General features: G+C 39.9%; 1 protein-coding gene across 10 annotated transcripts; it reads left to right on the plus strand.

Moving 5' to 3' along the window:
- Window positions 1-18,670: 18,670 nt before the first annotated feature.
- Window positions 18,671-99,479, plus strand: ARHGAP12 (Rho GTPase activating protein 12). 10 transcript variants are annotated; one of them, XM_075082509.1, is made up of 19 exons: window positions 18,671-18,788; window positions 24,644-25,398; window positions 53,481-53,744; window positions 60,247-60,387; window positions 61,974-62,054; window positions 69,916-70,041; window positions 73,743-73,817; window positions 76,602-76,663; window positions 78,301-78,382; window positions 80,931-81,053; window positions 85,764-85,868; window positions 86,216-86,314; window positions 88,813-88,915; window positions 89,928-90,047; window positions 93,009-93,107; window positions 95,124-95,201; window positions 96,053-96,187; window positions 96,471-96,573; window positions 97,008-99,479. In XM_075082509.1, the coding sequence occupies exons 2-19, from the start codon at window positions 24,730-24,732 to the stop codon at window positions 97,180-97,182; spliced, it is 2,640 nt and encodes an 879-aa protein (XP_074938610.1). In that variant the 5' UTR covers window positions 18,671-18,788; window positions 24,644-24,729; the 3' UTR covers window positions 97,183-99,479. The 10 variants fall into 10 exon arrangements, with proteins under 10 accessions (XP_074938610.1, XP_074938611.1, XP_074938612.1 ...); XM_075082510.1 differs by lacking the exon at window positions 80,931-81,053 and having other exon boundaries at window positions 85,767-85,868; XM_075082511.1 differs by lacking the exon at window positions 60,247-60,387.
- The last annotated feature ends 10,830 nt before the right edge of the window (window positions 99,480-110,309 follow it).

Genomic DNA, 110,309 nt, shown 5'->3' on the forward strand with positions numbered 1-110,309 from the left:
CTAACGCTGCGGCTGGTTGTACTGCCATTGCTGGTGGCAGCAAAGCACTGGCTGCTTGTGCCAGGCAGGCCGAGGGACAGCCAGCAATTCAGACACCTCGCTGTACAGCAGTGACAGTGGCTGCCGCCACTTCTGCACCGGGGCAGGGGATGGTGGTAGGAAGCTGCTTGCTGCCACCTCTCTTTCTGCACAAGCATCCTCAGAGCATCAGTGAAGTGGAAGGTGGTGTCCTGTACTCTGATTCGCTTGGAAAATGATATGTCACTAAATATTGACTCACTCTGCAATGAGACTAATACTTTCCGAACAGCTGCAGGTCTCTCCTACCCTCTAAAATATTCTTGTGGGGGAGTGACGTGGAATATGTTCTCCTCTGAAATGTTATTTTCATTTGATATGTGTGCCGAGGCGTGTCCAATACTGTCACTGAGGTTACCCCAGAGTGTCACGTGTTGACACTCTGTATACTTCATTTCTGTAATGACAATTCTTAATGCTAAACATTTCAAACTATCTTTAAAAAGGAAAAGCAGACAAATGAACATTGGGAAAGTCTTGCCTGAGACAGGGGAAAACAGGTCCTAGGGGAAAACTGTTTTTACTGCTTTTAGTTTATGAAACACTTCAGAGGTCAGACTTCTTTTCTGTGTGAAGATCACACATGGGGGTACGGAATGATTTTCTGAAAGTCTCATAATATGTTAGTGGCAGAGGTAGAATATCTGTTATTAACTAGGCATTAAATAATGTTAATAACTAAGTTGCTGATGGATGGGATGGGGTGGTAGGGCTGCATTCAGACTAAAGCACCTAGCTCTTAATCTGCCTCTTAAACTGCTCTGAAACAGACTCAACATCTTGCCTGTGCCTGTGCGATCCAGCTGTGCTCGCTGAGCTGTGTCCTGTCCCTCCCTATCTGCCCTTGCAAAGGAGGGCAGGCCTTTGCCCACAGGAAAGGGAATTTACAAGAAAAAAAAACAAACCCCAGGAGAGGGCATTGTGCTTTGAAAGGAGCCAGCCTGCTCACTCTCTCCCCAGTGACTCACATCCCTGGTGGCTGTGAGCTGCAGCCACGGCATGAACCTGAACCAGGATGTTGACGGATGCCATGGGCAGCCGTGGGCACGTTGAGAATGAACGGGAGGTTCGGGTCTCGGGTAGCAGGGCTCTGGCACACATCGCTGTTCCTGTCGCGAAACAGGCACCCACCAGACTCGATACAGGCACTTAGGGACACAGCGTTAGCTTTGGAGGTGCTTTTCGAGTGCTGCTGGCTGTTTCCAACAGCGTCCAGGGCGAGACCTGTGCGAGAGCCGTACCCTTCATTGCCGTACGGTTCGGTAACTGCAGAGGTGCAGGGGGAGGTTTGCGGGAGGAGGCGTTGAGCAGGGAGGAGCCCGCGGCAGCGGGTGCGACAAGGCGCGGTGACTCAGCGAAGCGTGCTGCCGCCCGAGGCGCCCGGCCGCCACCGAGCCGCCCTGCAGCAGGCGGGGGCAGGCGCTGGCCGCCACGCTCCCTCCTGGAAGGAGTCTCTGCTGCTCTTCCTCTTTAAAAATGATGAAATGAGGTTGTTCGGGGGAGTATTATTTGTACTTGTATTTCACTAGATAAACCTCTAAGTTGGGTGTGATGCCAGGAAACGTGTGAGGTTAACAAGTCAGGGTGTCAAAAATCCCTTCTTCCTACTTGACAAAAGCATGTCTCACACCATGAAATAGGTATGTACCTCAAGCTGGCCCTCAGCCCTTTGCTGGCACTACTTGCCTAAGATTCATTGTAATTTTATACTTCTTGAATGACTGGCTTGGATAGATCAAATCTTTGATGTGTTCTTACCAACCCTGTGTGTGCAAACAGGAGGAAGTATAGAAGCACTCATCAGGACAACAGTAATTAGTTGCAACTTCTGAGCTGAAATGCACAATTAATGCTGTGTCACGTGCCGAGTACCAGTCATGCAATGAGGGCGTTGTAATCACCATTAGGAATTCCAGAGTTTTAGGGCAAAAATCCTGATCAGCTTGTACAAATGTCCTGGGCAGTATTAATCCATTGTGCAGCATCAGGCAAGAGGGACTGATCTCCAAAGAGACAAGAGTTCCTCTGTCCTGGAGCACATCTCTGGGTGATAAAGTAACCCTGAGCCCAGATGGAGCCAGCTCTTTCCCTGCAAAAGAGGGTCAGTGAATCCTGGAGGTCCTCCTGCTCACCTTTCCTTGCTTGAAGTCTCCTCCTATGCAACCTCCAATTGCTCCTTCCCTCCTTCATGAGCTTCTCCCATTCCACGGAGAGCGAGGAGCAAATGTGCAATGGGAGGCCCAAGGCTCCAGCCTGCCGACCCATTGAAGAGGAAGAGGACAGTGGTGGCAGTGCCCGAGCAGCACTTCCCTCCACCACAGTCACCACCAGGTTATGTGAGTATTGCACACACCAGCAGTGAGTGTCTCTCCTTGCCGGCACCTGGCATGAAACCTCCTCACTTGTCTTTCACACACAGAGCATGGAGAGCCCTGCAGGCCCTGTGCTCTGCTGTGCCCAAGGGGCTTGAAGCCTGAGAGCTTCACAAAAATGATGTCTTCTTGCTCTAGGAGTCAAACATAGTCAGGTTTACAAATGCCAGCAGCCCTTACCTGCTGCTTACCTGGTTTGGGGAACAGATCTCAGACTCACCTGTGCCATTGGAGATGTGTGACCAAAACTGATCCGTGCCTGCCTCAGCGCCTGCAACTCAGCAATGCTGGCCACTGAAACCGCCGGGTTATGCAGTTTGTCCATGGGCATCCTACCTCTATGACCACACATCCAAAATACCTGTCCCCGATCTGAGGCACCTTTGAAATGACTATGCTTGTGAGTCACCTACCAATAATATTTGCCATTGCAGATGACATCCCGAAGGACAGCACTGCCTGGCTGATGCCACTGCATTCGTCCTCTGGTCCTTTCAAAGGTTTCTGGCATCACAGGGACGCTGACAGATGTGTATGGTTTGGGAACCCAAGGTGGGATTTCCTGGCGTTTGGGTTTTCTCAGTAATGGTGAATGCTGGGGTGTTTTTGTAGTCACCCCCGAATGCAGTGAAAGGCCAGATCAGCTGCGTACTGAACAAGGAGGGGACAAACAAGTGGTGTCCCCACTGAAGCTGAAGTTTAAAATCACTCCGCTTTTAATATGCTAAGGCACTTAATAAAAGAGGAAGCTTGGTGCCGGTGCAGTCGGCACTGCCGCGTGCCTGTCAGAGGGACAAGAGGGAGGGGGACAGTGAGGTCCCCAATTTCCCCATTAGCATTGCTCCTGCTCTTTCTTTTTGGTTTTCAAGAAAGCAAACTTATTTTTTCACCGAATGCTTGCCGCCTCTGTACCCCAAACTTCTCATGGCCTGTTAACTGTTTTTCCTAAGCATTTGGAACTAAATGCTGCTTTCAGACCAGTCCCCACGCCTTGCTGGTACTGCTGGATCCGCTTATTTAGCCTTCTGCCCCTGATGGTCGTCTCAAAATATTTACTGCTCCCACTTTGAATAATGGGAGATTAATTTAATTCTGCATCTTATTCACATAGTAATTGTTATTAAATCTGAATCCTGATGCAGTACTATCAAGCAGCTTCTACCAGCTGCTACAGTGGTAGGGCCTGATCCAAGATCGCTGATTTCTTTCATTTTGTGGAAGTAGTGCAGGACTCAGGAAGAACCAGATATTATTTTCACTGCAGACTTTCCACAGGTCACTAAACCAATGCCTGCAAGTGCCATTATTATTCTGAACAGGGTGGCAGCCCCATCCCAGCATTATGAACTGGTTTGAGAAAAATGACTTATTTTTTTCAGTTCAGCAGCTGAACCAAAATGCTAATAAAAGAAACAGAGATCAGAGTGAGCATTATGTAAAATTTGCAGGTGTCTCTTTTAGGTTAAAAAAGCTTTGTCTGCATAAACCATCCCACCTGACCCAAAGCAAAACATTTTCTTTCCTTGCATTTATAAAAACAAAAATAAGGAGAGGCTCCATACACAGATCTATTCCTACACGCCCAGGTTTGCTCCTCACCAATAATACCTCACACAGCAGGCGGGAAAGATGGCAAAATAAGGGAAATTTAAGCCCACATCTGCCATTTAGGGTCAGTGGAGACGTCCCTGGAGCGGGCTGGCCCAGAGGGGTTGAGGACAACAATATATTTGAAGGCCAAATGCTTTCGGAGAGGCAGTTGTTCCTCCCGCCCTTCTCCTCCCCCCCAGCAGGTTTCCAGGAAATCATGTGAATAAAAGCCTTTGTAAGGAGAAAGGAGCGAGGGTCACGGAGACAAGCTGGAGAGGACGATGCCAGCCAGCACCACCCTGACAAGCCCTCCCTCAGAAAGCAGCTGTGCCCCCATTGTGCTGGGTGAATGACAAGGCTCTGCCAGGATGTCACACTGACCCAAAGCAGTGCCGCTGTGTCCAATTGACCAATAAATCATGTCTTGTTCGGGGGTGCTCTCTTGAACAGCTGGGCAACTGCTGCTCGTTGGCTAGGCGCTCCCTAATGGGTAAGGTTTCATCCAGAGCAGAGCTGAATCTCTGATGCCTAGGGATGAGTGCTTTCAGGGGTGCAAACGGGAAGAGCCTGCAACTGAGCGAGACCAAGACCATCCTGCATCATCCCCCCCCACCCCGTAGTGGGGAGAATTGTCACCAACAATTAGTCATGTTTTTTTGGGGGATTTTTTTTCCTATAAATAACTATTTGAGTCAAATTTATGAACAGTTTTGGGATGACTGAATTACTTTTGGGGAAGAATTTGCAATTTCCTTCCAGGAAACTGCTGAGATCTACCTGTTAATTACTATTAGCAGCCCTGAGGAACCTTTGGGCAGGTGGAGACCATGTAGAAGAGACAGAAGTGAGACAAAACATTTTCCAAGCAAAGATATAATTAGGGATTAGAGAGACTGATCCTACTACATAGTATAATTAGGAGATTATGGTGTGGCATTGGCCTGGATTAGACTTGACAGAAAAATCTCTATCCTGCTATATAAAACCCTCCAGGTTTTGTAATGGAAATCTGTAACCAAAAGGTTGTCACTGTCTTAAATCCATGTCCTGCAGCAGCCTCGTGCTGCTAAGGCTTGCATGTTGAGGACTGAATGGAAACTTGTGTTGTCTCCTGGGTTAGAGGCAGAGAAACCCCTGGTGGGAGGTGACCAACAGCTCCATCTGCTGCTTCCCCTTCCCTGCAGGGACACTGGTCCCAGCTGAGGCTCCTCTGGTGTCCCCAGCCCTCCCTGGCTAAGCCTTCCTCTGAGCCCCTCCTGGTTATCAGCAGCATGGGGCAGTGGGCTTAAGGCCTCTGCTCTGGCTTCTGGGCAGGTTCCTGCTGGCATCTCCCCTAGAATTTGGGAAAAAGCCTGAAGGGCACCTGCTACCCACCCCCAGCCCCAGGCATTGCGTGGGAGGGCAGAACTGCTCCCTTACGTGGTAAGTGGGGCCAAGGAAGGCACCCTGTGGGAGACAGGGAAAAACCCACCCATGCACAGCCCCAGTATCACAGAGCTCTGCATCAGCCAAGCCAGCCCCTAAATCAAATGAACACAAATAAAATTGCAAGAATCAGCTACACAGATTACATTCCGTTACCTCCTACCCTAAAGCATTTCTAAAATCAATAACTAAAAAACAAAAAAATTAAATCATCCCTCTAAATGGACCCCCAGTAACATAGGCTTGGTGTGCTCTTGGTACATGAGTGAATTAATTCGTGCTATACATCAATAAAACACTCCAGTGAAGCACCCCACAGCTCAAGCAGTAAGAGTGACACTGCCATTCAACTGCAGTCTTTTTTGTGGTGCCCAGAGCCATAGATTCCCCGCAGAAGCAGGGGAGTGGGGAAGCACAGTGCCCACCCCCAGCTCCGAGCACTTTGCCATGGGCTTCTTTGTCACACAATATGGTTGCAGCAGCAAGGCTGCCCAGTTCCCATGGCATCTTCTCTCCCTGTACCACTTCTTTCTTTTAGCTAGTATTAATTCTTCAGCTCAAAGCCACTTTTTTCCTGTGTTATACCTATTATTTGTTCAAGGCAGTATAGAATGTAAACGTGAACAACTCTGAGTACTTCATTTCCCTCACTATATACTCTCCACCATGCAGGTGGATAGTAACATAATGATCTGCGTCTTATGGTCAATTAGCAAGAACAAATCCATGGACGAAACATACGTGACCAAAGCCCGGTGTGAGAAGGCCCTCCAGCCTCTGCACATCCATTTCCTGTTTCTCTTTCTGATGCTCAAAAATCAACGTATAGTAAAGTTTCAACAGCCTTTGCATGTAAGTGCCAGATAATAAGAGATAATCTTGACCAAATCAAAGGCTTCTTTTACTTTTGGGAGCACTGATTTTAACAAGGTCATTTGTCTTTCTCTTGCTGTGCAATCACAGAATGAAAAATTGCAGAATTTACAGAAAACAGATAGTCATCAGCACATCATCTTGTCAGACTACAGTTTGTCTGGAGACAAATGACTGTCAGATGTCCTCAGCCTGGGAAGCTAATGTGAACACTGCCTGTGGTCTAGTAATTTTGCTAAACTTGCCAGCACTCACACCAAGCCAAATATTCACGATACTAAAATGAAGATATTTAAAGATGTGATTTTAATTAAAAATTATTCCAGAGCAAGTGCTTGGAATCTCAGATCCATTCCCTTGTAAGGTATTCTTTGGAATTGTTTTGCAATTTTATCTATAATAGGAACTGAATCTTTGCGACACACCATAGGCTTGTATAATAAATGTAGTCGTCTCCCCTCTCCATTGTATTTTCCTTGGTCAGGCTTATTAACTCCTGAGTACCTTACTTAGCCTTTTGCTATCTGACAAGTCAATTAAAAAGTTATCTGAAGTTGTAAGTAAAGAAGTAAAGGAAGATTTAGAGCTATAAAAAGTAATCTGTATACTTCTATAAAAGCACCTATCTGGGGGATTTTAAATGAGCACAATGTACAGTCAGGAAAAAAAAGGTAATAAAAGGTAACACAGCAAATTGGAGCTGTCATTTCATCTCCCATTAAGAGATTAATTAATTTTCCTTTGACAGCGACAGCAGTTGAGCTTCAACATAACAACAGATGATATGAAAGCATAAAAGCTTCTAAAAGAAGTGCATGTGGATAGTCACCTGCCTGGGATCCCACAAAATACAGTAGATTTTTTTGCCTACATTTGGCCCAGCAGAACCATTAGGTGGTTCATCAGAGGCCACAGAAAGGCTCAGGTGCTCCTGAAATCGGAGCACATCCCAACTTCCAGAATGTTTTTTCGGTTTTGTAAGATGTTGAAGATCTTAGTGTTCATAAAATACCTGCTTGTTTAGGAGAACTTTAAATGTGAGTCTTCTCACTTGTGCTTGGGATTAATTAACCCTGGGAGAAAAAAGTCTTGTATATCTAACAAAATTACCTGAAAAGTCCTGTATTTAATAGAAAGCCTATCAGCTGTGTGACAGCCTAGTTGTATGTAGTAATCCTGTTACTGCTGCACAGTGGTTGTTTTGGGGTTCACCCAGAGCCCCAGGGGCAACTTGTTTCCCCAACGTCCCCAAAGATGCCACCTGCATTGCAGCGGGACCCAGCTCACTGCTCAGCCACCCACTTTAAGGGGCCTGACTTTACTTTCAGGAACAGGGATTAATTTCTCCGGCAGTCCGCCCTGGCTTTCCAGCAGATGGCAATAACCCATAATGGCTGAGCAGGAGGAGTGGGGGCCCTGCGCACCGGTGGGGCAGGAGCCGTCCCAGCAGCCCAGTCAAATCCCAGCGGTGGGGAGAGAGGGGAAAAGCAGGGAAGAGAGAGCAAGCCAATGAATAATAGATTACTAAAACCTAGCCAGCTAGAAAGTATATACACAGGAGGGAGGAAGAGTGCATAATTCATCTATAATTACTTGGGGCGGGGTGGGGGCGATTTTAAATAAAGAAGGGAGACGAGTTGCACATTCCCTTTGTTTCTTCTTTAAGTTTTCCAGTGGTGGAAGTGCATTCTTGCTCACCTATCTGGGCCTTCGGGCTCAAAGGTGACCCTGCTCCATCCTGCCACCTGTCAGGTGATGTGGCTGGTCACACACAGGATGCCAAGGCGTGACTGAAACATGACCTAAAAATGACTGTTGCCTGTAATACTGCAGGCAAAAAGTGGTGAGCACAGGGGATGCACCTTTGAAAGGACAGGGATAAAATCCTGGTACTATCTTGTTGATGGCTAGTTCATGGCTTCTGCAAATACCATGGAGGAATTTCTATTTTGTGATTCACAGTTAATCATCTCGCTCACTTTGCAAACCATCACATTTATGTGAGATTGCCTTGTGTTTCTCCCAAATAAACAAGGGAACAGGAGAGAACGACACAGGCTGGCTAACCTGGAGTCTATACATGATGTATCCTTGGGAATCGAGCATGTTTGTGTCTAGAAGTGATGATTTTATGTGATAAAATTACACCCTGCATTTGTCAAGATTCAACACCTCAAAATTCTTATTGGTGTTACAGAAAGCAACAAAAATCCAGACCCATGCTGTCAGCTCAGAGGTCTGTTTGTGCCAATATCCCATCTCTGAAAGTCTAAAAAACCACGCTCTTCTGGGGGAATAGCAGATGAGACAACACACCCTGGTTTCCTGTTCATGGGGGGAGGTGCAAAAGGCTGGTCCATGCTGTAAAATCTGAGCATTTACAACGGGTTGTTCCACGGCTACCTGTGTAAAGCTCCTTTTGTTTTCTCATCTTGCTACACTCCTGGCCTCGGTGAAAGACTTTGGCAGTAAGTATCATTTTCTGGTTCCAGTGAAAAACTTTCTCAGTTTCCACTTAGTAACATTTCTGTATCACTGAATGTTCCCTTCTTTTTTTCTTTGGGTGAAAGAGTGCAGTTAGAAACTTTTGATCTGTGTTCTCCTTACCGTGATGTTACATTTTTCTTATCATGTTTCAAAAAGTAAATTTTTTCAATCTCTTAAAAAAAGGCATTATAAAGTGAGAAGAACAGGCAATATTGACTCATGAAACATGCAGAAAAATACTAAGCTACTCTTATAAGAGAAGACAAGTCTCCCATTTTTATGCCTCCCTTGCCCTCTTCCAAGAAGCAAATTGAAAGGACTGAGGCAGATACTCATTTTGGGTGGGTATGTAAATAAGGTCTAAATGAAAACAGAACTGAAAGAGCAATAGTTGAAGACCTACATCTATTAAAAAAATAGTAACCTTTTATTATTTACCCACCAGTGCATCAGCAGACCTGTTTTAACTGCTGCTGGCATGACAGCTTCTCAGCCTCCCCAGCAACGACCTGTTTCGTCATTATTTTTGCATTATTGCATGTTCAGCACCTAATGAGACACTCTGTTTGCGGCATGCGGGGAGTATGCGGTCCATATTACCAGCTCTGCATTTATTTTACTATTCTGTTGTGACGAAGCTGATGCAGGGAGGTGAGTCCTAATGTATCATTCAGTGCCAGACGGACTGGCACAGAAAACTGCAGTTTGAGAGACCTGCTCAGAAGTAACTGTCTTGTGCTCTATTTTCTGACCTAGAGGCAAGATGCCTACAAATACCATGTTTTTTTTGATGACAGCTTGTGGTTATTAATGCACTAAACAATTTCCATTAAACAAGAGTAGGAATGGATGATGTATTTCCCAGTGAATAATAAAATCACAACAAGTACGGTCTCATTCATTCAAAAACTTCATGAATTTGATCTGAATTCATTTGAACGATGCAGCCTAGGGAGAGCAAAGGAAAAGCAATGTCACCGTATTCCCATCACGCAGCTGGGGGAGGGAGCTGCCTCTCTTTGAACATTCACTGTCAGCGTGAAAGATGCAGGTTCACTGTCTGGTTGCAGCGATTTAAGCCCCCTCTACCACCTCTTTCTTAGTCCTTCATCACTAACTGCCATGCCATTAAATATTCTGGGGTGCTTGCAGTCCTGTTGCTGCCGTTCCACTTAGCATTAATAATTAAATCTTCACTGGCAGAGGGACTGAGCTTCAGATATCTGCCATCCTCAAGGAGTGCTCCAGGCTGAAAAGCATTCATGTCCTTTGTTGAAACGACTGCTCATATATTTTCCACACTCCGGAATGGTGCCAGCCAGAGGGACTGAAGGTGTCCCACTTTAGAGAAACCGTCTCTCGGCTAGGATGCTAATCTGGAGGAAATGATAAGCATGGTTTTAAATCCAGTTTCTGCTTCATTTGAATTAAACTACAAGGTCTTTGTTTTGCCATTAAAACTCTCACATGTAAATTTGTTTTGAGCCACGTTGGGGCCTGTTTTAAATTTTGTTTTCCCCGTACTTTATTGTCGCGGCAGGAAGCCTGAGAAGTCTCCCTCCCTTTTCATTAATTGCAAATCTAATGATAACAAAACTCTGAGCCAGTGAACACCTTTCACTTGGCTTTGGAGTTTATTCATCCCTAAGGTATAGCTGTTATTTCATAATTAGAAACACCTTCTAGGTATTCTTTTATAAGGAGTATAATAGATACTTACAGCTCTGCTATTACTTCCTTGTGAACCTGCCTTGGTGTTAACAGCTTTTATCTTGGCTCAGCTGTTTGCAAGAGCTCTGGGGCTCCTCCCTTCCAGGACATAGTTTCATCCTGACCGAAACCAGCATCCTACACAGTGTCGCTCTGTTGTTAGGGCAGACAGGTGCTGCACCATATTTCTTCCCGCTCTGCAGGAAGAGATCAGGACCTGAGTTATGTAAAACAGCAGATGGAGCTTACATATTATGTACTGCTAAAGTCATGACCCAGTATGCACAATGCTTCTAGACCTTCTAATTAGGGATTGAGCTAATTAGAACCAGCAAAAATGTTGGACATGTTTTTATTTCATAGGCTTCAAAGGAGATATAAGCTTCTCCCCCTTCAAAAAATGTTTATATTTGCCATCAACATTTTTACTAAAAAGTTTAGTGTTTATTAAATTGAAACCTGATTTTTCAAATGAAGTCTGTGATTACATGAATCAGTGGTTTTGAAAACTAAGGGAGTTTAGGGATTGCCTTAATGACAGTGATATAGGAAGAAGTTTTCACGAACGCTTTAGGGAGTGCCAGCACAGGGAATGGCTGAGGCTGGGGGAAAAGGCATTAGACAACAGCTATGGTGAAGAGGGAAAATGCAGTGCCACAGCTAGCATAGTCTTTCTTTTCCTCCTTTCTTTTTGATAGAGCAATCATAAAGTCATGCTATGATCTAGCCCGAACATTCCAGGGCATCCTTCACATCAGCTTGGGGTGTAAATCTACACTGGTCCAGCCAAAATGCTACAAATTTCCATTCTTTCTAATGACACATCAATTTTACTCTTTAAAAACCACATCCAAATAATGAAGATTCAGCCAGTCCGTTCTTATGAGTTTCTCCCATAGTTTGAGAAACTTGAATGACTCATTTCTTGCTAGAAGCAGCTGAGACAACAGAACTAAGGGCAGCACTGATGGCATCACCTACAGCGTTACTGCTACGCCAGCCTTAGAGCAGTGAAATACCTCGTAAGGGTTTCTTTTCCTTTTTTCAATGTAAAACAATTGGGCAAACAGAAAGAACAAGGAAAACCAACAGAGAAACTTGCAGGAAAGCAAACATAAGACAAAATGAGGACTTGGATTCCTGAAGATAACTCTGTTTGAAGAAGGAGCAACAGGGTTGGAAAGGATTTGGTCCCTGAACTCCAGTGACTCCCTGGGAATGGCAATGATATGCTGAAATTACTAAGAACTCTGAGCCAGCACATAGTTTCCTTCATACCAGCCCACTCAGGGACTTGAAATAACTTTTTTGTCAGAAACAAAACACCACATGTCATGGAAATGTCATAACCTTCTACCTGACTCCTTCTGCAGCAGCTATTGGCACAGAAGGTTTGTTTTCTCTTTTATGAAGCAGAATTAGAGGAGAGTTGGTGCAGGGGCTATAATGGAACAGAGGAACTGGAGAAGGAAGAATAAAAGGTGGCATCTGTAGTAGTGAATTAAACATGGTCACAGGCACTGGAACTTGATCATCTACTCTGTGAAATTGTTAGAGCAGTCCTTCCCATGGTTTCATTCAAAGGTTAGCTTGCCGTCTCCCGTGCACATCCTGTGATGAGACCTTTCCCAATAGGTAGTTTAGATGCAAACACCAGGTTTTTAAGAGTAAGAGTGTTTAACAGGATGGCTGTGGGCCCTTCTGGGGCAGTCGACCTCACCGTACGAGAGGTGCTCCGGCCTGTTTAACTCACTGGTACAGGGACAGCCATACAGAATTCAGGGACCTGCATAGCCTTCTTCCTGTGACATAAGCAATAGGAACAGGCTTCCAGGAGAGGTGTGGGAGTCACCATCCCTGGAGGTGTTAAAAAAATGTGTAGACGTGGCACTTCAGGGCATGGTTTAGGCGGTGTGGAGGTGGTGGATTGGCAGTTGGACTTGATGATCCTAGAGGTCTTTTCCAACTTTAATGACTCTATGATTCTGTGATGCTATGATTGTAACCAAGCCATGTCTTTTCTCTAAATGTGTCTAACAGCACCTTGAAACAAGTTAGCTTTTTCCTGATTCTAGTGCGCTCTCTGAAGCCATTAAAAATCTCCATTCCTCCAATGGCAAAGAGCTTTTAAAACAAACACCAAAGGCCCATCTGCATCCATTTTGCTTAGAGACAAAAGCTTCTGTTGATGTTTGCCATGACATATTTACAGAGAAGGATCAAAATCCCTCTTCATGTTTGTTATGTTCAGGTAAATGTGAAATATGGAAATGGTTAGGGACCTCGCAGAAGATGGAGGCACTGCTCACGTGTTTCAAATAGTCTCTTCCATGCTGACTGATGAAAGAAAGTATATTTTGCCCTTGCTACTACTGGCTATTGCAATTCTTATTTGTATTATGGGTAGAAAGGGCCTTCTAATTTCCAACTCACATCTGTTCTCAGCTCAAATAGGAGAGCCACCCTGCATGTACAGTAGTTTGCCCAGCCACATAGACAGGCCTCGACACTACAGCTGTGCCTGTACTAGTAAATAAAACAGGCTAAGGCCGTCCTTTGGCCCCGGTGAACTGGCAGCATCTGTCAGCTAAACTGTTTCACCCTCAAAATGAGAGTGGATACATCCAAAGCACCTGATGGGAACACTCTCTGGTCCATGCTGATTCTCAAACTGCTTGAACATGGAGAGATTCAGTTTGGCCAAAACCATGTGGCAACACCGTGCCAGGGAGTGTGGTAACAATTTAACATGGTGGGTTGCCCCATTTGTTTACCAGCACAGCCACAGCCTTAGTCTGTGCTTTGCAAGAATATTTACTGAGTTGAATATCACAATTATCACAATTATCAGACAAAATATTTTTATGCATCACTGGGATCCATAGAGTGAAAACTTTTCCATCAGGATTGCTCTCTAGCTCTGTTCTCACCAAGACCACCCCATGGTGACCAAGCAACATCTTTAAGAGAAAATATCATCCTTATAGACCAAAAGATTTCAGAGAAAAACTGAAATATAATACATGCATGTCTATTTTTCTGAGGATAGGTAGGATTAAATTCACTACAAGCAGCTGAAAATAAAAATTCTAAGTCACTCAATTTTCTCTCATGAATTTGTCTAATTCTTTTTGAACATGAAAACTTTTGGCATTCACCAATTCCAGTCGCAATGATTTCCACTCTTTAACTACATCAACAGGCTTTAGAGTGCAATTGATCTGATCACGGTGTCTACCTTAAGCTGAGATGAATTATTCTCCAGGCTCCCTTGTCAAAAATACAACTCCATTGAATATCAAGGGAGCTTAGACATCTGCCTTAGATGCAGATACATACTAGCAGACACCCAAAAAACTTGGGCAGAATGAATCTCTGCCCTGACTTTTAGCTATGCCTGTTAAGTGGAGATGAATCCCACCCAGTCTATCAATTTCTGCTGTTCCTCAGAAATAGCATTCAATATAAACTGGATGACCTCACATAACTTCACTTTGACCATCCACTGGGAACTTTGCTGGACCTTGAGAAGCCTCTGCAGTTGCATGGGATTAGCAATGCGCAGCATGAGTTTGAGCTTCCAGTTTCAGGGCACCTGGAAGCGAGCACGTTGCTCGCTGAGCCATGCTGGCATGGACATTAGAGCAAATTCTGAACTTGTGTGATTTGGGGAACCAGAAACTGCCTCCTGTATCTTCTCTAAGCCTGAATTTTGTGCAGTATATTAAAATGAACTTTGATACGAATAAAACATTTACCATACAAGGTTTTATTTCGTTCTTTGGCACAGCTATGTAATAGCTTCATATTTCATTAGATTCTGCTTATCAGTGGTTCATAAATGCAATTCCTTCCTTTTCATTAGACAAAAATAAGCTACTCAGAAATTAAAGACACTGGTGCAGGACTCTCCTTGATTCTCCAAAGTATAAATGGACATTTACATTGTGTTTTTTGAATATCAATATCTTTCATTATAGGTTTATCCCAGGAAAGGGATATTGTTATTTAAAGGATTAATTATGCCTGTTGTATGTTTTGCCTGTTAGCTCAAATCACGGCTAGATCAAGACACGACTAGTTGTGCAGAGCTGACTAAGATTTTGCTTAGGCAAAGGTCATAAGTCAAGGTAGCACAAAGAAATGTCCTCCTTCACACACTGTCTGCTTTAGCGATTCTGTCAGAAAATGATTCGGTACCTGTTACTTCTCTGCTGTGACTCATGCGCATCATGGAGGTGATACATTTCAGAATACTATGCTCGAGAAGAGAAAAGCGACAAACAATTTAACTTCACAGGTAAGTGGTGAGCCTGGTCTTGGCAAGAGCAGAGTTAAAGGATCTGTTTGAACCAAACAAATCTCACTTTGTTCTTTGGTAATGCTGACAATGAGGTAGTTGTAATAAATTGTTCTTTACTTGCAAACTGAGACGGCTAATACAAACAAAAGGCACATTTGAATTTTTGTCACAGCTTCCATTGGATGATGTCAGAGAGAGACACAAATACTGAACAGCACAATGACTGTGTGGCCAATGAACAGAACAAAGTAAAAAAGCACGTGTTGGCCACAGCCTGTTCTGGCTAATACGATTTACAAAATTAGTCTGCTGGCAAGATGGGAAAATCTTACAAATTCCTCCCTGATTTTTCACAGTAAAACAAATGATCTCCAAACTGCAGATAAAAGTTCCTTCTTAAGGCAGAGAACATTCCTTTGTAGTGTCATGGTGAAAGAAGTTCTTCCCTGAACTTCTGAGAAATCTGGGTTCCTTTTTCTATATACTTTATTTTCTTTGTTTCCTTTAAAATTGATTTTCCTTATAATGCACAGTTATATAAATAAATACGGCTTATCTGTTAGTTGAGTCAGGAGATGGGGAGTAAGTTGACAAGTTCATGCAAAAAGCCCACACTATCTGCACTTTGTTAGAAAGTGCTTTTGTAGTAGTGAGAAAGAACAGAAAGGAGGAATTAATTGTATGTAGATGTGTAGGTAGTAAAAATCTTTTTAGATAGAGGTGAGAGGCTAGAAGCTGTCAAAAAACAGAGAGTAGGAGCAGAGTAGAGAGGAGATGCCCCAGGTAATGTGCTTTTTATCAGGCAAGTTGAACCATTTTATAAAAGCCGCTCGTAAGTAGTATTTGAAGTAAAATAAAAATATTTTCTGTTTATATCAGAACTGTTTGCTTAATTAAGTGCATTTCTTTGTCTAAATTCAGAATGGTTTCTCTAGGGCATATCACTACTGAGGTTGTAAGACCAAGCACAGAGAAAAAGTCTCTGAAAAAAGGAGTGAAAACCCAAGGAGACAGCAAAATGAGCAAGGTAGATATTTGCAGTATCTGCCTGTAAGGTGTGAGAAAGCTTTTTGTGTTTGCCTTCTTAGTAATTTCCGAAAGAAAGAATCAACATAGTTCATAATGAGATTAGTCTGTTTGGCGAGGGGGGGGTGGCAAACAATGAATAAACAGCACGTCTCTGTTGGTTACGTAACATCAGTCCTGGCATTACGAGCAATGGGACTGCAATGTCCCATCTCAGATATGCTTTTCAAATTAATTAAAACATGACACACATCTAGAATTACTGCAACTGAGGCATAAAATAATGGACAGCTGAACTTGCAGAGGCTTGAAATAGAGGGCTTGGGGGAAAACAATAGCAAAAAAGTAAAATGGAATTTTGCCCTTCAAAATTAATAGGCTCAGATTTTTATACACGACCCTGGTATTTCAGAACTTTGAATCTAAGGAGAGAAAGCATCCTTCCTGTGTCTAATTCAAACACTGAAAATGGTGTTCCGTTTTTCCATTTCCATGTTTCCAAGACGGGGTTTGCAGAACTATGAAATTTGTTTTCTATGTATTTGTGTTTTATGACAGATTGTGAAGTTTTGGGTCAACTTTTTCTCCAAAATTGTGACATTTATAATGTCACTTTCTTATGTGGCTTCTCCTGCACCTCTATACGTCTGCCTGCTTTAACAAAACTTGTGGGAGCTTAATTATACTTGAGACAACTCCCTTGTGGCAAACATAGTTATATTTGGATGAAGATTTTGAAAGACATGGCAAAACAGGACAGACAGACAGACACAGTTCAAACACTGACTTTTCATAAGGAATCGGTTTACGAAGGCAGAGATTGATGTCTTTGTGTGTGAGTTGTGACATAAAACATTCAGAATGCAATAGATAAATGAGTTAAGAGTCCTGTAGTTTCTACCACAGCTCACACATGTTATATAAAGCAATAGTAGTTGGCAATTCTTTCAGTCTGAGATTCACGATGTCACTACATGTACTGGATCTTTCCACCTAACATACACATATAGTCCCATCTGAGGTGCCAGTACGACAGCCGTCCTCCATCTCCAGGAAAAACAAGTTATGGTGAGTAAAGGTTGCGAACTCTCGCTCTTTCTACGCCAGTGAAATGATAGAGAAATCCTTCATAGGCAGAATACGCAAGAGATGCTAAAATTGGAACTTGGGCTGGACAGTTTATTTGTAATGTGGAATCTTTCATGACTTCACTTGGGCAGGGACTCAAAATTACATATCTTCTGGCACCTTCAGCTCTATTATGCACGTTGATATTATGTGGGACCACTGGTTCAACTCTGACTCAAAGGGAAGAGTGTCTCAGACTGAATCACTAATGCCATATCCTGCAGCACTCTGGTGAAGCCTTGGCAGTAAGGAAAGATAATTACAATGTGGTTACTATGACTGATTTTTGAGATGCTTTTATGTATACCTCAGGCATGTCAGTAGGTAAAATGCAGCCAGCTTGCTCTGAAATGCCCAAATGTCCTAAGTATGTTATTTTCTGACACAAAAATGGGCATACAGATAGAATTCTACTAGGCGAAAACATCCAGCTGAACGCGATACCCTGAAATACTCTGTATCTTTTCCATATATAAATACATAATTTACAAAAGAGTAAGTATGAATAGAAACCTTTCCTTTTACATGTTTCTTTTGCCTTTTTATGATAAATAATGGACATCTATATATAGGATGTTATTTCCCTTACAATAGAAATACTAGTCTCTAGTCTGTTTTTCCACACTCTGTGAATAAGTGTCAAACGAGTAGGTGTGACAGTGGGATCAGCCTTAATCTGTCAACAGAATTTTAATAATGATGTTTTGTGGACAGACGGCCCAAAGACAAACGATCCTTGGTGTCAAGGGGACATTTTCACAAGCATTCTGGCCAAGATACACAGAAGCAAAACCTTAAGGTATTTACAGCGTTTACTACCTGTCTTGCATGTTGTCACATGCCACCTGATCCGGGGCATCAAGGAAATATCAATACTGGAAATATCAATCAGTATGAAAATATGTCCACGTGTTCTGTCATACCTATTGATGCTATTTTTATCTTTCTCTCAAATACAGTCTCTGTTTCTCTCTTTCACTTACTTGCACTCCTCAGGTCTCTCCCTGTTGCCTTTCTTTCCCTTCAGCAGACCTGTTCTTCCCACCTTTTGAGGATTTTACTGCCCCTTTCCTTCTTGTTAAAATAATGTATGCTAAAATAATCAAAGAATAAGTTAGGGCCAACACTAGCCTTGATTAGATTAATAGAAAGCAGCCAGTTTACACATCTCAGCGCCGTTGTTTCAGGATGTTTGCAGATTCATTCAGATACTGCCATATCAGTTACAGTCAGTTCATGCTTTCAAGGTTATCCCTGCAACCATGAGGACTAGATACCATTTTTTTTTTTTTTTTAGAGAGAAAGATAAGATTACTTAAAATTAGAAAGCGCTGTGAAGGTCACATAAATGTTCCCAAACTGGATGCTTCACAACTTTTACTAATATAATATGAGATACCGAGCAAATTAACTTGGAAGAGCTGAATAGGACCATTTTTTATGATTTCCATTCTGTCAGACTATTAAAAATTTGTGGTTCCTTCAGTTGCCAACTACTAAACACCCAGGGAGGCCCCGGTCGCAGCGAGGATGGCGTGCAGGCTTGCTTTCCCCCGGGGCAAGGTCCGAGCGCGCCGCTGCGCCGACGGGCAGGGCCGGAGCGGACCGGACGGGAGCGGCCGGACCCGGGGCGCCCCGCCCCGCCCTCCCCGCCACACCCCCGCCCCCGCCCCCGGCACGTGACGAGGGAGCGGTGACGCCGCCGTGCCCTGGAGCTTGGAGCTCGGCGCGGGGCGGGGAGCGGCGGCAACCGGAGCGGGGAGCGGGGCCCGGGACAGGCCGCGCCGCCGAGGCAGGTGAGGGGCCGCGCCTCCCGGCACGGCGGCGGGAGGAGGAGGGCGGGGAGGACTGAGCCGCCGGGGCAGTCGGGCACGGCAGGGTGGCCCTCGGTGGGCGGAGGGCACGGCGGCACTCGGGCCGGGGCCGGATCGCGGCGGCGGCCTCAGCCCCCCGGCGCCGCCTGCCCTGCCTGCCCGCCGGGGCGCGCCGCTCGTGCCAGGCGGCCGGCGGCGGGTCTGGGCGGCGCCGCCCCGCCGTGCCCCCGTTGGCGGAGGTTTCGTTCCCCGAGCGCCGCCGGGAACGCCGAGTTGGCGGCGGGAGGCGGCCCCGCACCTGGGCGCTGCCGGTGGGCCCGCGGTGCCGGCGGCGGCCGGGCCGGGCAGGGCCGCCGACCTGCCTTGTGCGGCCGCCGCTCACCTGCCGGGGCCGCGGCCGGCGGGAGACAAAGGGAGGCGGCGGGCAGCGGCGGCCCTTCCCGGGCGCCCCCTGCCCCGGGGCGCGGCGGTTTGGCGGCCGTGCGCGAACCCGAGCGCGGGGCGGCTGGGCCGGGCGGGGCGAGGCGGTGCGGGCCCCCCGCGCCATTTATAGCCGGGCGCTGGGGTCAGCGGCTTAACAAAAGGCCGCGGCGGGGAGCGAGCGGGCCGGTGGCGGGCTGCGGGGGTGCTGCGGCGCGGCCGGGAGGCTGCCCTGACAGCTGTTTAAAATGCATCGCTTGCTCAGTGCTCTGAGTCAGACAGCTATTAAATGGTTACTTATTATGCCTTTAATTTTTAAGGAAGTGTGAGCTCTGGGAAGCTAGTTCACTTGGGAGTTGCGCTCGGTTACCTGTGTTAGTAATATCTGTGGAAGCAGTAAAGGATTAAGCTTGTTTTCATAAAGCTTGCAAGTTTTCCGTGTTTCGTCTATATTTATTGTTTGCATTTACATCTTTGCATCTATTTTTACACAACTTTGCATACTCTAGATGCATACTTTGCAGATGGTGGTTTTTACAGGCACCGGTTGCCTGCATGACAGTATCAGCTGAGGAGTTAGTTATGCTGGACAAAGCATGGTGCCCCTCTGGAAGATAGGCATGAATAGGGTTCAGTTCTGAGAAGGATGTTGTGTGACCTGTCTCCTGAGCAGTGGTTATGCAGCATGGCTCGAACCCCTAAGAAAACTGCCCAGGGAGAAGCAGAATCATAGAATCCAGCAAGCTGTGGCCAGGGTATCTCGTCTGGCCTGAACCGATATGAATTTATCCTAATTTAGCCTCACTAATTGAGTTTATTTCTGTATCAGCACCGCGGAAGTGTTCATTTCAGTAGTGGGTGAAGTTTGATGCTGAAAATGGAAAAAGATTACGCAAGTCAACTGCTGCTGCTTTGCAGGGCACCGTGAACAAGGTCACACGAGGAATTTTAAGGCAACTGGTTAATATCCTTAGTGGCATTTTTAATAACTTATCAGCTGTTTGTATTATAAAATAAGTAACAATTCCTTAGCCATGGTGAGTAAGGTTTTTTCCAAAAGGAAAATATAAGAAATAGCAAAAAGTTGTGTTTTTTTTTAAAGTGTATCTCAAGGCTTGACTACCTGGTTCTAGAAGATCAGAAGAAAATACTCTGTGTCTGGTAATTTCGAGAGAGGTGTGAAACGCCTCTTGTGTACCTCCTGATTTTTTTTTTTGCCTTTAGATCTTGGCTAATGCTGAAGTTCGGGGTGATAGTGTCTAATATGATATCTGATCATATTAATTAGACATTGCGTATGATTGTATGTGTATACATGCGTCTCTGTGTTAGGACCATGTTTCTTTCATGACCATTTGCGTGCGCTTCAAGATCAAGTTAGTGAGCATCGTTGTGTGGTTAAGACTGAGTGCCATAGGGAGGTGACCGTGTCACTGTAGGGTTTAAGTTGCCCTAGGAAAGGCCTACCTCTGAGCAAACCTAAAGCTCTCCAAACCCAACACTCCTAAGGGTGGCTGGAGCTGTCACATTGGGGTCTAATTAGGAAGGGTCCTGATTTGAGTGGATGTAGGTGAAATCCAGCTAGAGGCAAATGTTTGCATGCAAAGCCCCTGATGCTATGTTTGCGTCCCCACATGGGGAGAGGGTGCAGGGGGGCGGGGCGAAGTTGACCTCTGCAAACACCAAGGGTTGCCAGCCTTGCTCAGTCTTAGTTGAGTAAGAGGTGGGAGTGGTTCCCATTGGAAGTTGGAGCATGAGAAGATCTACGCATGGGTATCGAGTGAAAGATCCTCTCGTTGCCTGCTTCCTGAGCGTGGCAGGGTGCTGGGCTGCTTCTGGTCTCGCACCCAGGTGGTAAGCAGCCAGGGCTGTGCAGGTCATCACGAATGGCCCCTTGCTTCAGGGCAGCGTGAATGCTCTGTGAAAGGGTGGAGTGTATTTCCACCTGGAGATGTGGCCTACCTTACATTAGTTACTCTGTAGAGTTTGGGTTTTACTTTACCAGAAGAAAAAGTGACCTGAATCTGTTTTTTGGTATTCATGAATAAATTTTCTTTGGGCTTTGTTGTCAGTGGTGCCATTCTTTGTCAGTAATCACTTAATCAGGTATTGAGGCATTATTAAAGTATTAAAGCTTACAGATGTCCTCTGTAGAAGTAAATAATTTTTCATGCTTATCATCCTCTAATTAGGGTTCTCCAACCTCCTTTACCAAAATGCGTGCCATCCAGCCTTACAGGTAATGAATGGTAAAGGAAAAAAAAAAACTTGTGAGGTTACATGGTCTGATCTGCCGTATGGCTTCAGTTGTTGACTAGTAGCACAATGAAGTCAGTACTTCAAATGCCAATATTGTGCATTCACATCTGGATTATTCTAAGCCCCTTACAGTAGAGGTTTGGCCAAGGCTTCCACGGCTCTTTAACCCAAGTTCTATGAGGCAGATACATGGACCCTTGAAAGGATGTTACAATTAGCTGTCCCCTGGGCTGCGCATGGCATACAGGCGGTCTACCCTCCGTGGCACAGCAGCTGCATTTAAAAAATTCAAACAAAATAAAACTTAATGCATTTGGAACTGTGAAATTAAGGCCATGGTAGTTGTTTGCAGACCTGCAGGGTTAATGTTGATATTTGTTAGACTTACTGAGAAAGATTTCCCGCCTATGCCATAGGTATCTCTTGCTTCTCTCTGTTGAGGTGGAGAATTAGAGCCTTCCTTGATCCTGATGATGTGAGCTGTTTATAAAACTGATGTAGTGTTCTGGCCAAAAACAGAACGCAGCCTGTCTCTTTTTGATCCTATGTTCAACATTCCAAATGTTTGCTATTGACTTGATAATTTTGCAGCTTGGATGAAAGAACAAAAAAATTGTGCTGCTTTTTTGGAAAGGCTGCAAAATGAGGCTGCAAAACTGACTTTAGAAGTGGATAGAGCTATTTTTGTAGCTACTGCATTTTATTTAACTTATATTTCTCAAAATTCTGTTATTCTTTTAAACATAAAATGTGATTCATTGAACCTCTATGTCTTGAAAAAAATGTTAAGTGTGCATTCTCAGAAAAGTTGTATGGAATTGGTAAAAGAGAAATTAAAAATCCAAGCTTTTAAACACTTGGTAGCCCTGTGGGACAGCATAGCCTTATGTTCTGGTTTTGGTTTCTGTATGGGAGAAGTAAAAACGGTGTGAACGGGTCCTCATCCTACATTTCAGCTTCCAAGGTAGCAGACCTCAGAGGTAGACTGTAGCTCGGAAACACTTGCATTTTTCTGGTATATGACCTTGAAGCTGTGAAAGGGGTTGGTAGCAGCTTTGAAGAAGTGTTGGGAGGAGTAGAGTTTGGTAACAAGGGAAAATAACATTTGTATGGCAGAGCTTCCAAAAACTAGGAAGAGAGTGGGAGTGGCTGCAATTTGTTGATGTTTACCTTCTGCTACAGTTGCTGAACATCTGCAGTGCTGCACTCAAAAATACCTATTTATGTAGAACAGCAGGTAAGCAAGTTGTTTGGTACAGAGGCTGTAAATAGACTATAATGCTGTGAATTTCAATTTATTGTTTTATGGTAGAGGGAGTAAATACCAGAATCCTAACATTCTTTTCTACTGCTTTGTGTTCCTACTGCCAGCTTTGTTGAAGGTGGTACCATCACTCTTTCTGCCAAGTCCTCAGTAAAATTGTAACTCTGACCCTGTGATTCCATTTGGAGTGTTGTAACTGATGGTAGCTTTCAAGTTACCTGTAGGAAGTGCTTCCTGGAAGTAAAAGAAGATGGACTGTGGAAGAGAGAAAGGCACAGTTCAAAGATAGGCACTTCTGTCTTGGCATCATACTTGAGCTTTTTGGCTGCTTCTTTTTCTACCAAGTTATGTGGGAAATGTATTCTCCACCCCCCCACCCCGAAGGCTCAGACCAAATAGCAGAAATAGTGAAAGAAAAATTGAAGATCTGTTAGGGGTTTCTGCTTCAGCTCTCCCAGAGGTCCCTTTTTGTTGTTGTTGTTGTTTCTGTGCCTAGTTCTGCTCAGGGTAGCCGAGTTCACTCTGTGTGTGTGCCTGCATGGAATTGCATTAGTTCCACTCTGTGGCAGGGTAAATGCTGCAAATCTCATCACAAAGTCTTAACTTGCAGAGTGGCAACTTTCTGCATAATTTGTCTCATCATGGAACATGCATTTTTAAAAAAGATTAATTTGTGAATCGTCATAAGAGTAAATGTGGCAGCATTTTACTTTAGTTCTCATATGTTCTAGTTGAATGCTAGAGATCTTCCCCTTTACTTACATGCTTTGATTTTCAAGATTAAGGAAACATCTTTCATGTTAATTTGCTATGCTGTGTTCAATGTGAGTTGGCAAGACTGATGCTTATTCCCTGATGAATTGTGACATTGCTACGTGATTAAATAGAGAGAACTTGTAGTTTATGGGTGCAGATACAGTAGTGGTTATCTGGATTATAAGATGCTAAAAGTTCTTTTCAAAATTTTCATGTATTACCCTTCCATTTATTATCCAGTTTTGGTTTTGGTTTGTAATCCTGTTTCATTATTGTTGGGGTTTTTGTTTTTAGCCCTTAAACTTTTGGTTAGATCAGTTTTTTTGTGAGGTAGATACCACAAAAAGCTTTCTTAAGAGCAAAGTAAATATGCAGAATTTAAACCACTGAAACCAAAGTATCTTGGAAATGCTAAATACTTTTATTTAATACTATCATGGTTATAGATGAAATTCTATGTGGCAGTTTCACTAGCATTTTAAAGAAATAAATAAGTGACCATACCACGTTTTATAGACAACAACTAGATGCAGAGGCAACATGATCTGCAGCCTCAGCCAGTGTGGGTTGCATAGCTCCCATGTCATCTTCTCCAGTTAGGTGAAGGTTAGCAGGCTCCGCAGGGTGTGCAGTATGCATGGGTCAAGGATTGCCAGCTTGTGCTGAACCTGGTGACTGGGCTGTAGCATTGGAGGAAGATTTAAGGGACTTTGTAAGGAATTTTGAGCACTCTGAAGGAACTATTGAACTGAAAGAGGAATCAAAGTAAGCAAATAATCTTGTCCTTTTGAAACCAGTTCCATGAAGCAATTAAGCCCGTGTGTAAGCAAGAAGTTGACTTGGATTAGTCCTCCCACCAAGCCCCTGGTAAGCAACATTATTTAGTAATAGAAAACAGGCTTAATGAGCAACTTGATAGCAGGAGGCATGTGTGAATAGGAGAGTTAAATCGGCACCTAAGTTGTTCTCCTGACTTTCTGTTTTGTCACTGAGAAAGGTATCTGAACATCTTGCATTTCTTCATCAATTCATTAGTCTGAGGTTGACATAAATGGAATAGGCAGGGTTATTTTTGAAATTATTTTCTTCTGAAGTGCTCTTAGACAATTACTTTATATGTGTTTTTTTTTCCTTACAGCTCTGATTATTAACAGGAAAGTAACACTTCTGAAACAGAATGTGGCTTACCTTTTGTCTGAAAAGGTGAAATCCTCTCAAATAGAAATGGCTGATAAAGGTGGGAAGATCCTTCCAGGACAATTGTACATTGAAGTGGAGTACGACTATGAGTATGAGGCCAAGGACAAGAAAATTGTAATTAAGCAAGGGGAAAAATACATCTTAGTGAAAAAGACTAACGATGATTGGTGGCAAGTCAAAAGAGATGAAAATTCCAAACCCTTTTATGTGCCAGCACAGTATGTGAAGGAAATACCACGAAAAGCACTTATGCCACCTGTTAAGCAAGCAAGCATGCCGCCAAATAATGCTTTGAAGTTGGCACATGGATTGCAGAGATCAACTGAAAATGTGAATAAGTCACCAGAGCTTTCTAGTTTTGGAAAATGTTCTCCAGTTCAAGTGTCTTGCTTAGTTCGAGATGCCAATCAAAATCTGGGACCAAACAATAGTACCGGTCAAACTCTTGGTTTGAGCCTGGACCTTACCCAAAACAATGGAAAACTGAACAATGAGTTGCAATCCCCCAAAGTTTCAAATCAGTATAGAACCATCTCAGTGGCTCATTTCCCATGTCCAGAGTTCCTGGAAATAGAGAAGACTAGCTTTTTGCATGAACAATCTTGTGATTCAGCAGGAGAAGGCTCAGAGAAAATTCACCAAGATTCAGAGTCTGGAGATGAGCTTAGCAGTAGCTCCACAGAACAAGTGCAGGTAAGCTAAAAAAAAAACCAACCACATGGTCCCTGTAGATTTCTGTGTGTGGTTTTTTTTTCACATTTTGTTTCCTTATTGCCATAATTTCTTGATAATGTTCTGAGATCTATTCCTAATAAATTCAGATTGTTTAAGTAAAAATGTCTTACCTCAGCATGAACTGGTTATTGAAGTCTAAACAGTTGATGTGTATATTTCTAATCCTTGCAGAGAGAATTAGGTTTGGGATTAATTCCATTTACGTTCTCTTGTGGTTGAATGTTACAGAAACACTTTTCTTTCTTTGTTAAGATTATTTTGAGATGACTCTGAATTTGGGTTGTATTTTCTTCGAGAGGGAAGGGAGCCTGCTGGACTAACTCCTCGCTTCTTGGCTTGTTGAAAAAAAGAGTGCTAGTTACTGTCAGCTTTTCCTAAGTGTGTGTATAGATAGCGTAAAGAGCTGTGAATTGTGTGTTAGTGGGTTTAATAGTTTAAAAATGGTACACTTAAAATAATCAAGCCAGAAACTAAACTCCATATAAATTTTATTTGTAGGCTTTTGTAATGAGTCAGCCTAGCCAATTCTGCCTCTCACAACTTTACTCTGGATTAAAACTCAAAACATGTGAGTTTGTTAATTAGTACTGAAGAATCTCAGGAATGATGTACTCTCACTTCAGGCTAAAACTGAGCATTGGTGGCCTTTTTCCTTAGTAAAGTGGTTTCTCTCATTTTTAAATGTCTTTTTTTTTAACATGCCTCCCCCACCCCCAACAAAAGATTAGCACTCAGATAATCAGGTCACTTCTGTTACGGGTAACCAAGTTAATTAGTCTATTGTAATGCAGGTTTGTTCTTGAACTAATGTTATATGTGTACATGCAAATAATTATGTAGGTGTGTGTATACATAATTCCCCCACTTCCCTCCCTGCATCTTTCTGTAGGGAGATGTTAAATGATTTTAAAATTCTAAGGTTAAATGTCTTGAACTCTCTTACTCTGTATTGTGAAACTGTTGTTGCTTGGGTACAAACTCATCACTATAGTGAATCCTACTTGCCAGCATGTATTCAGAGTACCAAAGGAATTCACTCAAGTATGGTATTCAAATAAAAGTTGATGCTAACTTTAGAAATAAAAATCTCATCACGGAGAGCTGTGAATCAGTACTTTGCTAATAAGACACAAAGAAGACAAAGCTGCTTAGTTAATAAGTGAGTGTGGGAAGACCTTAAAGATACAAGATTGATTTGGTGATTTATGTAGTCTTGAACTGTATGAGCTCATATATACCTATTTATTGAAATACTTGGAATCAGCAGTTTTTTGGTATCCTATTCTACTCTTGGCCTCATTCTTGAAATTCAGTGTCTCTCTAGTTATGGGACTTAATGCCTCTAATATTTGTATCTTTTATGACTATTTGATTTTAACTTCTACCCCTGCAAATAATAAAGAATAAATAGGATTACTGGATTGTATTTTTTTTTTTGTAATTTCTCACTTATGCAACGTGAAGATTGATCGGTTGTCTTGCACTTTCTTTACAGTAGTGTCCTATCTCACTGTAGTTGATATGAGCCACTTAGAACTTGGAAGGATAAAATAATTATTAGATATTTATTTGGGAAATGTGCATAGTAGCCCGTCTACTGCCATTGTAATCAGTTGCCAGAAAATTATGAAAATACTAAGGAATGTTTAGAAAGTATTTCCTATTATTTAAACTATTTAAACGGGTTTACCACACTAAATGGTTTACCATGCTAAAGTTTATATTGTATGTTAAGACAGTTCCTTCTACTGTGTTGACTACAGTTTGGTGCATCTCCTTCTCTAAAGTAGATGAAATTAATGTTATATGGGTGTCTTTTGTGAACAGTAAGAAATATATGGCCTGCTGCTCAGTTTCCACCGGACTTTGTTGATGCAGGGACACTTAATCTTTTCACCTTTCTCCCCCTCCCACCTCACCAAGTATACTTGACTCAATGCTACAACCTATTTATAAGTTGGGATTTGAGTGGGGCAGCTATGCACATATTTGTAGACTCACTGGGTTATGGAAGATCTGAAGATGGGAGTTTTCAGTGCTTAAAAATTACAAATCCTAAAAATGCTGCATTTCGGCCGTGGAAAAAGCATCGCAGCTTCTCACTGATGTTACTGAGGAACTTGCCATTATCGCGGTCTCGGATGACAAGAATGCGGGTGGTCACTGTGCCTTGCAATTGTCTTATTTTAAAACTGTGACGTAACTTAATCTCATTGTGTGCAATCACAGGCTCTTAAAATACAATGAAAACGTTTGACATTTAGTAGCCATAGGGATTAAAGCAGTAGTAGCACTGATGTCACCGTTAGTTCAGTCAGATATTCAGAGTGCCAGTCTTCTTGCTGGAACAGCCTCGCATTTTTTTAGAATTCTTTCAATAATGAGCATTGTTTAGCAGAAATCAGCTGTGCAGAAATTAATGGCTCAGAAAGCTGTTTTTATTGCTCTTAGTCTGTAGTGAGAACATCAAGTTCCCAGCTTTCACGCACAAACAGGATTTCATTTCACAAGACTGACTGTGGTTCTCCCTCCCCTGCCTGCTGTGGAGTTCAGTTTTATGCAGTCTGCATTATAATAAACTCTAAGCTACAGGTGTTTTCTCTTAAATTTGTAAGATTAGAAGCTAGAATGACCTTAATAATCGTACCTTTGTGTAGGTGATTTTTCTGGGAAGGATGAGGTGACAATATTCAGCCCTAGCCCAGCCTTCAGTGTGTTTTCAGTGTCCTGAGTGCAAATGTATGAGATGCAGAGGAATGCATATGTTATGAGATTCTTCTAAGAGGTGGTTACATTATTCTCTGAAGATTATCCTCCTTCTCCTTTCCAGTAATGAAGCGCAGGTTCTCCAACTGTACAGTTTCGAGCTCATAGGCTTGCCAGCTGTGGAAATACTTGAAAATCTGGAGTCTCCGAAGTACTGCATAAAGGAAGAATTTTTTAGCAGCCAAAATATTACATGAAATGAAAGATAGAGAGGTGACAGAGTGAGCAGAAGAATTTGCTAATGAGGATGTAAGCAAATGATCTGGTTATGAGAAAGATCAGGACTGGGTAATGAACATTCTTGACATCTTACGCAAAGAAAATCCAGCTATTGAGTGCAACTCTGGTGCATAAGGCATTGTAAGAATTGGATGTTAGTTTATGGGCTGGAACTGTAGGAAGGCTGCAGGTAATTAAAGGAACTGAGAGGAAACAAGCTCCAATTTAACTGGATTTAAGTCTCTGGTGGAGAAGGTAACTGCAGGTAGAACTGGAATTGAATTCAATCATTCAGGAGTGTATAGGAGGGCTTAAGAATCACTGACACAATGGTGGTGCTTGAATTGGTGAGAATCAATGAAATTCTATAAAATTTTAGGAAATTGGTGTCAGGTGTGATGTCCTGATCCCACAGGAAAGGCAGAAAATGCTCCTCCGAGAGGCCAGGGATGGGGGAAAAAGGAAAACTTTGAAAGAGAAGAATTATGTAGCAGAAGACAGACAGTACTTGAAAGAACCATATGGAAGGTCCCAGCAGTGTGCAAGAGAGCCATGAGTAATTGTTCTGAAGAAAAAAAATTACATGTTTAGCCATGCCTGAACAGGAAAGAAAAGTTGAAGCAAAAGTGGAAGACATTCAAAGTGGTCTTGAAAAGGAGCTTTGAGCAGTGTTTGCAGGTAAAATCTACTAAGAAGTTTTGAGAGAGAAGGCATGCAAACAGGGAAAGAGTTGGGTAAGTTCAGACATAATGTCAAGAATGGTTAGGTATTATCTTTATGAGGATGATGCTTTGGAATAAAGTCGTTACAGACAAAAATTAAAATCTGCTTTCAGCAATGCTAATGCATAACCTATGTGAAATAACTTTGTTTCTGATAAGTGCTACCTCCTCTTCCATTGTAGGAGACAGAATACATTTAATAGTAAAATACATGCATTGTCTTAATGTTACTTTTTGTGTTTATTAAAAGTTTATTTTAGTAGCAGGCAGGTTTTAATCATTATAAATATAGACAGTGACCTATTTGCAAAGATTGTTCTGTCTTTCATCCTCTTTAGTAATTGACTATTGCATAAACTGTGAAGCACTAAAGGGGATTATCACTAGGATGGCTGTTTTGCTTTGATTAATTCTGAGAAGTAAAGATCTTACAAAGAGGTCTTTCTGTCTTACCTCTGCAATTTCTGTGGGATCATTGTAATTTTTTTTAATTGAGAAAACAAACCTTTTGGTTTCTTGTAGAAGGTGTGAGTGTGTCTTCTGGAGATCTTGGCATTCTTGACTTTGTCACTTAGTAGAAAGACTGGTGGCAAATCATTACTGTTAGAATGCCTTGTTGGTCAAACATTAAACCTCCAAGATAAATGGCTGTTACTGGTTTTGTGGAGGCCAGAATTAATTTGCTTCTATTATAAGTGATTTCATGCTATTTTTTATTTCATTCATTTGCCCAAGGAATAAATAATTTGACAGTATGAAGGAAGCATGCTACATACAGGACTTTTTTCTCAATAAAACTGAGCATGTTTGCAGATTCATGTTGGTATGTATAATGTAATATTTTTAATTTGTTTTAAGTACCATCTTTTTAATATCAACTCCTTAAAATCAGCATTTGATATTCTAATGATGTTAAATGTTGAAATATGCCCAATATAATGAGGTGAAGAATAACTTTCAGTGCCAAGGAACTAAAAACTTAAGTAATTTTGTAAAAAATTAAACCTTTTTTTTTGTAATTCCAGTAACTGCTGCTAGAACTTTGTAAACAGCTTGAAATGTTTTGAGTTACATCAGTAACTCTGAGTGTTTTATGTCCAGAACCTTTAAAGAATAGTTTTCCTGGCTTTTTTTTTTGTTTCCTATCCATTGACAACAGTTCTGGATAGTTTCACTTTACACTGGTGCTGTTTGTGATCAGCTCTGTCTCAGTATTTTTAATATGTAAGTCAGCTAGCAGACAGTTGTCCCTCTTGCTCCGAGTGAGTAATTCTGGATTTAGGTGCCCTAGAGTGAGAAGGCATTGTGTCCCACTAACACTGCCTACAGCCCCTATGTGCCTCTGGACTTCCCTGCTGCAAATCAGATTGACCTTTAAAACAAACAAACAAATGAACAAACCAAGCCCACGCAAATATTACTGATGTGAGGCAATTGTCAAAAAATTGTAACCTGGGAGGCAAGCTGGTTTTAGTTGACTGGCTTGTTCTAATACTGGTGTCTGAATGCTCAGCTGAGTAAGCTACTTGGTAAGTGCAGTTTCGTGTTGTGCTTTCAGAATTGAAGCAAACATCTAAAGCACTGTCAAAATTCTGCAAGTGCCAACACAGTCTTCTGACTTTTCACCCCTATTTACCTTAATTCCATGCAGAAAATGATAAAGTGGAACTTCCAAGGCAACAGCTTCCATTAATAAATCGGTGCCTTTCATCCTGATAGAACTACTTATTAGCTCAAATGAAGCTCAAGCTGCAGTGCTTAAGGAATAAGTAATAATAAGGAATTTTCTTTTTTTTTTCCATCTAGAAAAGTGTAATTTCTAGTGTGCAATATGAATTTTGGTGCCTGCTGTCCCACCTGCCTTTTCCTTTGAAGTGATGCAAAACACCAACCTCAGCAGGGGTGACAGCAGAACCTTTATGGATGGTGGAGTAAATGCTTAAACAGAAAAGCAGCCCTAGGAAAAGGAATGGGTGTTTTGTCTGACTGCTGCCTAAACTGAAAGCAGCTGGAGATACCGGGGACTTGCTTGTTCTCCGTTGGCAGTGCTTCTGTCGGTTTTAAGTTGGGAACCTCCAGACATAGAATAAACTGAAATTGCTTTGTAATAAACAATAACCCCTATGAGAGTATTTGATCATATCTTGTTCTTGCACATAACTCTGAATATAAACAATTGCATTTGGTATGTCTTTACCTAGTTATTATCTAGGCAGTTGTTTAATATTGCAGTGCTTGCCTATGGAGTAATGTGCTGTTATTTTGCAGAATTCTAAAGAAAGTGTCATTTGTTTCACAGCAGTGTGACAAAACAGTAGGGAACGTATGACTCGGTAGAATAAAATGCAGAACACTTTTTTCTTTTTTTTTTTTAGGCAGCTCTCTCTGGAATAGTAGACATTTGTGCTTAAAAAAAGGAAAGTAAAATCTATGTGTATCTAGTACCCAAACAGCTGATATTTCTCTGACATGCCTTGCCAGATATGTTTGATTTAAAAACGATGGAAAGAAATGAGTTTTGCCCTTACATGAGGTCTGTTCTAATGCCAAAGGACAATACTTCTGGACAAAACAATCTTCCAGGATAGGAAGAATTGAAGACTTTCAAAAGGCTTTTGTGATGGTGAGTAATTGGTCAACATAGTGTTAGATTATATTTAGAATTTTTAAATTTATTCTATCTTAATATGGCTTCTGAGCTACTTCTAGGGGAAGACAAACTTTTTCAGTAGATTGTTTCATGAAAGTGCTAGGTTAATGCAGAGAAGCAATCAAAAAAGCATAGAGAATGTCAATAGTAGGAAACAGCAAAAAAAAAAAAAGCAGAACTCTTGATTTCGTGGTATTTCTGTATTTTTAAATAGCATATGGTTGTTGGCCTCTCATCTTGAAAAGGAGGTAATAGTGCTGAAAATAGCATGGAAGAAGTGAAAAGTATGAGCAGAGGCATGGAATAGTTCCTGTGTGAAGGCTTTGCAAAACCTTACATGCTAGTGGGTGCACATATTTAGTATTGCATACAGAGGACTCCTGATTTTTAAGTTGGTATTGAAATTATTGATGCTGAAATGGCTGAGAGATTGTTGAGAAGTAAAGCAACCTTAATTTTAGCACTTTATTCCCCCTTTTCCAACAGTTTTTATCTGCTTGTCCTGTCTATTCTTTTGTAAACTGTTTTGACAGAGACTTAAAGCTTGTGTACAACGATGCTCTGCAGACTGACATGGGTGTTTGGAGTCTATATTTCAGTTCTAGTTCTCTGATAAAACAGTTTTGTAAATGAAAAGTAAAAGGAGCTGTCTGAATGAATTGAGCATATTGCTAGTGCTGGGTTTTGATGCTACATTATCTGGCTTTACCTTCGTCTGTAATCAAATTCATGATTGGAACTTACTGGCTCCTGACTTAAATCTGAAGTTACATATTGCATTTTGAATTTAATTAACATAGTTTTAATTATTCCTTTTTTCTTTTTTTAATGGTTTGCTTGGGGCTTCTGGATGATCTTTGGATCATTCAGTTAAATTAAGTAGCTTCCCAGTGTTCTGTTTAAACGCAGTGCTGAAGAGCAGAGTTTTATGTATGTTTTCTGGTGGTGTCTAGTGTATGTGGTCGCTATCTTTCTCTTGCTGCCGTGGCTTATTGTTCAGTTGAATCACTTTGCTGCTCTGGTCACCTCCTGGCTTGAAAAATATTTATTACCAGTGCAGCACTGAGATGGAGTGGTGCTGGCTTAAGAGGTATTGCGATCAAGTATGATAATAGCCCATACTTGCTATTTGCAAGGATTAAACATTCCTTTATTGCAACTTGAATAGTCATAAATAGTCTAGTGTGAAGTCTGCAAATCTGACAGATTGGATACACTTGCATTTTCAGTGTCATTGATGTGATGGGACTTCTGCAACAAATATGCTAATGTAAAGAAATACTCTAATAAAATATTATGTATGGTAAATACCAAAAATACTGTTAACAAACTTTCTGGACTCTCAACTGGTTGTTCAACATATCTAATAGTGTTGTATACGCATTTCTTTTCTAGACAGCTTGATGGATTGCCAGGATATTGTTTAGAAATGATTCATGCTACCACAGAAACTTCGTACCGTGTTGCACATAACCATTGTTTCTCTTTAAGTATTTAGAAGAAGCTTTATCCTGCGGTAAAGTGTTGTAACACTAAACGTGAGGTCCTTGAGTGACCTTGATTTGACTGCTTTCCCTGTTGATATTGAATAAAGGTGCTTCCCGCGGCGTCCTGCCGATTATATAGATAGTGTGAGCTAACAGATGGCTGCCATGCATACTGCATCGTGCTTTAGACACAGGGGACTATATGTGTGTGTGTATGTGTATACATATATTCTCTATATATAATTATATGTAGAAAGATATAAAAAATCAGGGTCCACTTCTGTTTCTTGATAGCACTTCAGTCTTGATTTGCACCTCATAGTGCAACTACCAACTTTAAACTTCACAAAAACTTGATGAGATGTACTCGTCAGTATTGTCCTTTTGATTTTTTTTTTTTTTTTAAAATCCTCCATTTGTCATCTGTCATTTGTTCATTTGTCCTGGCTGTGATTTTCGTCCTTATTCTCCCTCCCAGGTGCTACAATCTAACTTCTCATGTCATCTTCATGCTGCCCTAAGGCCTTGTACTTCTCATACCACAATGTGTGTTACTCCATAGTGCTCATGCCCACAAGCTATGCCAGAGGACTTTGTTGCTTCCTCCTGGGCGTGCTTTTTACAGCTGGGCTCTGTGGCTGCTTTGCTTTAGGTGGGGAGCTGGAGCCTGAGCTCCAGCGAGGAGAGGCTGTGTGGCCCTGCCAGGGGCTCAGCTGTTGTGCAGCATTGTCCTTCCAACCCTTTGCTCATCGCTCGCTCACTCACTGAGCTCAGCCGCTTGCGCTTGTGCCCATGGCAGGTCCCAATCGGTCACCCACCACTGCCTTTGCAGTAACAAGCTACGGCCTTCAGCTTTACCTGCTTTACTTCCCCTTGCCTTTGCCAACCTGAAGGGTTATGTTCTTCACGTGACTGCCTGAGAAGAGAGGACATTTGAGGCGAGGGAAGTAAACCTTTAGAGGTATTTTTTTCTTGTTATTCTTTCATGCTCTTCTCACAAGGAGACCTGTCTCAGTTCCTTCTCCTTCCAAGTTTGAGAAGTTCCTGTAGCAGGTTGTGGGTTGAGATGCACCAAGGTGTAAATATTCGTTCAAGTTTGTTTACTTTTCAGTTAACTGTATGTGTAGAAACTGTATTGCATCCACTTTTTGCTTTCTTGTAGTTCATAAATTGCTATTGTAACCATCAGTTGAGCAAAACTTGTATATGTGCTTGTGCTTAATTTTTTTTTCTTTTATGGAAAATCAGAAAAAAACCAAATCCCAAGTGCTTTGCTAAAATCTAGTTTTAAACTATTTTTTTATTCTTTTCTTGCTTTGTAAAGCTCTAAAGCCTCAACAGATTTTGTCCAAACTTAGAGTGTGATGATACCCCATATGGCATTTGTGAGGGCTGTAAGGTACAGTGCTTTATAGCTGCTGCATGTCTCTGGCATGCTGTTTGTTAAAAGAAATAAAGAGAATGTTGTGGGTTAAGAGGATGTTAGCACTGACCAATTCTTTCTTGGCAATTGATTTTCTGAGGAAAGTTTGTGGGTTTTTTTTTTAAAGTGTAGCTTGAAAGGCTGTATTTAAAACCTGTGCCCATAGGTGGTCTTGGGAATTTTATACACTTACTCTGCTCTCACTTCACCTTCTTGCAGTGCCTCCTTACTGTCTGTCCATGAAATTGCTCCTTTGCTTCACCATATATTACGTTAAACTGTGGTTTGAGCACTGAGGACCAGGCTTCTATGTTGTCCTTGGTAGGGTAGACCTGGGCTTGAGTGCAGCCTCAGAATTGTTGTAAAGCAACTAAAATTCTACAAATACTAAATCTTTTTATATCTTCTTAACTGTCATCTGAAGAAAAAATGCCCATTTAATATCTAATTTTATTGAAGTAAAGTGGGAGCTGCAGACTTAATTTATTTTAATGTCTGTTTTAATGGGAAAACACAAAAACAAGTGGCAGTATACCTACTCTGCATACTGAATTGCAGAAAAAGCTGTTCTTAAAAATGAAAGAAATTCTTGCTAGTGTAAGGAAAATCAAAGGGGAAGAAAGAGTGCAGAAATGCATGGCTAAGTGTTTTATGCTTTCTGCCCTGAAACCGGGTGCCAACAAACTGTCTGCTAGTAGAGGGAAACAGACTGAGAAATACAGTCAAAGGACAAGTATGTCTACTTTTAGTTGGGGGGGAAGGGAAAGATGAGCCTCGTTGAGATTCCCATGAGAATTTTATTGCTTTGCTTAGTTCTGCTGTAAGCAGTACATATAGCCTGGTGCTGAGTATTTCTGGGATTCTGAGTCTTTAACAGTACAATTGTGTACTTGCCCTTTAGCATTTAAAGGAAAAAGAAAACCACAAACAAAACCTCAAAAGTGATCTCAAAGAAATCTCTTAACTTCTTGAAGTTAGGCATGGCGAGTTGGATGTCTTAAAATATTCATCATACTATTTGGTGCACTTTTGCAAAATGGAATCACAAGGATAAAATTAGAGTGATTGTAGCCTGTTCTAGCTCAGTTGAAAGTTGAGAAAATATCTTAGAAACACAGTGGTGTAATTATTACGGGCTTTTTTGTGTGGTCTTAAACAGCTACTGGCGGAAATATTCCTACTTTGCTCAAATTTTGAAATAACTCGTATATAAATGTGCCAACTATTTTCTTTATGCTATTATGTCTTTTAAGGCAGAATTTTAAACTGGAGTCCTGACTTAAACTGTTGCGTGTATGTCTTATCTGGCATGAGGTGGGTTTCTACTTTATCCTTCATTACCAGAAAAGAATGTTATGCATGACATAATAGTAGATGTTCTTTGCCTTAAGTCATTAAAATACATGAGTTTGAGGGGCTTCAAGCAGTCCTAACAAAACTGTAAAGTTTTGATTGTGTGCTGGTGCACATATATTGTGGAGGCAGCGTCTTCTGAATTTAGGACTCGTGACATTTTGTCTTAATTCTTCATATTTCTCTCCCCTCCAATTTAAATGATGGATGCTAATATATGTGGGATTTTTATGGTTTATTTGGAAACTTTAATGTGCAAACTAAACAGCTGAGTGTGTGTACTGGAGGTGACAATACATGAACAGCCAGCTTCTGGTCCTGTTAAGAGCCCACCTTGTAATGGGAATTTAATTTTAAAATGCTTTTCTAGGGGGACTGTGAACTTCTTTTCCATAAGTACCAAAATCGGAAGTATTTTTCCTGGTCAGAAGGGTTTTAAGCACAAGCCACATCTTAAGTATTGGAGAAACAAGAAATAGTCATTTTAATGACAAACATTCCCCCCCCCCCCCCCCTTGCTTTTTGCCTTAAGGTTTCTTTGCTTCGGGCACTCTGGTGAATGTCCTGTTCCAAGGTACTGGGAAACAGTAAGGATGCAAAAGAAATGCAGTATCCTAAAATACCAAAGACTTAGAAAATTAAATTGCAGTCTCTGCTCTAAGTTGTATAGTGACTTTGTCTTGCACATTGTACAAAATGTTGCTGTCTGTCATGGAACCCACTAATTATATGCAGCGTTACACAGTAAATGTGAGAGAATATTGGACCTGACTGCAGATTTAGTGAAGGATAATTCAGTACAGGGACTGGTGGGTTTTAAAGACGAGAAAATCTAATCTCTTCACTGTTGGTTGAAACCTGCCAGTTTAAAATGAGTTTTGATATTAAAATAAACCAAATTTTAGATAATATGTTTTAATAATGAGCTAAATGAATAAGTGGGAGTTTAACATCTAATTTTAATTTAATAATTTAAAAGATTACTTATTAGTTGAAATATGTTTATGTATGTGAAAAATGATGAATAGGGTGTGAAAATGGCTTTTGTATCATCTGCAAGCTTCAGTCATGCTTGAGGGAAGGTTTATGTAGAGAAAGAAGCCTATGGAAACAAACTATCAAAATGATATCAAACAGCTTCTTGTTCCAAATCCTTTTCAAGTTGGGGGATCTTTTCATATTTATGATGATAAGCATCTCAGTAAAGGCATGCTTTATGACAAGAGTGACTTTTTTTTTTTTAATTGATACTTATAACCTATTGCTACTGCTAGATCTGTTTTGTTATGATATGCCAGTATGGCCAAAAGCTTTGTACCACCTTGGCAAAAGGTGGCATAAAACTTCAGTTTCTCCTTGTTATAGATGATTCTGTGTGCTGAAATGTAAAGTATGCACATGTGTTCTTAGCAGAGTTCAGCAGTTTAACATTTTCCTGTACTCTTGTCTTGCGTTTCTCTGAGAGGAATGATGGCTGCAAGGCTCGTCGTACCTTGAGGCTTCCTTGGAGGTTTTGTTAGGATTGCTGCACTGTTGCCATGCCAGACTGCCCATCCTCTAATCCCCCATTTCAATGGCACTCTAAACAGCACAGCTATTAATACTTCCAGTAAGTGTTATTTAGAAGGTACAGCTAACCACCCTTTATACTCAGTTGCTGCTCTTGTGAAGACAAAAGCATGTGGAATGATGTTAGCCTAAAGCCTATTCAGGTATTCAAAGTTTCCCAATAAGCTTTATATTTTTAATATAGCTGTTGTACTAGATGTAGCTGAAGAACAAAGTCTTACCAGTCACCACGCAGAATAAGCTGTGTTTATTGACAGCAGTGTTGCAGAAGGCTCTCTAGGCAGCTGGCTTATCAGCTTGGAGGAACCTGGAGGTCCAGCAGTGCCTGCAGTTGCCTGTAATTTTTTTTTTCTTTAAGAGAAGCTCAGTGGAAATCTTTCTAGAAAATGGCATAGAAACCAATAGCAAAGTATTATTGTGAAAACTGGTATACAGTAACTTCAAATGCATTGAAAACCTTACTCTTCTGTCTGCTTTATTCATGACAATTACTTTTTCTAGAAATAGTAAGGCTTTCAATGTCAGTTGTTTGTGAGACTCTGCTTTAGCTAAATTGTCAAACAAATGCAGCAGACATCTAAAGAGGCATCATTTGCTGATGAATAGAAGAATAATAGTAGAAGAATAACACGCCCTTTACCCTAATATGTATTTTTCTGGGATACTCCCAGAAAGTTCAGCTTCCATTCAACCTGTGGTTTTTGCAGCTGAACAGCTGCTTTCCATCAGCTTTCAAGGACAGCTTTATGTGGTGAGCTTTGCTATATACTTCACCGTAGAGGTTTTTCATGCATACATGTCCTTAAAAGCATCTTTTTTTCAATAGCTTAGCAGATAGTGCTGCAATACTTGTATTATACTTGTAGTTTCAATGAGAATGTTCTCCAGGCTGGTGGCTCCAGCTGATCCACTGAATGCTGAGCCCGGAGTTATAATTCAGCAGCATGGGGGAGGGCCGTGTTTGCCATAGCGAGCGGTGAGGCACTGCTTACAGCATGTTGCTTAATCAGCATGAAACTATTAGCAAATTCTTGCCATCTCAGTTATAATAGGTTTGCTTTCTTGCATAGGACAGTCAAAAAAGCCTGGAATGTTTTAAGTAATTTTAAGTAGCATAACATGCCTCTTAATGAATTTTGACAGCATTTTCTAAACTCCCTCACACTGTATGACAAGAGTACCATAAATGCATTCCTGTGTACTAAGTGCTGGTAACTTATTTGTCTTTTCGTAATGAAAGTTTTCTTGCATGAAAGCTTTTGAGAATTTAAAATTCTAATGTATTATGTAAAATAGATTCCTGGTAACAACAGCATCTGCATAATTAGTCCATTTTAACATGCTCTCTTAATTTTGTCAAAGTTTTATATTTGTCAGAAGACTTTGTAAATATTGCTTCAGTCAAAAAAAAAAAAACCCAAAACCCCCAGCCCAAAACCAAACAACTTTTGTGGTTTGGTTTGTTTTTTTTGTAATCTGGGGTACACAATGCATGGGGGGTTAGCGTGGCCTCTTTCATTCAGACTGTCAGCAGTAAGTTTCAGGTAGGGTTAGTGCCAATACCTGAATCAGAATTTTCCTCTCTGCCTTTTGCTTCAGAGGCAGTATTAACTTTTTTATGGCAGTTTAGTAACTTCTTCATTTTACTGATAAATCAGAATGGATCTCTGATATCTAAGGGTTGGCGCTATTTTCATTTTTAGTTGTCAGCAGTGAAAAATGGTGTTGCATGGCAGAAGGCCAATTCAATTATGTCAGTTTATTTTACTACTTATAGGAATTTGTCTTATGATCTTATGGCAGAAGTGGGAAGGGCTGCGGGTTCCCTGCATCCCACCTTGGTACCGGGCAGACTGCACGGTGGTCTGTGTGGTGGGCAGGGAACGCAGCTTCCTGGTTTTACTGCAGCGTCTGGTTTGCTTATAGCTGCTTTCACTCAGCTCTGTCTTTTTACATCTGAGTGTCTTATCTTGCTTCTGGAGTCAGACTTCAGGAGAGGTTTTTACAGCCTTAATCCAGCAGTGCTGCTCATAGCTGGAATGGCTCAAGTGTGAATGTAGTACCATACGTGGCAAAACCAGATGCCATCTTTATGATCAGAGTGCATCTTTAGCGGGTGCTGTCTGTGACAGCAGGCCTTTGGAGATGGAGCTTGTGCTTGAAATATCAAAATTCCCCCCGCCTTATTTCTGGCAGGCTGTACCTCTTTGTTTCGGCTTTTCTTAAGAGGTCTTTCAACCTATTAAAACTTTGTTTGAGAAGGACCTGCAAACAAGCAGGGGGATTTCTGCTAAGCATGTAATTACGACTAGTTGTTGATACTTGTCTGAAGGAGTGAAATCAGAACAGGAAGCTGGAATAAGATTTTTTTTTGTGTGTGTGTGTCCGTCCTGTTATTACACAGCTGGCTTCTCCAGCAAACCCAGTGTTTTATGTTGAACAGATAGTTCCAAACATTTAAGTGAGAAATATCAACTTAAGATGTCAAAAGTTAGGTAGTGGGATAAATTATTTTTTTCTTTTGAGTTATCAAAGGACTCTGTGATATCACAGTCAGGGATAATTGTAGTGACTTCATAGTCTGCTTTATACCAAAAGTTGTAGAAAAAGATACAGTGAAACGAAAAGTATTTCTGCTGATCACGTTAATTATCAGTCCAATCTATAAATGTTTTTACCTCAATATACCTCCCTAAAATGGGTATTTAAAAAAAAAACAAACACCCCGCAACCCCAAAAAACCCCCCAACTCCTGAAGTCTGTTACGGGGACCTTGTCTGGCATGCTGTGCTGTTTAGCCTTCCTGTGTTTTGGTTTTTGTACCAGTGTACAGTTGGAAGTCATAAAGTGGACCTTCCTCCTATTAAGTAGATCTGAGGAGTCAGAAAATCAAACATGTATTTTAATTCGATTACTGAAAGCTTGATGAGATGCTAATTCTCGAAGCACCTAATTTCTTATTTAAAATCGGGAGCATTTCTATGGAGTGGGCCTGTAACCTCTTGATTCTCCTGGTGCTTGACCACTAGTCCGTATGGCTGCCTATTCAACAGTAGTTATACTAGCCTGGCAGTGGAGATGCCTTCAGTGTTTTGTTTGGTTTTTTTTTTCCTTTGTCATAATTTTTAGTTGAATGGTAAGGTTTCATTTATTTTTATTTTTAATTTTTTAACTTGAATTGCTCGATAGTTTGTATAGGACATAAGGGACCATTGGAACCTCTTCTGTCACCTCTTCTGTAACATGTACCAGTGAACACCATTTTCTGTGTGAAACCTACAGCTGCTATGTTTAAGGAAGGTTGTTGGAGGAGGAGAGATAGATACTCGGAATTAGTTTTGGCTTTTTTGAGGTTGCATGGCTGTGCTGAGCTTCTGGGGCTTAGTCCAGTGTTGAGGAACTTCTGTTATTAGTCTTTGAATAGTCTGGCATACAATTTTTTAAAAAAAAGTTTCTAGACCATGTGACACTGCCTTAGTCCCTTCACCAATTCTTTTATTTGAGATATGATAGACATACTATAGGCTGTATGCACTTTGTGGTTTTCCGTTACTGTAGCATACAACCCACAGATTTTTTTTATCCTAATGGCCACATTGAAATTATATTTGAACTGCAAAAATCATAACTAACTGAACAGATAAATATCGAAGTCTAGATTGCACTGCAGTTACTCAGAAGCTTAAAAAAGCCAAGCAAAAGCCCCAAAGCCCAGTTCACTTAGTTTGCAAGACCTCTGTTTTGTGTTACAAAATGCAGCTGGTTTCATCACTTGATTATTTGCAACTTCTCAGGGAAGACGAGTGACTTCAAGTTTCCTGTCAGTGTGGCAGCTGTAAAAGCAAACCAGGGAGAAAGGGCCACAGGTTTCGGTAAAACTGCTCTTCACTAAACATGTGGGTTTGCCCTTTAACTTGTAACATTTTGGGTCTTTTTTGCAAATTGTACCTGGGAATTGACTTACCAGCTCTATTTCTGAAGGCTTTGAAGTGATAATTCATGGTCAAGGAAGAATAATTGAAGCACAAGCACTTCTAGTTGTCCAGCATGCTTTAGGATATTGCTTCAGGTGACTTAAATTCTGTGCTGGGAAGCTTTTTACTATAGAGATGATTTCACTGCCTTTGTCTCTGAATGCAGAAGTGGGTTTGTCCATTGTTGAATTTAACTGCTCTGAAAAAAAAATAAAAATCTATATATTAATCCCACAAAGTATAGTGTCATGTATGTTTTCCTGTTTGGTTTGTTCTGTATCTTATTAATTTTTTGGGTTAACCATCTCAGTGAACAATACACGAGCCACTATGGGGTTAGTGTGACTGAGTGAATGGGGCATGTCCTTATTTTCCTGAAATCTGAGAAGCTTGATTCTCCGAAACTCATCTCTCAGATTTGTGGGAATATCTGAAATTGGAAGCATGACTAGATCCAGGGTGGGTAGGCGGGCAGAAGAATCTCCCTTTCCTTACTTCTGTATGTTTCTGAATGTTTTATTAGTCTTCTGGGTTGTAACTTATTTTAAGTATCGATATAGCCTGGAGGTTTAGAGAGGAGAGAGGAGAGGAGAAGAAAATATAGCATCTTTTTTTTAAATTGATTAAGATATTCCCACCATACCTGACCCAGGTTTTTCTACTAAAAATTAGTAATATGGTGGGTTTTTAATTTTGCAAGAAGTGGCTATAAGCATTCTGAACAATGTACTGTTCCTACTTTTCTTAAAGAAATGTTGACAGACATAGCAGCCCAGCATAGCTAAGGCTATATATTAGTCTTCTGCCTCACTACACTTCCCATTCCATCTCATTTGATGACAACTGTAGCAAAAGTATCCTTTTTTTCTAGTTCTCTAAGGTAATATATTAGATGCAGAGTCATAGGCATTTTTTTGTGCTTGTCCATGCAGACTGGTTGAAGATCTTCAGCATTGCCAGAATCGGTGAATGCCTCACTGGTAAGCGGGCAGTTCGCACCCCAGTCTGCGGAACAGCCAAGTTTCCGTGATGTGCTTATTTTGCAGTTACCTTGGTTTACCTGTTGCCTGAGATAGTCATAGCAAGTAAAGCTTATCATCAAGTTTTATCTTGTAGGTACATCAGCCATCAGTATGATACTCTTTTTCCTGTGGTTGGAAGGGCTTGGGTGGCTGTGAGGAAAATGTTTTGGTTTATATTGCATCTATAAAGTATCGTATGTGTTATATTTTATGTTAAAATAGTTTTTCTCAAAATACTAACAGAAACGTTTTCTTCAGAGATTTTTTTTTTTTACATTCCACATGGAGGACTTAAGCTAGCAAGCAAATTGTGTTTCTCCACTCTTATCATACTACTGCTGTGCTCTGTACTCAGAGGTAACAGGAAGAGCTATCCTTATTCAGCTTAATCTTTGTCTGAGCTCCTCAGGGTACTTCTTTCTTCCTTTGATGGCATAAGGCCTCTTCTACTTCATGTATGTTCTCCAATGCTCCGATGGCCAAGGTATTATGTTGCTCATTCTTTTAGGCTGTTGATTTTCCTTAAGAAAAAATGAGGACTTAAGCCTAACCTGTGCATCCTTGTACAGTAAAGCAGCTTCCTACTATACATTTTTAATGGCTTTCTCCATTTGTTTCTAACTTCAGATGTGAATGTGCTGCCTTTCAGGATGAGGGTTACAAACGTGTGAAGCTATACAAAACCTTGTGACTGTAATAAAAAGGGAGAAGAACCCTAACGTGATTCTTTCTCACTGCATAGGGACAGAAGCCAAAATACGAACAGTGCTATTGAAACTTGTTGACTAACCTGCGCTTCAACCTTCAAGGAAAGTTCCCAATTTTCCTGATCATGCTGTTGCAAGGTTTTGTTCCTTGTACCTTCTCTCCATACAGAAGTAACTTTTTTAATTTTAGCTGGGGTGGTTTTTTTCCTGTCCCTGGCAGAAATAAACAACTCTATTATTGTCTCTACCTGATTCTGTTTTAGATGTTTGAAGATAATTCCTTCTCCTAGCCACCTCTGGGGTTTAATGATGCAGCTAAACCTCCTTAAGAGCTAACTGGTTCTGGAAGAGAAGGTCCTGCTCTCCTGTCTCCTAAGTCAGTCAGACACTTTAAAGGCATCTCTGACCTTGCAGTGACCTGCAAACACCTAAAGTGTCAAAATATGTGTGTTTTGTTTGTTTCTTGTTCTTAAAGTCTCAGTGGGCTTAATTTACTGCCATTCTAATTTCTTCCATCGGCTTGCTGCAGGGTCACGTCAGCAGCACGGAGCAGAGGGCAAGGGAGATGGGGTCGTTCCTCTTGGCAGCGGGTGGCCCATAGACCAGCTTAGCTATATCTTAAAACTGTATCAGTAGTCTTTCATTTTCTGAAATAAATTTGTGGTTTTTCTTGTTTTCTAGACATCAAGTTGTTGGCTGAGCCCTTCAAACTGTGTGCTTTATTGATTCGGTGAAATGAACTGAATTAGAAAAAGCAGTTGCTGAGCTTTGTGTATAAGCAGGAGTGTGAGTTTGGTTTCTGCCTTTCTGCACAAAGGAAATTCTTTGCTTGTGTGTCTGGGGAGTTAGGGTAACTAACTCATTTAAAACATCAAATTACTTTTCTCTTGGCTTCCCTTTCTGCTAAGATGAGCAAACCAGTTTTTCCAAAGGGAGAAGGAGCAAAAAAGAGATTTCTTAAATAGTAGATGTTCTGATGTGTTAAAAAGGATAGTTCTTGAAAAAATTGCCTGAAGTAAGAAATATGGAAATAATCAGGACTTTGCATGTACAAGCTTCAGAACAGTTACATCCTGAGATTCATATTTCCCCAACCTATGTCTGTTTTATGTTAGAGTATGAATAAATTACTTGATGAACAGGTCTTGTAATAATTTTTCTAGACTTCGTGTGTATAACTTGATTTTTAGTTTGTAGAGGTATAGAGCTAGCATGTCAGTATGTAAAATGTGGTTCTTCAAATGATATATTTTGAAATTGTATAGCCAGTCAGGATTCCTAGAACATACTTTTCAGATGTTGCTCCAGTTTATAAATTGGGTGGTATTGAAACTTGTTTCTCAGGTTTTTAATATAATGTTTATGGAAGTTAATGGAAATAGCAATATTGGCTGTTTTCTGAAGGGATTCCCTGTTTGTTCCCAAGTGGGACACACTAATCAAGGAAACTGTCCACTGGAGATTTGGGGCACGTGAGTAGCGTGGTCCCTCAGGAATAGTAGTTGCAAGTAATAGGGAAAGCTCTGAGAAGCAGATTGGGAAGGTAGCAGCTGCCTGTTAAACTGTGTGAAATACAGCCGCCTGGGTGTTCAAGAAAGGACAGAGCCTGCTGGCTGCACAACAGAACATGTTCTCGTTAATGTATTAGCAAGGCAAGCCAACAGAAATTATTCTAGTATTTGATTTCATACTGTACCATGGTTGTTTCCTAGACCAGTTAGCTGTGTTGTTCACTGGGGTTTGATGCCTCAATTTATTCCGATAACGTATTTCCGGCGTACCAGTAAGTATGCTTATACATTAGCATTGCTCATGCTATTTGAATATTGGTGATGTTCTGCAGCTGCATATGTTATTAAAAACTTCTAAGCATTGCAGTTCATAAGCTCAAGAAGATATTTTGAAATTATTCTAACACCTAACAAAGAAATACTGGCATAACAAAGGCTTGCAGAATTTGCTGCCACAAGCAACATTTAGCGAAGCAGAGTTTCACACAAGTGAAATTGCTTTTACAGCAGAGTAAAAGGACAACAGCTGTAAATTGTGTGGGAGTTCTGCATTTTCTTGTCAAGTGTTTGGAATTAAATGCCCTTTCTGACAGAACACAGATTTGATGACTGCTGTGTTTTAAAACTGTCTTTTGCAAATTGTTCTTTTCTCTATTTTTTTTTAAACTTAATATTTGGAAAGTGAGCCATTAATACACATAGTTTTCAAATTCTTAATGGCTCTAGCGTTTTCCTTATCCTTCAAGTAGCAGAATATTACAATTTTTGTTCTACTGATTCATAGGGTTTTGATAACTTGCATGATGATAGTTCTCATTCTGTTTGATCAAATGGTACTCAAGCTATCTTTGAGGCTTTTGAGCTTGCCCAGTAATACAACTTCAGTAACTAACTTGAGAATCTTATCAGAGGTGATGTTTACTTTCCCATCTGCACTTTCCATGGGTGCCTGGCTTTACACTGCTTTGTGTAAGCACTGTACCCTCAAAAGTACACTTAAATGCTATGGGATCTGTACTCTTGAGAATGTAAAGCATAGAAAAAAATTGATATTCAGTTTGAAGTGACTTAAACTAATGGAATATTTTTCTTGAAATTTAAGGTGTTCAAAACCCACTATTCTACTCTCCCAATTATGTTTCATAGGAGCTAACTTTTTAGACATGCTATGGTACTGTAATGGTGGCAACATAGAAGTGCTCCATGAAGGTGTTAATAAGCTGTCTTAGAAAATACTAAAATACTTCGACCTCTCTGAGGCAAATGAGATGTATGGCTACATATTAAATCAGTTAAAACCACCAATAGGCTAAGTGAGGCCTCTCCAGTACTCCTGCAACTTTAACCGATACTGCAGAATAAGCTCTTACTCTGCTGTAATGCTTCTAAAACAACTGAAGAACTTATGCTCTTGTGATGCTGCCCTTCTGAAAAGCAGTAGCTGCTGGCATATCACAGGACTGTTTTTCCACTGGAGAAAGCAACTTAGGTTTTTTTGATGTTTTCTTAGTGTACTATCTTAGCTTTTTGTAGAGAATAATCCTTGAGAGACTCCACAAATGATTCCCAGCAGCTTTATTCTTCACAAATCTGCATTCAGACATGGACTGTGGATTCCCCAGAGGTCAAGAATTAACAGCAGTTAAACTAAAACACAGAATAAACTTGGTGTTTCTACTAGTATTGTTGAAACATCCTTATTACAGAAGCAACTTGACACCACTTCCATGAAGGTGGAGGAAAAATAAATGTGTAAATCTACTACTGCATGGCGTGTGGAGGTTGTTCAAGATACTAGCTAAATTTCTGAAGGTGGTTACAGGTACTGCGTTATGTCTGTTGAAAGTATCAGTGTTTTATATGTTTAAGTTGACAGGATGAAAAAGGAGTGAAGGAAATATAGTGGCTGACTCTTCAACATTGTTAAATTTGGCCACTCTTTCATAATTGGGATAAGCTTGCTATGTAAGCATGTATGAAGTGTTTTATATGGTATTTAAAATTGCTACTATAGGAAAAGCAGCTTTGTCTATATCCTTGGACAAAAGCTTTTTTTATGGAAGGGAGAAGCTAGATTGTGCAAGTGGTGAAGTACAAGTATGGTAAACACTGTCATCTTTGTGCATGTTTTACAAAGGATCCCATTGTAAGATCTTATTTCTGCTTTTTAAAATATTTGACATCACTGTTGCAATCCTTCGATCAATTATATACTTTTTTAATTGTTATGAACTTCCTAAGTTCATATGTAATAGTTTTGCGCACCGAGATGGTCACGAGCACAATAGAAATGGGAATGGGAAATCTGTAGAGTGTACAGGATGAAAAGGTTTTCCATCAGTTTTCTTTGTTGGCCATTTATGATGGATGATCTGGGAGCGTTGTCTCTGGCAGTCAGAGACAGCCAACTGCTCCCCTGCAGCAGGCCACGGTGTACAGAGAGCCCTCCTGCTGCAGCTGCTGCCCACCTCTGTTCCTAAGCGCTCATGAATGGGACAGAAGAAGCCACCTCTTGGCTTTCTGTGCCGCAGGATTTTTGCAGTACAGTCTAATGTATCATTGGCTTGATGAGGATGAAAAATAATTTAAATCACTTAGTTTTAGAGCATTTTGCTACACATCTGGATTTTTTTTTAATTGATAAGGCATTACAGTATCATCAGATAACAATTTATATTTTTGGCAACTTTGGGAATTATTTTTTGTGTTATGGAAGACCTAAAGCAGAAGGGAACTTAAATGGCTGAAATAACACAATGCATTCTGGTAGAACACAATGTCCTATGTATTAAGACTCTTTGTTTCATAATATAGCTTCATAAAACAAAATATTAATACATATATTAATATTAAAATGACTTGTATGTAAATATCTCCAGATATAGAAGAAAGTAATAGCTCAGCCTGTAATTCAGTGTAAGTAAAATGCAAAATTGACCAAGATAGAATCAGCAAAAGTAAATCAGATGCTTAATTTTGCTGTTTTCAATCTGATGGAAAGTTATTGGCTAGCCATTTAAAAAATTTACTTTGAGTGTATCTGCTTAACATTTAAAACATCCCTTTTAAAAATTTAACTGTTGAATGGGCTTTACTAGGCAAATATAGTTGAATGATTTGTACAGGATGATTTTAGTTCTGCACTGCTTTGCAGTGTCATTTTTTCATATCACTTTATAATGGCAGATAAACTGAACATGAGAACTTCAGCGCAGTTAAATAATATTTGCAGTACCATAGCTTGTCTGAAATTTATAGTAAACTATTAACAGGCTTATAATATTTACTGTCATCTCTTTATGTGTTCCTTAGACTTGTAGAGTGAATTATCCAGTTAAGGTTGGAGGTGGTTAGTAGATAAATTGTTTGGTTCCCATTTCAATTTGGTTTGTTAAATTAATTTGCTGTCTTTACCTCTGAGGTAGTAGAGGACTTGCTGGAAAATCTCCCTCGTGGATTTTTGGGTATTACAGTAATTTTTAAATGCGCCTGCATATGTTAGAAAGAAAGTAGGGCCAGAACATGCTTGGAAAAACATAAGCCAAGAGCAGAAGGAGGAAGGAGAAGATGAGCTAACTATTCCAGTTGAAGCTGTCATTTTGTGAAAATGAAACTGGAGTTTTTGAGGTTTCTCTTATATCCTTCCTGTTGCATAAAGCTGGTATTGAAGTCCCAGGCCTTCCTAAAAGGACAGTGGTAATTCCTTGGCAAGAAGCTCGGTTGTTGAGGGAACTGGGATGCTTCGTTCCCTGTCTTGGTATGCTGTGGGATGTGCCTGCCCTTCTTTCTTCGGCTTGCTGTGGCAAAGAGCCGGCCGGTATTCCCTCATTTTCCTTCAGTGTAATGCTGTTCTTTCGCATGACTATGGACAATCTGTTGCTTGTAATTTCATAAAGAGTATTAAGATGAGACTTGATTTTTTAAATTTTTATTTTTAGCAGCTACTTTTAGCAATCCAGATGCTGCTAGTGAATTGGAAGCTTGTAATTTCAAGTTCATAACGCTAAGAAAAGCTGCAAACAGGCACGACAACTAAAGCAATTTATTTGTAAAGGAGGGAAAATCATGTGGTAGGTCATGTTTTGTAGGCTGGCACTGCAGTCCTTCTTTAAGCAGTTGTTATGTTTTAGAAGTTTTTTTTATTGGATTTAAGTGCTGTAAAAGGTAATTGCAAGTTTCAGGGAAACTTTTTCTGTCTTTTAGTTGCTGTTATCCTTCATACAGTATGTTCTCATTGCATGAAAATAAACTGAAAGCACTTTTAGGTGGCAGATAGGAAAGAGATCTGTAGTCCTTGTTTCTCCCAGAACTGTATTCTTACCCTGTTGGAGTGCACTGAACCTTTTTTTTTTAAACTTTGCTTTAATTTTCAATGCTTAAACAAATACTGCCATTTGTATAAGGTAACATGAACATTTAAGGTATCCTCTGAGAAGCTGATATGCATTTTGGTAATGAAAAGTACCTTGCGAAGTATAGTAAATTTGCTTTTCATTTCACTGAGCTCAAGTGTTTAGTGGCCTGATAGCGTATCTGCGGCCTTTGTTGCAAATGTTGACTGTTCATTCATGAATGATTAACATGTTGTTTTATTTAAAGGCATGTATCTGCTTCCTCTGTGTCAGTATAAAAACTGTGTCCTGAACAAGCTGTGTGTACAGTCCCTATTTGAAGAATGTTGTTTGTTGATCCTGGAAACTGTGTTCTGCCTGCATGAAAATCTTTTCCTTATCAGATTGCAGGGATTTAGCGCTAACAGACTTTTCTGTGAGACTGAATTGAAATACAGCAGATTTCTGAGGTATTGAAATACAAAGCATTACTGAGCTCAGGGAGAGGCCCTTATATTCATAAAGTTGTCATAGTGCTTAATGGGCTGTACAATTTTGATTCAAGTTGTAGCATCGTAGAAGTATTTATACTTTCTAATTTTTCTTTATCATTTTTCTAGCAAGAGTCCTTCACGGTTCTTAGCAGGAGAAAGCAACATGAAAATGTCCAAAATCCATATCAAATAGCAAATGAATGTTGAAATGTTTTGAGTATAAGGCATTTTGTGTGTGCATGCACGGGCATGTTGAAGGACACGTTCTTGTGATTTTGATAGTGAGAAGCCAAGGAATCTTTTTTGGTAGATTTAATTCCACGTTTATGAGCATTTGGAGCTTATTAGTGCAAAAGTGAAGCCCAGGGAATGAAGTTCTAGCTGGAGGGCCTCATGTACATACCGAGCTGTTTAGTATGTATGTAAGTTTCCCTTGACTGTGCATGTCTGGTTTTGGGAAAACAGCCATGGAAGTGGTCAGAAACTATTTTGATCTAGGTAGTGCTTTATCTATTTGCAGTTATACATTGGTAATAAGTAATGGGTTTGGTAAAGAAAGGAATATAGTTAAATCAATGTTTATTGTCTTCAAACTGTTAAAGGCTTTTGCAGAACAGTCTTGAACTTAAAACAGTCACCTTAAAAGAAACGTTGACATGGTGCAGGGCCCAGGAGCTCTCCAGGGACATCTAGTGGGATGTGCATCTCTGCAGGACTCTCCTTCCCAGGTTGTGGGGGGAGAGGATTGACCTTTCTGCCAAGACAGATGTAGAAAGTACACTGAAGTTAATTTCGGGAAACCCTGAGTTTTCCAAAAGCTCTTTTCCCATCAATAAATGAGGACTTCTTCACAAAATTAGCCTTGATAAGGTTGGGTGCTTTTGAACTGAGCATTACTGTAGACACAACAACATACCTCATTGCGTGGCTCGAGGTACGAGGAAGTAGTATTGTATGCTACGTGGTTATTTAAAATAGTTCCTGATAAGAAAATTGTATCCTCAGACATACTTGTGAGCTAAGCTGTGTGTTAGATTGATGGCTTTGCATTTTTTTATGCTTTGCTGAAAGCAGTAACTTCCAATACCTTCCAAAAATCTTGCAATTATCCCCAAAACATCTGTTCAAAGAGAGCAACAGGGGAATGAAAGTAGCTGGAGGCTTGACTGGCAGGACAGTTAGCAGTCTTGTTTGTTGTTGAGGCCAAAAGTTCTGGCTTTCCCTTGAAAACCAGAAATCAGTATATTGAGTTTGTAAGTACTAAGCATTTAGGAGAGAATCCCTTGTTAAGCTTTTATATCATGTTACTGTTTTAAACTTAACTAGTATGCTGCCTGAGTTATGTCTCTCGGCATTTGCTGCTTCCTTGAAAGAGAGGAAGAACCTGAAGGTTTGTGCGTTCCCTGGTGCAGGTGTATGTTGTTGCTTCAAATGACAATCATGGGGGTTTAATGGCAGGACAATTTATGTGGGAAATGCAGCTCTGCAGGCGATTTGGGAAACAAATTTCACTGCAAGACAGACATTGAGCTGCTGGAGCGTGTGCAAAGAGCAGCAAAGAAGCTGGTGAAGGGTCCAGAGCCCAGGTCTTGTCAGGAGTGGCTGAGGGAACTGGAGTTGTTTAGTCTGGGGAAAAGGAGGCTCAGGGGAGACCTTATCACTGTCTAAAACTACCTGAAAGGAGGTTGTAGTGAGGTGGGTGTTGGTCTCTTCTCCCAAGTAACAAGCGATTGGACGAGAGGAAACAGCCTCAGGTTGCGCAGGGGAGGTTTAGGTTGGATATTAGGAAAAATTTCTTCACTGAAAGGGTTGTCAAGGATTGGACCAGGCTGCCCACGGAGGTAGTTGAGTCACCATCCCTGAAGGTATATAAAAGGCCTTTGGATGTGGTGCTTAGGGACATGGTTCAATGTTGAACTGGCAGTGTTAGGTTAATGGTTGGACTTTTCCAACCTATATGATTCTGTGTATTCTGTGAATGCAGATGCTGCTCTTGTGAATGGGGAGACCTCAGGGTTACTCTCCAAGCATCCTGGGGAATCAAGGCTCATCCCTGAAGGCAGTGGGGTGATGCTTTGTTCACAGTAGCATTTTTCACGCTGTTAGTGTTCTCCAGAGCAACTCTACCAAAGGCCATTCAACCTCACTCAAAAAAAAGGGTGTGAGGGGGAAAGGCTTGGATAATAGAAAAATAGTCTTTTACTGTTCATCAGGTTTTGTAACAGATTTTTTTTTTCTCCCCCCCCTTGAATTAGGTAAAGGCAGCTACTAATTGGTTTTGGCTCTCTGATTTTGCTAGTGCTGCAATCCCCCCTGGCCCAGCCTTGTGGTTTGCCTTAAACAGACTGTGCTTGCTATATCAAGTAAGCTGTGTTTTCTCTCTTAAAGGCGCACAAAACAAGTCCCTGCCTGTTTTAATCTCATTAAGTTCCTCTAGCTGTTTCCTCTTTTGGTTGTGGAAATTGCCCATATTTGGTTCTGGCTATGGTGCAATCGGTTTATATCTGATTGTGTGGTATGATACGCTCTCTTGCCTGAGCAAACCCTGATAATTTATGATTAGATGTGGCCTAGATTAGCAGCTTATGATTTTAATGTTCAAAAGTACATTATAAAAGATCTTTTATGTAATGTAATAAGGTTTTTTTTTTTCCCCTGTGAAAGATGCAACAAGAGACACAAGGACTTACCTGCAGCAAAGCTTCTGAATTAAAACAAAGCAGGGGGAAGGGATGGTATAAATTATATCGCTCCTTCCAGTAGAGGGTCTAAATAATGTGCCCTAAAATACAGAGATGGCAGTGTATCACCAGGAAACTATTCAATTTAGTTTAATAACAAGCTGCTTTCACAATCTCATAATCACAGCTCTTGTGAAAACACAACTCTCATATTCTGCATGGTGTGTTTTATATACTTGTATTACGCTTTAAAAATTGAACATCTGAAAGTGTATTTCTCACCTAAAAGCTCTAGTGGCTTCAATGAGTGCCATGGACTTTTAACCATGATTTCTGCTGGTCTTCATGTTAGCAAACTGTTTATTAATGAGAAATTGCCGTTAGTGTTTTGTTTTCCTGTACATATTTGTTCTACTTGTGTGCATGTATATGAATAAAATTAGGTGGATAAGAATATCCACTTAATTTCTGTAAGAAGAGAGTGGTGATGTAAGGCTTGGTGATGTTGCCCAAAATATTTTTAAATAAGCACCTGTTTGGAAAGGCGTACAGGTAAACAGTCCAGGTGTTTTCCAGAGTTTCTTAGTCACAACACTGCTTGTCTTTCCAACTGAACTGTTTAGATCTTGCTGGGAAGATAAAAGTGCTGCTTTACAATCACCATCATCTGTAATAGTGATGAAGGGGAAAGGTTGGGGAACCACCTTTGCCTAACAAGTGGCATCTCAGAAATGCTACGTTTTGCCTTGAACAAGATCATATTACTTACAGCTCCTGAGCAATGCTTGAACTGTAAAACTGAAGTTTTTCAACAAGGCAAGCATATAATTATTTTGATGATGATTCCAGTGTATTTCAAATCTACTGTAAGACATAATTATCAGCTGTCATCTGGAGAAATGCTGAAAAATTGTTTCAGTATTAAATAAATACAGCTTGTGATATCTACCTTATAGTTAACAATCTGATGTTTTCACGACCCAGCATCTTGTGGCTGTCCTTTGTGCTTTTATACTTTACAACAAAAAAAGGGAGTTGTTGGTTTGTTTTACTACTGTGATATATTCTGATTTGTGAGGGAGCATTCTAAAATTCATTTGCTCTTTAACAATACATTTCTTCTCTCAATAGCCAACTACTCCACCAAGCCAAGGGAGGCCTGATTCACCAGTTTATGCTAATTTACAAGAACTGAAAATATCTCAGTCTGCACTTCCACCACTACCTACAAGTGCTCCAGTCCAAATAAATGGGGAATGGGAAACCCATAAAGATACGACGGGACGCTGTTATTACTACAACAGAGGATCACAGGAACGAACCTGGAAACCTCCACGGTGGGCCCGAGATGCAAGCATTAATAAAGGGGATTCCCAGAGCCATGCAGATCATGAGGTAGTTCTTCTGAGATCACAAGCAATGAGCTTCACTGCATATGAATGCTGTTTTGCTATGGAACTTGGTATCGCTGAGTTTCGAGGTGTTAAGGATTGCCTTCATTTGTCTTTTTGTTTGTGTTTAGTATGAAGTAGCGAACAACTTAGCTCTTCGGTTGCTTTTGTGCGCAAGACTGCGTGCGTGAACTGTACAAGAGTAGTAAGGCATAAAAATGCCTGACAGTCCCATAGCAGGTATTGCAGCTTTTCTTTTAAGGGTAAATGAAAACGAAGATATTTTGAAACTATAGGACTATAAATGACAATAGAATAAGACAACTGCCATAAGTTCTCTGACATGGAGCATGTTCTCTTTCCCAGTGTATTTGGCACGTTTTGGGGGCAGAAGGCGGGGAAAGCAGGGGGACTGTGACAGTGCTTCAAGAAGCAGGATTTATGGGGATGCATTGAAAAAGGCAAGGGGAATTGTTTCTTTTATCAGTATCAGTTAAATACACAGCAAAACAAAGGCAGGGGATATACAGGTGTTTGCTACTGCTTGGTTAATGCTGTAGCAGTAAATGTAAATGAGGTGTTTTTCTTATAGAGGAAAATACTTTCACAGAGAGGTATTAAGATGGATTTAGGGATTAAAATGGGTGTAGAGAGCTCCAGAGTACTGGAGTCAAAACCAGACTTAATGGAGTTCTGCAGCACTTTCCACACACATCAAAAATACTGTCATAATTGAAGCTTCTATGAAATTGAAATATATAGATTTTTATTTTCCTACTTAGATTTATACATTCTATTAATAATTCTATATAATTTATGATGCTTTTAAAATGTTTATTTTTTTAAAAAAGGGCATATGTGACTGTTCAAACTCAAATTTTATTTAATCCATGAATTCCTAGAGAGGTGGAATAATCATAGTGAATATAAAAAGCAAGTATAGCTGGGTAATTTATTGCAGTATTTTATATAGCCATTTGCTTAGGAGATTTGAATTTATGTACTTGTCAATGGTTTCTGCCTTGAATAGCTGGAGAATGAACTAGGAGAAAGGACAGTTAAAGGAGCAATAGTTTGTTATCAAATGTGTTAACTTTGAGAAAATACTTTTCTGTGAATGATATCTTAGAGAACAGAAGACAAGAACATTAAAATTACCATGGTAGGAGCTCTGTCTAGCCAATATTCTAGGTCCAAGGGTAACAAATGCTGATGGGGGAGAAATTCCACCCCTGCTGTTGGCAGTTAGCTGTAGGAGCTTTTGACTAGATTACATTCAGGCCATAAATGTATTCTTTAGATATATCAATGGGTGGTTTTTTTTTTTTTTCATTATGCAAACCTTTTGCTTTTGCAAAACCTTTTAGCAAAGCTTTGTCGCAGACCTTGCTTAAGAGAGTTGAAGCTTGCCATGAGGTTATTTATGTTGAAAGATGATTTGGGCTAATGTTTGAGGTGCAGGTATAGTCTGTGCAGCCAGTCACTAGGGAGAGCCAGGCTGTGGTGTGTGTTTGAACTGCAGTGGTTCAGGTAAAGCAAAGGAATAGTTGGGAGATAGATATTACTGTTTAGATATGCTTAAAATAATGCTTTTGTGTTCAAACAGTACTTAGGTTCATCAGTTTCCTGATTGGAAGAAAAAAGCAAACATTTATCAAGAAATCTTCTACATACTTCACTTCATATACCCTTTTCAAATATGTTTAGTTTAGGCGAATTTGCTCCTAAGCCTATTACAACATTTGGTTTTAAAATTTAATTGTGGACTGCTCAAAAACTTTAGAGTGCTGGAAGCCCTGTCATAGAAGTCTACCTCTGGGATGGTAGAGCCAGAAACAGGAGAGAAAGGAAAAAGGGACCTTTTCATTGCCTTTGGCAGCTGTTGCATCTGCAGGCATTTAAACAGCCAATTTTTCTTGCCCCAGGCTAGTGGCAGCAATAGGTGAACTGGTGAAGTGTTTCTGACTGTCACTTTGGTATCTCTGACAATGGTCTATTAATTTCTCACTGGCTGTCCTTTTGCTGAAAAATACTGTTTTTAGTCTGGATAGGTGGTTGCTTTTTTGCGTAGTAACTCTCGTTGTAGCAAGTGTAACTGGTTTTCTGTTATCATCATTCTTCCTTCTTTTTATGGAAGGATTTCCAATAATTCTTTCTCCCTCCCATGTACAAATGATCCTTCTGACTCATACTCATCCCGCTGAACCACAACTTCACCACATGGTTGCATGTTCAGAAAGCTTGATTTAAAAAAAAAAAAAAAAGTCTTTTTATTGCCCATAACTTAGTTCAGCTCAGTTCTTCTATTTGTGATGCTTGAGGTGTCACAGATTTGCCTTCAGATATTTATACCTATCAAGTTTTCAGTCTTTAAGACCAACAGATGATGCACATTTTGGTTGATTTTTAATTAGACACAAGCTTATATTTCCAGTAACACAAGTTCCTTAAGTAATTTGTTTCCTCTCTGGCTGGGTTATCAAAGTTTGATAGATCTCTAGGGAGATTTTTGTTGCAAGGTCATGTCAATCCACTTCGAGAGTTGTGTTGATTTTGAAGCGTCTCCCCCCAACCCCTTTTCTGTTCTGTGTTTGGGTGTGTATGTCACTGTGTGTTCACCTTTTCATTTATGACCTCTAAGTACTTAAACCAAAATACTTAAGAGTAAGGGTTGAGATCTAAGCCTAAACTACAGTAAAGTATAGGACATCCCAAATTTTGTCTGATTATGAAGACTTAGAGCAAATAGGTCTTAATTAGTAAAAACAGATTTAATTTATTATAATGAAGTTAAGTTGGCTTTTACACGCTTGTCTGAGTTATGCTCATTCCCTTCATATTTGGTGGTAAAAGAGCATATGCAGGAAAGTTAAATGCTAGTTGTATCTCTACTGATATGTCCTCAAAGGGGCTTGTATCGTATTAGGTAGAAAAATGGAAGGTGACATAAAGATGAGACTGTGAATGATCATAAATTCAAATATATGTATAATGAAACATTAGAACATGAAATAGCTTATAGTTGGTCTTAGAACTTTGTGATTAGGAAATTGACTTTTATTGGATAATTAAGAAGGGGCAAAGTTGTACCTAATTTGTCAAACAAGTTGGTAACAGATATGGCAGTTCTTTGGATGGTGTGGGGGGAAGCAGTGAAGTCCTGTCAACAGGGCCTCTAGGAAAGCGTATAAGATTTTGGAATTATGGATAGAATTTATCAGAGGTAGTGACTTACTGTATTTGAGGAAGGAGTGCTTAACAGTGACTGGGAGAAATTTGTCAGATAGTGGAGTGATTTCATTAAGGTGGACTGTAAGAGGAATGAGATGTTGTCACATCAGAGAAAGGCAAACCTCTGATACTTAGCTAGGAGACCGTAATGTGAAGTAGAGACAAACAAATTAAGCAGCAAGCTGTAGAAAAGCAACAGGATTTCATTTAAATTGAAAACTACATTTAAAATGTGTGGCCAATATGCAATTTTGTTCCCTGTTTTTGTTTCAAAATAAACACAGGGTAATAAAGGGATGCTAACTTCTTTAATTAGTCAGTATTCTTTATTATGATTTTGATTTTTAGAAGTAGTAGTAACTTTCAAAACTAGACTGGTTAAGTGATAGAAGAGAGACCATAACTGTTCCTTTTTTTATTAAATGCAGTGTGATGAACTGGTGTCTGCCATCAAGAATTTTCCATGTAAATGTTAAAAAGCCAAGAAAGGCAGTAGACGTCATTACGTGGGAGAAGTTTTCTGTAATTCTCTTCAGTGTCAGTGCAAAGTTCTTACAAGGTGTAAGGCTGGGCAGCTGTCTGCTTAAGATGGCTTTATTTAAATGTGGTATGGTATAATTGGGAATGAGACTCAGAAAAAGCATGGACAATACCTAAAAAGCATATAGGCAGGTAATACTGAACGTGTTGAAGGTTAAACTGGAAGCTGCTGAACATGGTTTGGCCAGTGTTCTCTAACCCCTGTTGATGCGCTTTAGCAGTTGTTCATACTAGCTGAAGGACAGTGAGTGCCTTGGCTTGTTAAACTTTGTAACACCTTAAGAAGTTTAAACTTAGGTCTGCAAAGGCTAAATTTCTACACTGTGTATGTGGGATTAGTTAAGCCTTGAAACATCAAGATTATTATATGGGTGCCTTACAGAGAGACACATTAATAGTTGTTCTTACTGAATGGTGCTTTTTCTAGGAGAATTTTCATTTCAAGTCTTCTGTTTAGTTTTACATGTATACAGCGCTTCCTCAGTGTCAGAAGTTTCTTGGAAGAGGCAGATACAAATGCATTATGTTATTAGGTCATAATTCCTGTTAATAACAACAATGTCCAAAGTCTACTACTTTGAACAAATGTCAATGCACTTAATATTTAACCTTTCAAACATAACGTAAATGTAAATATATCTATACGATATAGCTATCTTATAAAACAGTAGTTCAAATAGGGCCAATAGCATTCCTGTCAACTCTTCAGTCTTAATTGTTCAAGTGTGAAAAAGGGACTGAAGATTTTTTTTTTTTGCTTTTGCCTAAGTGGTTAGGAATTGGAACCTGAGAATTTCATGTTACTGCATGTGTAAGAGAGGTGGCATTGTTTGATCCATAGTTCAGATGCTTGTAGTCTGTAGGCTGTAGAGGACACTTGTATTTTTCATGTTATTTTATTAATGACCCAGAAATTTCCCATGGGTTTTGCTGTGCTTTGTAAGCTGGTTTGTGTCAGAGTAGAGTTTGGGTCACAGAAGTGGTAAGGTACTCAGAAAGATAAGGTAATAGTCATTTGGAAATGTCACTGAACACATTGTCTCTAAAATCACTGACTTTTAAAAATTGGTGACTCTCTGATACCTGAAGAAATATTTGTTATGATTTAAGCTTTTCAGGAGAGGTCTTTTTTTCTAGTTTAACATTGAAAGTCTGCCTCTTTCCTGCTTTATAGTTTTCTTCAAAACCCTTTGATGTGGTTAAACCCCAGTAGGCAGCTAAGCACCACCCAGCAGCTTGCTCACTCCCTGGTGGGAGGGGGGAGAGGATCAGAAGGGTAAAAGTGAGAAAACTCGTGGGTTGAGATAAGGACAGTTTAGTAATTGAGAGATAATAAAATTTTAATGAAAAAGAAAACAACAAAAGAGAGAGAGGAACAAAAGTCAGGATAAGCAAGTGGTGCAACCGCTTACCACCTGTTGACTGATGCCCAGCCCATCCCCCAGCAGCAGCCACTGCCCCCAGCCTATATGCTGAGCATGACATCGTATGGTATGGAATATCCCTTTGGCTAGTTTGGGTCAGCTGTCCTGGATATGCTCCCTCCCAGCTTCTTGTGCACCTCCTACCTGGCAGAGTATGGGAAGCAGAAAAGTCCTTGACTTAGTATAAACACTGCTTAGCAATATCAGTGTGTTATCACATTATTCTCATGCGAAATCCAAACCACAGCACTATACCAGCTACTAGGAGGAAAATTAACCCTCTCCCAGCCGAAACCAGGACACCTTTGTACTTGTGTTATTGAACCTTAGTCAGTATTTAACTACCATCATTTCTGAATAGCAGGATGTGTTCCCTCTTAAGTGTTATGCCTCCTACTAGCCGAGGATCCAAGATAGTGTGAAATGAAATCAGCACTGAATTCCTCAGGAGGCTCTGGCATCAAGATATTGCTGTGGGAGATTTCTTTTTATTTTTTATGCATGGAGTGGATGCTTTGAATAATAAGTACAGTATGTTAGCAAGGAGATGGCCAAAGTGTACGAGGGAACAGAAATTGTTTGACGTGTGTGTGCAAAATCTTTTTTTCTACTTTACATGTCAAGCTTATTCCTTACATTATAATTCACTTCTACCTTAAGAAGATAATCTTACATCTCAGCTAGCTGTGCCTGGTAGAAAGCTTTGCTTTTGCATTGCTCACTCACATGCATCAGAGTTGGGAGGAGGAGAGTGGAAATTCCTAATATTGTAGGATACATTGCACAAGTACTGTAAAGTGTGGGGACCTACTGAGGTGCAACTGGAGATACAAGTTGTCCTTAACAATTATTGTCTTTTCAGATACTATTTGGGAAGGCAAGAAAAGGATTTAGTTATGAAAGTTATGAAAGCTGAGATATTTCCAGAAAACCAGGTCTGACATGTTTCTGGGAGCAATGCAGATTACTAAAACTAACTATCATTATTCAGGAATGTAAATATGTGGGAATAAAATTTTGATCGGCACAAAAATTGGAGTTTAAATTTGAGTTGCTAGATCTGGTATGGTAGAATTAAAAAAATTATCAGTACAAACCAGTTATTCTGAAAATATTTTAAATTGCCTAGGAATTATCAAATATTTCTGTACTGTAAAAATACATCTCTCATTCTCTGATGTAAGATATAAAAATGTGAACTCCCTGCAATTTATTACTGTTCTCCTTCTAGTCAAATAATCTTTGATCTTTCAGATTTTAAAGCGCTTTCATTTTCTCAAAACTGCCTTGTATGTTTCTGACTACTTGTAGCATCTTTCATCAGAAGAAAACGACCACAGTTCTTGTTACAGCCAGTCAGATAGTCAGTATGGTTCTCCTCCAAAGGGTTGGTCAGAAGAGTTGGATGAACATGGTCAAACCTTATATACCAATGACTATACTAATGAAAAGGTACTTTTTCCTTCTTCTCGTCACGTGTTCTAAATTTTTTCCACTAATTCACTGTTAGAAATGCAGATTTCTTTTCTAAAAGTGAAATGCATACCTCAGCAGGATCTCCTTTTGTTTTTTTTAATATGCACAAAACTCTTATTTTTTATGTTCTTTACTATGCAGAAAAAGTTTTCTTGTTTCTGGTTGGGTATCAGTTTATACTAAATGAACATATGTGTAATTTTTTTTAACGCCTGCCCTCCCCCATCCTCTTGGTTACACTTCAGGAATGAACTTCATACCAATTACTGTCTTTTAATAGCTGTTTTTGTCTGTATAGGCCTCCCGGTTAGGATGGTTTTGAACTGAAAATAATGGTTTTGAACTGAAAATAATGGTTTTGAACTGAAAATAATGCTGCTTTATCAGCCTCATCCTTTACTTTACTAGAGATTTTCAGTACTGCTTTCAGATGTAGACAAACTTCTTAATTAAACTACAGCTGTATCAGCGGATTTATGTTCTAATATCTAATTGCTACTGAAAATTTACTATGATTCTGGGCACATCATAAAAATTTCTGCCACGTAGCATAAATGACAATATTGGTTTATATTTGTAAAGCAATCTGTTTTTCTAATGGTTTACTGAAGATGTGTTTAATTTTTTTAACTTCAAAAAATGGTCATTGTAACAGTAGCTTGTTTACCATATTATAGCACCACCTCTTCTCCTGTTGATGTATGCAAGGTTTTTTTTGAAATAAGTTTTTAAATAATTGAGTTTTATGTCAGTTTTGGAATGTTATCCTGCTTAATCTATTTCTGCTAAACATCTGCAGAGCACATACCTATGTTTTGGCAAATACGCAAACTTTTTTTAAATCGCACTGGGATTGATAGAAAAGTGTTTTATATCACAGTTTATTGGAAGGCAATCTTGTGAAACCTGCTTGACCCAAGAGTCTGGCTGTGGGTGTTTCTGTGCATATTTTTTCTGCAATCTTGTAGACTTTTGCTCATGACAATTCTTTCCTTTCTGCATAACGAGTCACAGTTGTCATAGTTTTGCCTCTTTGATTGTGTGAGTTGCAGAAATTATATTAACTTTGTGATTTATTTAGGAACTGCGTCTCATGTTCCTGCTGATGTTTTAAAAATGGAGCTGTTCAACAAGTGTGATTATCTCTTAAATTATTAGCAGTTGCTGGTTAAGCTTCTTGTAATTCTGTAATTTTATGTATAAAATACTTATGCAGATCTGTTGTAAAGATTGTGCTTCCTTAAACTGACACCATAATGTTGATAAGAGTGAGGTATGCCATCTTCAAAAATATATCTTTATCACAATCTCTTGTGTGTTATTGCAGGACTATTTTCTGAGGAGTTACAGAAGGAAAAGATTTAGTGAACCCAATTCAGGAAGTTGAAAACTTGCTTTTGTTGCTAACTAACCTTGGTTAGTTAATGGAGGTTGTGCACTAGACACTGCTGAAGTGGATGGCACTTCATTGAAAATCAACTTTAAATCCCAAGTATCAGAGATTTGTTGTGTTTTGGCTGTCACTCTGATTACATTTCCTATTATCACATTTCTTTCTACAGTGGATAAAACATGCAGATGAACAAGGTAGACCATACTACTACAGTGCTGATGGTTCCCGATCAGAATGGGAGTTACCTAAGGTGAGTGACCTAAAAAAGAAACTTTGACTTGGGGCTTTCCCCCATCCTCAGTAAAAGTTCTATGGGGCCTTTAATGGGAGTTATTCACAACAAGAGGACTTATATATTGCACTTGTTATTTCTTGCATTTTTGTGGAATTTCTGGTTGTGAAGGGGTCAAAATATACTCAAGGACATGAAAAAAGGATGTATGTAACCATTCAGATGTCAAAGAAGATCTTGTATCTTTGCTGAACTGAGCCTTTCATGTAAGGCTGCAGAATGATATTTGTGATATTGCTGTGATAAAGAAAACTTCTATGAGAAAAAAGAAAATTTTAACTACAAAATATTCCTGAGAAACTGTGGTCTAATTTTAGTACCCTCAAAAATGCATTACTTTTCTGTCACAAATTTCTAAATTTGGTGATTTAGGTGTTTTTTCAACACCTGTCTTATACAGGCAGGTGTTGAAAAACAAAAGTTTCAGCAGAGTGTTGTGGTATCTTTGAGGATGACAGTTTCACCAGAAGTGTCCTGGTATTTATTTATTTGGTAATGAAAATAGGAATTTGTAGGTAAGTGACAGAGCTAGGGACACTTGGTAGTCTGAGGGTGTACCTAATACTATTTAATTCTCATTTTCACTTTGGAAAACTATAGGACATTTCTCATAGTGATGTAGTTATACATCTTACCTGCTATTAGGATGTTTGTTCAATCCTACGTAGTAAAGTGACCATAAAAAAAAGAAAGTTTCACACGGAACTGTGTGCCTAAGTATATGAAAGAGCATGTTTCTCAGTTATTGTTTCATCAGTCCACAAAGCAGTGTCCTAAATCACTTCCGCTTAGAAAGGACCAACCTTAATAGGTAGTGCTCTTATATTTGTGAGAAAATATTTACACTGAAATTTACGAATGAAACTGTATACTAGACTCTTTCATTACATCAGTAAAAGTATGTGAGTCACCGAAGAGCTGAATTAGCTTTGTGAATTCTCCAGTGTTGGTCTGGTGTGTTAGATGACTTGAATTTTGTAACATACATAAGCCTAACAATATAATCTGTAACTATTGGTTTTAAAAGCTACTTAGCTATTGATTAGCCATTTGATTAAAGTCTGAAAATCTGCTAGACCAAGTTTTACTGGAAGCAATTGTTAGTTCAGTAAGTATAGTTGAAGTTAACTTTGGAGAATGTCTTGTGTACTTCATTCTGTGACTCCTGTGATGCAGAAGGTTTTGACTGTAAAGTTCTTTCCTACTTAAAAGAGGTTGGGTTTGGATTTGAATTAAAGCCAACTTATTTTGCTATTTAATCCAACTACAATAAGTCACAAAGATAATCCAGAACTGTTACCTGAGTCATATTAGGACAAAGGGATGAGGTCTAGTATTTGTGTTTAGTGCATGGTATTCTAGTGGTTCTAAAAAAATATCTGAGCTCCATTGCATCAATAGCCACCTACAGAATGAAATATAGTCTCTGTTTGGTGTTTGTGATCTGATATGCTTTAGTTCTTCTTTTTTTTTAATATGAAAATCACCACATTGCTGTTATAGACCTTCCTTGAAAATTATTTCTTCTGAGCCATTCAGGCAGAATGTACTCTAATTCCTTCTTGAAACTAGTAAATCTTGGGTGGCAGCAAATATCAGGTTAACAGATGTAAATGACCACTTGACTCTTGGATTTATGGTCCAAGAGCCTATGTATTTCCATAAATCCTTAGATTTTATCTTTAAATGCTGTGGAATAGATTAAATATTTCAGCAAAAGATTTAGCTAGTTTATGTAACTATATATCTGAAGAACATACAGCAGAGATGTTACACTTGTATTGAAGATCAGTCTCTCAAATCGTACTGAAGCTGGTTCCAAAAGTGCTCAGGAACAAATGAATTGGAAAGACAATATAGGCCGCAGAACTGCTTTGAAGAAAAATAATCTAGATTGAAAACTCTCATGAGTGGTGAGAGAAAACTGTAGAAAGGCTTCATTGTAAATCTTGCTTAAAGAAATTTGTTACTGGGGAAAAAACCCTACTTTTGGTCAGTCTTTTTTCCCTGGGGTATTTAGTTCAAATACTGCCTTCCAAAATGTCTTGTGAAACAAAGTGATGGAGTAGCATGGCCGTGTAATGCTGTGAAACCAGAAGGAGAATAATTTTGTTAGATGGCTGTTAATAATCTGGACTTCATTAGATATAAAAATAATCTGGAGGTTTCTGGAAATAGCACTTTAGCTGAACCAATACGATAACATTAAAAAATCTTCACTGTTATAGCATTAACTGTAAATGTGAACATGCTGGGGAATAACACTTCCACTATTCTTGTATGTGTGTTGAAAATTGTGAGGGTATACGCTGGGGGTTCTGTTACAAAACAAATTACTTTAGGCAGTCTCATAGAAAGTCATAGTCATAGAAAGCCCTCCAGTCATGTATGTTTAAATAACATCTAGGCATAGCTGAATGCCTCTGGCTAAAAACTGTATCTCAGATAGAGTGGTGTTGACAACTGCTGAAAAGTCTATTAGGACTCATGATGAGTGTAACCCGGCTTTTTGAGGTGGAACAGAATAACATACTGAATTATTCTTTGAAATGGATAATAAAGCATCTGGGACAAACTTACTGTTTTGATGTTAATATTTACAGACTGATACCGCAATTGCACTTTTTCTTCCCAGAGGTTCCGGCACCATTAGCTCCCCTCACTGCATCCAGAGAGGAGTCATTAGGTAGAGGAACTGCATTTTTGGCTGTCTTATGAGACTAGCAGTCTGTTAATTCACTCTGTGCACTGTCAACATCCAGTTAGAGCTCAGGGGGGAGCATCAATTCTGATACTCAGGAGAATGATTTTGCTGCCGGAGACCTGAGTGCTGTCAACACAGGATGCTGCATGAAAAATTGCAATAAAAGATGATGCTGGTAGTATCAGGAAGATATCATGCAATCAAATGGTGAAAGAAAATAAAGATGAGAATGTGTAAATAGTGTTGTGTTGTCTTATGGTTAATGCCAACTGGTTTTGTTCTGAGCAGTGCTGTTTGAGGTAATGCGTAATCTGTGTTGGCACTCATATCTACTGTAAGTCAATGCACTAAACAGTATCATTAGCAATAGTGAATAATCTTCACATTCTTGTCATAAGATTTGGGATTGCTCAGAGAAAGCTGAGACAGCCTCAGCTGATGTGAGGATCTAGAGGTTTTTTTTTTAAGGATAAAGGTGCAGATATTATGACAAACCTGCGATACATTTGAGAAGGTAGTCAGATTTCTTTCTTTATCTTTAATGTGTATATTTGTGTCCAAGAGGTGTGGTCTGGTCTTCCTCATTCGTCCTGGTGTTTGGTGATTCCCACCACTCTCCCCTCCTCCCAAATAAGAAGAGAGCAGGGGAAAAGTGCCCCTGGCTTCTGCTTGGGTGGGCAGCAGGGCATGTGGCAATCAGTGCTGACCTGGAGCTCTTCTTCAAAGATCAGCAGTCTTGGCGATCCTGAGGATTAGGAGGTGGAGCAGTAGATGTCCAGGGCAGCAAAGTGAACGAAGTGGGTTTTACAGAGGTGTCTTTCAGTCACTTCTACATCTGAGGTCCAGCTGCTTGGCCTGGTGGTTTCCTTGCTCTCCATAGGTTCTGTTCTTTCAGTGTGCCTGATGCCTCCAACTGCTGCCATCCAGATGTCCTACGGCAGAGAATGAGTTGTCTTCTTTCTCTAAAGAAAGAAAGGGAAGGGGTAGGGATGAAATTGTTAAAAAAGGCAAAAGTTCTTTTTCTTTATGTATGTTAAGAAAAGTGTGTCAGAAAAGCAAAACCTGTAACAGGTGTTAAGTCAATCACACCACCAAAAAATGTATTCAAAGACAATGGCAGCAATAGCACTGAAGGGTGGTTTCATTCTGAGGCAACACATATATATACACAAACACACACGTTATTTTTTAAATCTTTGATTTTAGACAGTCTGTTGGAACAACTGCAAATAATATGGTAGAGTATATGAAGGTGCTTGGAGTTCAGAATATTTTTAAGTGAAGTTGTTTTAATCTCTGCAGCAAGGTAGAGTAAAATGCTTAACTTCTAGTCTTCAAGTTTCACTCTTTTCTCTCTTCACCCACTGAGTTCCTTTCATCTGGCAGAGGATGATATTGTTAACGCAAATGAAGAAAAATCTTTGTTCTGTTTCTTAAAGCTGACAGATCTGTGTCATCTCTCTAAGAATGGGGACAACTGCTACAAATAACTCAGAGGTGTTATATTTATTTCAGTCACAATGGGGCTAGGACAGAGCCTTAAGCCATGCCATGTATCAGGTAAAAATTAAATATAAATCACTTGGCCAGTTGAGAGGGTTAGAAATTTTTTATACTAAGGCAAAGGAGGCTTTAAGTAGCTGGTGAAGGCATTGAGCGAATTCAGCAGTGAAAATAGCCCCGTATGACCTAAATTTACACCACTGGTGTCCTTACACTACTCCAAGAGCTGTTACAACAAGAAGTCTGTGTTACTTGGTGCATGCAATCAGGGTATGAACAACTTGCTCATGTCTTCCTTTCCTAATGGGAGATGCTTCCAATGAAATGAGGAGGAAGCTGGGGTGATGTGCCGGAGGGGTTAATGTAATGGGACAAGTTCGACTGTGTGGAGGATTTTCAAGGAGCACTGGTGTGCACGTTTGGAGTTCTGTGCTACATTATTAAAAGCTCTAGAATCCAGAAAACAATTGCGTCTCCTCTGGGTGCAGTGCTAAGGCATATGGTGTCACAGAGGTTGTCCTACCAGGCATTGTGTACTCTGGAATGGGTCAGTTTTACTGGACTGTATGGCTCTTGCCTGATGTCTGTCTTGAAGATTACAGCAAGGTTTAGGCATGAAAAGCCTGATTAGTGTCTGTAAAAATACGATTTTGTGTGAGGGAAGGAAAGCCCAACCTGCTTGCTTATTGTTGCTGATAAACAGTGGGAAGTATCATGGCAAATACCTGAAGGAGAGACAACAGCTCTGCAGATGGGACACCTTCAGAGTGCCGGTAAATTAATCTGACCTGAAACTGTTCTGCAAGGCTTTTTTCGAACTAGGAGGATTGGAGGGGAGAGGTGGTGCTGGTGGAGCAGATGAAAGAGTAGCAGGGGTACAGGCATCTGACCTGGTCACTGAAAGCTCTGGCTACTTCTCTCTAGCCAGTGGACTCTATCCAATCTAGAGGATGGCTACTTCAGTTGGAAAATGCAGAGTCTGAAACAGTATCTGTATCTCACTGTAATTCTCTTTGGTCATCACAGATCAATCAATTTATTTTAAAAATAGAGGCTTCTCTTGAGAAGCTTTCTCTTTTTCCCCCTTAGCAGTATGTTCTACTGTTTGTAATGGAGAAAAACACCCTCCACCCCCCCACCCCCCCCCTCCATAAATGCTTGGGCAAAAAATGTTTACTTGACATCTCTATTGTGAGAAAATGGGGCAAAAATATCAAATGTCCCTTTAAAGGCTTGTTAGTTAACTAACACCCTTTGTATCACCAATGCAAATTATTTAAGCTGTTGAGGTACATGACTCAGTGTTCTGAGTTGTTAGCAATGCTTCATTAATGTGCTCCACATACTGTTGCTTTGCTTTCTTGTTAAATGTTTTGTATAACTAGTCTTTCATATTACTTTATAGGTCTTTTCTCCTTCAAGATGGGGTTGTCTGTTAGCTAAGTTGACTGCTGGTGGCTTGTGATGATGGTATCAAAGGCACCTTTTAAATATAGATCACCTGTAATTGCGCTTATGCCTATATCCCAACTCTTAATACTGGTTTAAATTCAAGGGAAGTGACTTTTTAAACAGTCAAAGACTTATTTTACTTAAATTCTTTGAGTTACTCAAATGGAAAGTGCATGGAGGATTTCCATAAATAATATTCACCAGTGTCACGGAAGTGTGTGTGTGTGTGTATGTATATGTATTTCTGAAATATATTGTTCTGTTTCATAGCAAGAAATGTATTTGAATTGCTCACTTAAATGCTTTAGAAGTGCTGCAGGGAATGTGGTTTGGTTTGTGGCAACCTTCTGTGATTTAGACAGTTTCATTGAAAATTATTTAGATTTTAGTTGAATACAGGCAATTTTGCTGCATATTGCTTAGCTTGCTGACACAGGTTGATCTGTAGGAGCATCTGCCAAGTGGATACTTCCATAACAAGAAAGTAAGCTGGTATTAGATGCCTTGCAGAATGAATGATGCTTCAGGTTTCATTTAACAAGGGAACAAACTGAGAGTTGCTTAAACCTCACCACTGTAAGGAAGCCGTTGTCATGTCAGTGTAAATGTGCTGAACCCAATACAAAGTCAGTGCAGTCTCAAAAGTAAATCTCTATAGTGACAACCAAGTAATTTCTGTCTGTGGATGAGCTACCAAATTTTATTCTTGGTACAGCAAGATCCATTTATTTGGGAGTATTTTCCTACTGTTGTGCATATTGAAATAATTTAACAGAAACACTGAAGTTGCTTACCTTTCAATCATCTATTGACTCGGAGCATGAACTCTATGCTTAGTAAAATACAAAGCTAACACAAGCATAGTGTCTACCATTGCAGTAGTAATCCCAATTCTTTATTTGGGCAATAAGTGTAACTGTGTTATGCAATTTAGCATAAATTTAGCATTTATGTGATTTAGGTTAAACCTTGCCATGTTTCACTGGTATGTGTAGGTATAGGTTATTCTGTCTTTGAAGACCTGAGGCTCTGAGCTTATGGTAGGAATCAGTAGCAAAACCATGGAATTCAGTGTGTTTGCAAAGAATATTGCTTTAGCCTTTGTAAATTAAAAGGGTGCTTTCCTTTGTTGCTTCTTACTCAGTGGATTGTAGTCCTTTATATGACTCTGCAAATGCTGCCTTATATTTGTTTCTAAGTGCAGATTTTAGACTTCAGATGCTGAATAGAAAGAATTAGATTTTTAATGACTTTAAAAAAACCAAACCATACATTGATGTTTTAATTTCTTGTTTGTATTTCCAGTATTAAACGTTGTTTGAAATAACTTTATAAAGAATTATAAAAATACCTCAGTGTTGGTGGCGATGATTTAAAATGACAATGCTACTTATATGTATTCTGAATGCTGAGATCTAATTAAATGCTGGGTCTTCTTCATGGTCTTCACATTTTCTCAGCCTGTGCATCTTTGGATGCTCTTGAGTTATTAGAAAACCTGTGTTATGATAAATCCATTCTCTGGCTGTTACAGCTCTGCTAAGTCTTAAAATTATTCCCTGCTAAAAACTTATTTTCTGTGCTTATGTACATTCCACATCAGCAAATCCTTTTGTAAGTACTTTGATGTGATTATTCTGAAACAGCAAGTTCTTACCCCCTGTTTTCTCTCCTAGGCATCCCAAACCTTTGAGTTAGAGGATTGTATCCAAGTGATCATGACTGTCAATCTAAATGTCTTACTGCAGGATAACAGGGGTTTTGTTTTCTTACGCAAGAGCTGGACAGGTGGTATAGTACTGTCAGTGCAATATGAAGAGTGAATGTTTAAATCTTGTATTTATTCAAATTCCTTGGTAGTTCCCAATACGCTGGTTGGTTGCAAAACCAGCAGTAATCTGTTGCACAAGAAATCAGACATCTGTTTGTCAAGGGGAAGCATTTCCCCAACAGGCCAGTCTTAGTTACTGCCTCGGAGAGGACTGCAGCAGAAAGGGCAGTTCTGAAGAGTAAATGCAAAATGAAACCAAAGCTATTTTCACACCCTTGAGTGTCCTCAGGAATCTGAAAGTCTGCACTGTTAAGGTGTATGAATGGTATGTCCAGGTCTTGTTTGCATGAATTATATTCTACTTATAGTTTGATTTTTCTCTTCTTTAGTATAATGCTTCACCACAGCAGCAGAGAGATATAATAAAGAGTAGGAGTCTGGACAGGAGGCTACAGGAACCAATAGTTTTAACAAAATGGAGGCACAGCACAATTGTGTTGGACACCAACGATAAGGTAGGAGCAAGTTAAACAGCATGCTGGAATATCAACTCTTTCTGATGTGTATAGTTTTTAACAGAAATGAGTATGCATGAATTTCTGAAAGCTCATTTTTCTCATATTCTGTTGTATCATTGTGTATAACATTCAGCGAAACCAAGGGCTGTTTGATAACTTTACTATGGTTACTTTGTGAGTAGTAGCTCTCTTGATATCTTTGAAGTGCTTTCACTAGTGTTGAGGGTTTGGCATACACAGCCATTTTACTTATAATTGGGTATTTCCTCATTCAGTTTAGGCAATGGAGTATAATTAGGGTTTGAAATCAAGAATTAGGGATATAGGTGAGGTTCTCATGTAAGGTATAGTGATATTTCATGCCTGAATGTTTTAATTGTGGGAAACACCAAGTAGGAATACACTTGAAAGATTGTAGATGATTAGTTGAAATATTCATAGAACTGAAATGAAAGTTGCACTTAAGTAAAAATTATACTTTAAAAATAGAAGTGGTAGTATTATATAGTGGATTTATCCCTTTAATGACTGTTCCATTGATCTCACAGAATGGTAGGGGTGGAAGGGACCTCTGGAGATCATCTTGTCCAACCCCCCTGCTTGAGCAGGCACACCCAGAGCAGGGGGCACAGGAAGGTCCAGGTCCAGGCAGGTTTTGAATGTCTCCAGGGAAGGAGACACTACAGCCTCTCTGGGCAGCCTGTGCCACTGCTCTGGCACCCTCACAGGAAAGAAGTTTTTTCTTCTTTGCACTGTAATATCTCAAGTAAAGAGGAAAAGTTGTGCGTGGTCACAGCAGGGTTGTAATATTGTTACTGGAGGACAGAGGGCAGTACAGAAAGTGCTGAAATGCTGGGCTTTGATCCTCCTGGGCTGAGTTGGGAGTTTAGTCTGAAAAGCGCTGTGGGTCAGTAACAGCAAAAGCTGTTTACTGCCTGTTCTTAGTGCATGTTCTTGGTAGCCTGTTTTGGGCTGTTCAGTAACAGATGCTGTTTAGGCCAACAAGGAGACAGAGCCTCTTCCTTGCTCTCCCTCTGCCTGTCTGTCTGTGGTTTGATTTTTTTTTTTTCTTGTTTGCTTGTTTGATTTTGTTTTGTTCCAGCCATCCCTGCCTGTTTTGGGACATGCTGCCTGTGGGTGAGGAGAGGTTGATGTGGGCTGAGTGGGGAGGAACTGAAATGGGTATTGTAGGGTGCTGACTGGCTGGTTTTTTGTAACTTCACAGCAGTCTGTCCCAAGAGGAAAGCCTGTAAGTGGACCTGCGTAATGACAGATGTCAAAGACAAACTTAAATGGTCAAAACACGGTAGTTGTAATGAAAATGGATCTGCTGCCCAGAATGTTACTTGCTTGACCTGTCGTTTCCATTACGCTTTAATGGCTTTCCTCATTATTATGGAGTATAGGAGAGTAGGTTGTCATGAGTTGACTTAGTTCCTCAGAACAGGATTTATTTGATTTGATCTTAAGCTTTTGAGCTGTCAGTTTAGAATATATAATACGTGGTGCTGAGGAGGCAGTGGACTTTGCTTGGCTGGAGACTTTGCACCTGTACACATTAGTTTAGCTCAAGCGATTCTGAGGTCCCTTTACCGCTCCTTTCCTCTCCTGACTCCTTTTTATACATCCTTCTGTACTGAGTATGTTGTGGCACTGCATGAGATGGCCTAGACAGAGTCCTGATAAATCAAAGCTGAGTGGATACTTCTAGCCTCACGTGCAGTTTACACTTCACAGATATGAACAGTTCTGTTGGAGGTCGCTTAAAGTTTTGGCCTCACTTTTAAAGGAAGACATATCTCTTTATTTTTTGGTGTAAGATTTACTTCTGTGTTGGAATGACCTCGATGTAGTGCTGCACTGAACGAAGAAGCTTTTGTAAAACATTGAATAAGGGAAACTGTTTACTTTTCTTCAAGACTCAGGGTCCAAATACCAAGACCTTAAACCTATGAAGGAAGCATGCAAATGTACATACGTCTAGTGTAGTAACCACTGTTAACTACAGTTAGCATGGCATATATGAGCCATACTTGTAAAGTCTAAGTCAGTGGCTTAAAGTTCTTTTGACAGCTTCAAAACACACAGGCAGCATGTTAATGCTGAGGAGACTGTATAGTTCATATAAAGCACAATGTTAATGCTTTGAGAAAATTAAAAATGTGTAGTGGAGCAATAAATTAGTGTTTTGTGGAAAAAACAAATCTTGTTTAGTGCATTGATGCACCCATTTTATTACCACTGGCATGCACACTGTTACATATACTGCCTTAAATTAGTATGTGAAAGGGAATAGTTCGTGACCACAAATACTAGATTTCTTGTTCCAGAGCTGCTTAGCATATGAAAGCTGTCTCAAATTCAGAATGAAATAGAATTAGAAAGAACTGATATTTAGCTGGATAGGCACATCAACCCCAAATTAGCTTTTTAGCTGACTCCTAGGGAAGCTATTTTCTTTTTATTTTCCTTATTTGTTTTTCCTGGAAAAACAACACAACTCAATTCTATGAAAACAGGCCAGTCAAAAGAGCGCCTGAAATGTGTCAGAGTGAAAAGTATGGGTTGCCATGGCTGACAAGAATTTGATGGTATCAAATGTACTTGTTAACTGTTTATTGGCTGTGGCACAGATCTGTATGTAGCCATCAGCTAAAAAATCTGGTAAGCAGAGGGGAAAAAAAACCTTCCAGGGAGGGACAACATTGATTTCCTTAATGTGATCATCCTGGGCACCCCACCCCCCCGGATATCTGAAAACATGGAACATCTAGGCTATTAAGAATGCTAATGCTAATATTCTCTGTTGTTATGCTCCTAAAAGAACTAGTGGACCACTTCTGTGGGTAGATTTGCAAGTGGATCTTACAGCACGTGTGTGCAGAGTGTTATGTAATGCTGGAAAAGCAAACTGAATTTGGGAGAGCTGTCAAGGGAATTAAAGAGAGGGAGGGGAAGTAATGTGGTAACAGTAACAGAGAACAAGTGATGTTTTTCTAATGTTTGGAATTCTTTACCAGATTTTTCAAGCGGTGTATTTGTGCAAAGCAATCATTACTTCAGAGGAAATGCACATGCCTTTTTTGTTCTAGATGGGCAATTTTTCTAGTTTTCAGGGATCTAGTACTTTCTTCTTTAGATCCATAGTTAACGTCTACCTTAAAACAAAAATCTGAATCTCTATAAATTTTCAGTGCTCGATTATAAGGAAACTAATGAACCTGACTCACAAATGGATAGAGCTGGTATATGCTTTTCCACATGTATAACAATTTATTTTACTAACCTTATATTTACTAACCCCACAGAGACATAATCTATTCTTTAAAATCTTGGTATTTATTATATGATGCCCTGTAATAAGTTAGTATTATACATGTGCTTCATAATTCAATAGCAATGTCGTACAAAAAATCTGCCCCTTAATAAGGATGAAAGCGTTGCTTTACGCTGATACAGTATGTATTGATATTTTTTTCAAATGGATGTGTGCTATTAACCCAATTTGTGTTGTCTGTAAATCTTGTCAGAACGCTGTTTAAGCTGGTTTGTAATATAACTATCTGAGAACATCATGAATGCTTAAAGTACTTTTTTTGTAATGTTCAAGTGTGTATAAATAAAGTGGCTTTAGGGTTTAAAAAATAAAAGAATTGTAAGGAAGATAATAACTTACGTTGCGTATTTGAATTTTATAGGAATCATCAACTGCTTCTAAGGCCAGTTTTCCTGAAAATGAGTCCTCTCCTTCTTCACCAAAGCATCAAGCCACAGTCAGTATGCAAAGTGTTTAAATAGATAAGTAGATGTTGTAGCAACTGGGCTATTCATGATTAGAGAATTGAGGGTAAGCCTCCTTGTATTGAGAAAAATAATGGGATAAAAGTATTTGAAGGCTTTACATTTTAAAAGGGATGCATTGCATCCAGCTGTGTTTTCAGAAAAAATGTAAATGTCTTTGGTTTAAATACTATTTGGCGATAGGAGATTAAGTTAAAAATTCACTGTGCAATAAAGTTATGATAAATTATGTAGAACTCAGTTTACTTCCTCCAACAGTCATGTCTTCTCACCTAGCAACTTGGAAGGTAAATGCAGAACCAAAATCCCCCTCTCTACAGAACCTCTCGCTGTCAGTAATCAGTAATAGTCTGTCGTATTCAATATCATTATTTTTTACTTGTCTTTGAGTCTCCTTGAAAAGACATAGAGGACCTGGCATAAATAAACTGTCTTTTTGATTTAGTAGAATAACTGCTGGGAAGAAAACTTGTTAAACTCGTTATGAATGTTTAACAGATTTTTTTTTTTCCTTCAGATTATATTTTAAATGTGATCATTGTTTTTAAATAGTAGGAAATAAGTTTTAAAAAAATGAAGTTTTTATCCTTTTAATTTTGGAACTGTACTACAATAACATTGAAATATGTGCCGTGATCAATTTTAGCAGCCCTTTTATAGGTAGCTCAGGGCATTAAAGGCACAACTTCTCCTGTTTCATTCTTACTCTGCACACAGAGGAGTAATTCTCTGGGTTATGCATGTAGATTAATTCTTAGAACTCTTCAAACAGTTTTCCACAATAAAATAAACAGTGTCTATTAAGCAAGCATAGCTGATAGCCTTAGACATAAGCAATTATTGCTGCATGTATTCTAATTTCTTGAAATGTGGTTCAGTCCTTGAATCATTAAAATTCTATTTTGTAGAACAACTTACTGCTGCTTTATCTAATAGAAAAAAAATCTTTATTTTCTTTAGCTGTCCCGTGGGATTTAAATATTACAAAGAAAGCTGGTGAATTTTTCTGTGTTTCGATCCTTAACTTGCTTTCCACTTCCTTTTCCCTGATTACAGCAATTTTCCCATTAGTACCCCCTAGTGTTGCTGCTAAGTAGGGCATTGTGATATTTCTGAATAATTCTTTGGAATGTTCCCACTGGTTCCACCATGAGTAATTTATTAAAGTTTATTTGAGCAAGGGGGCATGGATTGCTCAGTCACTGTGAAAGATGGTGACAGGCAGTTCCACCAACTAAAGCCAAAGGTTTGTTAAAAGGGTGTAATGAATGGGACTGTTAGGTGGTCTGCATGGATCACAAAAAGTGATCTAAAGAACGTGCTGATTTCTTTGGGAGGGAGCTGTGGGCATGGGGGAGGGAAGTGCCTCATTTCTTTATTGAAAATATAAATTTTAGAAATTTTAGAAAATAATGTATATATCACGGGCTTGGGAAAGCATTCCAGCCAATGGAGATATTGGAGTAAGAGTAGCAGTTACCATTGGACTGAAATAACATCTGAACCACCAGCTAAACACCATTATCCTTGAAAACATGTCTTTTGTATTTTATGTCCTCTGCTTGACACATGCAAGTAAAATTTTGAATGTTCATGAAAACCAGATCTGTGTCTTTGCTAAAAGTATTGTCACAGTATTCCAGCAAAAAAATTTCTCTTTGATACTGTGTTTTACAGTTATGGTCCACTTAAATTTGAGATTTAGAGGAGAATGCTGGAGAAGATATATCTTCTGTTTTCACTGGATCTAGAATTGAGGACATTTTTGTTATGATAAAACTAATTTGGATTCTTTCCCTAGTTGATTATTTCAACTAATAGCTTCATTCTTAAATTAAGAACTGTTACAAGCTGTTACAGAAAAAGGAATTGATTAAAAAAATAATTTAACACTCCTTTAGCACCATTCACTGGTAGGACAAGGCTGGGGTGACAGGAGAGAATGATAGAATTTGTTACCTCATCTTCAGAGTCACAAATGATATAGATTAATGATTTTCCTTTCTATCCCAGAATATTTTTTTCAAACATTCCTTTATATTTTAGTATTTTTGCATAGAAACTAGAAATATTTATTCTAAATATTTGAAACTTGCAAATACCCTTCTTGTTCAGTGGTATTTTTTTCCACTGGTCACTGACTGATCTCCAAATTTGTATGGAGGCATACCAATATAAATGATTTTCATCAGCAAGACATAACTAAGTAGTTTAAAATTCTAATATTTTGCTTGGGGATAAGAAGAAATAGGACATCAAAGAAATGTTTCACTCATCTGTTTTTGAAATGAATATGTTAATACTTTTATGCATTTCAACCATGTTTTATTTAAAATACGCAATTATGTTAAAATAACTTGGAGGAATTTTGTCAGAATTTAGGCTGTTTGTCAGCCATTTCCTTTTTAGGTAAAGGACACAAACACAAATGTACTATTACACAAATCATAAATTTATGTTTAAAATTTCCACTGTCTGGTACCACAAATGATTTAGTTCGGCTTGTCCAAAGAACCGGGCCTTGAAGGAGGAAAGGTTTTTACTCTCTGTATGGCAATGAGTACTTCCCCAGAGGAATTCTGATTTTGCTGATTTCTGCATATTTAATTATACTTATGATAGTTTCTTGAAGTTATAACATGGGCAAAGGTGGCTCATAGCCAGAAATTGATTATTTGGGGGATTGAATTCAGTGCTGTGATGGCAATAGGAGCAGATTTTCTTACATATTTGTTATGTCTTACTCTATCTTACAGGGTCAAGAGAAGTATGGGTCGTTAAATGTGACAAAAATTACAGAAAATGGGAAGAAAGTTCGGTAAGTCTTGGACGTGTAGAAGTACATATGTGTAAGGGTTTGCATAAGGTATCTGACTTCTCTGTTAGGATACCATACTGCGTTTTACAATTTCTTACTTTTTGTCTGGATTTACCTTAGAGGTTTTCCTGTAGGACACAGTGTTTCCTTATCCCAAAGTATGTGTTTCTGCCAGTAAGCCTAAAGATAATGGACTTCAGAGAGCCAGAGACTCATGTATGCCAGGGCTCCACACAGGGCAGTGATTTCATGAAGTTGTACTGATGAGAGACAGCTTTTTAAAATGGGATTGATTGATTTATTTAGGAGAAAATCTGTATAGGTTGTAGCCTGTCTTGTGCCTTGAATAGAATTGGTATAAGAGGGGCTTTCAGACATTCACTTTGTCTCCTTTAATTTCCAAAGAGTGTATGTGTTGTGCTCCCTAATTCTTCCTTCACTCTACTTGTGAAGGGTTTGAAGCAGAAAGTATCACCAGCATCCCTGTAGGTGATTAATATCCTCATTTCTAACTTCCTTCCTCTGCCTCACAGGCATGCATTAACATTATAAATCATAATGTATAATCAAGTAATGCTGTCTAACTTACATTTCTGGTTTTTTTTTGCAAAGAGTCAGTGTTAAATACTGCATGAGCGTGGCACATCCTCAGATTTAATTTAGGTTTACTTTACTTTCTTAACTTCTTTTTTTTTTCCCATTTAATCTTTTAGGTCTAATACTGTGTTATATCTAGTTCGGTGTTTTCCAGACTTTTGATACCTAAAGCATGCTTTTCCTGAGGATTAAATAGTCAGCACCCAGCTGATATTCCAGAGCCACCCTGACCTAGTCCAGTGCAGCTGAGCAGCACATATGACTCCCAGTTTGGTTCCTCAGAGCTGCTCCTGAGAGCTTGGTAGGAAAGGGTGGACAGTGGCTCATGTAAGGTGCTTCTGGGAGAGTATACTCTCACCATTTATGTTGCATCTGTTGGAATCATTGATCTGGATTGCTGGGCTGCTGCACAGAAAGATGCAACATGGCCATCCTGTCACTTTGAGTGCTGTTGAATAATAATTCACGTTTAGGCAATGGGAATAGATTTCCAGGACTTGTCAAGACTTTTATTTTTTTAACCTCAGGAGGACAGGTACTCAGGCTTAAAAAAATTTGTCAGGCAGCCGGAACAACCCATTTGTTCTTTCTCTACATTTTTCAGGCATGTAGCAAATATTTTATTGCCAGTGTAAATGAGTTTTTTACATAAATGTGGGACACTTGCATCCCAGTTCATGTGATCAACCAATTTTAGAAATATGCAGTACTTTGGCACGATGCCAATCTCCTAAGTACACAGTAGGCTGAGTGTTCTAGATTAGCCCCTTTGAAATTATAATTGTATGGTGTTTCTTCTGGTGAACTGCTTCCACTCCTAATTAGCTTGGTTTGATTTAGATTTTGATGGTCAGGCTGGGACTGTTAACATACGTTCCCTTCTACAAATTCGATAGCAGTTAAGACTTACTGATGGCACTAATGACCGTATGTATGGTTAAGTATATTAACATGCAGGTCAGCTGGGCAACAATGATTGACAGTTTAAATATCTGCTTTCAAAGTTAATTTATCTTACATTTGTTTACAAATACTTACAGAAAGAATTGGATGTCGTCATGGACAGTGTTACAAGGTTCATCACTGCTGTTCACTAAAACCCAAGGAAGTGGAACCGGCTGGGTAAGCTCAGGAACAATCCCCGCCCTCATTTAAGTGTTAATCACATAAAGCACAGTAAAGTAAAGCCCTCTTACTTGTAGGGCTTAAATACTGATATGCATGCATAATTTAGAGAAAAATGAGTGTGTGTAAGTTAGTGGGGAAAACAGTGTAATGTAACAATTATGATGTAGAATGAGAAGAAAACCAGTTGTATTTTCTTATATTTCAGAAACATTTTTTTAATTTGATAAGTAAGAAGCTGAGAGAGAGGTATTCAAGTGCCCTGTAAGCTTGGTGTTTTTGCTCCAGGCCAAATATTTTTTGTGTTCCTTACCATTGTGTTTGTCTAAAGAGTTTGTTTTATTATTCTTGGATATTTTTTCATAAATTCCCGGTAATTTTGAATGTGATACATATAATAAAATAGTCTGAAACTGTTTGTTGCGTTGGACTATTTGAATAATGTAGTATTGTTGCCCTATCATTTGGTCTTCACCTTGCTTGACTCCATGTTTTGTTTATCTGCATAGTACATGACAAGTATTTGTATCTGTTTTGATGTCTGGAGACCTAACGAGAAGCATCACACTGACTATTATGATTATTCAATTTTTATATAATCTCTAGTTTAATAGCACTATAATGAAATTGGCTATATTTATCCAACTGCATTCCAATATTAGGTATAGAAATGATTCTTTATGGCTTGCTTACCTACTTTTGCAGGTCTGACTTTAAACTGTGTGGATCTCCTGTAATAACTAAAGAGAGGTCAGATTCAGTATTTGTTATTCCAGTGTATTATCATGCAAATTCCAGCAAAATTGCATCTTACAGATATGTGCTATCTTGCTGTGCTTTGCTGATCTTTCCACTTGGCTCACTTTCTCCTGCTGCGCTTCTTTTTGGATAGTGAATTGGTATCGACAATTCTTCTCTAAAGCATTGAGTTCATCTCAGAGCTGTAAACATAATTTTTTTGCCTTTCTATTGCTGTAGAAGGGGTGGTTGGAAAAAAAATGGGTGAGGACAGATAAATAACAACCTTTGGTGTAGAAGAGAGTGGAGAGATTCAAGTTGGGCAAGATGGTCAAGCAGAAGGAAGAGGGAACTGAAGGGAAAAGAATAAAGATTAAAGGCATGAGATAAGGTAAATTACGGTGTCTGGTAGGAAGTAGACCTGGTGACCTAAGGAGGTCTGCCCACACCGTATGTGGGGAGGGGAGGAGAATGTGATGCGCATCAGAGACAAAGCACAGAAAAAAGACTAGAAACACGTATATATCAGAAAGTTATTGATTTTTTCCACCTGTAGACATTGGGACACTAGATAAAAATATAATTACGATTACTCATCAGTGAGAAAAATACTTCCAATAAGAAAATGAACAGAACTTGTGAATTTTTTTAATAGAACTTTTATAACAAAGTACGTTGAAGAAATATTGAAGAAGCTTAAAAGGTGAGATTTGAAGCAGGACGTACTGGGATTTGGAAGGTTTTAAAACTCATTCCCTTACCTTCTGTCATGCCCTTCAGTTGTTGTGTGTTGTTTAGTCAAATTTGATTTCATCACCCTACTTCATAAAATGGGAAATACCTAGCCATTCCGAGGTCAGGTTTGATATTTAGTCTCAGTGCACAAAGAATACTATTATTTTTGCAGCAGACTAATATTAATGATGGAAACTGGTAACTTTTACAATTTCCTTTTATATCTGAGAACCAAAACGTACTTTAATTTTATAGGTATAAATATACATGTTTGGAAAGTAAAACATTTTGCCTGAGTAAGTGATCAAGTTCCAAAAACTTGATTACAGCTACAAATATTCTTAAACCAAATGTAGCTGTAGATCAAAAAAACATTATTTTAACTCTAAGTTGATATCATTAAAACACACGGTGCTAAACTAAGATACTGTTTATGAACGTGTGATATGGTTATGAGTGAATGTGTACCCAAATGAATTATCCATAAAAGACAATCATGCAACTCCGCTTATTGCTTAGGGATACTAGTGTAAGTTATGTTACACCTTCCAAATACTGTCACTTGAGGGGGAAAGGCGTAAATCGTTTTGATAATTTAAGTGGAGCAAAGGTACCATAGTCAAATATATTTCTGTGGGAGACTGTCAGGTATGTGTACTGTGAAGTATTGAAGTAGGGTCAGCAAAATAAATATCAACAGTAGGAACAGAATAAAGTGAAGCTTGAAATATTAAGGGAGAACGGCCTTCAAGGACTTTGTGTTGTATACCTGCATACTTGCAGTTGGCTTTGTAAATATGTAATTAAATATTCAGCACACGTTCTCTTTGCTCTCTGTAGGAAATTTTTTAATGGGTGTTAAAAATTCCACCTTACCTCTCAAACTTCGACCCGTATCGGTATTTTAATATGGTGAAGTCAGGTCTAACAGTTTGACATATAAGAATTAAATTTCTTCTTCATCTTATCAGAAGAATATTTGTTTAGCATTTATCTAGTGATTGATATAACCAGATCCTTTTTTGTGCATTGTTTTGTGACTTCATCACTTTTCTTCCTTTTTCTCATCAAGTCATTTTGCCAAGGGGGCTCAATTCCTGAGCTCTTGCTCTCGCTGCTTTCTTCTTGGAAAAATGCTCTCAGTCGTCGACCTGCTGTCACCTATGTAAACTCTGACCAAGTTTCAACTATCACTGTATGTGTTCTTGTTGCATGCCTCTTGTCACTGTAAGGCTATTTGCCACTAATCTTGAAAGTAAATTTGAATTTTTCCAAGGTTTAAGTTTTGTCACTTCATGTAACATCTTATGTATCCTGTTTGCTGCTTTCTGAAAGTCATCCAAGGAGCTAACACAAGCGTATTGCAATAATCCTGTAATTGCTCTAACGGAACAAAGTAGAAAGAGTGTCTGGTTCATCAGTGCCAGAATTATAATCCTGGATTTGCCTACTACTGGAACCACTAGTGTCTTGACTAATAAGCAGCATGATATGGTCATTTTTTTAACAGACATTTTATGTCTAATTCTTTCTAACACAGCTAATTCAGTATGTTTGTAAGGTACCTATGATGCTATTGATGCAATGATATACATGTTGTTAGTTAATCCTATCTGTAATTGGAATACTCAAAATGTAAATATTACACATAAAAAGCTGAAAGGAAAAGAGCTAAGGGTGTTCTGGTTTTATGCCACATACAGAAAGCTGATGTAGATTTGTAGGACTCCTTATATGTATTTTAAGCATCTATAGTTAGTCATGTTTCAAAGTGTAGATGCTGAGCATAGAAGCGCTGCTTATCAGAAACTGATAAAATGTTGGTAGCTAATATGGTAGTTTGTTGCTCAAGATGGATGAGGAAGAATTCAGATATGATACTAGTGTTAGACAAAACAAACAGGCTTGACTGGTTGTATAATTGTTTTTTAATATCACTTTCTCAGCTCTCTTACCAGAATCAAACTAAAGCTTTCGTAGAAAAAAAATATGCTGAAGACATTAAAAGCAATGTTTCAATAATTTGACTTCCTGAGGATTTTAAAGTGTTGGTGATGTTTAAAACTATTTGGTATCTTGGCTTCTATTTCCTGAAGAGCGGAGAGTGAGCTATATGTTTTGAGTTTGGTTAAGACTCCTGTGACTTCTAGAATGGCTGTTTTGATGACGAGTACCTTCCTCCCCGTATGCGGGAGTGACTGTAGCCTTATTCAATTAACCTTGTGCTAAAAACGATGTAACTGCCTTTTCTGTATCAGTCAAATTCATTGCTATGTACATGGAAGCTTGAAACAGATAATTTGTGCATGGTTTGGTATCCTTTTAAAATGGAAATTTAGATTTTCAGATGTTAAAAGGAGGTGTTTCTCAAGTTTTGGTGTGAATGAGTTGTAATAGCTATTGCCAGATTTTAACAATGGGGCTTCATAAAACACAGCAAACGGTAACTACTGTTAACCTTCTGTAACAGGCACATGTCCTCAATGTTAAGTACAGTGGTGGTAAACTAAAAGTGGATAAACTTTTCAAACATTAAGGAAATAAATGCTCTTCAAGGTTCATCTGGGCAAACTCTTGTGTACTGTGTTATACCACTGTGTTTATAACCAATGGTGTTATATGTACATATTACTACAGTTCATCAGTATTGCACAGCTGACTATACAGGAGCTCGGATAGTTTTCATGATAATTATTTGGAATGTGAATACTCCTATCAGAGCCTGGCTTCAAAACCTTCCATCACTTTGCTATGACAATAAAGAATATCTTTATATTTTTCCTTTTTTGTTAAAACTCTAAGTTCTGAAGCTCCCTTACCAGCCACAAAGGAGCGTCTGTCCCCTCAACTCTTTTTCTGCAGTCCATGTGCGGGTGAGGACTTGGGATTAGAACATTCTACCCAACTCTAATTTAAACAGAATTATGAGAACAGCAGGTGTCATTTCTACATCCAAAGTCTTCCCACAAATAGCATCTAGTTCTGTTTCAAAAAAATTCTGCAACATATCACAATACAAACTGTGGTGCTTGTCCTGTGGAGGCTTCCAGGACTTGGAGGAAAGTCCTGAAAAGGCCTTCTATTTATTGATGCCGGCACACGTCTTGAAGGCAGTCCTTAAGCTAAACGGCATCTACTATGTCTGAACTAAACACCCCCACCCATTCTTTAGAAAAAGTAGAGGTTACCTCTGCCATAGAAATATCACAAGCACATCCCATGACTATACTTTTTTCCTAGAAAAAGCTGTCAGAAGTGACGGTAGGACAGCTTCATATCTAGGACGGCTGGCAGTGCCACGTATAGATCTCTCCCTCTTTCTGTCTCACAATGCTGTCCTTTCTAAACTTCCTAGGCAGCTCAAAAGAGACATCCAGTAAGGCTAAGGTGTCTGCTCAGTAAGAATTGAATTTGTCCTGACTAGTGCTGGCTTGGCAGTGCACTCTGTTTTGAGAAAGCAGACTTTGTGTCTAGGTGGCAGCAGATGCTAAAGGAAAAGGTTTTCTTTTTACTGCTCCCAACAAAACCTACATGCTTTCAGTATGGTTCAGTTGCCTTTAGCTAACCTTCCCATGCAGAGCATCTGAGCACCCCTGTGCAGGACTTGCTCCTGGAAGCTTTCAAGGAGGGAAATAGCTGCTGGCATCTTGATTTCATACACCCAGGAGCAGAAAAGAACCTTGACAGGAAAGCTCATAGGAGAGACTGAATGCTTAAACTTAACGTCAATGTTCAAGGAAATTCTAAGTTTATGATAAGTATGTAATACATTGCAAAGCTCCTCTGATATACCAGAGAGGCTGTTTTTTCTGCATGGGTTTCCCTATCCTTGGATCTAACACAGTGGTTTGGGCACTGCTTGTGTGAAGGAGCTGGGGAAGACGACATTTTTCCCCTCTGAGAAATTTAGCTTCTGGTTTTTGGTTTGTTCTGTGCTTCTCTGAAATGCTGAAGGGAGTCAGGCCAAAAACATGGGTAGGGTGCAAAGGTGTTTGAGGTAGTACTGTGATATATCAGGTGGGGGGTCCAGCAAGATAATGTATTGCCCGGCTCTCCTTTTGGTCAGAGTAGCAGTGACTGTTAACATTTTTGGTTGTTTTTGTTTGATTTTGTCTGTAGCAGGTCATCTCCTGTGCTTCTTGGTATCATCTGGGTGGTGTTTTTAATGAATCCCCTCTGATCCTGCAGAGGACGTTGGCACTAGTCTGTCCCCTCCAGTGCCAAACTCTATAAATTGATCTTCCCACCCTGCCCCCAACACACAGCAAGATTGTTCTAGGCTGCCAGTTAGTGTGTGGCTGGGACACTTTGGTTGTATGTGCAGCAGTTATGTGAATCTCTTAGCTGCTGCTTCGTAGCTGCCCACAGCTGCAGGAGGCATAATGGCTCGGAGATCGTTCTGGTGCCTGTGGACTCCACTGCTGAGCTGGGCCTCTCTCAAAAGCTCTACTATAGATAATAAGAAATGTTCTTGGATGAGGTATCTGAAAATTAAGTTAGAAAGTGAAAGGTTTTTTTTCTTCTGTTTTTTTTTTTTTTTTTAAGTGCTAGTTGGTATTGGGTAAATTAGAATATTCCCCTATTCTGATATTTCACAGATAAAATAAAGAAGTTAAGATTCTACTTTCGATTCAGCACTTGATTGCCCTTAGGACTCAAGGCGGGGAGGTTTTCCAGTGGTAAACAGCCCTTCTGAAACACAATTAGCATTAATTAACATCCGTGCTGGGAATTTAATCAGAAGCAGCAGATTAGTTCTGTTTTCTGAACCATTTTTTTTTCTCCCCTTGGATATGGCTGTTCCTGTACAGGCTGGAAACTTGTGTTCACAGCAAGGAGCTTGTCCTGGGATTTATGTCCCCCAGAGCTGTCACACAAACAGTGTTGGCACATCAAAGACTTATTAAAGAAATAGAAAAGAACCTTTCTATGGATCAGATGCTACAAGCTTCCGCTAGAACTACAGCACTAAATTTCTGTGCTACAACCAAGTGACTTACAGCTTTCCCTGTTCTGTTTTACTTATTATACTCAGTTTTTTGTTTGTATGGGCCACTGAATTGGTTTCCTTGAGAAGTGGTATTTCAAAGCTATGTGATATAGGTTGAAACCCTAGTAAAAGTACTTTATTTAAAAAAAAAAAAAGTGAGACCTCGTATAAATGAAAACGTAGTAGGTAAAAATAGCTCCCTGACGTTTTCCTCCAAATTATTTGAAGGGTTACTTGTGGGTTAAATGTTTTTTTTTTTTTAATCACTTCAGTTATTTGCTGTTTGTTTAGTAGCTAGGCAGTGAAATTGAGTCCTGTTTCCTTGCTAAGATATGTTCCAGTATTGCAATAGAAGTGCTACAGAAAAATACAGAATAATGTGAAAAGTGCTGTTGGAAATATATAACAAAATATAAAAATTGAAATTGCTCTTTCAGTGCAGGAGGGATGTGATTCCTATCTAGTAAGGCTGCTATTTCTAGTTTAATTTTTGCTTTTATATACAACCAGTCATTAACTGACAGAATGGGGGGTTTTGTTCAGTTACTTTTTAGCCAGTTTTGTTTAAAGCTGGGGACTATCTTGACTAAAATCAAATACAATCAAATGCTGCATGGACTTCTACCATTTGCGATAGGAAAAAAACCTGCTGGAATCTGATTGGCATCTAAAGTTACGGAATTTTAAGGGCTTTAAGCTGAGCAGCTTTTAATAGGTGTGTTTAAAGGATGTTTTGTGTGTGGGTTTTGTTTTCCTAGTATTGTGCCTGGTGATTTGTGGCAAAGGTCTGTTTTTGGGCTAAGTTGTATAGACTGTAAATAGTGTATGTTATATTTAGAGGATTGCAAGACTGTGTAGCTGTTAGGAGTTTCTTTGTTTGTTTTTAAGTTAGTCATCATTGTTCCTTTTTTCCAGAAGTTTGGTGTCAATCAGTCTAAGCCAGAATTTACAGTGGACCTCAAAGGGGCATTGATTGACTGGGCCTCGAAGGACAAATCCAGCAAAAAGAATGTTATCGAGGTGAATTATTTTATTGAAATGCAGAATTATATGTACATTAGGGAAAAATTTTTAAGTCATTAAACTTAAAATAAAAAACTTTGAGTTTTGTACATTTTTTCCTGCTCAGATGTAGATGTATCTTAGTACCTGCAAGAAATGTCCGGTTTTAATATGTCTGTATGGGGTATGCTTTTAAATTTTAAGCAGACGGTTATTTACTGTTTTCACTGGTAAGTGTTCTTGAGTGGCTGTATGTTACCTAAAAGTTACGCCAGAGCAAAGTTTAATTTGATTCAGGTAATTTTCACTTTTGAATTCCAGTGTGTTTACCGATTCTGATGACATCTGTTTTTATTTCTTTAAAGCTAAAAACCCGCCAAGGAACTGAGCTCTTAATTCAATCTGATAATGACACCCTTATTAATGAATGGTATAAAGTTCTTAACTGTACCATCAACAATCAGGTAGGTGTTTGAATCATGAAGGCGCTATTTTCAAGGTAATGTTTAGTAAAGTAATTGGTGTGATGACTCCTAGTGCTTCACATACATCTTTGTTTCCTGATCTTCTTGAGCATGGCCAGGAGGTTGAAGATGCGGCAGTTCCTAGTGGTGACAAGTGAAATAAAATTAATAGTGGCAAAGGAAAAAGAATGGTCCACTGGATTAAGAACAAGAGATGTGGGCTGACCACCAGCTCAGAAATGAGCTTCCTTCTGGGGCCAAATATTTGTTCTGTCTCAGTGACCTGAAAGGTTCTGGTAGAGAGGGAGTAAAGTGGGAAGGATATCCAAGGGAGTACTTCATGACATACCCTAATCAGCATTTGATATTGCTAATCACTTACTAAAGCTGCACTACAATGCAAATTAAAAGCCCTGGCAGACAGCATAATGCCAACTATTTACTCAACAGAAAAGCAATCAACCATTTGCTCTTGATATTGCCAAACAAGATTTATCGTCTTTGAATTCAGAAAGTTGTTGGAGATCTTGGGGAAAATCTTCCTTTCATATGAAATTGGCTTTATGTGTATCCTTAATTTTTATAATTAGGGCCTGGCTGCTGCCCATAAGTTGAATTTATGTCGCCTTCAATGTCAGTGGCTTTCACTTCTCTTAGCTCTGGTAGTGTTTTCCACATATGGGTGTTTTCTACCCAAACACAGCAGGCTAGTGTGAATGGTTTAGTTTCTTTCTGAGTGCTCATGGTTTAGGCTCCTAATCTTCTGATCTCTCCTGGTATGAAAATGCCATGACCCTTAATAACCAGGCAGGGTATCGCTGAGTGACTGCCTTTCTCCTGTCTGCCCTGTGTAACACAGCTGAGGCCACTTATTCCTGGCTTAAATATAAATGAAGATGGGAAGGCTGAGATAGAGCTGATGAGAGTGATGTATTGCATGTTAGATTGAGGAAGTGAGTGGTGGAATAGAGAGTTCGTCACCACTCCAGAGCAAATGGTGATGGGAGCCAAGAAACCTGAGATCACAAGGGAAAAGTTCAAAATATACATTTTTTTATACTACCTGATAATTTGGAGCACTGAAGCTTTGGCTACAAAAATCCATGAGATCTGAAGCAAACTTCTAATTTTGAGAACTTTATGGTAATAGTAGCTGTGAGTCTCTTTCCCAGGACAGCATGGCTAATTCTAGTTTGATGAGATCTTCCTTAAAAGAAGGTACACTGGTCTCTTTGCTCCTTCAGGCTGCTGTTGTGGCAGTATGCTGTACAAGAGGAATAGGTATCTGTGAAGGATGTTGCTGCTCTTTTTTGCATACAGAAATTTCCAAGTTATTAGACTTGTTCCATAATACAAACTGGATCCCAGGTGATTTTTCCAAAGCAATTAATATGTTTTAAATTTAACAGTCCTAAAAAGCTTTGAGGCCTCTTGAAGAGAGCACTGTCCAAATGGTCTTAGTGGTAGAGGGATCATTAGCAGGGACATTAACCGGGCAGTTGAATATATTGATCTTTGATACTTAAAAAGGCTATCCAAAGCTTCTGAAAAGCAACAAGAAATGGGGATTTTTTTAAAGATGATGGTAGCCCGTCAAGTTAAAGTGCACCTTTGTCGATGACACCATGCTTCTGCTTACTCTGGGTTATGCAGCCTTGCCTTATTTTTTAAAATGTCCTTCCTTGTAAACAAAAGACACTGTACCGTCAGATTTTTTTGTAACAAAGTTCACCTAAGCAGTGAAGTAAGTAAGTGAAGTAAGAAATACACAGTTTTGGAAGGGAGTACGCTGCACTGAGAACAGAGGAAGTTTCTTTCCTACTTACTGATATGTCTGAAGTCATGTGTATAGCATAGGTATGAGGCTGCAGGTGGGCAGTTTCACAAATTCTGCCTCTGCACTACGTGACCTACATTTTCTCTTGATTCTATTGAATGAGAATATGCTGAGAGAGCAATAACACAGGGCAAGAATTTTAGGCCCTGGTGTATTTAACTTTCTCAGAATGAATTCAGTGTATGTTTTGACAGTGATGAGATTTACCAACTGGCAATTCTGTTTTCTGTCACAGAAAATTATAAAAATTAGGAACAGGGTAAATGCTCTAGAAGTGTTTTGTAGACCCTGTTAAGCAGGTGCTTCTGTAGCAGATGATGTAAATGAAATAGCTGATGTTTGTCTACTGGATTTGAAAAAAATTAATATTATTGGTTGATGTCATGAAGTTTTATCATGAAAGGCTTGTCATACTTTCTTTAGTGTCCAGCAAGCCTTTCTTTACTGGGTCTTATGATCAGTGTTTCTCAAAGTTACTCACTCTGCCAATGAGAAAGGTATTATCTTCAAAGATATTTTTAGCATCTAGAGCTCAGGAAAGAACTGAGTATCATTATAGGGGAAAAAAATGTGTGTTGTAGAACTGTCTACAGGACATGTTTGTTAATGCTATATTCTATAAATTGATAAACTGACCACGGTATCTTCTTAAATCTAACAGGTGGTAGAGTCTGATGAAGCATTAGAAGATGAGGTACCAGATTCCCCTGGGGTGGAAAAACAAGACAAAGAGAAAGAGAACAAAGACTCTAAGAAACTTCGCTGTGAGTTGAAAATTTTCCATTAATTAATTGTAGCAATACCAATTTTTATTTTTTGCATCTTCAGTATTATGTGTAAATAGAGAAGAGTTCAAAAGGGCAGTTAAAAGTTAAACTACTCAAGTTTGGAAACAGCCTTTGATATAGTTCATTCTACATCTTGGTCCCAGTTAGCAAGTTTTCTTCCATGTTTTATTAATCATACTTTAAAAGAAAAAAAAAGCACCAAATATCTTTAGCTCCTGCTGTGTGAGACATGAAAAAATAGAAGAAAACAGGCAGTAGTAAAATGGATTATTTTCAAAGTATTGTCAAATGTACAGAAGTAAATTAGATGGGTTTTTTTCTCTGACTTTTATAAATGGTTTTGTATAAGGATCCTTTTGACCTTTAATGTGTTTAAAACTGATGAGAATTTTTTAACTTGGTTTTTGTCTTTGATACAGCATCTGTAAACATTTGCACTATTAACTGAAACTGCAACTTTGCTAAGTTGCTAATGAGGTTATATTGGCTCACTTGGAGGAACTAGGCATTTTTAATTACACCTTCAGAATTTTAGAGTTAAATTTCTTTTAGCCACAGAAGTTTCTTCCTATGCACAGAAATATATTAATCAGGCAGACTATTTTCTGTAATGTGTATGTAATTTGCAAGAAAGAATTTATTTATTTTAAAGTAGTTAAATTATTGAAAGGCAGGACTGGTTTTGAAACATAGCTATATTTTTTTAATTCCACATCAATTACATATGTAAGCTACCATTTAGTTAGTTTCACAGGCAAACTTGATTTTACAGGTTTTCTTGTGACAGGGTTATTTCTTGGTAGTTTGAAAAATGCATGCAATTTACGAGGAGTTCCAAAAAGTTAAGGGAAAAAAAATTGATGTCATGCAAATCTGAATAGGTTTTTAATGTGGTTTTGAGTTTGAATTCTTTTTTTGTTGGTTCCTTGGCAGATAAATGCAGTGGTGGTTCTCTGGATATTCATGCTAAATGCATTTCTCCTTTCAGCACTGAAAGCACCTAGCAATATAGATTCTACAGATCAGAAGAAGACCAAAACAAAGCTCAAGAAGTTTCTTACACGGCGCCCTACCTTACAAGCAGTCCGTGAAAAAGGCTACATTAAGGGTAAATGAACCTTTTTAACGCGGAAATAATTTGAACAGCTGAATTTAGTAGTTCATGTGTAGAATGGGGTTAAAATGGTCTACTTTTAGAGTAAAACACATGTATATAGCTGCTTGAACAAAAGTCTTGGATGTATAGTGGAGCTCGTGATTGTAATTCTTCTGAGCACTGCTAATAGGCACTAAACTTCACAGAGGATCTCCTCTCCTTCAGCTCACTACGGGCACAAAACTGCAGTGAAAATTGTTCTGCTGTTCTGAGCTGGAAACTTCAGATAGCTGATAATTTCTGTGTGCAAGGGAAAGAGAAGTCCTTTGGGTACAAAGCTGAACGCACGTGCTCATTTGTTTTACACAGATGTTTTATTCTGAGTAGAATCAGACAATCACGTGCCAACTTATAAAAAATGAAATATTTAGGCAAACCAGGATGAGGCTGAAGGAATCTTAGCTTAAACATCTTTTTTCCCTAACCTCCTTTGAATGTATACATTTTTTAATCGTTTCACAAACAATGGGTCTTAGATAATCTTGAATCAAACTTATGAAACAATTGATTTCCATTTGTCATGCTTGTAGAAACTTGGAGAGAACAGTATTTGCACAGGTTTAAATTGATGTGTTTGTGTAAATTATTGACTTGGTCCTCACTGTAAATATTTATTTATTTTTTTGTATGCTTTAGCAGGACTTGTAGGTGGTGCCCTGCTAGGGTCAAAATAGCACATGGGTAGGCAAATACCGGACCAAATCCTACAGTGATTTGCCTAACTACATACTTTAACAGATGTGCTCTGTTGCATGTGGCATTTGATATATTTGTGTATCTGCAAATATAACTCGACTGTAAACGATGATGATTTTCTTATTTTCTTTTTTGTTTTGTTTGTTTGGGATAAAGAGGCATTATTCCCAGACTTTGATGTTTTGCTCTGCATTACAGCTTAGTATTCATGTCATGGCTCGGTGACTCAACTTCTCACATTAGCAACAGTGAACACTAAGCCAAGTTTAATTTGTACACATGCGTGCTGATGATTGGATTTTTAATAAAGACATTGAGGAATGGAGAGTTTGTTTTTATTTAAAAGCATGGTATAAAGTTTAAAAGTTGGACCAGCGCTGTACAGTTCTACATTTACTGTATGAATGAAAAATACAGAAGCCTTTATTTAAAAGGCCAGCGTGGCTGCTACAGAACAAGCTTAGTAAACGGAAAACTTGGCAAACCCAGTATAGGCAGAAAAAAGAATGAAAGGTTCTAGAAAAAAACACGACTGGAAACAGCATGCACTAAGAGAAGTACCTGTGCTAAAGTTTTGTTACGTGGAAAAACAGAATTACAAAAATTACTTCAAGAAGAGAGGAAAAAATATGACTTCTGTATATGCGGAAGTTATTAGAGGCAATTGTAGCAAATCAGTTTGTTACGTGGTTTTGTAAATATATATTTTGAACATACAAGTTAACACATACATGTATTAACATGCATTATACATTATGTATTAACATACATACATGTAGAAAACACTGCATAACATCGTTATGTGTATATATATATTTTGAATGTACAGGTATTTTCTTGTGCTACCTAATCTGCATTGCTTTACCTGCTACAGCTGCATGCTAACCTGGCTTTCTACTGCGTGGGCTTTTTCAATCCCTACTGATTCTGCTTATACAGCTGACTCTGCGAGTAGCAGCAGCAGGACTGAGGTGTTTTGGGGCACTGGCCTTGTACGCATACAGCTAATAATAGCATTATGTGCCGGTTTTCATACTTTATGATTGGTTTGGTGTGCTGTTTGGACTTCCCATAGCAGTAGTCAGGTGCAAGTGTTGTTAATGAATCTGCTTAAATAGCTAAACGTGAAAAATGGGGTAGATGCTATGAATGATGCAAGTGCAAGAACAATTTCTCTCTTGCGTAAGCTCTGAAGTAAGTTCTACTAGATACTGTGAAGATGGCCACGTACATACCTTATTTAACAAACTTTCCTTCAAGAGTATGAGCTTTGCCTCTCTATCTCAAGACCCTGTATCAGCCTCATGCGTCTGAATGGGGAAGTCATCTATTATTTGAGCACATTTGAAAATGGTGGAAATGGGTCTGAGAAAGATTTTGGTGATAACATAACATGAACAAGAGGAGTTAACATGTTGCTGAAATGCACAAAGACGTTACAAGAAGAATCTGTTCTCTGCCCAAGCCGATTTTCATTTTTGCTTCGGTTTATGACAGAAAACACTCCCCCTGGATTGTGTAGTTCTGAAAACAAAACCTCAAAGTAACCTTTGCCCATAAATACCTGTATTTAGATTCCAACCTTGCAGCCTGGTTGCCTATGTATAGTCATACTTGCATCCCTTCAGAGGTCTGTGATATAAAGGTCTATATTTACAAATCCTTGACAAAACTTAAAAATGTCAGAAGTTAAAGACTCTACATTAAAGTAAATTAGTACATAATACTGCGTTAAACAGTAGGTGCAATGAAGGAGGAAATTTTACAGGGTTTTTCCCCAAGCACTGCCAGTAGGTTTCACTTTGGTTAAAGTTTATTATCTCTGTTCAGATTTTTAATGAAGATTGCAGTAAATATATTTTGAACTCAGAAAAGGAATGGAGTGTAACAGGATATTTGAACCCATTAAATTTCTCATGACAGTAATAGCTATATGACTCTTACAAGTATCTCCTGATGGATTAAAATAATTTCAGTAGCACAAGTTCCTTGCTCAGAGACTCACATTTGGGTAACTGCTGACACTCTTTCTCACTGAGGGCTTTTTCATGCGGGGAGCTGCTGAAAACTCGTTTCAAAACTTTCCTGTTTTCACTCTAACACTGTGACAACTGCATCCAGTATTCTTCACCCTTTGTAGAGGTTTGTTTTAACCTGAACTAGTTCTGTCATTTGAGTCCTTTTCCACTGTAAATCAGTCTCTTTACTTGGTTCCAGATCAAGTGTTTGGTTCCAATCTCACCAGCTTGTGTCAAAGAGAGAACGGCACGGTGCCAAAGTTCGTGAAGCTGTGCATTGAGCATGTTGAGGAACATGGTATGGTGAAAGTTTTTTGTTTCCAAATCTCTCTTGCTTGCCACGCTATCTAATTTTAAATGTTTTAATCCTTAAAATGCTGCAGACTTCTTTGGGGAAAATTATATGGAACCTGTATCTGTAAATAGCAATGAGTTTTCACGAGTGGGGAGGAATCTTGTATCTGAGAAACTGATCTGCTCCAGTATCTTTCAAGCTGAGGAGAAGGCAGGACAGCCTCCTGGCACCAAGGCTCTAAAGGAAGTAGAGATTACAAGTGATATAAGAGCTCAGCTCATCAACATTTTTTTCAGATGAAAGGAGACTGTCAAAATGCAGCTCTTCATTTTTGGAAGGTTTAAGTATGCTAACAAAATCATTTATATTGAAACTTCCTTGAAACAAACTGCTAGGGAAAAGTTGTGTTCCTGCTCTGTATATGCTTTGACTGCCAGAAGACCCTTCAGCCAGTTACACAGATTGCTATGTGAAGTTCTATGCAATTCTGGAGATCCAGTCAACGTGTAGACACTGATAACTTTTGTTTGCTTTAATTGAAAATAAGTCTCTCCTACCTAATAACTGAGCAAATTACATATTTGAAAGCTACATGAGACATTCTGGGTTGTCTGTTACAAAAGACGTCTTCACATTTCTGCTGAAAAATATGTTGGTTGTGACTCCTGGCTTGGGTGTAGCCTGCTGGTTTTCTTGCTGTTGTCATTGCCCTGTGTCTTGGGAAAGACGACTGAGAGGGGGTTATGGAATCTCCATAATCATCATTCAAATATATACCAGTCTGTTAATCTGAGAATGATGTCTTGAGAATAAGGATAAGTGTTAGAGGGGAATGCTATGTGAAAATTTTAAGACATCTTCCACGGGAACTTCATTTAGGATTTTCTTGCAGTTGTGGTCCTTTCTCAGTGCTGCTATCTTATGGTCTGGGAAGGGAAAAATAACTGTTGCCATTGCCTTACTCCAGTTCGACAAACTACCACCCTTCTTGTTAACAGCAGGCTTTATTTGTTTGTGATCCGCAGTTTGTGAGAAAGGGGTTATTTTGCTTTGTTCTTTTTTTTAATTTCTTTTTATTTTAAAGACAGGACTGCAGTGAAGATAGTGGTGAAGTTTTCCTTTTTTAAATACCTGAGGGGGGAAGCTAGCAGAAATGAACAGCCTTTTTTCCATGCTTCTCCAACTCTTCTTCCTACTGCCAATATACTTCAAATCAGTTCTTTCTGTAAAGGAAAGACTAGTGGATTATGGGGAAAAGGGATATGCCAGATGGTGCTGGTAACTGTGCTGTGTTGCATCAGCCAACTCCTTGAGGAGCTACAGGGACTGCAGGTATTCTGGCAACACTCACCTTCTCAGTGGCACTGACTCACATGCTGTATTCAAGTGGCGTTTCAATTAAATTCTTTACCTCCTAACCACTTCTGAGTAACTGCAATAGCAACCATAGAGACACAGTTTTCTGGTTGAGTGTGCAATACTGCGAAGGCAAGGGCTACCCATTTGAACTTTGTAGGCTCTTGAGTAGTGATGAATGTGCATGTACATCATTCCTTCTCCATGCAAACCTTGTCACTTGACATCTTTGAGATGCTATCTATGCACGACTTGATTTTTTCTTAACCATACATTAAAAAATTGAACATCCACAGAATACTTGGCTCTTGCATGTTGGACTCCCATACACCTGGCCACCCACCAAGAGCATCTTAAACAAGGCACCTAGTTTCAGTGGGGAAACTTGGAGGTGTTGCCTCACTACTACCATAGTAGTAGAGATTACTTTGAGCTTGATGCTACCAAACGTGTTAGCAAACTACACCTCCTCTGATATGCTCTGCCCATCAAAAAAGCTAGTTTAACTTCTTTTTTTGTTGTTGTTGAACCCAGGGTTCTTTGTTACAAGGTGGGTTTATTTTGTTTTTAATTTTGTGGAGTAGACCTATAAGGAAGCAGCCTAATGATTGCAGAATTCATCCATGTGTAGGGTACTAAAATGGATTTATCCCTTTGTTTTAGGATTAGATGTTGACGGCTTATACAGAGTTAGTGGCAATCTTGCGGTGATACAGAAGCTAAGATTTGCAGTCAATCATGGTAAGCTTCCTTCAACTATATTACAATTGTTTATATTTTCAGATTGTTGAAGTTCACAGAAGGCTCAGGAAAAAAAGTTTTCTTAATTTATAACTAGTCTTTCATGATAAATGATTGCCATCTTCAAAGTAAAATTACTTCAGAATTGCAGAATTTAGTGTGTAATATATATCGCTTGAAAACACTAGCATCCTGGAGGTCTGGTCTTATGTGGGGCATAGAGGCATTGCTAGAATTCTAAAGACAGGTGGTAAGAGAATTTGAGGGGGAAAATTCCTTCAAACAAAACAACTTCATACCTTATGGAAAAACAGTAAGCATATTAAGCTTCCACTAGCATTAAAATTGTAAGTTAATGCTTTTTAGTGAGATTTGCTACTGCCTTTTAGCATGGGGGTGCTTAGCTCCTCTTTGCCATACTTCGTATATAAAGCCCTTTCGTGTGGCTATATCTTAGTGTTGTCCTCAGAGGGAATCGATAAGCAGCTCGCAGCTAGGAAGAGGATGGCAGCCCATCTGCAATCTGACCTCTCATTTCCTGATAGACAGGGTCTAACAGTAAATTTTGTGTTATGTCAGCAGCTCCTGTTCCCCTCTGGAAAATGCCCTTGGTACAGGGGAGCTGCATGTAGTGCAGTAGACAGAGTTTGGCCATCTCCACCTGTAGTGGAGATTTTTGTATCCCCTTTTACACTGCTGCAGCTCTGCATCCCAGCAGAGAATGGGCTGAAGTGGAGCGAGTGTCTTTACTGCTTTAAAAGCCAAAAGTACAGAAGAGTAGTCAAGTTTATTTTTTAAAAAAACTTTTACAATTAAATTATTAACATTAATTATTCATTTTTCTCTCTCAGATGAGAAACTAGACTTGAATGACAGTAAATGGGAAGATATACATGTCATCACAGGAGCTCTAAAGATGTTTTTCAGAGAACTGCCAGAGCCGCTGTTCACTTATAATCGCTTCAATGACTTTGTCAATGCAATTAGTAAGTCTGAAAAACATGTCTGTGCTTTTTGTATAATTTCTGCTCAATATGTGCAATTAATTTCGTTGTTTTGGACAGTAAAAAGAATGTTTTGGTTACAAATGTCTGTAAGGCTTACCTAGGACTGCCTGTCAGCAATGCACAGTCCGGTCAGGAGGTGGCAGTATTCTATTTACTATAAGCACTGCAGAACAGTCGCTTTTATTCCCAGTCTGTTAAAATTTATGCTGAAGTTTTAAACAAAAATACTGAATTCTCGTTTCTACATATCATCCTTTTGCAGAACAAGAGCAGAGGCAGCGTGTCCATGCTGTTAAAGATTTAATCAAACAGCTGCCAAAACCAAATCAGGACACTATGCAGGTACTCTTTAGACACCTCAAGAGGTAAGTAGCAGATAGAAGGAAGGCTTTGTATTGCTGATCCTCCCTTAAACCTAAGTAGTCCAACTAAAAAAAACTACTAGTTGACTGTTGCCACTGCAATTTACTTGCCTATATTGGACTTGATGAAAACAATATATCAGTCTGTATTTATACAAGCTTGCAGAGCACCAAACGGACTTTAGACAGTAAGTGTCATAGCTGTGATGTTTACTGCCAAACCCTTACATTAGAGGGATTGCAAGATTAGGAATAGCATTTCAAAACAAAACTTTTCCATAGAGAGGGCAGTCAGAGCAGCTGTATGTCCTAATAACAAGACTACTCACTAAATAAATATTGTGAGTAGTCACTTGCTTTGGACTGAGGTTTTTTTCCTGTCATCCCATTGCTCTAACACTGCTAAGTCCCTTCTGTGTATTTTTTTCTTCTTTCAGAGTTGTAGAAAATGGAGAAAAGAACCGAATGACCTATCAAAGTGTAGCAATAGTTTTTGGTCCAACCTTATTAAAACCAGAGAAAGAGACTGGTAACATAGCAGTCCACACAGTATACCAGAATCAGATTGTAGAATTGATTCTACTGGAATTGAATTCCGTCTTTGGACGCTGAAGCTTTTCTTGAAGTAGAAACTGGAAGTGATGGGTTGGCAGCCGTACTCCGTCAGAAGGAAAATCTCTTGCTGTACATGATGTATTATGTTTGTGGACCAAGCAGCAACTTGTTTTTTGCACTTTTGGCAGGGGGGGAGAGACAGGAATGTTTGACCACTTTAATGCGAATTAAAGACAACACTTCAGATTTCTTGGAAAAGTTCAATGTAAAAAGTGAATCAAAAACCTTTTTTAAAGTAGCATTGGAAAAATGTAATATAGGTTCATACACTGGATTTATTGGAGAGTGAAGCTATTAATCTCAAACTGGGTAATCTGGAATTTAATCTTAATTTTTTTCCACTTGTTAACGAAAAGTCCTACCAACTGGGATGGAAAAAATCAGTGAAGTTACATCTTAAGCTTGTGTATTACAACCTACTCAGATCTGTATGATGCTTTTCCAGGGGGTTTCTGCATGCAGTGACTGTCTTAACTGTGCTAACAGTTTGGTTTCGTTTTTCAAATCTGATTTCTCACTTGATGTCTGTTGTCCTTCCCCCCACCCCCTTTTTTCCTTTCTATTTTTTTCCTTTTTCCCCCACCAACTTTTCTGGAACTTCTTAGTTGCTTTATAGAGCAGCACACAATTTCAAACACTGAACTTGTAAGAATGTCCGGCCAGGGATATTTGTCTTTTGGCATAATAGAAGTCATATTTAAGAAACATGTTCATTTTTTTTCTGGGGTATTTCCTGATCTAAGTTTCATGTTATACTGATTTAAAGCTAAAATCCTAAGTAAATACCAACTGTAACATTGTACTGAGTTCTTGGTATAATGCTGTGGTAGTGGAAGTGTAATGTAAATACAGACTGTCCTCTTGATTCTTGTATATAATTCAGTTCCTGTATAGTTTAAGAACACTTTAGTCACACATTTCTAATCATAGATAGATTAGCTACAGTAGCATAATGTTTCCAGTTGATGTCTGGGTTTCAGCAGGGAAACGGGTTATGGGGAGGGAGTGGGGACCTAACTGTGTGCACTTTTAGATGTTAATTACATTTGCGGGCAAATAACTGTAATGCAAATGGTACTGGAGGAATACTGAGTGTGCTTGCTAAATTGTTAATGCACTACAAGAGGAGCCTTTTAGGTTATTTAATATGTACAGGATGCATTAGAAAAATGTATTATGAATTCTAACATCTACAAATAGTGAAACTCATGTTTTGATAGATAGATGTTTGATGGAATCCATGATGCTAAATTTAAGAGTTTCTTTTTACATTAATGTAGAATAATTTGTAAAATTGGTTTTGAAAGATTTTGTTACAGGGAGTATGGTCTGCTGAAGATTTTTTTAAATGTATTTTTCTAGACTAACTGCTGTATTTGTTATGTCTAACCTGAATGAAGACAACCGTTAGTTCTTTTGGAGTTTGCATTCCCGCTTCAGACAACATGAAACCCCTTTAAACAATAAGACCGATGTATCTTACTGCTTAGCACGGATACTACTTGTGGCAAAGCGTTGTCATGCTGGATTAAAAGACCGATGCTTACTTTATAACCTGACAATTTTAGGAATTTCCCAGTCCCTTTCTTTAACAATTTATTTTCTAACATAAGGTTCAGAGAGGGCAGAAGCAATTTATGGATATAAATTTGCGGTCTTTAAAAACATATCCCAACTTACTTGGAACCTAGTGTACAGAAAGCAGATACATTGGGGAAGTAGTCGTATTTTGCCTTTGATCTGTTGTATACCTTTCACAACACAGTTCTGGCTTACAGCGAAGGGGATGTGTGGTGAAGTACTGAGGTGTAATCAGATGAATCGTACGAGAATTTCACGAGCATAGGGCTTGCATGAAAAGTCTTCGGAGATGAAAGAGAAGATGAGTTACCTTGTGGCTTTCTCACTGTCTTCTTGTGGTAGTGGTGAAGTCTTGTGGTTTGTTGCAAAGCAACCTGGGTGCGAATTGTGATAGCTCCATCTTGGTGTTTTGTTGTGAGCCTCCTGGTAGGCTGTCAAACCGGAGCAGTGCTGCGTGGCACACGTGCCCCAAGCTACTAGAAAGTTATCAACAAAGTCAAAATCTGTTGCTGTAGATTATTCAAATCCCAACTTCAGCTGTAAAAGAAAAAACAATTCCCACTGCTGAATGGGAGCGCTTATCCACAGGTCACCTTTTCTGTATGAGTGTTATGTTTTTCAAAGAAAGAATGCCTTTTTAAAACAATTTGATAAAGAGGATGTCATACTTTTCTTTGTATTCCCCAGAAATAAAGCATTTTGTTATGACAGTATATGTCTGGTTTTGTGCAGTAAAGTTGTCATATGCTCTGATGTTGTAATTTTTAGTTTGGGGAGAGGAGAGTATTCTTTTTAATTGAAAGAGGTGTAGCTAAACACTCAAAAAATTCAGGACGAGGAGGCTGTCCAAGCTGATGGTGTGCTTGTCGTGACCAGCTTGAAACTCTGTATGTCAGCACATTGGGTTTCTTCCCTACTTGAAATACTTTGTCTTGTCCCTGAGGTTCACTTTCTTTTAAAAAATTCAAAACTGGATTTTTGCACAAACACAGCAGGGGAAAGCTAATTGTATTGGATGAAGCATAATTAAATGTATATATTCCTCAGTTTGGGCTTTAAATCAGATTTGGTTCTGGTTTAAAAACAATTTAAAGACTGAACATAAACTTTTGCAGCCGTAGTCACTCAAAGATACTGGAGGTCCAGCATTATGTATCGGTGCCAGTGGAAATGTCGTCCAGCACTAGAGCTGTGCTCAGCTCTATAGTTCAGCTACACACCATTAGTATCAAGCAACTCTGACAGGCTTGATCTATACCAGTTAAGGGTTTCTTCACTTTAAAGCTGGAGAGAGAAGCAGACACAAAAAAGACAAGGCAAATATACACAGTCATTTTATGTAAACTGATTTTTTTTGAGTTGCATGTAAATAAAGCTTCCTGTGTGCAAGTGGATAGGTCACGCTTACTGCCCAGGCCCAGACTTTCCTCCCCATCTTTAGAGAGCCATAATAAATTCCCTTTGTGCTGAACCCATTGTATCCTGGCAAGTGAATCCTCGACTCGCAGCATGAGAGAGAAGGGAGTTTGTAGGTAATACAGTATCAGTTTATTCCTAGGTGGAGCCCTGACTTCTTCCCCTTAAAGGGAACAGCTTTATTTAGCTCCAAAGTAAGGATATTTTCAGAATCAATTGGTTAATTCATAAGCTAAAACATACACCAAGCACAGTGGGGCATTCTGCTGGGTGAAGGGGGAGGTACAGCATGTCTAATGAGGTCTTCTGCAATTGCCGGGGAGAGGAGAGCTCCTCTGAAGAATCTTAATTAGTCTCCACAATTGCAAAGTTTTGTGGGCAAGCAGCTGGTAGGACTGTGGATCAGACCTTTACAAAAGTAGCCCTATGTGATTGTGGGAATTAAATGAACATTTTTTCCTCCCCCCATAGCATTTCTGTAAACGGAGCACTTGTAGAACAAGATCACACTGTGTAACAAACCAACATGAAAGACATTCAGAGGCGACTTGGCCTCTTGGTCCTTTCTATTGCAATGAGATTTAAGTGGCAGCTCTAATATTAGAGTTCCCTACAACTTCCCCAAATGCATTTGAGTTTGTTAAGGTACTGAGCTACTACTTTCTTTCAAAAGAAGAAATCTGTGTGGTGTTCAGTAAACTCGGAACTGCAAAGTGGAACAAGCAGGGATAGCATCAGGTTTATTTCATGTAGATCTTCATCTTGCGGCTTATTGCACTAAAATGTAGTTGGCTAGGGAAGGGGAGAGCAGATCCTCAGTGTGGGAATAAGTAAATGCAAAACTCTGAAGACAGCCAGACAAAGCAGGTATGATGGACAGGCAAAATAGCAAAGAAACAGTCACTTAGAAAATCTGCAGGATTCCAGGCCAGCAACCTGGGAGAAGGCCAGGCTGCCAAGAGTGTGGGGTTTGGGTTGTTCTGGTTTTTTTTCCCCCTTCTTCTTTTTCCACTTTGTACAATATGGATGAAGGCCTGGTTACGTGTTCTAAGTGTCAGCTGCTCTGTTTAAGGTGGAATTCAGGTGATATTGCAAAATGGCAGTGCTCACTTTTCTCTGGACTTTTCCAAAGTGGCTTCTATGTGTCAGCTCTTCAGTGACGAGCTTGCGTCCACGTTCACTTGACACAAACACCTGAGTGCTCATGGGAGTCAAGAGCTATGTTCCTTCAATGTAATTGTGATTGCACAACCAGCATCTGTGCGATACAAAAATAAACTTGTTCCCAGTTTGGCAGCATTATCCTGGTGGCACTGAGTGCCCCACCTGAGACCCGAACCTTGTGGCACCGGATCCTGAAGAGCAGAGATACCCCTGTCTGTTAAAATCTCAGCGTGCCAGAAGAAAGAAATGTATGAAGCTGAAACGTGGGAATACACAGAAAAAAATACAACCCAAGCTAAACTATCTTCACAACCAGTTCAGATTTGTATGTATAGTGCAAATCTGCTCAGAATAGTGTGTTAATTCATACTGTGAGAGAAACTGCTGTCCTCTAAAACAAAAAATACCATAATTAAAAGCTGTCTTTTTTTTTTTATATCAGGCATTGGAAGATAAATGTTAAACATTGATCAGCTTGTCTAGTTCATCATGTGCTGCAGCCAAATGGCTGGAATCAAACCGCTGGTGGTGTGTTACCTGACCACCGACGTCCCAGTGCCCTCTGCCTTTTCTTTACCAAGTGGTGCTGAGCTGGTGGTGGCTTGCTGGCTTTCTGCTTGTGGGTGTCCTGCCTAGCTACTTTTTCCATTAAAAGGAGGTACCTAACCTTGAAACTGAACTGAAAACCACCTTTTTGAAGAAAATCTTTCCTATCAACCTGGGCTGGGCAGTGCTTTGTCTGCAGGCGCTTCTGCTGCACAGTGCTGCCACCAAGCTCGCTTGCTGCAGGGATGCTCTGCCCCGGGGCTGAGCGAGCGCATCCTCTGTGCGTGCTGGCCTTGGCAAGGCCTCTGCCAACACACATGTGTGACCTGCTCAACCTCACAGCTTTCTTCTGTGAAGAAAAACAGAGACATGATTGTGCAAGAGGTAGAGCCTCTCCTCTGGCACTGCCTTAAAGCATTATGTACAATGAAGAATACCACCATATTTCCTGCTATGAAATAACTGTTGCATATCTGAAGTGCTGTTCTTGCCAATATACTAGTCCTGCTCTAAGTTTTCTTTCTGAAGTTTTAAAGATAAGGCTTCTTTTCCTATTAATCTCTTCTTTTCCTGTGTCCACCCACCTGCTATTCCTGCTGCACTGAAAGTCAATCCAGCTTGACAATTTGCTTCCTTATTTGTACAACAGCCTGGAGCCCGGGGGCTGGAATGTGCTGTGCTCTGCCCAGAGCGCTGCTTCGCCTGCGGAGGCTGAGGCATGGGCCACTCACCCATAGACACTTCATTAAAAAGCAGTCATCAGCATTAAAGCTAAATGATAATGTAAATGAAGAAAAAAAAGGACCAAAAAAAGCACAGACTAGAGGAATTTAAAAAATGGTCCTTTCCAGGTAAAAGTTAAAGCAGGCTCTGTGCTGCTCCCTTGTTTCCCAGAGTGCCCGTTCCCCTGTATGCAGAAATGTACATAAGCTAAGCAATTAGGTATCATATTTGGGATGAGACTGAGGGAAAGCAATGTAATTCATGCAATCCCTGAACCACCATCTGTATCGCTTGTGCAGGCTGAGCTGTGGGCCAGCTGTCAGGAGGACTGCACAATCTTCAGGTTTGCATTAAAACGCTGCGGCTATAGGCCAGGATCATACTTGTGCCCTTTGTCTGAGCTTCCCAGCCTGCCCCATTCAAATGCATGAAAATAAAAAAACTTTCCACCTTTCCTATTTGTGGAGTGCAGCAGCTCTGCACAGCAAGCCAAGTGCTCAGGGTGTCCATGCGTACAGCTTCTTCCCCTGTATGTACACAATTTAGTTAAGAGGGGGAGAAGACAGTTTATTATAAACATTGAACAATGGGCGGCATCATTAGCTCTTAAAAATCATAACTAACTCCCCAGGTGATTGTCCTAATGCGTTCTGGGCTTTCTTTGCATCCTTGAGACAAAAAAAAAAGCCTGAGCACATGAGGGCGGGAGGCAGCGCAACGAAACATTGAGTGTTGCTGTTGCTGGCAAGGCAAACTCCATTTTGCCAGCGTCAGCCTTGGACGGCAGAAGCAATGCCCGTGTTGAGTGGGCCAGCGGTGGGGACTAGCGCCTTTCCTTCCTTCCTGCTGCCTTTCTAGTTTGCTAGGTCATGAGCTAAGGCTTGTGGCATGTTGCAGGCCAGACAGCACAATTATAATGGTCCTCTCTGGTTTTAAAGAACCTATGAATGACGTTGGCACGAAGCCTTCTATTTAGCCATTGGCTTCCTTCTTCTACTTGGACATTCATGCCCTATAGCAAATGAAAGCACTTCTCCTGGCCAGTTTCACTCCCATTTCTCTCTTAAAGTAACACTGCTCAGCTGAGCAAACCTGTCTCATCACCTATGGCAGCACTCACCACCCCACTGTTCTGGAGCATTTCTGGGGACTGGGATGGCCGTGGCAGTGCCAGGTGCTGCCACTGTCCCCACCAGTGACTACAGGTTCAGTAAAGCCCTGTTAAAGCTACTCGTTCTTTACTGCAGCCTGAAAGGTAAGAGTTGGGTTCTTGCAGCCACAAAGGCTTCCCACTTTAAAAAGCTTCACACCAGATGCAGGGAAATCCTCAAAGCCATGAGCCACTGCCAGGTGATGTAAATGCTGGGTTACTGCCTCTCTGCCATGGTGCATCCAAGCCAGGCACAAATGGGCCCTGGCAATCGTCCCCGGCACGGTCCTGCCATGGGACATGGCACCCAGCACCGCAGCCTTTCCACCAGCCCAGCGAAGGAAACCTCTCTGGCAAAAAACAGGGAAAACGGCTAGCAGGCAGCCTGCCAGAGCACCCATCCCTGCCTGGACACATCCAGCACGCAGCACTCTCTGGCCACGGGCAGGAGCACAAAAGGCAACTGCAGTGACAGAAGACAGGGCTGGGAGTCACAGAGCTGTGTTTCTCCCACGTGCAGCAGCAGTTTGGGCTTCTCTTAAATACTGCCACTGATAGAGATGGTAGAGTCTCCCAGACAGTCTTATCTAGCATGTAACTCTCTTCCCACTTAGAAAGTTTTAATTTCTGCACATCTAAGTAGCCCTTGCTACAGTTTATTTTCATCTTTTTCCTTACTCTGTCCTTACGCATTGCTTTTATCCTATTCTGCAATGTATATGGAGAGCTATTTTCTCCTTGCATCTCTACACATGCAATAGCAGTCCATGAAACTCTAAGAGGTTATTGTGTCTCATTTTTCCCTTCCCTAGACTAAGCAGACTCAATCCTCTTAATCTTTCCTTGAACATCACACAGCTGGCTGGTTTGAGCATGGAACAGGGAAGCATGAGCCCACATCGCCCTCAAGGAGCTGCCTTCAGCACTCACCTGTTAAATAAAAATAAGTTGCCTAATAGTCTTTACTTCCCCTTCACCCTTTGAAGCACCCCCCGCTCCAGGTCATCCCCATCCTGTGTTTTTAGGGCTTGTCCACCCCCACTGGTGTGTCCTGGAAACTCCCACTGGTGGGTGCCCCAGAAGGCCTGGTCTGGGTGTCCCTGAATCCATCCATGAATCCCTAATTTCCTGCCACTTCTGGGACTAGGGACCTTACAACCAGAGCTACGTGGCAATCAAGGCACATTTTGCTTTCCAAAGAAATTAGCCAGCACTTAGTTGCCTATGCCCTGTTTTAGATACAGCAGAGTGGGTTAAGGTCAAGTGCTGTAGCTACCATGCCCAAACACTTGGCGCACGCTGGACGTCTTTGCCTGCCCTGGTATGGTTTTGAAGGAGAAAAGTGTGCAAAGCAGTCTGCTTGACATCTGTAGGGACACATCCTTGGAAGAAGCAAAAGCTCAGATTAAGAGCTGATATATCAAAGTAAGTGCTCCAAAATTTAAACACCTACTCAGAAGTGCTGGCAAGAAAAGCTGGCATTAATTTACAGGGAGGAAGGTGAAAACCATCAAGTGCAGCTGCACTAGGACTATGTGGCTGAAGTGTTCACTCTTATCCTTTCCCAGCTCAACATGTTTGGGTGATGTCAAACCCCCCGGTAATGGCAGGTCTCACTGTCAGGGCAAACAAAAGCTCCGCTGAAGCACCAGGGACCAGAGCACAGTAGAAAGTGCTGCTCCAAGGGCTGGGCTTTGGCAAGGGCGCTGTAGGCTGAAGCAGTGCTAGCAAGCTGCCTTCCCAGCTGCCACCAGGGCACTGCAAAGGGACTCACCGAGCCCCCAGATACGGACTTTGGAGAGGGGAGAGGAAGAATCGGCAGCTGTCACCAAAAGCTGCAGCCCTGGCACAACCTGCTGCTATCTCCCTAGAGTGCATTGTGAAGCCTCACAAACATCCCAGATAGGGTTGGTACAACAAATTGGGGCAGACCCTGGGATTCCCCTCTCCTGCTTGTTGCCCATATCCATCCTTCTGTGGCTCCTGCATCCCTGAGTGGCTGCTGCAGAGACTCCATGGTACCCACGGTGTCCTGCCCTAACCTGTAGCCTCCGTGAATCAGGCTGTCTGGGGGACAGCTGCCCTGCCAGCTGCACACCAGGGAGACAAGGGAAAGCTAGAATTACGTTTCTGCTCACAGCATGAAAGCCAACCCTTGAAGGACAATTCTGTTAGCTATGTTGTGGCAGCTACAAGAGGTTTTTGGAGACAGAAACACTGAAGATATTTAGCTTGATTATAATTTTCAAGACAAAGCTTGTTGTGACAATGAATTATTTAACTTGGAGAGGTTCTCAGCATCTTATAATTATGCACAAAAAAACAAGGCTCTGAACATTAAGACCCAAGATTAAAGCAAAAAATAAGAGACTAGCAGATTTGTCCTAGTCCGGCAGATTTCTCTGACAAATTAAAAGCAAGTACCTCTGTATTACTCTTTCACACTGAGCTGGTGATCAGCACTACCCCTGCATAACCAGGAAGACTATGGCAAAACCTGAATGTCCTTTCATTTTCAGGCACCCATGAAAAGGCTGCATGCTACCAAAATCTCCGATTTGAACCCTGAAAAGAAAATATTGCGAAGCTATGCAGTGGTAGTTTGGGGGCTAGTGATGACTTCCCCTCAGTACACTGCTGTGTGGAAGATGTGCCCGAGTCGCCTTCCTGACAGACAGCTCAAGGTCTGCAAAGCTGAACCTCTGATTCCCTTTTTATTCACACCAAGTGTTCCCCAATCAAGCCACAAAACTCTGGGTGAAGTTGGAAAAGCTGCAAATTACATCCCAGGGCAGAGCAGATGGCAGAGTCGCAGCGATTGAGTTACTGCTCCTTTGATACCACCATCTGGGCCCCCTCCCACCTGTCCTGCAAACAAACCCTGGCAAAAGTTTTTGCCCTCCCTCAAAGCTCTGTCCCCTACCAAGCTGGCCGACAGCATCTTGCACCACTGCACAGTGTCACTTCTTATATTTAAAATGCTGAAAAGAAAGGGAACATGTAATTAGGAAGACTCTAGTCCTCTTTTTGCAACCTTAACCCTGCTCCTGTTCAGCCCAGCAGAACAGTGCTGTTACCTTCCCCCAGGATAATGAACCGGGGTCTGTCAGACTCTTTCCTAGGCAGGTGAAATATCTAGCAAATTCTGGCCCCATTACCCATTAGGTACAAATTGCTTCAGAATTGCCTTGACCCGATTGCATTGGTTGTCCTTGGTCTTGGTCACGGTCCTCATTACCTCTCCTCTGCAGGGCACACTCATGAATGCTACCAGGGTGCAAAAATCACCCCTTCTTATCCTGCTCCTTGAGTTATACACTGGCTGCAACTCCACATGGGCAGAAAAGCCCTGGCTCCTTGCCAAGCCAGACACGACAACCTGCTGCAAAGCTCACCCCACCGTGGCCCCCGCTGCTCTGGGCACAAGCAGGAGGCAACATCCTGGGCCAAGGGTGAGCTGGATCCTCTTGAAGTTGGCCTTGGAGAAGACAGGTGGTGCCTACCAGCTCAGGGAAAGGCAGATTTTTCAGGGAAATTTTGGCCAAGTCGTCTCCTTGCCTGAGACCTCACACTCCCTTTCTGTTTGTTCAACTGTCTTGTAGGGCTTGGCTACTAGCAGAATTAAGGTCACAACTCAGTCTGTTAAAAATACCCATCCAATTATCTGTTAGGCCATGTTTATCTTTCATTTTCCTGGCTGCAAGTAGTCCTGGAAGCAACAGGATGGCTCACCTCAATGAAGCCAGCCGGTCTGGGCATATGGTCTTTTTCTTCCCACCTGCTTTCTCCCAAAAAGTGCCATGTGAGGGCTCTGATCTCCCTTTTAAAAGGGTCCTCTAGTCTTCCCTTTGAGAGTGCTGCAAGGTCTCCTCCACCACACAGCAATCTGTTCACAGCATAATTATTCTCCGTTAAGGCCTCAGAGACCGCGACGCTCCTGACATTTTCTGTTGCCTGGAGAGGGGTAATTTTTCATTGCTTTGCTGAGGACTCTTGCACTTCACAACAGTAATGGAGCATCCAGCTATACTCTGAGCTGCAGCCTACAGTTTATTTTTATCTCTTGATGGACATAAGCTGAAGGACTTCCAGCTAAGATTGGGAAAATGGGAAAGTGTAAGCAAAGCTATTAAGCAAATTATTGCAGAAGCTCATAGCAAACCACAGGGTCTTTCATGGTGGATGTAACATCTTTTTGAAATTGTACAATTACAAAATACACTTTACCAAATACTAAGCTATGAGTAAAAAGTAGCAGGAGAGAAGGGATCTCAAGTTACACTAAAATAAACTCTCAAATACAGTCAACAATATCATACATGCCTCTAACTTTATCTGCCTCCAGCTACAGATCTCGAGGCCAGATCCCTGTTGCAGCTGGTATGTGATTATGTCAGCTGAGCTGCTCATGGAGGAAAGACATCACTTCATCTCTGGGATACACGCTAAAAAAAATGGAGCCTAGAAACTGTACTTTGGCAGGAGCTGCACATCCCCAGCCAGTTATTGCATTTTTTCACATAGTCTGTTTAAAAGAAAGAAATCATTACAGAATATGCTCTTGCAAGCACTTGGTAAACAAACAGAGCAGGAAAGGGCTGAAATTTCAGTTTGGATTTGAAATGCTGTTGCATGCAAGAAGTGTTTTCAGCTAGTTCTGAAATCTGACATCTAATTAAACTTTCCAAAACAGATGACCAACATCTACAAGCCTGAAAAATAAGAACATCTGAGTTTTGCCAGCCCTTCCCAGTGATTTGCCAAAGAGTAAGTATTTCAGTTTCAAGATTTTAAAGGGAATTAGCTCTGAGAATGAAACAGTAAGACAAAACATAAATTCTCTTTTCCTTTATCTTTCCGGTAGCATTCCTAGTGGTGCTGAAAAAAGGCAGGCAGGCTAGGCTGCCTTCTCCCTCTTACAAAGGGTACAGGGGGGCCGGGGGTTACAAACAGGGCTTGGGGACACTGCCCTGGGCAAGGCAAATCCCTGCTCCCAAGTCAGCCAAACGCCTTTCTGTCCTGCAATTGCTCCCTTACATTAGACAAACTGCACTTAGGTCCCAGAGTAAAAGTCAGTTGATATTTTTCAGCACAGTCTAGGGCAAAAATGAGTATGATGCTGCTTTGCTCCAGACAGGGGGCTTTTTTCGCTTTTAAACCCAACCCTAAAATTCAAATTAGCCTCCAGCTCAAAGCCTTTACCACCAGGGCATGAATGCTAAATAGCCTGCTCCCAGTCCAATCTGTTCACTGCCTGGCTAATGATTATTCTCCATAGAAACCCTACCAGAGTCAGTTATTATTCTCTCCTCATGCACTTGTATCTCTCTCGTATTTATATAAGATTAAGTAGCCCTGTTAGGTTTTTACCTCTCTGATTGGAGCTTACTTTAACCTCAATTAAGCCATCAGCCCGGCTTTCTGAAGGCAGAGCAATAGCATAGCCATTATCATTCTCTCCACCTTTTGTATGAAAATGATGTTGAGGATTGGTTGCTTTGGGGATTGCTCTGTGGCAGGTAACCAACGCCGAGAGTCAGGGAGGATAAATGGTGCCAGACTCCCAGAGGTGCCGTGGCACTGTGTAATTATTGTTCCAGACAGCTGAAAGCAGCAGGGTTTCTGGTTCCCCTGCTTAGTTTCAGTCTGCCATGATTGCTGGCACAGAGAGATGCTGATTATAAGTAAACATTAATTATGCCCTGCTACCCCACTGTTAGCATTGCTGGGCTTGCAAACAACAGAAGCAGAGCGCTGCGCTTGGCTCTCACTGCTGAAAACTCACCTATACAGATTTCAGCATCCAGATTTTCATCTCGCTTGGTCAAAGGACATTGCTCCTAAACGTCATCCTCATACATCGCTAGAGTTGTGGTGCTTTTTGTACCGCTGCTTATGCGCTGTACTTCAATGCTGTTGCGAAAATAATGAGTAAAGTACTTATTCTTTGAAGAAGGTGAGCTCAGGTGATGCAGCAAGCTATTCTGTTATCTGCTCCGGAACAGAGAAATTATTTTAGCATCTTTAAAGGAAAAAAAGCCCAAGGCAAATAAAACTTATCAATCATCCTATATGTCAAGGTAATTCTTTTCAGATAATGTGTTTTTTTTAAATGGCAGCCTATTCCTCCTTCTTTTTTATGTGGCTTTGGGATTTTTTTTCTTTGCTAAAGGAGGCTTAAAAATGCAAAGCTCACAGCATCGCAGACGGTAAACACTGATCTTCAACTTGCATGGACAGTTACAAAGTGATTTCTGTGGCGCTCGAAATGCAGCCTCCGAAGCTGATGGAATTTCACTGCGCTGTGATTGCACCGCAGTGCAGTGAGATAGGTTCAATTTGATTATCTGGCTATTCCATTTCGCCTATATTTACAACCTGCCTGACCTCTGGGGGAAGGGGAGGACAGGCAGCCAATCATGCCGAGACATTTCAAAAGGTCAAAGCAATACAGCGTTTACCACTATAATTCACAGGCTCTACAATTCTGAGACCTCATGACAAAAATTGCCAGAAGAACATAGTCAATGTGGAATATTTGTCC

The sequence above is a fragment of the Phalacrocorax aristotelis genome, chromosome 2 (assembly GCF_949628215.1).
Source record: "Phalacrocorax aristotelis chromosome 2, bGulAri2.1, whole genome shotgun sequence".
NCBI classification, from domain to species: Eukaryota; Metazoa; Chordata; class Aves; order Suliformes; family Phalacrocoracidae; genus Phalacrocorax; species Phalacrocorax aristotelis.

What these genes read in the sequence shown, in the direction of transcription:
- ARHGAP12 (XM_075082509.1), top strand. Translation starts at nt 24,730, where the DNA reads ATGGCTGATAAAGGTGGGAAGATCCTTCCAGGACAATTGTACATTGAA. An exon ending in ACCAAGTTTCAACTATCACT is followed by an intron (nt 81,054 to 85,763) that starts GTATGTGTTCTT and finishes CCTTTTTTCCAG; the next exon opens with AAGTTTGGTGTCAATCAGTC. An exon ending in TGAGCATGTTGAGGAACATG is followed by an intron (nt 93,108 to 95,123) that starts GTATGGTGAAAG and finishes CCTTTGTTTTAG; the next exon opens with GATTAGATGTTGACGGCTTA.